This window comes from Drosophila hydei, unplaced genomic scaffold, assembly GCF_003285905.1.
Source record: "Drosophila hydei strain 15085-1641.00,03,60 unplaced genomic scaffold, DhydRS2 tig00008122-arrow-pilon, whole genome shotgun sequence".
NCBI classification, from domain to species: Eukaryota; Metazoa; Arthropoda; class Insecta; order Diptera; family Drosophilidae; genus Drosophila; species Drosophila hydei.
Genome location: NW_022045833.1, coordinates 1 through 113,619, shown reverse-complemented (window position 1 = coordinate 113,619; position 113,619 = coordinate 1). Strand labels below are relative to the sequence as shown.

Below are 113,619 nucleotides of genomic sequence, written 5' to 3'. Positions count from 1 at the left end.
CAATTTTGGCGTTTGCATGCAAACACCCGCAGCCATTACCAATATTCAATACCAAAAAGGGATAACAACAACAACTACACACACACTCACACACACACTCGAGTGTTTGTCTATGTGTGCGTGCGCCAGAAATTAGATAAAAACACCTACAAAGCGCTGAATATGCCGCAGTCGACAACTAAAGCGCGCTCCGTGCAAACCGAAACCAAAAAATAGAAAAAAACTGAACGGAAAATTGAGAACAAATTTCAAGTGCTTTGACTTAGTGTACGTTGTGTGTGTGCACGTGCGTGCGTGTGTGTGAGTGTGTATCTCGTTCTAAGTGCATTGTGGCCTTTACAGTTTAAACTTGACCAGCGTTTGGCTTGTGGCAAGTTCAATGCACCAGCTGCAAGCAAATCGTTTGCATATTTAAAGTCCATCAATTGTGTGTTTCCAAATTGAATATCGTAAAGAGAAATTTAAGTGCTACTAACGGTTAATTAGTTCTTCTAATTACTGGCCATTTGGCATTGACATTTTGATGGGCTCTCAGTTCGCCGCCCCTAGGGACTCATTCAATTGGGTCACATGCCCAGAAAATTGACTTTGTCTTCAAGGCTTTTACATTTGGTTCCCTAATTTCCTCATAAACACGCAGTTCTGAAGACAGTGAAAAGAGAAAACTGTGTCAATTGCTTTTTTATTTCCAATTGCTTTTTCAACATTTTTTTTTGCCCACGCAATGTCCACTCGAACACTTGGCGCTCAATTAGTCATTCAGAAATTATTGAATTCATAGCATTTGGCAACCGGCTGCAGTTGTTGGTTGAACCGAAAGTTCACATCGCATTTGCTGACACGTGCTGGGCACACACAACTCGCGCTCCTGCCGCGTACACAGGACCTTGAAGTCCTGCTCTACTTTTGATACTTTTTTTTTTTTTCATTCGAAATCGAATTATCGACCTGTATCTAATTGGTTTGTTTTCGTTGTCGTCGCCAGCAGTTGCGCCAATTGAATGTACGCTAGTTGCTTCATTAGGCGCAGCTGCCCTTAAAAGTATGCAATGGTTTTTTGTGCCTTTTCCAGCTGCTGTCGTTGCCCCCTACAATTGCTGTACAATTTAATAAACATTTAGAACTTGCTTTAGAGTTAGTAAAGTGTTGACTGCTTAAACAGAAACGTACCCTGTGTTTGGTAATTGTGTTAATTGCGGTTAGAGTCTAGAATTGTTAGAGTTTGCTTAGAAATGTTGTGGAACACTAAAGATAAAGCTCAAAGTTTTTTAAACCCCTTTTGCAATTTGGTTTTTTTTATATTTAAAGATTTTTATTTTAATTTACAAATTCTACACTTAATAATAAAAAAGAAAAAAAAATGTTTATTTTAATTAAAAACGACATGTTTCTTTAAGTTTGTCTGTTTTTTATAGTATATATTGTAAATTTCTAGTATATTTCTAGAATATTTCTGTCAACCTCACCTTGAGTAACTTGGCTTGAGTTGAATTCGATTCAGTTTCTTTCCAGTCTAATGCATATCAATTTTTTTTTCATTATATATAAAAAAAAATAATATTTATCTTGCTCAGCTATGTATCTATTTTCTGCTCTTTCACATATTTTTTGCTCATTCTTTTATCTGTCGATATGTTTCTAAAAGTCTTCGAAATAAAAAATTAATATATAATAATAAATATTAATATAAATTAATATATAAAATTAATATAGAATAATTTTGAAAGATTCAAAATGTCCAAATACGTAAGAAACGGAAATAATTCTTGAAGCAGGCAGCATAGTTTTGTCGTATATTTAGAGAAACTTTTTAATATATTTTCTATACATTAAATTCTGTTGATATTATCCAAATTAATTAGATTTTCGAATGGGCACAAAAATAAATAATTAAAAAAGTGTTTTTGTAGCTGAAACCCCAGATCTCATAGCTCCCACATATCCACCTACATGCACAGGTTTAGCCAGCTAGTTGCCTTAAAACTAGGCTGACCATGTTTACATATGGTATCCGCCTCTGTACAAGTGCTTAGTCTATTCATATTTAATGCAGAGGCACGCGATTCGCGCACTGCAATTGGCCAAATGAACAACAACAGTCAGCTGCAAGCTGAGCTGAGCATTGGCAATTGTTGAGTGACCCAAACACACAGAATGCGTATTGACCAGACGTCGTTGAACTTGCAGAGCCAACGGACGAACTAACGGACAAACAAACAAAATAATAAAATAAAATAAAATTGTGAAAAGCTTGTGAAAAATTTGTGAGTAAAATAGCAAAAGGAAATAGAAAATAGGAAAAAGGAAACATGTGTCGTTTGAATCGCGACTGGAGCAATGTGCAGAGTCGTGGACTTTAAGCATTTGGTGTTAAGAAATTTGTGGCACAAAACGTTAACGGTAACTGTTTGAAGGCATGCCACCAAAGCGTAGACGCAGATTTCATGGACTCTATTACCATTCATCGCCGCCGAAGGGTGAGTTCATTATGAAGTTATGAATAGCACATGGATATTGAGTGCCATTCGTATTCATTAGTTGTGCACACCTAATTGAGCCAATTAGAATTGATGTGTGTGGCAACCAATTAAGTAACACATAAGGGAATTCCGCAGAGAGAGGGCGAGGGAGAGAGAGTGCGCACGGTATGCGTGACAAAGCGCAGACATGGCCAAAATTTGCATATTGCGTGAGTCCCCAATGTCAGCTCAACAAGTAAAGCCACCTAGCAGCAGGAGTCGATGGAGTCGTTGGAGCAGCAACTGGCGACGACATTAAGTGGCAATCGCTAATGCGCCATTTCCGTGCCAATTGTTGCCCTTTTTCATTTCTGTGCTTTATTGCCACACAGAACTTTGTGGCAAGCGATACGAGCGCCACACTCGAACTTCATTTACATGTGTGTGCTAAATATATGTGGCGTACGCCTAGCCAAAGCTTACAAATAAACCAGTGGCGAGCCAACAAAGAACAGTTCATGCCAAATATTTACATATGTTGCTAATGAATAGTTTGCTCACACAAGTGGCTACATTGGAACTGGATAGCGTGCATAGCCCACATCGGGAAACTCACTCTCAAGTCGCCTTAGAGCCTTTCCCAGTGAGCAGTGCCAAGGCTTCTGCATTGAAACTAACTGCTTGCTATCGCCTATGGGTCCTCCAGGCCAACCTTTAGCTAAAATTTAAGTTTTATATACTATTAAGTCGGACCATGCTAGCAAGCTTTACTCGAAAAAGCTACCTTTTCGTGGTGGAAGATAAAAGACCTATAAAAAGTGAAACTTTCAAAGAAAGAAAGAAAGAGAGAGAGAGAGAGAGGGAGGGAGAGAGGGAGAGAGAGAGGGAGAGAAAGAGAGGGAGAGAAATAGAGAGAGATGGAGAGATAGGGTAAGATATAAATATTTAAAGAGAAAGAGAGAGGGAGAAATGGAAAGAGACCAGAGAGAGACGGGGAGAGAGATAGCTTGAGAGAGCGAGAGAGAGAGATAGACATATATATAGATATAGAGATAGAGATAGAGAGATGGAGATATAGAAATATATAGAGGTAGTTAGATAGATAGATAGATAGAGAGAGAGGGAGAGAGACAGAGAGATGCAAAGATGTATTTATATGTTGATAGACAAAAGAAAGGGAGAGAGAGGGAAATAGAGAGAGAGAGAGATAGATAAAGAGAGAGAAAGACAGATAGCAGGGGAGCAAAAGAGGAAGATCGAAAAAGATATATATATATATATGACTTAGAGAGAGGAAGAGAGATAGATAAATGTATAGATAAAGAAAGAGAAAGACAGAGAGAAGGAGAGAAAGAGAAGAAGAGTGAAAAAGGAGGGACGAATAAGAAATATAGCTTCCTTAAGTATCTATGACTACTACTAATATATAAGTAGAGTTCTTATTTATACCTAAGGAAATCAGAGTCGATAAAATATCTCCCAGAGCTGTCATTCGATAGAAAACCAGAGAGAGAAGGAAATAGAGAGAGAGAGATATATAGAGAGAGAGACTGATGGAAGATAAGAGAGCAATGAAAAGGCAATATACTTCAATATAGAAGTGTATCTACAAGCACACAGATGGTCTGCTTTTTGACGCTTACAAAAAGTATTTCGCATATCAGAAATCTAACCACCAATTGACACTCATATTTGGCCAGGCTGAAGACAACTTAATTAGGCTACACTCAGACTGAGCGGCGAGCTTTCACTCGATAGAGAGTCACTTCTTGCCGATGGCAGATAAGAAAGCGATAACGTCATAATCAAACTGCTGGCAGTCAGTGTATATAAATAGTATTCAAACATGTAGCGAACTTATTTACTCAGAAAACATGTAAAAAGGCGAACGACAGGACGCAATTACCGCCCACCTTGGCCACCATGGCAAAAGGCACAACAAAAGCAAAAAAAAAAAATGAAGAAATGAAAAAAAAAGAAGAGAAATAACACATTGAGCTGTCCTAAATTCAACACCTTGCTTTGGTCAGCCACGTTAGTTGCCTGGCACACGCAATACGAAGCACAACTAACGGCTGCAGAGAGAAGTCCTTCAAGCAAATAATAGAGCACATCAAGTAGGCAGTTCGTTCCGAAGGCCTTTTCATAATTAATCGAGCACAGCACCAGCACATATGTACATACACAGTAATCAAGCACAAATTTATAGATATAAATATATATATATATAGATTTATAGAAATATTTATAACTTGATATACAAGAGCATAAGGAACCAAATATGTCTGATACACTTGCAGTCATGCCGATGAATGGACAGGCGGCGGGCCAGAATGGACGCAAGCGACGAGACAATGACGGTGCGTATGAGTAATATGTGTTAAGTGTTTTGGCCGAGGCCTAGGGCTACGCCAGCTGTCGCTTTCCCAAATCCTTGCTCAATATTTCAAGTGGCACACGCCTTCGCATATCGAATGCAGCGCGCGACCTTCAAGGTCTCAACAAAAATGAAGCGAATTTCCTGGAAAAACTTCGAAGTAAAAAAGAAAAAAGCTAAAACAAATTCCTAAAGTTGTTGAGACTTTAAGCTGAGCATTTGCTTGGCTTTTAATTTCGTTTTTTACTTGCAAATTGCATGCAAGCACGAACAGCCCAAAAAAAACTTGTGCCGAAATCGAAACTGAAAGAGCGATGAGCGCGGGGCACTGTGGGGGCGTTGGGCGTGTCTGGCCCTATGCAAATTTTCGGTGTTAAATTAATTTTTGACTGCACTTGGATTTTCATTTATTTTTCGTGGATAATAGATTTCTCGGTGAAGCTATCGACCATTCGCATCTGGATGCACGAAAAGGATATTGGCAAGCTGACGCGCATTTTGTGGGCGGGCCAGGGACAGCGCCTCTGTCAGCAGGCAAGCAATAATGGGCGTGTCAAGCGATTTCTAGCCGCCGTGCCGCACGTCATGGTAAGACCCTTTACGTGCAGTTCTTGAGTCCGATAACTGACTGCGATTGCTACAGAATGCCACGAAGGATCTGCATCAGGCGGTGATCGATAACAATTTGGAGACGCTGCAAATGCAGCTGGAGCCGCCTGTGCCGCCAGCTCTGGTTACGGCCAAGGATAGCAACGGTCTAAATGTCATACATAAGGCCGCTGGCCTGGGTCATACCAAGATATTGGAATATCTAGTCGGCCTGTGGCCAGACGGCGCACACGAGATCGATATAACGGGCAAGACGCCGTTGCACTGGGCGGCCAGTGCCAAGAACAATATGCGCTGCTATACGCTGCTCACACAGGCCGGCTGCGATGAGGAGGCACAGGATTATGTGAGTAGCACACACACACACACACACACACATAGATACACACACATACATATGCAAAGACACATAGATACACACACTGATGACCTGCAAGCAAATGAACTACTTTGGCAACTGTCCCAAGTTCAAATGATTCGTTTTGTTCTGAAATTGAGTTGTTCTGTGAACAAGTTCATTGGTTTGTCTAGTTGATCTAGTTTACGAACTTGTGGCAAAAATACAAAACATTTTTCATAACATGAAAAACATGAAAAGAGAGCATTAAGAGCATGGTATGGGATTCAGAACCAGTTCACTGGTTCATTTTTGCTACATGAAGAGCTCAATAGCTCTATGCTTCCTGAATTGGCGAACTACATGTGTTATTCAGAATAAGCTCAAGGGAATAAATGAACTGAATGAACCAGTTCACTAGTTCATTAATGCTACAGAGACAAATACATGAATAACTGGCTTTTATTAATAATCTTGACTAAAACGTATGTAAAAGAACTAGTTCATTTGTTGGTTCTTGAACTGCTGAACTATCCAAGAGCATAGAGTTGTTAGTCGATTAAATTTCGAATAAGTAAATACGTTTATTGTTTGTATTGTTTCGTGAACCAGTTCATAAGTTCATATGTAAGACGAAACGTAGCAGAATGAATGCATAAATGCGCAGAAAGTCAAGTTCTTAGCTCAAGTACTTTATCTTTCTTCCTCACTAGCTCAAGTACTTTACCTTTTAACGCTTCCCATTTAAATTTCTCAACTCGATTTTGCAGAAAATGAAGACTCCGTCATACTATCGCCATAAGCCGCACGAAATCGAACGAGCTTTTTTGGTCTATGTGCCGGAGGCGCCGCGCATCTCCCCGGATAGCGTCACCGATTGGGAGGCGCTGAGCGATGATAACGATAGCAATGCTGGCGGTGACGCCAGTCGCAGCAGCAGCAAGCAGGTAAGCGAGAGAGAGAGAGAGAGAGATGGATAGAGGGCAAAGGCCACAGCTGCGGCTGCGGCTGCGGCTGAGGCTGAGGCTTTGCTGCTTGGCTAATTGAAAAGCTTGTGGTGTCTTCAATAGAAATTGGGCGTTAAGCCGGCAGTCGTGGAGAACGGTCGTAAATCGTTGGACGACAGCGCTGAGAACACCTCCGAACTGGACACGAATGATGGGTAAGTTGTATGTTGGCAAACACCTTTGACATTGACTTGGCCTTTAGCATGGTCAGCTTTATGATGCGCTGCGTTGCGCTGCGGGGCTGGGCAGCTGGGTTGGGGCTAGCTAAAGGCTTTTGCAACATTCCATTTTTCTTTGTTTTTGGTTTGGGCATGGCTTTTGAGAGTTTTTTGCATTTTGATCAAAATCGAATCGAAATCCACGCAGTACCAGCGCCATTGAGGATGATGATTTATCCAAGGCGGATGCGGATGTGGATGGCGTTGCCGACGCAGAAGTCGATGCGACTGCCGATGCGAATGCGGATGCGAATGCATTGCCGCCGGCTCCACAGCGTCGACCGGAAACCCCGGCAGCTTTTGTAACGGCCAATGGCAACGACACAGCCGGCGACACCGAAAGCGAAGCTGAGGTAAGTCCCTACAAGCTGGCCAGGCCAAACGGCCTGCGCTACTTTTTGGTTTTTGCTGTTTAGACGCTTTGCACCCTGCGCTTTTGCTGTACAGTTCTTTAGTTTTGGGTCCAGCTGCAGCTACAAACGTTTGTCCCAGTTGCTGTCGAAGTAAGCTATTGTCGGCTATGATGCGGCTTTCTTTTTTGCCCCAGCCACACACACACACACAAACACACACCCACATAGATACTCACACTGATGTCCTGTAAGCTAATGAACTACTTTGGCAATAGTTCCAAGGCGACTCATGCTGGGTCTATGTGACTCTGTTGTAGATCTAGATATATAAAAAAAAGCCTTTCAGAAATAGAGCCATAGTTATTGCTTCAGAAGCTAAACAAGCGTTAAGCTAGGGCACACACATGCTTTACAAAAATATATTGAGCCTTCTCTCAATCGTATAACTAGAAATATTATATATATATTATATAACTAGAAATATTATATATATATTATATAACTAGAAATATTATATATATATTATATAACTAGAAATATTATATATATATATTATATAACTAGAAATATTATATAAACTTCGCCTGGGAGCATCAGCTGACTTGATGAAGACATTGAAAGTCCAAGGGCATCGCACAGGCGATAATAATGCCTAAGTTTGAAGATCATAAATACGAAAGCTTTACACAATTTTATATCTACACACAGTAGTCTCATGTAAACAAAACCTTCGAAGATAAGAAAGCGATAAAGGCACGAATTCTGTATATAATAACAAAATACACACACAAACACAAAAAGAACACGCATATTAAGCGCTTTGTCAGCTCGACTGATCAATGTAGATACAAATAAAAGAAAATATTAAAAAAAAAAACAAAACAAAACTTAGTCTTCACAAAGGAAAGCAATCAGTCGACAATTGTTTACTTTTACAGAATATTGCAAGAGCTGTAAGCGCTGAAGAAGCTGAGGAAGATGCTGTTAAAGTTGAGCCAGATGAGACGCAAGCAGCGATGGATGGGGCTGAGGATGAGGTCGGTGTTGAGCCGATTGAGAATGGAATTATGGCTGATGCTGTGAGTGCTGAGAGTGAGCAAAATGCAACTGAAAAGACTGAAGCGATTGAGAATGAACACGAGGCGGAAATGGAAATTGAAAAGGAAGCGGAAGCGGAAATAGAGCAAGAACCAGTGGAGACAGCAACAGCAACTGAAACCGAAACAGAAACTGCAGAAGAAGCACACGAAGAGAAGAATGATGAAGAGCAAACAATCCCAGCTGCTGCTCCTGCTGAGGAGGAGGATGTGGAGGAGGACGACGATGAGGTACAGATTGGCTTGCTTTAAATGCCAATTCATGTGCAGTCAGCAATTGTTTGAACGATTCGATGTTTTTGTGTGACGTTTGCTCAGACGTTTTTCCTTTTCTTTATTTTCAAATTGTGAACTGTACAAAAATAACCAACAAAAAAAAAAAACAAAACAAAAAACTTAATTCAGCTGCTGGCACACATTTTAAACCACATATATATATATATGTAAAACTTGATTCTGTACAACAAAAATAACAACAGCAAGAACAGCAACAGCAACGTAGCCGCAACAACAACAACTATATCTAACACAGCTATATATATATATATATATTTATATATATATAGCAAATATCTCCTGTCTATGAACTTTATACAAATGCTTAGTAAATGCTAGAATCGATTTCGTGTATTACCCGTATATTCATGTATTTTGTAAACGTGTGTTAAATTTCTTATTCTACTCAATATAAAGCTAATTCTTAAACTTAAACTAACCTAACTTAATCGTTTAGCAAATTAAACAAAAAGAAATATCAAAAATCTGCAATAAAATAAACGCAACTCGTGTGTTTTTGTTTATGTTTTGCACTCGAACTCAGTTTTTCGTGTTACTTTCCATTTTCCACATCCATTTTCCATTTGTGTACGTCGCTCGCCCACACTCCACTCGCTGCCCCTGCCCCTGCCTTCCTCGCTCTCTCTCTCCGTTTGTAGATCTAATCAATGGCAGCATTTCGAAATTGTTTTTTTTTTTCTGCGCATATCGATTTGGCAAACGAAACAAAATCAGCAGCTGTTTGGCTGCAGATACACTTTCAGTGCAACCTTTTCCTTTGCTGCTGTTAGTAGAAGGGGCCATATCTGCATATATGTGTATCTATAAATAATCGTATGTATTTGATGCTCGTGTGTACTCTGGCATTTCACTTTCGCTTGGCATGTCCTTCTTGACGTCTGCCTCTGGCTGTCAGGCAGCCATTCAAATGGCAACTGAGCATGCAATACGTCAAAAACAGTTGTAAACGTTAGATATTGCAGGCATATATATATATATATATATCTGGTAGATATGCATATTCTGCAATTTATTACTTTCTATTTGTTTATAAACATTTGTGCGGGCGTTGTTAATGACTGCAGATCGTATCTAGTTGGCTGCAAGGCAATCAGGTTAATGCAGCGTATGCGCAATATTACGTATACGTATGACAGCAGCTGTAGCAGCAGCAGCAGCAGCAGCAGCAGCAGCAGCAGCAGCAGCAAACGGCACCCACTTGCACCTCAACTCAAACGTGGCACCAATCCCCACTCCTCACTCCTCCATCCTACCCACGTATGTCGTAGTTGTTTTTAGTCCTGTGTTTCGTGTCCTTGTTTCGCACTTTTCACTAGTTTTTAGCTGTTTAGCTTTCTTAGCTAAAGAAATAAATGCGCAAATTCTCTGCAGGACGTGATAGCTGCCAAGCCAGCGCGAGCGCCGGAAGTGGAGCAGCAACTGGTGCCGGACAATGATGGCGGCGACTCGCTCACCTCGTCGCTGGCCATCGAGGGCTTCGTCCAGGGCGCCGCCGAGGATTATACAGTTCAGTCTCAAACATCAGCAGCTTATGATGAAGTGGATGAAGTATAAGCGGCTAAACCTTTTTCTATCTCCTATCTAAATCTTAACTGAATAACGTTCTCGCTCTATCATTTGTCATTTGCCAAACTCGCTAAATTTCCAAATTCTTCCTCTTTGATTTAAACTGACTGACGGCACCAATTCACACGCTTTCACTTTATGCGCACAAAACTGTTGTCGCTTTCGCTCTGTGGCCGCAACAAAGTTTATCTCATGGTTTCTTCATAGGATGTCCGATTGCAGCAGATCATTGAGTCGGGCGACATGGAGCAGCTGGCCGAGATAGTGCTGAATGGCGAGGGCGGACGGCTGCTGGGTCTCAAGTCCAAAGAGCCGGAAATACAGGCCTTTCTCAACAACGTGCCCAGCTATATGGTCTGTACATGCTGCATGCATCACGCTTGCTTTATTCATGTGCGACTGTCCAATAATTGCTGCACTTGCTCGATTTGCAGGAGAAAATCCATCGCGTGCACGATGCGGCACGTGACGGCAGTTTGTTGGCGCTGCAGCAGGCATTGGATCGCCGGAAGTTTGCCATTGCTAAGGACGACATATCACCAAATGGCGCCACGCCGTTGCACGTTGCCGTTCTGTTTGGCCACAGCGGTAAGTGCGGGTTGATGAGGGGGGAGGTGGCAAGGGGGAGGTGTGTAGCTATTCCCCATCTGCTCTGCCTGTGTCACAGTTTTGTTCTAGTTCTAACCCGAACCAACCCTCAGATATTGTACGCTATTTGGCTTCACGCTTTCCGGAGACCATGGCAATTACGGATAATGACGGACGCACGCCGCTGCACTATGCGGCCACAATTAAGGACAACGGCCACTTTTACAATGTTCTCTCGCAGCTGGGCGCCAATCCAAAAGCTCTGGACAAGGTATATATATATATGTACTTGATGTATATGGAACGCTTTTGCATAATTAAGGCATTACATACAACAAATTTACTTAATGTCTGAACTGAACTGAACTGAGCTGAGCTGAACTGAGCTGAACTGAGCTGAACTGAACTGAAGGGAAAGTAGCTAGATTTTCCTTGCACAGTTAACAGCTTTATCTAAGCTAGGCTAGCAGATTTGAGGCAGATAGAAAGCTGCTGTATGATGTGAGTGAGGATGTAAAGCACTTACAGAACGAAACCTATATACCCTTATCACTGAGTATACCAGACAACTAAGTCAAACTTAGATTTTCAGCATAATAATGAGTTGCTTGGCAGAGATAGATATATATATATATTAAAAGCGATATATTGATGTATATATAAGGCTATCTAGCTATCCAGCTAATATACTCCTTTAGCTTCTTGAACAGGTATATTAACAATATATCTTAGCTCGAAGTATAGATAAACAGACAAACAATAAGAGAGATTCATAAGAAATAAAAATAAAATAATAAAAAAAATAATTTAACTAATGTACCCTTTTAGCTTGGTGAGCGAGTATACAAAAGAATTAGCTGAGCTTTAAGTTTATCCAGTTGAATTAAGGATTGGAATAAACTAAGAAATAATAAGACAGATAATAATAACTTGACGAATATACCATATTTGTGTCTATCAAGTATAGATGCAGCTAAACAAACAAACAACAAGAAAGATACATATACAAGCGAATATACCCCTATTATTTTGAGAGCGGGTATATTAACAAATTATTTCAGTTCTCAATCTCTATCAAGCTAAAATATAGATGCATTTAAATCCAATATTTTTTTAAATTAATTGTTAATATGTTTTCTTATTGATTTCAAATATAACTAAATATTTTAAGCAATGCTCAGTTATTGTACATAAACTTCTAATTAGGATTCCAGAGAAGTTCTCTATCTATCTATCAATTGCATTATAAAGCGCATTCTCAGTTCAAGACTGTTTCGCTCAATAGCTCAATTCAACTGCTTTCAAATATTATTCCTATACTATCTTCTCAAGCATAGCCTTGACTCATTATTTTTTATTCAGCTGTAAACAAGAGCAGCTGTTCCTGCGTGCTACTCCTTTCCACTATTAGCATTGAAAAGGCTTAGCCATAGACTTGAAACTATTTATTAAGTTCATGAAAATGGGTCAAGTTAGGCCCCATATGACATTCATATAGGTCGTAGCTGGCTGAAGAGCCTTGTCAGCGAACTTGAATCAATATCGTTTATAAATAAGAGATTAACCTAGAGGCGTATGTTTAAAAATTCTACACGCAGCTGGGCCATACGCCTGAGTTCTATGTGGACATGGAGAAGTCCAAAGATGTGCTTACCTACAGCGAACTCTTGACCATATTTGGGGCCGAGGAGCTGGAGAACCAGTTGCTCAGCGATCAAGGTAAGCACTCATTTATCCACCTCTCGTTTTTTTTGCATAATTGAAAAAACTGTTTTATTTTGCTTTGCTGTTTGGCTTTAGCATTGTTGTTGCACGCACAACCAAAACAAACACACACACACACATACACTCATGCATAGACACACACTTGACTAGTCATCAAAAGGCACTCACAGTGAAAATAATTAAATAAGTTTTTTTTGTTTGCTAACCGAAACTTCCGGACTTGATTGGCTGGCTCGTTGACTCTGGCCGTGCCAAACATCGATTTTCAGTCATACACACACACGCACACCTACACGCCTGCCCCCACACACACACACACAGCCATAGTACGCGTCCTTCGCTGGTTGCGCACTCACGTATTCATACCTCGTATACCTCGTATAGCTCGCATAGTTAGTCAACTTTTGGTGGCTAATACGCGCAGTTGGTCTCACCGCGGACAGTTCCTAACGCAATAAAATGGCGGCAAATCGGGAATTTTTCAATGAGATTATCAATAATATTGACGATATTTTCGGTATGTAATTGATACGGGCAGCCAATGGCTACAGCTTTCTACTTAAGTTTAATTTTTATTAAAAGTAGCATTAGCTGACTCATAAAATTGATAGAGCTATGCTCTTATAACTTGAAATATTTCCAAAAATTTCTAACAACCCTGTCGAAGTTATTAAATGAGCCTAACAAAAGAACTCACATGATTTAGGCATATCAAAAGTAACTTAACTTTTTAGATCTTATGCAGTATTGCCATAATATGTGCACAAATTATTAACAGGCTGGCAACTCTGTACTGTCTAAGGTCCAAGCTGCAGTTGAGCGCTAAGTAAATATATAGAAAAGGCATTAAAGCATAAAAATATTTAATATATAGTATATATATATAATATAGTATATATATTTATATATATAAAATATATACATACTTATAAATTAAAATTGAGCATAAAATTAAAATCATTAAACAAAAAAAAAAAGAAATAAATAAAATAAAAATAAATATTCATAAAAGTAATACTTAAAAATAATAAAAAATACAGAAAAGTAATTCCAAAAATATTAAATTAAATATATATTTGTATATTTAATGATTTTTCATATTATTTTTTTTTTTTAAATCTTATTTAAATTTTTTTTATATATATAATTTTGTATTAATGAATATACATCTAAAATTACAATTTAAAAAATTAAAAAAGATAGAGATAAAAAAAATAAAAAGAAAAAAAATTGAAAAATATTATATATAATAAATATTGAAAAATATACTAAGAAGTTTCTTACTAAATAATAAAATAAAGTATATATATTATATATAAAAATATATGAAAAATTATGGTTTTGTTATAAAAAACATATAAAATGCATATATATTGTTGTTAGGCGGAAAATGTTGTTTTAGCTATGATCTATTCAAACTTTAATTTCATTTTAAATGTGAGCTAGCTATATATATATTTGTATACATATTTATATATATATATATATATATATATATATATATATATTTATATTTATATATATTTGTGCCATACTATTTAAAGGCTGAGTCCCTTTAAGTATTTTGTCATCTTTCATGGTATTATTGAACAAAAAACTTAAATAATATATGCCTAAAACATTTCGTGTACACTACCTCATCAATTGGGTTCAGAACTTTAACTACATTTGCACCTGTTTCAGCACACGCGCCTATTTAGAGCACACACAACGCACAACAAGTCTCTTGAGCTGCTTTGTGTTCGTTACCATGTGTCTGTCTGTCTGTCTGTATGTGTGTCTGTGTGTTTGTTGGTATTACAACTAGCCCGCTGTGCTGTACTGATAATCATCAACAATTACACCCAACGCTGCCCAAATACAACTCGAACAACAACCAGTGCCCGATGATCTGCATAGCGCTCGTCGCGAGCTCCAGGATGGAGAGATTGCGCGAACTCTCGAACGTTGCTACAGCGTCATTACGGAGTCCGGAAAACTGTTGAGTGCCTCGACAGCTTCGGCCTTATCACATCGCAAGCCGCTGAGTGCCTCCTCGCTGCAGCTGTCCGTGACGAGCTATTTGAGTCGCTTTCTCAAGCGGCCCGTCTATGAGAAAATCAAGCGCAGGCAAACGCGTCTGGATCACAATCTGTTCGATGTGCTGTGGCCGGCAATGCGTAAGACATCGAAGCTGCGCCATCTGGAGGAGGACATCAACTGTGGCATTATAGCGCCCGATTTCGATGTGTTTGTAGTGTTTCAGGAGTTTCTCGTGCCGCTGCTCAAGGACATGCACTGCCTGAGCATCGATGCGGAGTTCAAGCCACAGCCGCGACTCGCCTACTTTCCCATGGACAATGGCGAGCGCCTGAACACGGCTGCGTTTGTCTACGACGATGAGTCGCAGCTGGTCACGCGTTGCATTGTGGAGGCTTCACGGAATCTGGATCAGCTGGAGCTGCCCTTGAATCTGACCATAGGCCAGATCGAGCAGGCCGAACGCCTTATGATGAGCAAAATATTTACGGCCAGCTTTGCAGAGGCGATTGGCGAAACGGAATCGGGCAGCTATTATACGCTAACAGAGCTCATGGAGCCCGACTCAGACGTGGCCAAGCTGCTAGGCAGCTTGGGTCTAATGATACCGCTGCTCGATGGCAAGGATCTGGTGCAGGCGGCCGAATCGACTGCCTTCAACGGCGCACTGTGGCCCTATGGGCGTGGTGTCTATGTCAATTCCGCCCACAACATGGCTCTGTGGCTCAATTGCCAGGAGCATCTGCGCGTCATCTCGTCCAGCAGTGCCAAGGATCCGGCGGATATGGGTGCCACCTACACGCGTGTCGGTCGAGCTGTCTCCTATTTGGAGACACAGCTGCACTTCAAGGAGAGCTACCTGCTGGGCTACTTGCAATCGCGGCCATCCTATCTGGGCACAGGTCTCAAGATGACGACCATTGTCAAGCTGCCCAATCTGATGAAGGAGCTGGACAACTTGCGACATCTGTGCTCGGTGCGTGGCCTTAGCATGGTGACAAATCGCCTGTCCAAGCTAACAGTGCGCTTGATCAACATGCAGAGCATGGGCATTGTGGAATATGTCCTGTTCCAGGACTACTGCACAGCCGTCACGAACATAATGTCCCTCGAGAAGGACATGTCGCTAACGAACTCCAAGCACATAGCCACCATGCTGGTGAAGATCTTCAAGCGCAAAAAGAATAGCATAATCGATCGAAACTAAACCAAGATACCAAGATACAAACCCCAAAAGATACTTTATGAAAAGCACAATTCATACATTAAGCAAATGCAATTTGTATTGTAAATACAAGCGAGCACAACAAGCAAAAAACTTCTGAAATTGCAATATGTAGATATACAGATATATACAGCTACTCGATCGATTGAGATACTTTATAGAGCTTAAAAAAACTAATAATTAAATCAATACCAAAAACCACATCCTCAGCTTCGGCCGCAACGTCGCACGCAAACTGTTTTCATGAGATACACGTACGTACCTATTGCTCCTGCTACACCCGCAGCCATCCCGATCCTAATTAGCAATGTGTACCGTTCTTTGCTATGATTTGCCACGTTTATCAGTTACTAAGTAGTTATTATACTCTCGTCTCAACTCGACTCTCGCTTTGTATATATATAAATAGTTTATATATATAGATATATATTGAATGTATTTAGCTGCTATCGCAATCTTCAGCTGTGTCTTATGAAGCTTCTCTGCAATTCACAGGTCAATCGCAGCCCGTCAACTTTCAGGCGAATCCCATCTTTAAAACGGAACAGGGCAAATATCTAGCAGATAGTAAGTGGAGCATCTTCATCAGTGCAGTTGAAATAATCAAGTTTCTTTTGCTAGCTCTCGCAGATCCCTTGATTAAGGCCTTGACAGAAATAGCCAATAAACGTCCGAAGGATCCTGTGGCCTATCTAACCGGCTATTTGCAGCAATTCATGGGCCAGCGCAAGGCCATTACCGAGGTCATTGTCCATTCGGGCAACAGCAAGATCAGCAGCAACTCCACGGCCCTGGCCAACTCCGTCTCAAAGCTAAATAGCAGTCGCACGGGCAAGTCCCATGCGGACATCATTGAGCTCGATGCACATTCGCTGGCCGACGACCAGGACGACAATGACGAGGATGCTGCCTTGGCTGTGCAACATCTGGAGGAGCGCGATGAGCATGGCCAGAGCATGTTGCACTTTGCCTGCGCTCGCTCGCATCGACGCGGTGCTCTGTACACGCTGGTCGAAGAGTCACGCATCGATATCACCTACAGGGATGAGCTGTATCGCACGGCCAGAGATGTGGCGCTGCAGGCCAATCAGCCAAATAATGCCACTGAAATAGATCGATATGTGCTCGCTCAGGCAGTGCTGGGTGGGCATAAAGGCGAGGACTTCTCTGAAATTCCAATTCAACTCATATTCATCTCTCTTCCAGGTGAAGTGGAACCCTTTGAGCAGCTGGCCCTGCAGGGCTACGATCATATTCTCGATGTGGAAGACGAGAATGGCAAATCCATTCTAGACGTTGCTACTGAGCATCAGCATGAGGCACTTTTTGGCTTTTTAAACAGCTTACGCGAGCTGGAGGAGACACGCGAGGAGCTGCATCAAATGATACGCGATAAGAATATGGAAAGGCTCAAAGAGCTAACCGCAGTGCCCAATGTCAAGTGGCTTATTAAGACCAAAAACTATTATGGTATGTGAGAGAAGCAGCGAGATTGTGTGTGAGAGAGAGAGCCATGTCTCATCTATTCTTTGTTTAGGTCGCACTGCTCTGCACATAGCCGTGCTGAAGGAGTCGGAGGAAATGGTGGAGCATCTGGTACAGCTTTGCCCCGAGGCGCTCAAAGTGACAGATAATGTAAGTCGGAGATACTCTCATTGCTGATTGCTCTCATTAGTAATGCCATCTCTCTCTCTCCAGCTGGAGCGCACTGTCCTGCATTACGCCTTGGGCACCAATTTCTGTGAGAGTGTCAGCCGCATCCTTATACAAAATGGCGCCAAGCGCACGGCGAAGGATCTCAAGGGTAGACAGCCGAGCTACTACTTTATCAACAAGGCGGACATCTTGCGCCTACAGGAGGAGGAGGAGGAAAGTCGCTAAGCAATATTTATGTATAGAAATTCAACTAGCTCTAAGCTGTTCTAGTTCAATAAAATGAAAATCGTTGAGAAGCCATCGAAAGTTCCTTTGGTTGAAGCTGAACTGATAACAAATCTTACAGTCTTTACATGATATCTGCTTAAGTGAGCCGTTCAGATAGGCATTAAGATTCTCTTAAGCTGCCTTGAGCCGCCACGCGATACGGCCATTCACGGATGTGAAGTGCTGCACGTTGGGCAACTCACTTGAAGAACTTTTACATGCTGCGATAAGATTACGACTAAGTCCCTGGCCTTGCTCTGATTCCCATGCACTGCTCCGTGCGGGCAATGTTGACTTTACATTTCAGCTCAGCTCGAAGCAAGCAAATTCTGAGATTATTTAATTTGAAAAGCAGCTGCTTATATATATTAAAGAATTTCAATATGCAAAGCGCAAAATCTGTGAATTAAATGACTTTTTAAGCTGGCAACGCTAGTGAAGTAAGTGAAATTTGTGAGTTTGTAGTAGATGAATAACATGCAGTTGAAGAGTCTTTTATGTTTTCTTAGAGTATTTAAAATTCATTGAAGTCGAGTCACACAACTTAAGCTCAAATGGTCTGGATCTGCCGTCTGTCTAGTCATGAGCAAATAAATTGAACAGCAACAATAAGTGAGAGTGGGCGTGTGGCTGTGTGTGTGTGTGTGTGGGTGTGTGCATTGATTTCTGTTTGATTTGCTGTCAACGGCTATCGGACTGTGTGAAAATCCCTGATACTAATCACTGGGTGTGTGCGTGTGTATAAGTGCTGTGCGCTGATTTCAGACTAGTATGAAGTATTAACGCGCAGCTGGCTAGGTGTAAAGCCAGCCGACAACAATTGAGAGTTTGAGTTGCTCGTCGCAGTTGGACGTGCGCGGTTCAAAACGTAAGACTCGAGCAATAAAATGACAGCTGAAGTGAATAAAGGTAAAGAGCAGCTTAGCTCGATAAAGTGTGATGTACTTAGCTCAGTGCACAGCCTCGATAATCCTAATCTGATATATGTCTATGAAGTAAATATTATATATCAAAGTGTTCTGGGCATTTCCACATTTCGTAATTTACGAACCACATGTTGCTGACATGCTCAAGTGCCAGACTTTTATGTTAGGGAAATGACTAACTGAATTCCATTTGTGTTTGCCCTGACTTTGATTTATGTGGAGCGAAACTTGATTTAATTGGTCTTTGGACTCTGTGCTCTTAGGTCCCTTGCTGGGTCAGCGTCATGTGCAGACCTTTTTGCTGTTCCTCTCGATTGTCGTCAACTATATAGCCAAGTTCAATGCGGGCGTTGCTGTTGTAGCCATGACCAATGCGCAGAGCACAAATCCCAATTTTCCTGTGAGTATAAAGAAATAAATAAAAGTGAAAATCGAACATACCTTGATTCAAAATTGGCATAGGAATACGATTGGAACGAGATGGAACGCTCCTATATATTATCCAGCTTCTTCTGGGGCTACATTATGACCCAGTTTCTGGGCGGTTGGCTATGTCGTCGCTATGGCGCCCGTTTGACCATGTTCGTGTCCACTTTTGGCTCGGCTTTGCTGGTGCTGCTGGTGCCCTTCTGCGTGCCCTGGGGCGGTTGGCAGGCGTACTGCGCGATCCGAGTCTGCATGGGCATATTTCAGGGTCTCATGTTTCCCTGCGTTCATGCGCATTTGGCCAATTGGTGCCCGCCCTCGGAACGTAATCGGCTGGGCGCCTTGGCCAACACGGGTCTCGATTGCGGCACACTCTTGGCCATGTTCGTCAGCGGACAGGTGGCCGCCTCCAGCATGGGCTGGCCCGGCATCTTCTACATCTCGTGTGCTGTGGGCATGTTCTGGTGCATTGCTTGGCTGATCTTTGGCGCCGATACGCCAAGGCAGTCCAAGTTCATAAGCAAAGCGGAGCTGAGCTACATTGAGTCCTCGATCAGTGCGAATAGCAAGCAGGAGCAGTTAAAGGAATCACGGCAAATACCTGTGCCCTGGAAGGCTATTCTCACCTCGCTGCCGTTTTGGTCGCTGTTCTTGGTGCGCTGCACTCAATCCTGGGGCTATTCGACGCTGCAGGCCGAGATACCCGCCTACATGAACGGCGTGCTCTTGATGGAGATGAAGAGCAATGCTTTGTTCTCGGCGCTGCCCTATCTGGCCTCCTGGATTATGGCCTTTGTCTACTTGATTGTTTCGGATATTCTGATATCTCGGGGCGCATTGACAATTACGGGCATACGCAAGACCTACAGCTCGTTGGCCTCCTGGCTGCCAGCCATTAGCTTGATTGGCCTCAGCTTCTTGGACAGCAATCAGAAGACTTTGGCCATTGTTCTGATGACAGCCAGTGTGGGCATCAATGCCGGCGCCACAATTGGCAGCGCTCTGAACACAATTGACCTGTCGCCCAACCATGCCGGCATCCTGATGGGCATAGTCAATACAGGCGCCAATATTGTGCCCATCCTAACGCCGCTGTTGGTGGGAATAATAGTGAAAAATGAGGTGAGTCACCCAGAATGTCATATATGTCTTAATATCTAATATATATATATATAATATTTCAGCATGATCGCGTCGAATGGCAGTTGGTCTTCATCATATCCGCCGTCATATTCTTTTTTGGCAATCTATTCTACATTATCTTTGGCCGCATGGTGAATCAGCCCTGGAATGACGCAGACTTTTTGGATGAGCAGAAGCAAGCGCTTAGCCAAGAAGAGGGAAAAGCAGCCAAAGCCAAATCCAAATCCAAATCCAAGTCCTAAGCCTTTGAGGCACACAAAGAGAATGGCACATATTGCTGCAGTTACTCGATCGATCAGTATAGCTTTATTCTTACATCGAGCAGGCCATCTAGTGATAACAAGACATACGAAATAGCAGCGCTAATAGTTTTAACTAATATCAATTAAGAACAACTCACGGCTGGCTCGTAGACGAACAACCAACTCTAGTTAATAAATATATATTTAGAGACTCAACAAATAATTTCTGATATTGCTTATCTGCATTTAATGAGACTTCGTACTTCTGAGCTAATCTTTTTCAATTATGTTCTAAAGCACTCGATTTCAATTATATATATAATTGTAGTTGACTTTAACGTAGCTAAAATCACGGCGAAAGCCTGGGAACATGCACTGAATGATAGTTTTTGTTATCGCTCTATGGCTGTAGATTAAATGCCTTTACTTTTTGTTGAGAGTGTAGTAAATGGGGACATTAAGTCTAGTCTATATTATATGTATCAAGATTTATATATAATATGCATATAAATATATTTTTTATTAAGAAGTGGAACCAAATTCACTTTCCTTTACTCAAGCTACTGCAGTGCACAGATCTGCGAGCCCCGCACTGGAGGTAAGAGAAGGTTCAGAGACCTACACCTTCAAGACCCACTGACTGAGTGCATATTGAAAAAAAAATATATCAAATAAACCTTCTCTGTAATTATACCCTACAACTGAAGCAGAAATAAGAAAGTATTTTAAATAATTTCTGTTCAGGTTGAGTTGCCCAAGAATTCCTTTTATAAAAGGCTTTAAATACTCTTATATAAATTGTTTCAATAGCTAACACTAAATTAGACAACTGCAGAAATTAACAACATATGTTGCATACCACATGAACTTTTCTATGTGAAACTAGAAGAAAGTTAATGTGAAAAAATCATAGAATACTTTTGAGCGGCAAAGAACAAATTCAAGCACTTAGACCTAAGGGTTATAGATTAATGTATTGTTACAGATACTCAAGGAAGATAATACAAGCACATAAAGAAATAATCGAAAGATAAGCCTAGTCAGCATAAATTTTGATAAAAACAAGTACGAAAGCTGTAGTCGGGGTGACCGACTAGTATAAGCACTGCTCTTTTTCATAGCTTGTATCGAGCATTAAAAAAATACAAATAATAACAACATTAGGACAGCAAGATTCGAACCAACATCGCCAACACAACGCGCATCAACTCTACCAAATAAATAACAAATTCTTGAAGGGCATTAAATATAGGTATAAATATATATTATATATAGGTATATAATAAGTATAGGTTTAATATTATTATATATTAATTGTTTTACATTTTTTATGTTTTTACTGTTTTCCTACATTTTACAATTTTATTAAATATTTATTTAAGACACTATTGCCACTTTTAAAGAGAGAAACTTATCATAAATATTTATTTAATAATACATAAATAGATTATTTAGCGAAACATTTGTCAATTGTTATTATTTAATATATTTATATGTATTATTTACATATATACTTTCTTGTTTTTAAATATAAGTATATATACATGAATGTGTTTTTGTAAATATGTTATAAATATGAGAATTAAGAGAAGAGATTCTCTGACTATGACAAACATTAGGCACACTTTGCAAGTAACTTAATTACACCACAGGGAGGTAAATAAAATACAATGCTACTCAATATTATTTATCTTATTAAATATATAATAAAAGTAAGTTTAATAACTAACAATTTCAAAGAGAACAACGAAACATGATATTTATTAGCATAACGAAAATGATCATGAACAAATCATGTTACTAATGATCATTATCGTTAATGATAATTGCCAGTAATAATCATGAACATAAATGATCATTACTCCGAATGATCATTATCGCTAATGAGCATTACGACGAACATCATTATTGTAATAACAATTAGTGCTTAATAATAATTAATAATAAATAAAATTATACATTTAAACAATTAAATAATAAATTAAACAAAGACAATAAGCACAAACAATAAAAACTTAAATACATTTTTACAAACAATTAATATATTTATTTAAACAAATACAAATTATTTAAACTTAAACAATTTAACAAAAAACTTAAATTTATTCACCACTTGCACTGAACCACACAACGACTGACCCAGTCCAGGTCTCGAGCTTGACTGATCGCCCGCAGCCACTGCTGCGCCTTTTATACCCAAAAATCACTCAAAAGGCAACGCCAGCAGAGCTGCTGAGCCCTTTTTGAGTGAAAATTTACACTCATTTTTGGTGAAGTCAGAGGCAGAAGGAAATGTGAACAGACAGAGCTAGCTATATATTCTTACATTCCGATCGGGCATATAAATGTTATATATGTATATATATATGTACAGACGGACAGGTGGACGGACAGACAGACAGACAGTTTGACGGACAGAGGGAAATCGACTCTGGTTGTTGTTCTGATCAGACACATATGTATTTTATGGGGTCTGCCACGCCTCCTTCTGCCTGTTACATACATTTCAACACAACAATTTCCCATTTTCAATGCCTTCAGAGTTTAAATAAGTTTTTTGATTGACTGAAATAGAATATTTCAACAGTTAATTCCACTCAAATTTAAAAAGCGCTCATATTGTTGCCGTAGGTCAGCGATCTCACCTGATCTTACCGTAGCAATTGACTTTATGAATTCCATTTTCTGTTATTGTTTTCCATTTCAATTTACTATTGAACGCTGGAGTTCGGGTTATTTGGCTATTTGGGTAGCACGTGCCTCGCCTTATCGATGGATAATCAATGCTGATAAGTTGACCAAAAATGCGAACCTAATCAGCTACGATAAGATCGGACTAAAGTGTCAAGAACTGAGCTACCATTGGCTCCAATTATTCGGCTATGGTCAGGTGCTCGGATTAAACGTGGCAAAAACAAAGCGCGCAAGCCAAAAATTAAGAAAATTGGTTCTAGGACTCGAGCGGATAAAATGACAGCTGAGTTGAATAAAGGTGAGTGAAAGGTGGTCTGAGATGTGAATAAAAAAAGTTTTTTCTAATACAAAGTTTAGTTTGAAGAAGAGCATATACAATATCTATTGAATCAAATGCATTTTAACCCTAAATTGATAAATAATTAATCAGACTTTAATAATAAATTTCCATAAATAATTTTTTTTTAAATCTTGCAACTGCTCAACAGTCAGTGTGAATTTTCGAACTGTTAAACATCTCTGAATTATTTGACTCCTGCCATAAATATTATAATATATGTTTAGTCTGTGCGAACGCCATCGGAAATAAGCCATAAATATAAACATGGCACACATTCTCGTCGAGTGGCTAGCCTCGCTGTCTAATAAATGTCAAGGCAGAGTGCATGTTTTATGGCTTGTTCGGATTACTTGGACTTTAATCGCAACAACAAATAATATACGAAAAATAGTAAATAACTCTTCTATATGCTTAGCATTGTTATAAATTATGTTGCTGTGTTTTCAGGTCCCATTTTGGGCATACGACATGTGCAGGCATTGCTTATTTTTGTAACAATTACTTCTGTCTACATTGGACGCCTCAATGTGGGCGTCTCTGTGGTGGCCATGACCAATGCCGAGTCGACAAATCCCGACTTTCCCGTGAGTAAACGCAACTATCCAGAACTACTTTGAAATTGCCAATTTACTTTAGGAATACGACTGGACGGAGGCAGAGAAATCGTATATCTTGTCCAGCTTCTATTGGGGCTATATTATCACCCAGTTTCTGGGCGGCTATTTGTGCAAGCTTTTCGGCGTGAAGAGCGTCATGTTTTGGGCCACGTTCGCGTCGGGCGTGTGCAGTGCCGTCACGCCCCTTTTCATCGGCTGGGGCGGCTGGGCCACCTATTGCGGCATACGTGTGCTGATGGGCTGTGCCCAGGGCCTGATCTTTCCCTGCATTCATCAGCATTTGGCACGCTGGTCGCCGCCGGAGGAACGGAATCGCTTGGGCGCCTTGAGTCACACGGGCATCGAGTGCGGCAATGTTATGTCCATGTTTGTGAGCGGCATGATTGCCAAGGGCCCCATGGGCTGGCCGGGCATATCGTATATATCGGCTGGCGTGGCCTTTGCCAGCTGCGCTCTTTGGTTTGTCCTGGCGGCCAACAATGCCACCGAATCACGTTTCATTGGCGAGGCCGAGAGAAATTATATCGAATCATCCTTGAAGCACGGTCAGAATTATCATAAAGCCGTCATTCCTATACCCTGGCGCGCTATTTTCACATCGCCACCGTTCCTGGCGCTGATAGTGGCCCGTTGCGCTGAGTCGTGGGGCCTGAGCACGCTGCAGGCCGAGATTCCCGCCTACATGAACGGCGTGCTGCAAATGGATATCAAGGACAATGCGCTATTCTCGGCCTTGCCCTTCCTGGCCATGTGGATCATGTCGTATGTGTATCTGGTCCTTGCCGATATCCTGCTCACGGGCAAATGGCTCTCGCTGACAGCCATACGCAAGACCTTCAACTCGATGGCCTTCTGGCTGCCAGCTGCTACACTCATTGGCATTGGCTTCCTCGACGTGGACCAGAAGACACTGGCCATTGTCCTGATGACACTCAGCGTGGGCTTCAATAGTGGCTCCACAATTGGCAGCTCTCTCAACTCCATCGATCTGTCGCCCAATCATGCCAGCATCATCATGGGCATTGTGAATACAGCGGCCAATGTGGTGCCCATTGTGACGCCACTTGCTGTGGGCATGATTGTCAGCAATAATGTAAGCCTCGACTTTTATTGACTTTGTCATTGCTTAATCTGCTTTTCTCCTCTCGCACAGGGCGATCGCAATCAGTGGCAAGTTGTGTTCATTATCTCCTCTGTGATCTTCTTTGTGGGCAATTGCATTTACCTGGCCTTTGGCACGGCTGTCTCGCAGCCCTGGGATGCCGAAGATTTTCTGCAGCAGAGGCCGCTTGCCGAACTGGCCCTGCCCGCCGCCCTGCCTGAGAAAGCCGACTCGAAAAAGTCAATTAGTTAATTGAACGCGAAGCTAATCAAGTATTATCTATCCAACTAATCGTATCTAATGTCAAAAACACAATTTCGTAAAACTCAAAGCTGTAAAGTACAGAAATTATGTTAGATATACTCAACAGTTGCCATGTTATTAACAGCATTTCGTTATGTTAATGAAAATGTTAGGCATTATCAATAAATGTTATCGTAAGACACTGAGAGAAAACTGAGCGCTAAAAGAGAACTAAATAAAGTATATATAAATGGTTTTTTGTCTTAGAGTTATATTTTGCTTTAACTATATATGATATTATATATAATAATATATAAAATATAATTTATATATATATATATTATTTTTGTTAAGAGATTCATATTTGAGAACCATTATTTGCTATATCAATTTGTTTCTTATTGTTGATCAGCTGATATAGCTAAGCTGAGTTAGCTAACTTCTTGCATCTGTCTGATTGATCATACGAAATATATTTGTATAATATATATATATATATGTATATATAATATATTATTTATATATTTTATATATTATAATATATTATTATTATTTATCTCAAAAAGCTCAACTGAAATTTATAAATTTTCTGTTGCTTCCATACCTCGCGCTTTCAACTTGTTTCTATTTTTTTGATATGTATATGAAATATTATTTGTGCTCTTATCTTTCTCTGCTAAAGTTTATTCAATTTGCTATAAAGATTTTTCTAAAGTAGATAAGAATATCACTTTCATTTTTTAAATACCTGCCATGATTCATAATTAATTAACAATTATTGTATTCTCTGTCAGCTGCGTGATATTGATAAGCAAGCGAATACTTTTAAGAGTGCCAAATGAACGAAGTTAAATAAAGTTTGAGCTGAATTGTTTATATACATCAATATTCTAGTCTTTTATACCCTATATAAGAACCTTAAGCGAACTCGCAGTCACTGAAAGAGCTCTATCTTTTACACGTCATGTTTTAACACTATCTTCTATTTCAAGTTATTCATAACATTGATGTATGACTTAATGTTATGTTCCAAGCTAAACCGAATTAAAATATTTATATATATAAATATATTTTATTATATCAGCTGTTCACTCATCTTTGATTACCCTATAGAAAATCTCTGCAGCAGATGCCGCATAGTTGCTAATTTTTAATAGAGATCCATGCTTACCTTTAGTTAAACAATAATTTGTATTAAAAAGAAATTAATTTTCAAGTAAAAATCTAATATTCTTGAATATGCACAACCAAATTAAACTTTGTACAGGAAGTTCCTCCAAGTTCTATTTTTGCAGCCCAGTTTTAAATCACATCGTAAAGCTGAAAGCAGCATTCAAGTATATTATGAACACTTGATTAAGGCGATAAGGCCAAAGTGCCTACAAATGATATATAATATATATATTTATATATACAGACACTCAAGAGTAGTCGAGCCATTAAGAGCATTCCATATAGCAATATCGATCAAGTAGATAAGATTTATATGGAATGAAGTGAGTCTTGAGGCTTTTTCCCATGACTGAATGTCTGTTAGTTACAAGAATTGTGAAAGCAGACTAAAAATGGTATGGAAATAATCAGTTGGCTCTAAAATTGCATATGAAAAGTCTGTAAAGTGAAATTTAATTCTCGGAAGGCCGTTGTTTATTGTATAATATAAAGCATTAATCATCTTTCAGTTTTGGGAGTGGAACAATAACGTGTCCCGTCAATCTGCTTCTTCCTTCTTAGCCACTATAATCGCAAGACTCTCGGGGTCTGTTGATAACTCAATTGAGTTTACTTTATTTAAAGCGAGTCAATAAAATGTTATAAATAATATTTAGCAATTGTTGACATTGTTATTCCCCTGCAAGACAGAGTTTTTTTTATATGACCACCAAGTGGTACAATACACTGCGAGAAAAGTTTGTGTAGCTTGCAGGCTGAAAAGTGCGAACAAAGTTAAAAAAAACTAATTTGAAATCAAATTAGATTAAGCAACTCAAAGCAATCGTTGATAAAATTTGTTTAGTTATAGATTGGACATGCCGAAAGTACTTATTTTTTTCAGTGTACTTGCCACTTGAGCGGCAATAGATTATTATGATTATATATTTCCTTTTTTTGCGAATATTTTGAAATCATATCGATTATTTGTATTATTTATTTAGCGGGTAGCATCGCTAATCAAGGCATTATTATTTACTTGACAATTTGATTAAATCCATAAAGCACATTTAAAGAGATTCATTCACATGCCAAATATTAACAGCTGGCTTGGCTATGTGACAACAGTTGTTGGCCCAAACGCGATGTTGACTAAAATCGCTTGGCAAATAAACAGTTCAAGATCAGACGTCACCTCATTTATGTTCTGTTCTTCTCTGTTCCCTTTCTTTTTGCTGATAATATTTGCATTTAGGCATAGATGTTGGGGGGACGTCATTTGCTGGTGGCTAAAAGCTCGAAGTTTTGCGTCAAGCGCCCGACATTTGCTTGATTATACAATAGCGGCACGCTCTCGACTGAATGTGCATGAATGAATCGCGCTGCGTGGCTAGTCAAGCCCGGCCAGCCAGACAGCTTGCAGTTGCGTTTTTATATAAAAGTCAACATTGCCGTAGCGACCAGCTCCAGAAGCGTTCCACCCAACAACTGGTGCGCAGATACACCTATTTGGAACGGCACAGAAAAGTAGAAAGGCAAAAGGAAACCAGAGCATAAAGACTGAGCCATGAATAGTAGTCAGTGCCAGGTAGTCAAGGGTCCGCGGATCGGTGTGCGACATTTGCAATCGCTGCTGCTCTTCCTGGGCCTCACGGTCATACACATTGCGCGCTTGAATGTCAGCGTGGCAATTGTCGCCATGACCAATGCAGCATCCACGAATCCCAATTTTCCGGTAAGTTAACAATTGCCACTGCAGCTGCAGCAGCCAAGCTCAATTCTACTGTCTGCAGGAATACAATTGGACGGAACGCCACAAGTCGTATATACTATCCAGTTTTTATTGGGGCTACATTTTGACCCTGTGTCCGGGCAGCTTTCTCTGCCGTCGCTTTGGCCCGAAAGTCGTGTTCTTCGTGGCCACCATTGGCACGGCCGTGTTTAGCCTGATAACACCGTGGTGCATCTCGTGGGGCGACTGGCAGGCCTTCTGTGCCATACGCATTTTGCAGGGCCTATTCCAGGGCGTCATCTTTCCCTGCGTGAACGAACATTTGGCCATGTGGTCGCCGCCGGAGGAGCGCAATCGGCTCGGCGCCTTCAGCTATACGGGCACGGATTGCGGCACCGTCTTGGCCATGTTCATCAGTGGCATGATAGCCAATGGCGCAATGGGCTGGCCAGGCATCTCGTATGTGTCGGGCACATTGTGCGTCGTCTGGTGCATACTCTGGCTCGTCTTTGCCGCCAATAATGCGACTGAGTCGCGTTTCATTAGCGAGGCCGAATGCAAGTATATCGAATCGTCGCTGCAGCACAACGAGGACTTCCACGAGCGCAGCATACCCATACCATGGCGTGCCATTTGCTGCTCGGTGCCATTCATGGCACTGCTCGTGGCCCGCTGCTCGGAGACGTACGGCTTGAGTACGCTGCAGGCGGAGATACCCTCGTATATGAACGGTGTCCTCAACATGGATATACAAAGCAATGCAGTGTTCTCGGCGCTGCCCTTCCTGGCCATGTGGCTGCTCAGCTATGTCTATCTGATTGTCGCGGACATTGTGCTGAAGCGCAAATTGCTGTCGCTCACCGCGGTGCGCAAACTCTTCAATACGCTCTCCTTTTGGATACCTGCGGTGACATTGATTGTGATCGGTTTCTTGGGCGAGGATCATGCCAACTGGGCCATTGCGCTGATGACGCTTAGTGTGGGCGTCAATAGTGGCGCCACCATTGGCAGCTCACTGAACACAATTGATCTGTCGCCGAATCATGCCGGCATCCTCATGGGACTCAGCAACACGGTGGCCAATGTGATACCCATACTGACGCCCCTCATCGCAGGCGTCATTGTTGTGGACAAGGTAAGAGAAATTGAAATTGGCTCTGCTCAGCTTAATGATGTTGGTTTCTTGTTGCAGCACGATCGGGGTCAGTGGCAAATCGTTTTTGGCATTGCAGCCGTCATCTTTTTTTTGGGCAATTGCGTGTTTCTGGCTTGGGGCACGGCGGAGGCTCAGCCGTGGGATGCCGATGACTATCTGAAGCCGAAAGATGCGGAAACATGCCAAGAGAAGCCTGCACCTGTTGCAACTATAGCGTCAGCCAAAGAGTCCGTGCTGGAGCAGCCTATGAGCTGGTCCGAACGGTACACGACAAAGGTCACGGATTAGTTTATAACGGACAAAGAATTGTATCAGTATTAACAAATAAGTAGGATGTAATTTATTTTATTTATAAGGTCATAAATGTGAGCTTAGGTAAATTATATTTATAGAAATCAAATTCAGTTTATATATATTGTTTTTGTTGGGACGGATTTGAGTACTTCAGCTGCAAGGGAAAAGTCAAGAGTCGCATAATCTAATCGGACAATTTCTATAAAATATATATTCGACATTTTTATGAATATTAAGGTGAAATATTTGGTCAGAAGACTGCATTATCTGTAGCCAACTGGAGCCAGTCGCTGGAGTGGGCGGGCGACTGAGGGAGCGAGATAGATCAAGCAGTTGTGAAAACATTTGCCACAGCTGTTTGATTTACCAATTCAATACGAACTGATAAGCGCTACGTATACTTTATCTTGTAGCTATTTATGTGCTTGGTACCTGCTTCACGGGCAGGGCCAGAACGCAGAGTTTGAGGCCAGGCACGCGACTCGCTTGGGGTCTCTCTCCCTCTCTTTCACTCTCTCGCTGTCTTTCTCTATCTAATCGAAGTTCAATTAAAGCTAATCGTTGCCATCTGATAAAATCTAGATTCTGATCGTAATTGATTTCAAGCGATTGATTTATCATGCTCTATCCCCAAGTATTTGCACCTTGATAAGAATTGTCTGTGCCGTAGTCCACTGACCTAGACTATATATATCTATATATGTGTGTGTATGTATAGATATATATGTATTTGTATCTCTATTTGTATTGGTTTGTTTATCAACAAACTATTATAAAGTCGTTGACTTTATCTGTTTTGCTTTGTCATTTGCTCAACTAAATCGTATCGTAAGACTTTCTATAAATGGAAGTCTATTTAAATTTTATTTTCTTTTTTTTTTGTTCTAGAAAATAGTTCACATATATTTTATAATAATTAGTTATGAACTAATTAGTTTATTTTGCTAATTGTGTGTTGCCGATAGCGCCACTGGCTCAAGTACTGAAAACATTTTACACTTTCCATTACTCTTGTTTTGTATGTTGACTTTCAAGAGACGCTGTATATATAAATATAAATATATAGTTGAGATGAGTAATATATTTAAATATACGTAATATATATACATATGTTATATATATATATATATATCCATCTTTTCTAGCTCCTCTTTCCTTATGTTCTTTTACTTTTACTCTTTATTACTCTTTGCATTAGCCTACAAATGAGACAACCCTAGAGTCATGCTTTGCATACGAATTATTGTGTGCGCTTAAAAGTATGCTACATTTTTTGCATTGCTCTGTTAATGAAGTCTTTGCTGATTGGTTCAGCAGGTTCAAAGTTATAAAAGCCAACTAACTTTTGATTGGAGGAATTTAATAACAAATAAAGATAAGTTAAAGCTTAAATTGCAAATAATAAGAAGTTCGTTGTCTAAATCTTTTGTTATGAGAGACATAATGCATAAGCAAACATAGACATATGTTTATCAATCCACATTCTTATTTGTAAGAAAGTTAATAGATTAAGATTAAAATTAGCTAACAAAAGAATTGTCCAGAACAACTTTTAAATATGCTAAGTTTATAGAAAACAGTTAATTGTCCATTTCCTACTTAGAACTCAAAGATTTATATACTTATTATTTTTTTTTAATTGCAATTTTATATACATATGCATTTATATTAGTTAAAATTCGTATAGATAATTTAGATATGTATTTAAGTTTATATAATGCTTCTTCTATGTCACCAAATTAGTAACTCCTATAGTTATGTTAATGCTTAACTCGATCATTTACAGCTGCAGCCATAAATTATGCTAGGGAAAAGTAGTTTTGCTGCTGTTAGTCAAACTCATTAGCACCTTTGCTTTCTACCAACTCAAAAGGTAGTTCACATATGAAACATGTATTATATATATAATTATATATCATTTCCAATTCAGAACTAATTTAATATTTCACATACTATAAGCGCGCTTGTGTGGAAAGCTATTTTAATAGCTCTTTAATTAATTGAATTCGAATTTATTAATGATTGCATTTTTGTTTTATTTAAGCCAAGCTATTTAAACTTTATACTTGTATATGTGACTGATATATACGAGAAATATATATTGTATATTTCTCGAGTCTCTAGCAGCAATAGCGCCATAAATAATAGTGTTTACTTTGTAAAAATAATAGTAATTCGCGATTTGACACGCCTTCAATTGGCGTATCCAAATTACTTTTTCAGACGTGGAAGCATATGATATATATATTTTGAAATTTCAACTCTCTATTATTAAGAGAGTGCTCATGTAGACAGGTAAACACATAGCTAGATTGATATTGCATGAAAGCCAATATACCCTTTTCACTTAGTCAATGAGCATAAGCAGAGCAAGCAATACACACGAGTCTAAACAGCCAATATACCCTTTGCACTTGATGAACGAGTATAAGCTAAGAGCTACTGTTGAAACCCTGAATACGCCTCAAACTCCCCTCGCCGCTGCGCCCAATTTGGCTTATCTCTAAGTGTTCTGGGGACCTACCTACCTGCTGTTATTGTTGTGTTGTTTGTGTTTGTTTCCAATATCTGGCATGTATTTAGCGTGAAGACAGAAACATAACTGACAGGTAGAAGCATTTTATGACTTAGCCAATAAATCGTTGCCTGATGGTCTTATAATTGAATTAAATATTTGCAGATTAGATTAGAGCTGAGGTTTACAAGGCAATATAAAAACGAACGGATGTTACAGATATTTGTTGACATTCAGAATTGTTTGCTTCCGACCTGAATAGATTTGTTTGGGATAATGGAAACAGTTACAGTTGAGATAAGCTTAGAGATCTTAGTGATGCGGAAAGATAGTTTTCATCATGGTAGCAACTGCTTATGGCTACAGAATTAGTTAGGGTATTAAGTGTGCGTGGTTAAATTTGTGCTGAGCGCGCTTTTGATTGATTAAACTTTAGCCTGTCAGACAATTGACGCAATTCGCGCGTCAATCTTTGGCATTTGTATTCCTCTTGTGTGTTTTTTATATATCTTTGAAAGCATTTTAACATGTACTCGATAATACCTAGTATTGTACATATTATTGTGAGAGGAACTTGTTGATAAGTCTGTAAGATTTTATGCTCTACTAACTACTGAATCGGCCAATGAGACGCTGAGTCATGTCTATTATTTATATATTAACTCGAATCAATCAGAAGATTCAACAAAGTACAATTAAATCGTGTTACATAAACGCATTTGCATAGAACTATTAAGCCAGGGAATAAATATAAATATCAGTTAATGATTACATATATATATATATATATATATATATATATATATATATATATATATATGAATAAATACATTAAGTACAATTTGCCCATTCAATGTACGTAATGCGGTTCGGTTGAAAGACCGCAGACTCAAATAGCAGCTAAATCGAATTGCTGTTTGGCATAGCTAATCAGACTTTTGGCCTAGGCCATAGAGTGCCCAATCAATGTCATCGAATGTCGCCTCAACTGTTTGGCTCAAATCGCTCGATCGCATGGTAATTAGCATGCGCCACGTTGTGCTCACACTACCGAATCATACTAGATACCGCTAACATTATAGATGTGTTTTCGCCAATTTAGTCGGCCACAAATTTGCTACCATTGAGCGGGTGACTAAAAACGGGGGAACTTGAACTTGAATTTACACGTGACCGACGCTCGGAGAGCTAACGTAATGAAAAAAATTAAGGAACTGAATATGGTTGGCCAACTTTGGCTATGGTCAAGTTCATACAACAAACCGTTTTGCATATGAAAACCAACCAAATTTTGGGCTAATCGGCGAGCAAATACCCTGGACGTGTTTATTTGAAATAATGTATATTTTACTTATAGTTATTTATGGTATATCCATTAATGGTAGGTTGCCTACATATTTTATATATCTAATAGAAATGTCTCTACTGGAATTATGCCTGGAAATATATTAAAGTTGGGCAGAAATATTCTATATTCCCGAAAATATGTTTGTTTATAGGAATCTATAAAAGAAAAACAGTTGTCTTAACGTCTATCCAGTTTCATATACCCATTTCGAAAAGTATATTGTATATATTATCAATTTATATACAAAATTCTTTACACTGTTTTCTTTAAACTTGGTCAAATCTCATTTGAGCATAATCACTTTTAGTAAATATTTTATATACGGTATATATCTTACTTGCAGAGTATCTAAGGCGAGCTACCCATACAGAAAAAAGTTGTTGAACAGCCCCACAGTCTATAACATTTCCCCTCAGCTGAACCACTCTAAGCAGCAGCACTCCAATTACAGGGTATTTGAAACAAAACGATGAGCTGCTTTGGCTCATAGCACAATGCAATGCGGGACACACGTCGTAAAATAAATAAATGAAATGCATTGCATTGCAACTGCTCATTTAGTTGTTGTAGAAAATATGTCAATCGTATAATTGCGACCTGTATTACCCATATAGACAGTAGATATATATATATCTGTCTAACTGTAGAACATGAACGGGCGGGCATTTCGTATTGCAATTGCATTACAAACAGCAATTATTTTCCCCCTAAACATTGCAAACTGTCTAAATAAAAGGAATCTAAACACAAATCGTACGTATCATTAATATGTTATGTGGCCACAACTTGTACAGCTTCAGATACAGCTATAGATACAGATACAGCTGCATTTACAGCTGCAGACACAGATAGAGCATGGCGTGGCTGGTTGCCTTTGAGCACAGCAAAACTGCTTCATCATTTGGTTACAGACATTTCGTTTATATAACTATTAGAATTTAGTTAATTGGTCTACGATTTATGATCACTCGCATATTTCAATGATATTTGTTGGACGTAAAACTCTATGACAGACTTCATAAATCATCACAGCCGGAACCGAGCACAACTGAGCAACTGTAAAGATTTACACTTCAAAGTTGTTGGCATCAAAAGGTTTGAGTCGGGAAAGTTTTATTGATGGGTTGATGGAGGAGTACTTAAAGTCAGTTTATTATTGATTAGATTTAGATAGATTGCCGTGTCGATCTAGTTTTGTGAGTCTCAATGAGTCCGTTTGTTCTTATATAGCACTGCATCGATCTCTAAGAGATGATCTAGAGTGAGAAACTTGCACTTATGCGTAGGTTCTAGATGATCATCGAGATCAACGTAAACTTCAATCACTCAACTAAAATTCGTTTTCCTAAGAGTTTTTCCAATCGATATGAGATTCATTAAATTAATATATTTACTCTCGCCTTCAATAGCCTCAATAGGGCAAGAGTTGTACAGCCTCCTCTCACTTTAAGCAATGTGAGCTTTACTTTCCTTTGGAATATTTTATGATTGTGTCAATCGATCTTTCGAGAAGGTCAATAGCAATGCCTTTAGCAAATTATGGAATAGCAAAAAGATATATGGACTCTTCAAATGTAAGCTTAAATTTCTTTATGCTGCTTTTCTATAATAATATAAATTTTAAACATTCAAATCTCTATTGCTGCAATAACAGACAGAAGAACAGACTAAGCTATTATATAAGAAGTCATGATTATAATCAGACTATCTGAAAATCAAACTACTGAAAGTTATTTTTAAGTTTTAGTTTTGCATTGTAAGTATAAAACGAATTCCAAGAAGATGCACGACTAAAATATATAAATAATTGATAAAATGTGAATAAAACTTGTTAGGCTAGAAATACCAAAATACAAATTCTCTAATAGTTGCAAATGTATGAAATTAATTTGAATTGGATTAGAAATTAAAATGCAAATATATATAGATATATATATATATATATATATATATATATATATATATATATATATATATCATTGATCGTTGTCAACTATTTGATCAGCTGGAATAGCATGGAAATGCAGTTGAAACTTACTAATAGCAGTTACCACCTGTGCTCAGACAATAAAATCCAATTATTGTTTTTCAAAATAAAATTCCAGCTACAAAAACTATATTACGAAAAACAAAACTAACAAGTTGACATAACAATGAGAATTCCATTGGCTCAGCGAGGCATGAACTAGACCTGGCTAAGAATTTCCGATTAGTACTGAGCCAGCAACTGTTTGCCGCTGCTACTAGCCGCTGTCCATTCTAAGCTATGCCATTCTAAACGACAGAAGAGAGAGTGAAAGTCATGTAAGTGAGCTAAGTGCTTGGCATGTTGGGAATGTGCGTTCAAGTGCTACGAATCGAAGAGCAATGATAAAAAGGTTTTCGGAGGGAGATGTCAAAACAAGTTTGAGATTTTATTTTATTTATATTGAGCTCTTATTGCGCGTTAGCTTGTTTCGCCAGGGAATTACCGTCTGTGTCGAGCCGGTAGAGACATAGAGGGAGACACAAAGACTTGATTAGCCATGCCTAAAATTTCCACTACGTTGACAAAAAAAAACATGAATGGACATCATGCACATAAGGTGTAAAACAGCTATAATCTATGGTTTGATATACAGTTTGATCGACGATACCCGATATTGGGCCAGGGCCAAGCAGTCCAGTGTCCCTGCGCGTCATTTTATTTTGATACCTAATCTAATGAAGATTCTGATAAGATTTGATACGATTTTAAACGTTGCTCCGCTGTCCACGGGCTAATGGTGTGCTGGGAGTATTTTTTTTTCCGAATAACTCTGCTCAAGTGGCGCTCACATTGACTGAGACGAGGCTGAGGCGTTGACTGCGTAGCGCGGCAGCGACGCTTACAGCGCCGCACGCCGGGAACGTGTTCGAGTGGGCCGAGCGTAAAGAAAGCGCCGACGCGAATGCCATTGCCATATAAATGGAGTTGCCAGCGTCGGCTAAGCGTTCAGTCGATCTGTAAACAGCAAACGCGACGCGTCCTAGCCACAGCACACAGCATCGATCTATCAGCGACTGCTCTCCATTGGTTAGACATAATCAATTTGTGTTTCGCATTTTACTACAGTTAAAATGCCAAGAAACGCATTAGACACGATCGAGACTCTGCCAATTGCTGGGCACTAAAGTGAGCGGAGCGGCAAGCGCTACGCTACATTAAACAAATTCTAAAAAAATAATTTATACACAAATATAAATATAAATATATATATATATAAATAATTCATTCGCGCGGCCAACGGTCATAAAAAGTGCTAAAAACAATTGAAAAAATCAAAAAAGAACCAGTGATAATATATAAAAAAAATATATAGATAAAATATCTCTTATTTAAAATATTAATAAAATATTAAACAAAAATGAGGTTCATATGCTGCGGCAATAAGGGCGCCATGGCGGTCAATGACAGTGGCGCTCAAGTGGAGAATAAAAAGGAAGCGGAAGCTGAGGGCGTCGCAAGTAAGTTGAGATAAAAGACGTTGAATTAAAAAGAGTTTTTAAATTGCATTTTCGGAATATTGAATGCAGTATGGGAAAAGGGAAAAATTAAATTTCTTAAAATTGTATTAAAGAAGATATACATAAATGTTAAAACCTGAATGGTCGACTGTGGAATGTGGAAGGAGAAAGCAGGCAAATGAATAAGACTGAATATGGAGGACCTAAGAGAGCTTTCAAGCTTTTAGATAAGGCAGTTTACTCTTACCTTACGAGCGTTAACCTTGAAATATTGTTTTTAAAGACAAATATTGGCTTATGAGACGTTTCTAAGAAGCTTAGCTAATGGCCAGAAAATCAAGCAGAAATGTGAAATTGTTTTAATATATAAAAAAAAAACTCTCAAGCTAGTAATATTGCCTAATGCTAAAGCTGTTAAAATAACTTAAAATTTATTTATTTTTTGAACAGTTTTTAGCTTTTTTTTGGTATTTTTCACAAGTGACTAAAGTGATATATAGTAATAAATACATCACAGTGAAGGTCAGTAAGGTATATATATTATTAAATAATTAATTTAAGCTGTTTGCATCTAAAATAATTTTCAATAAAATTCAAAATTTCAAATTTTTTAATTTGATTTATAAAATAATTTGTAAGGCTCCACCCAAATTTGGAATTATTGAACTTGAATTGCCAGACGAAGCTGTTGAATAAAATTTTAATATTGAAAAAAGATTATACCTTTAATTAATTTGAAAAAAAATTAAGCAAACCTGTCCGCTACAGCTTGATCTATCGATGTTCAAATGATATGCAAATAATTTCTGGGGTTTTTTTAATATTTTTTATTGTTAACAACTTTTTTTGGTTCACTTCAAGTTTTCACGTTGAAGTAAAGTGAAATTTGTTTTTTGTCTGCTTGGCTTAAGCGCAATTTGAAGCTGTCTTGTTAAAAGTAGAGTGAAATTGTTTACAACTTGGTCACAAGCAGCCACAGCAGCAGCTCAAATGCTGAAGCTGTGCGAAAGACGTGACTTTGCTGCTGATATAAAACAATAAATGATATGCATATTATGATTAGCCACTGCTAATTAGTTAATATACCTGGCATGGGCATAAACAAAGCTATACGAGTTGGCCTGGATAAGTATGAACATAGACAGGAAGCTGGCAGCAACAGCAACAGCAGCAGCAACAACTGCAAACATTTGCTCGTCAGAAGTTCGTATGCAAATTTGTCGAGCAATTGGAGCTTGTCTACGCTGTCTAGCCGCTGCTGAACAATGAAAAGCAAACAAACACATGCCCAAACGAGCTACCGACAGGCAGTCTGTCAAGACTCTCAAGAGACACTCGTTTTCTCGCTCTCTCTCGCTCTCTTTCTAGTTACCAGTTTGGCAGAGATCAACTTTAATGAGCGACAGATCTCGAGCTAGAGATACACATAGCGAGCTAGCTGCCAACTAGAGTTACTTTCTTTGAACAATTAGCTACGTATATGGCTAAAACATAAATCTCGCATATTTACAAACAAAAAAATACACACACACGTATATATATATATATATATATATTTAATGTTCCTGGTTTGACTAAAGTGGGTTGCAAATATCACAGCTGTACGCAAGTTATAAACAATTAAAAAAGGGATCGACCGCTAATTACAGGAAGGCGCTTGTACTTAACTTACAGTATGGATAATATATTTTACATATCTATATATATTTGTATATAGATTTATACATAATATATAATATGTATAAATTCATTTGCATTTTGTTTTCTTTTTTTTGTTTGTGTTTTTAGCACTTGTCAAGCCTTCCGTACAGACATAAATTATATATTTAAAGCGATGCCAGGCTTTGATTATGTAATTGTAATGTACTTAAAATATAAAATGAAAAATCTTACGAATTACAAATTATTCAGCGCGGCAAGGTAGGCGCCAGGCGCCAGGCGCCAGGCGCCGGCACAAGGCGTTAGGTTTATGTTTATGTTGACACCAGCACAGCAGGTAGACACGCACACACGCACACACACACATGCACATGACACACAATCGACTGACAAGTTCAAAGTTGTCTAGGCGGTAAAATGAGATACGGATAAAGCAACAGGTAGAGCCGCAGATACATTTAAAAGTAGATATAAAGATACAGCTACAGATATAGATAAAGATACAGCTAGAGATACATCTATAGCAACATATACAGCTTCGTCTATAGCTATCGATGCAGCTGCTAAATAAAACACGCTCTTCAGACACGGATTTCAGATTAGCCCGAAAAAAGCCCCCAAAGCACAGCGGCGTCTGAGCATGAGTAAAGTGCATGATAGACCCTCGCTAGGTGACAACGTGTTATATTAATTAATTTGGATTTTTTGTTATGGACAGCAATCATGACGCATAATTGAGATTTGCCGTCGGATATGGACAAGTGGGCTAGCTGGCTTTAACTGTTTGGCCATTATCAATTAGCTCTATCTGATGGGTATTTCAAAGTCATACGGCTATACGTGTAGGGACAAAGCAAAAAGTGCATTAAGTAATAAGTGCTTAAGACTTATCGCTGTCACTTGAGCATATGCCCATGGCGTATACGCAATATTTGCGCAAACTATCAGCGAATAATGCGATTCGATACGATGTGAAGCCCTTGATAGGAAAGCAAAAGGTACTCGAACTATGGGCGATGCATAAGCGTGGCAGCAACCATTTCAATTCGCTGTTCACACGAAATCGTGCCACGCTTTCAGATGTGTGAGAAAACTAAACAAAAAAAGCAACGAATAATTGATATTAGATTTACGTTTGCAATTGAATTCATCTAATTGCGAGCAGTCAAGTTTAACGGCAGCTCGCATACATAATGCAAAAAACTTAAAGCTTAGTTAATGCGAAAAGTTTAAGCGGTTCAGCATAGCGCTGCGATACTGTAACAGCTTATGGCTACTCGAAAGTTACAAAAGCTTTGCGCGAAAGCTTTAGCTAAGCATTGCCAGATGGAAATATCTCGAGGCAGCTAACGGATTATGTTTAAATATTTTTGTTATGATTTTTTGAGCTTTTTATTTTATTTTAAAATATTTTATTTTTAGCTTTCAAGCTAAGTTTTTCATAGCTAGATTTTAGCGGAATATTATGCAAATTTTTAATAACAATAATTATTTGATTAGCAGCCTAGATTGATCATGATTGATCGTTAGCCTAATGGGCACTCACAGATTATCTAAGCATTTTATAGCCAGATTTCAGATTTGTTCAATATTGATTTATTAACAGCCTTCAGTGAACATGATTGATCGTTGCTCACAGAGCCTAAGGGCTTGATACAATTATATGATTGAAAGCATTTCATTCCTGATTGATTGTTGTTATTGAGTGCACTTGTTGATGTAGATAGACGCTCGATTTAGGCCTAGCTATAGGCTAAAGTTCTAGAACTATAAAAATGAAATTTACGACCGCACATGTAGATAGACAGCATCTATATTAGATTACACTCATCTCGTTAAACAACTGAACGTTCGAATGGTGTTGGAAAATATTTGAACTTGTTGTTTGCACAGTTGAGATGCTCTTCAAGGCATCAATCAGTTAGTTATTGAACAGGCTCCGTGGCGTGCGGTCAGAGCAGTTTTCACAAAGTATCTTCAAAAGGAAATAAGTGAAACAAGCACAAATCTCAATACTGATTACCTAATCAACAAGTTTTTACTTTTAAAATGGTTAAGAATCGTCGCTTTGAAGATGAACCAGGTACTTGTTGAAGAACTTTTGATTGAATTAAATGTGTTTCTCTGTGGAAATTGTTGCCTTATGAACGCTCTCAAACGTGTGCATTTTTGCTTCTTGTCACGCTTCAATAGAGTCCGAGCTGATGCAGAAAATACATAAGCGCGATTCGAACTGGTTCCGTAAAGCATTGTGATCCGTCAAGTGTACAGAGTGAAGAGGTTATATAACCTGAAGAGTTAGACGCGACAAAAGTCTTTTAATCTCTATAAATTTGTAATCTCTATGATAAGAAAAGTCACCTATAAGACGAGCCCCTCTTAGCGCATAGCACAGTCATAGACTGTGGAAAAAAGTAGCACAAAGCGGTTATATCTCAAAAATGTTTACTCATCTAAAAGAAACTATCTTGAATCTAATCTTAACTCTACTCAGGTATGCACACAGCCCACAGGGTCTGCTTGGGGCGTGACTGTGACGACTGCCAATAGGGCGCCAGTTGAGGACTAGATAAACAATCTCTGTGTGAATGGAATATTTTTGAGGTCTCCTAAAGTTAACACTGGTAGTCGCATAGGTTAATCTGAATCGTCTGCCTGCAGATAAGCCATATCGTAAATCTGTCAGTGATATATGTGCCAAGAGTGAAGAATCTGATATGCGATTAAGTGTGGGGGCAGCCACGTGCGGGTGTGTGGTTAGGTGGCGTCTTATTGGGGTAATTCCACTTTGAAAGCTACGCAAAAGAAAGAAACAGGCTAATGACCTACAGGCGACCTACAGCCAATGCAGCTGATAGCGGAGCATATATTGACGGCGTCAATCATTCATTGACTAGCGTTGAGTGTAAGCAAATACATTCATATACAGACGCTGATGGCGTTATTCTGTGACTCAAGTTGAAGTTCAATATTACGTTTGATAATACTTTTGAATCACGTCTAATCGCAATCTATTTTCAGCATATGGTCTGGGTGTGCGGCACTGGCAAACTTTCCTCTTCTTCTTCGCGCTAACGGTGGCCTATGCCCAACGCGTCAATCTGTCTGTGGCCATTGTGGCCATGACAGATGCTGAAGCAGCCAATCCAAATTTTCCGGTACGTCCTCAACTTTATGGACGCCTCTATTTAACTGATGCTAATTGATAAGCTTCTTTCGCAGGAGTACGACTGGGCAGAGAAGACGAAATCCCTGATCTTGAGCAGCTTCTTTTGGGGCTATGTGATAACGCAAGTGCCCTCCGGTCAACTGGCACGCAAATTTGGTGGCAAAATCACTTTGCTGGTGGGTCTATCCGTTTGCTCGGTGCTTAATTTGCTGACACCCGTCTTTGCCGACTGGGGCAGCTGGCAGTTGGTTTGTGCGCTGCGTGTCATGGAGGGCTTGTGCCAGGGCGTTGTCTTTCCATCGATTCACACGCTCATCTCAGCCTGGGTGCCGCCCAATGAGCGACCTGTGCTGGGCACCTGCGCCTATGCGGGCAATCAGTTTGGCACAATTATCATGTTGGCCACGAGTGGACTCTTGGCCTCCTCGTCTATCGGCTGGCCGAGCATCTTTTACATTTCTGGCGGCGTTGGCTGCGTTTGGTCCGTTTTCTTCTACATTTGGGGCGCCAGCTCACCGGCTGAATACAAGAAAATCTCTGTGGAGGAGCGCAAGATGATTGAGATGGCGCAGGCCAGCGAATGCGTATCGGAACAGCCCAAAGAGAACTTACACACGCCTTGGCTCAGTTTCTTTACGTCGCCGGCGTTCCTGGCGCTGATTGTGGCGCACAGCGCCAACAACTGGGGCTTCTGGACGCTGCTCACCGAAATACCCAGCTACATGAAGAATGTACTCGGCAAGGATATCAAATCGAATGCCTTGCTCTCCGCCCTGCCCTACTTTGCCATGTTCTGCATGTCGTTTGTCTTCTCGGGCATTGCCTCGCAGCTAAACAAACGCAATTGCATCTCAACTGTGACCAGCCGGAAGCTCTTCAACTCGATTGGCCTCTGGGTGCCCATGTGCGCACTTATCGGTCTGGCCTATGTCAGCGCCGAGCAGAGTAATCTGGCTGTCGTTCTGCTAACCATAACTGTCGGCTTCAATGGCGCCTGCTATCTGGGCTTCCAGATCAATCACATCGATCTGTCGCCCAATTTTGCGGGCATTCTGATGGGCATCACCAACTGCGTGGGCAATATTATGAGCATCATTGCGCCTCTACTTGTCGGATTCATTGTTACCAATGAGGTAAGTCGCATTAGAGCAGGAGAGAGATAGTGGATGGCATATTAATGCGTTTACTCTCACTTTGCAGCACGATGTGGAACAGTGGCGCGTTGTCTTCTTCATTGCAGCTGCCATTTATCTGGTGGGCAATGGGCTGTTCATCATCTTCGGACGCGCCAGTGTTCAGTCCTGGAATGATCCACCTGCCAAGCCACGTCGCAACTCCACGCCTCAGGTAGAGTCTCAGCATTGAAAGAGAGAGACAACGAGAGAGATAGAGAGAATATAGCTAGTCATCTAGTTAACATTTCCAGCCCACTAACTGCTTCGGTCAGCGTTCGACTGAAGCCAATCACTTTAAATGTAATGCGAGAGTTGATGTATTCTAACATCGTTTGCTAATTGTATATATTGTACTATATGATATATATATATATATATATATATATATATATATATATATATATATATATATATATATATATATATATATATATGTCTATATATTATTTGAACTTGTGTTAAGTTTAGCGTAGTCTATAGCTAAGGCCTTGTTGCATATGTATATAAAGACCAAAAGACGAAACAATAAAATGTTAAGAAATCAAATCAATGTGTCTTCAATGAGATTTTAGATGGATGTATCTTAATGTTTATCAACTAAAAGTACTTCAAACTTGCCTAAGTCTGGAATGTGGTCAAGTGCCAAGTGAATGTATCTTAATGTAACTCAACCAAAAGAACTTCAACTTGAAACTTGCCTAAGTCTGTAATGTGGTCAAGTCCCAGTAGTAGTCGTTCCTATGCCTAGCTTTCTTCTGTCTTTAAGATATATTTTCCTATGCAAGTAGACTCGTGTGCACTTTCTAGTTTGCATCGCACCTTTTTAGCTATCTAATCAGAAGTCAAATTTGCGTATGTCAGTCACACGAGGCGTCATCAGTCAAGCGGCTGTGACAGTTGAACGCGACAAGGAGGTTAGTCCAAATTTATGAACTCAGAAGTCTCAACTCAAGATGCTGTCTAAGATGCTTAGCGGCTAGTTGGCAAAGAGTTTTCAGAGCGAAAAGTACGCGAGGCTAAAATACAATGTCCGAGAATATTAAGATGACAAAAAATCGTCGCTTCGAAGCGGAAGGTAGGTTGTGCGTTATATCTGATTGGCAGGTGTGAAAATATCAATATACTACAGACATTCAGACAAATCGGCAGCTGTTTCAAGAGACGATCAGCACTGCCTTTAGGAACTCTTTAAAAATACTAAAGCTGAAGTCTTTGAAGGTGCTTTGAAAGTCATTAGCCTTCAACTTGAAAAGGCGTTAGCTTATACATAAATCAGTTAAGCTTAGACTCATGCTCTAAATAAATATTTACTGTAATATATTCAATCTTATCAACTCCATGCATTACGCTCACTGCGTCAGCTCTCGAAATCGAGTCATTTCCAGTTAACTATATATAACTAAGAAATCAGCTTATCTGACACTTAAACTTTGATAGCAGTAGACGTCGACTTCATAAAGATAATTCAAGCACGTCGCTTGAATATGGAGGCTCGTCTATGCCAAGACTCTCCTCTGTCCTTATATCTATATATCAATATATCGATACTTATTTATCGATACTTACATTTCATTTACTAGATTCTGGCCTGGGCGAGCGCCACATGCAAATATTTCTGCTCTTTTGCGGTCTAATGGTTGGCTTTGCCATGCGTGTCAATCTCTCCGTGGCTATTGTGGCCATGACGGAGCTGCCCGTAAGAGACGCCTCAAGCTTCAAGCCTAGCTCAATTCACTTTAATGCCACCTCTTCCTTTAGGAATATCAATGGACCGAGCGCATAAAGTCTCTGGTGTTGAGCAGCTTCTTTTGGGGCTACGTCATGACCCAGGTGCCAGCTGGCATCTTGGCACGTAAATTTGGTGCCAAGGCAACGATTGTAACAGGTTTGTCCATCTGCTCCGTGCTGAATGTTTTCACGCCAATCTGTGCGCGACTGGGAGGCTGGCAGCTGCTGTGTGCCGTGCGCTTGCTCGAGGGCATCTGCCAGGGCGTACTGTATCCGTCGTATCACACGTTGATCAGCTCCTGGGTGCAGCCCAGTGAACGCGCCTCGCTGGGCACCTACGCCTACATGGGCGCTCAATTCGGAACTATTGTCATGTTGGCCACCAGCGGCATATTGGCCGCCATGGCTGGCTGGTCGAGCATCTTCTATATATCGGGAGGCGTCGGCTGCATTTGGGTAGCCGGTTATTGGCTGCGTGGATCCAGCTCGCCAGCGCAGTCGAAATATATCTCGCAGGAGGAAAATCAATTGATTGAGTTAGCGCAAGCCAGAGAAGTGGATACCAAATTGGAGCAGCCCAAAGAGACTTTGTCTCCGCCCTGGCTGAGTTTCTTCACATCGCCAGCCTTTCTGGCTCTCACAGCCACACACTGCGCTTCGACCTGGGGCTTTTGGACGCTGCTGACACAGATTCCGAACTACATGAAGAATGTCCTGGGCAAGGATATCAAATCGAATGCGCTGCTCTCCTCTCTGCCTTACACAATGATGCTCTTGCTCAGCTGGTTCTTTGTCTGGCTCTCCAAGATATTGCAAAAGAAATCCATTTCGCTCAGCTTCAGTCGCAAGTTCTTCAATACACTTGGCCAATTTGTGCCGATGTTGCTGCTTGTCGCACTGGGCTATGTGCAACAGGAACAGGACACACTCGCCGTCATCTTGCTCTGCCTGACTGTGGGCCTTAACTCCGGCTCTCAGCTGGGCTTCGTTATCAATCATATTGATCTCTCGCCAAACTTTGCTGGCGTTCTGATGGGCATCAGCAATGGCATTGCGAATATCATGAGCATTGCGGGTCCACTCTTAGTTGGGGTTGTTGTTACCAATGAGGTGGGTTGCCCGATTTGCATCTATAAACTTAGCTGGCTAACTCTCCTCTCATTATTTCCATCTACAGAAAGATGCCAGTCAGTGGCGCATTGTGTTCTTTGTGACAGCCGCTTTCTATTTGGTGGGCAACGGACTCTTCCTCATCTTTGGCAGCGCTACGATTCAGGATTGGAATGATCCAACAGCAAAGAACCATCGCAGCCCCACGCCACAATTAGAGTCACAGAAAGAGGCCGAAGGCAGTTAGACTAAGCTTAAATATACGTCACATGTTATTTACTACAATAAAATAAAAATAATCTTGATAAACGCTGAGTTCGTTGAAAGTGTTTCCGAAAAGCAGGCGCAACTGCCACACGCATGACTAGAATGATTGGAAGCAAAGCCTCTGGGCAGGGTTCAGCATATCTCCTGTTGGGTGACTCCCGATTGGCGCAGTGTGGGAGGAAGTGTGATTACTCGATAATAAATATTTTGATTTTAAGGCGACTATGTCAAGGTGTTATCTAAGTAGGGCCAGTTAGCCAGAGGGGAAGTGGGCTTTACGACTTGCAGATATTGTCAATCAAGGCTGAACAATCAGACTTCGTTCTATCCATAAATCAGCATAATTATCTAACGTCAAGACGTTTATATTGAACACGCTTACGTCTGATGTTCGCTTACTTCACTCACTTGCCGATTTATTGGGCAAATACTTTAATACTTTGTGTGTCTGTCAGCTAACTGAAATCCTATTATCTTATCAAATCGTAAACATATTTGCATAAAAACCAGAGGCATCTTCTATAATCTGTCTAGTCGCTCGGCTGACGTATCTGAATCTCTTTAAAGATACAGAGCAAACCCATTAATTGGCTTAGTTTACAAAGAAGTTTAGCGCTGTGCGGTAATGCTACACAGAGGACACAATGGCAAACAGCAACGGCATAGCAAAAAATCGTCGGTTCGAAGATGAAGGTATTGCATTACTAACAGGATCTTAAGAGTGACTAAGTCTAACAGTGGTTCAAGCCTGATCTAATTACTTGGAATATGTGATTAAGGACTGCTTTGGTATATCCTTCGATCAAAGACTTGACGTCTTACTTCCTTCTGAGCTGTATTCATAAGCTCTCCACTGATCTTCATCTCTTCACCCATGCCAGTAGAGCTCTTTTTTACATGGGGTAATTCATTTTTAATTTACAGCCCTTATCTGCGCAGATAGCTTTCCTTTGGTCTCATACGCGTAATCTGTCATAAAACTCAATTCAACCGAAAAAAAGTTTCCACTGTCGCAAATAGCTTTGTTAACTGATGCAATATGTGAATGGAATCCGGATTATTTTTGTTGCCTTAAAACTTCATTTGATTTCTCTAGAGTCGGGATTTGGCGTGCGACACTGGCAGATGCTACTGATCTTCTGTGGCCTAACAGTGGGCTTTACGATGCGTGTCAATCTTTCCGTAGCTGTTGTGGCCATGACCAATGCCACGACAATAAATCCCGATTTTCCTGTAAGTGAACCGCAAAAGTTCCCAACTAAAGTACAATTTTTATAAAATTAATATCTATTTGCAGGAATACCCCCTGTCGGAGAAGACAAAGTCATATGTATTGAGCAGCTTCTTTTGGGGCTATGTGATGACGCAGGTGCCCGCTGGCACCTTGGCACGTCGCTTTGGCGGCAAGGTAACCCTGTTGACCGGCGTTTCGATTTGCTCCGTGATGACCTTGTTGACACCGCTTTGCGCTCGCTTAGGCGGTTGGTCGTTGATTTGTGGCTTGCGCCTGGTTGAGGGCATGTGTCAGGGCGTTTTCTTTCCCTCATGCCACACGATTATAGCTAAATGGCTGCCGCCAAGGGAGCGAGGCACGTTGGCCACGTATGCCTATACTGGGAGTCAATTCGGTACGATTCTCATGCTGGTCACGAGTGGATTGCTTGCGTCCTCTGTGGCTGGCTGGCCGAGCATCTTCTATGTCTCAGGCGGCTGCGGCATCGTTTGGGTTTGCGTCTACTACATTTGGGGTGCCAGTTCGCCAAACGACTCCAAGAGTATCACAGCTGAGGAATTCAATATGATTGAATTGGAGCAGTCTAAGGAGCGGACGTCTAATGCGAAGCTGCCAAGCCATCGGCAGGCGACGCCCTGGTTGAGTTTCTTGACCTCGGGACCATTTCTGGCCCTCACCGCTACGCACTGTGTCTCGGCTTGGGGCTATTGGACGCTGCTAACTCAAATACCCAGCTACATGAATAATGTTCTGGGCAAGGATATCAAATCGAATGCTCTGCTCTCCGCCCTGCCATATGTGGCCAACTTTGTGCTCAGCTTCCCATTTGTCTGGATATCCAAGTGCATGGAGAAAAGGGAATCGATATCGCTTTCCTTCAATCGGAAGTTCTTCAATACGATTGGTCAATATGTTCCCATGTGCTTGCTAGTGGCTTTGGGCTATGTGACCAAGGAACAGGACTTTTTGGCCGTGATCCTGCTGACATTTACAGTGGGCATCAATACGGCCTGCCATCTGGGCTTTCAAGTCAACCACATCGATCTGTCGCCCAACTTTGCTGGCACTCTGATGGGCATCAGCAATGCTTTGGCCAGCATAATGAGTCTCAGTGCCCCACTCTTAGTGGGTGTTCTCGTTACCGATAAGGTGGGTCTTACTGACTGAGCTAGAGATTTCTTTACCTACTTCTTTCATCCCTGCAGCACGACGCGGGACAGTGGCGCTTTGTCTTCTTTGTGGCCGCTGGCTTTTATCTGCTGGGCAATGGACTTTTCATTCTTTTCGGACGTGCTGAAGTGCAGCCCTGGAATGACCCGCCCGCTAAATTTGAACATAGCTCCATACCGCAGATGGAATCACAGAAATCTGATCACAGTGATAAATGATAACATTTTCGGAATAGCGAAATAGGCCCAAGTTGACTCTAGATCGTAACCGTACTTAGTCTTAATCTTCATTAAATCTATTTATAGAACCCCAGCTGAGTTTGTAATCTACTTCACATAATTCATATTCTCTACTGTATTTAGTTCAAGTCTATGTTATATATGCCTATCTTAATTGCTTAAGATATTATAAATAAAAACAAGTAAACACAGTGCAGACTGCGTAAGATTTTTTCACGCTTCTAAACAGTTTAAAAAATATACCAAAAATCAATATTTTAGCATTTTAAATAGTAAAATATGGGAATTGTAGATATGAAACTGTAAAAGGTTTAGTTTTCTCCGAAGCGATGTTCCGCTGCCCAATTAATGCTATCAAATGTCGTTATCTTTGATCTATCAGATTTGAAGAACTTCACTCTCAAACTATGTTCTTTTCTTTATGATAAACGAAATTGTTTTGGTCTCAAAAGTTTTTGCCCGATCATCGCATTACCATGATAGTTTTGTGGATATATTTGTACCCTCGCATCTTATCTAATCAAATTATAAATAAGACTATTTACATAAGATTCATAAATACAGAAGCTGTCAAGCAATTGTTGCAGCGCCGGAAAAAGTCGTAATATCTTCATCTGTCTTCCAGTTAGTAAAAAGATCTTGTGTTGTGCGGTAATGCACCGCTCAGAAGACAGTTTATTAAAGGAGTCTACAGAAGGGGAATATAATTATCAGAAAGATGGTGAAGAATCGACGCTTTGAAAATAAATGTAGGTAAAGGACCTTGCCAGGGTAAGGTCTATGCTAAAAGAAGCTCGCAATGTGTAGAAAATTTCATATAAAAATTCATTTCTTCATTAATTATTTCACATTTTAATATATTTAAAAAATATATATATTAAAATTTGTTAATGAAAGAAAAGCCAATTGGAAAAGCAAATCATTTTAAGTAAAATTTTATATTTCTTAACCTTAACATAAATGAAGAAGCTTTTTCAATGTAAAGCCATGAAAAGCACCGTTAGATAAGTTTTGGCCTTGACAGTTCGTAAATCAGACTTAGCTCTGGCAGAGCTGCTATAAAATTGTTTATCTTCTGCTCTTGCAGCTAGTGAATATGGTATACGGCACTTGCAAATCCTTTTGCTCTTCAGCGCTTTGACCGTGGGCTTTGCGATGCGAGTTAATCTATCCGTGGCTATTGTGGCCATGGCCGAATTTCCCGTAAGTGAAAATGGAAACCGTGGAAAAAGGTAGCCGAACTTACCTGCATCTCTTTCTAATATAGGAATACAATTGGTCGGAGAGAATCAAATCTCTGGTGCTGAGCAGCTTCTTTTGGGGCTATGTGACTACACAGGTGCCAGCCGGTCCGCTGGCGCGTCGATTTGGCGGCAAAGTGACAATTCTGACGGGCTTATCCGTGTGCTCCGTGCTGACCGTTCTGACGCCCCTCTGTGTTCGGCTAGGCGGCTGGCAGCTGCTGTGCGCTGTGCGTCTGCTCGAGGGCGTCTTTCAAGGCTTGCTCTTTCCCTCCTGCCATACGGTCATCTCAGCCTGGGTGCCACCCAATGAGCGCGCGACCATGGGCAACTTTACCTATGTCGGCTATCAATTTGGCACGATTGTCATGCTGGCTACCAGTGGTTTGCTGGCTTCCATGGGCGGCTGGCAGAGCATCTTCTATGCATCGGGCGCAGCTGGCTGCATTTGGTCTGTGGCTTATTACTTTTGGGGTGCCAGCACGCCGGCCCAATCCAAGAGCATATCTCCAGAGGAGCGAGAGCTTATCGAGCTGGGACAAGCGAGCGAGCGTAGTGAGAACGCGGAGCTGCCAAGTCATCAACAGATTACGCCTTGGCTGAGCTTCTTCAGGACTCCAGCTGTGCTGGCATTGATCGCGGTGCAATCGTCGTTTGCATTCGGCTTCTGGACGTTGCTAACACAGATACCCAGCTACATGAAGAATGTCTTGGGCAAGGACATCAAGGCCAATGCCCTGCTCTCTGCGCTGCCCTACACTGCCATGTTTGTGCTCAGCTTCGTGTTCGCGTGGCTTTCCAAGCGATTGCAGCGAACGGATTGCGTTTCGCTCTCGTTCAATCGAAAGTTGTTTAACTCCATTGGCATGTTGAGTCCCATGTGCCTGCTCATTGCCTTGGGCTATGTGCCGCCCAGTATGGACACGTTGGCTGTTATCCTGCTCACCTTAACTGTGGCCATCGGATCGGCCACCAATGTGGGCTTCCTCATCAATCACATCGATTTGTCGCCCAACTTTGCGGGCATTATAATGGGCATCTGCAATGGCTTCGCCAATTGCATGAGTCTGGCTGCTCCGCTTGTTGTGGGCGGCATCGTTACCGATAAGGTGGGCTACCATTCTATAAACCCTTGGCTTAAAGATTTTTCATAAGCTTTTTCAATCTTTTGTTTCAGAACAATGTCCAACAGTGGCGCCAGGTATTCTTCTTGGCCGCCGGGATCTACTTTGTGGGCAATGGACTCTTTGTGATCTTTGGTCGCACGAGTGTTCAGCCCTGGAACGAGCCGCCAGTCAAGCAGAGAAGCAACTCAACAGCAGAGCTGGAAGCACAAAATGAAAAGTAATGAAAAGCTGGCGTTTTCTTGTATCAATTAGAGTTTAGTTGTATTGGTGTTATACACTATTTGAGCTAATTGCTGATTGTAAAAAAAAAAAATAAAATTAAAAATAATAATGAAGATATTTTATGCACCCAAAGAAGGATCTGCAGAGGAACTATTGGTGAAGTGAAACTATAGACTCTAATGGAGCAAATTTACAAAGATAAAAAGATATATTTCTATATATAGTGTTACCTAGATACAGACACAGATGGCAACAGAGAACATAGCACATAAAAGATCCCTTTACTATTGAGCACAGGTTCATGTACATAGCAGCCCCCGAGAGATCACGTTTTTGAGTCAGAAAGCAGCAAATACAGACCACAAAACTTGTCAAAGGAGCATAAACCATTTTCACCTACGTTACATAATTACTATTATTATTGATATTTATATTTGTGTTATTATTATTGATATTCATATTTGAGTTATTATTATTATTATTCCCAAATTTCTTGATGCCACTACTTCTTTACGACTCATACTTTACTCATACTTTAGCTATGATTCCAATGCCACCTATCGGAAAACTTAGGTACTACTTCTGAACACATAGTGTAGCCCTCTTTTGGGCGTGTTCATACTATAATCAATGCAAGCGAAAAGAAGAAAATTATTATTGCGCTTACTTGGGGGCAGACTACATTAACAATAAATATAGTTGGATAGGGCAAACGTGGGGCATTTATGAATGCGACTAAAAATTATAATTATCATATGAAAGGTAAATAATTAAAAGAAATAAAAAATTAAATGAATTTTATGCTGATTGTTGCCCTAATAATTATTGACTAATTAATTTTAATATACTTTTTATGTTCTTATAAATGTATATATTTATAAATGCATATTATTTATTTATAATACATTTCTTAAATTTATTTCATATATTTTTAACAAAATTTTAATACATATATACATATGAGTAATATATATAACATATATAAGAGTATATACTTCGATAAATATGCTCCAAAAGTTTTAAATGAAATGTATAATAAAATAATTATGGTTTTTTATAGCTATGTTGCGCAATCGGTTTTTTAGTAATTTAATTATACAATTATACGCGATTTCCCATTAAATTTCTAGCTTGTCAATTTAAGCTGGACAAAAACGACTTGAATTTGCATACTCTGACATTTTTGTTATGTCTTTTTATTTGGGGACTTGGGGCAATTAAGCTCCACTAGACAGGCCTTTGATAGCAAATGTTTGTGCACACTTTATGGCTATGAAATGGGCCCGCATGGCAAATGTGGAAGTTGCGGTCGTGATCGTGTGACGCGAACCTGTTGATAAGCGGCTGAATTTGAATAAACGCACGCGATATGGACCGCACACACAGAAACACACATACACACTCATACACAACTGTATTTGTGAGCACACAAACACGCTGGAATATTTTAGATTATGAAATAGTTCCATGAGGCGGAACGACTTCTAAATATATACAGACGTGTGTATGTTTAATAAAACTGTAAATTTCGAGTTAAGAAAAAAATCCCAGCGAGCTTATAAAATATGATTGTGTAGGTATATGTGTATATATGTGTACATACCAATATTAAAAAAGGCTGTAAGCAGAAGGATTCTCAGAAATTTTGAAATTGATTAACCACAACTGGTTTAGGCTTGTCTCCAGTTGCAGACACGTGTTGAGAAGATGAAATGGGAACGGGGCGTCGTGGAAGGCAACGTTGGCGTGTGCTGCACGCGCTGCGCAGCCAAAAAACAAAAATCCCAAAATTCGCAGATAATGAAAGCCATTAAATACGAATCTTAACGCAGTTATTTATACGACTTCCAGTCAACAAGCCAAACGCAATACAACAGATGCTATCAACTTCACCGTGCAAATAATATAAGCCACTTGTCATATCAGTTGACTCTGCGTCCGAGCGCCATCGTTCCAATACAGCTGGAATCGAATTGAGTTCTTGAGTTCTTGTAGTTTTGCTGACGGTAGCGGTTACAGCGGGGCAAAGGGCCCAACAATGGGCTAAAAATTGCACGTTATCTGCATCAGAAGTACTTTAATGTCTCACAACGCGGCATGAATCAAGGTTTATGGGCGCCAGCGTCAGTGGTGAAATCGTAATCGAACAGGGGCGCCCCTGTATATATATCTCTCTCTCTCTCTCTCTCTACCTCTCACACTCTCTCATTCTCTTTTGTGTTCATTTTCTGCGTGTGTTTCAGTTCCAGCTTGCATATTTACGTCATTCCAAAGGCGTTGTACTCCATTCCAAAATCGAATTTCTGCAAATCATTTTGCAAGGCGAACGCAAAGAGCACTAAAAATAAAACAACAATAAAACAACAGCAATATACAAAGCTCTCGTGTGCCTATAGTGCAGCAATGGGTAAAGAGACGCAACGGAGTAACGGGAGTCAGTGTGAACGTCAACGTCGGCTGAGAGCCGATTGGCATTGTACACTTGCTCATCACGTGAACGTGGCAGTCGTCGGCTGTGTGTCGAGCCGAACGTGTGAGAAACGTGATCAAAGATCACGCTGAGCGCGAGAGAGAAAGAGAGCAAACATGCGCACATACACGTTTGAAAAATGAGCGCGCGAGAGTGGGTGCGCCACGTACATGCATGCTTGTATGCGTGTGGGTGTGTACATATGGTGTGTACATGTATGCAAATATAACAAATAAATGTGTGTATGCATACAAATGGCAACAAATTAACACAGCGCGGCGCTAAAGCTGTTGCTGTTTGTGTTACCGGCAAAGCATTGGCACTATTCACTTTGACGCGTTCTCTCTCTCTCCGTCTTCTGCTCTCACTAGCTCTTTAGCATTTTCCTGTGCCTTTGTCTCTCTTTCTCTTTCTGTCCATCTCTCTCCCTGGCTTTGTCGTTAAGGTTATCGCAAATTGTTTTGCAAAATTCAATGTTGATTTTCATGCTACGCGATGTTTTTAACAATTTAATATTAAATATATAAAATTTGTTTTTTCTCATTTTTGTTGATAGACATTTCACAATAAAAGGTACAAATCAACTGGAGCGTTATAAAAACAACAACAGTTGCTGATTTTTTTTAATCATCATCTTTGCACTGTCACGCTGTTTGCCCATTTTTTTTTTTGCCATGAATTAAGTTGCCTTGTGACAAAGTTAATAAATTTTGTTTGTTTTCTACTCAGCAAATAGAACAAACGAATATGCAAATAAAAGCTGTTCAACTGCTGTTTTATTGTGCTGCTTGCCGTGTCGCTCTATCTCTGTGCTGGTGCCGTGCTGCATGATGTCACAGTGATAAATCAGTTTCACTGGCTGTCGCGGTGGCTCCACCTCCGCACGGGTCCACACGGCGCATACGCAATGATAAGATTTACACATTCTCCGAAATAGCTCTTAGATAAGAATGCAGCTATACATCTAATTATGGAATTTACCGAATGACTAACTATACGACCCACTAGCCACACTTAATGCCACTGCACACGCTCCATTCGATAAGTATACGCACCGTACCAAAGTTGGCGGAATCTCCTTAGACAAAAATCACGAGCAATTATTTTATTTGTTCTTCAGCTTATTTGCGTTTAGCACTTTGGCTGGTCAATTCAGCTGGTGGTTTTTATTGTTTACTGTTAGTTGAGAATGTTTTAAAATATATATTTTTGAAAAGACAAAATAACAGAAATTCGTAGACAAATGAAGGCGACTACATGTTAGACGAATGCCAAGATACCCTATACAATCTTACTTATCATAATATACTACTTATAGACTTTCACTTTTAGACCTCTGTACATCTATACACTATTCCAATATTTTATATATCAGTTTAATAAAAATACATTAATCTTAATTTCTTTCGTATCCATACTTTTACTACGCCTATTTTTAAAATTTATCTCTTATCTGACTCAATTAACTTATCTTTTATTATCGTCATCATAAATATGAAATATTTATCATTTATGAGACGATAATGTTTTTTGAAAAAATCTACAAATCTATGATAAATTTAATAGACGCCTGCTCTGAAATTTGGGGAAAACGTAGTATAGAAATGAGATATGATTGAAAACCAATCAGTTTAGATATATATTGACTTTTCCCTCAATTCTATGACAAAAGTATCATTTGCATGCCAGAAATGATTAAAGATGTGGCTGGCAGCTCAGAAAAGGTTAAGATTTGTTTGACAGATATGATTGAAAGTTTGTTAGAAATCTAGTATAGAGTTGGGATATTCAAAAAATACTAAATTATAGACATGATTGAAGTCTGGAATATGCAACTTTTTAGAATAGTTATGTGAGACAATTGGCTTAGAGTCGAGTAAGGGAAAATAGTTTTAATTAATATTAAAGTTTTTTTTGCGGCAATTGAAACAAATTGAGCAAGGTATATGGATAGTATAGATGTATATAGATATATATATATATATATATGTATATATATATATATATATATATTACAGAAGAACTAAGCACGCGATAGTATCTGTTCACTTGCCTGTCTATAGAGAATATATATATATATATATATGTCTTTCTAGCCAATTTAGCTTGTCAAATGAAATGAGGAAAACTGCTATGCCGCTCACTGTTAGAGTATGGTTGAATGTGAACATTCAAGTGGCTGCACGAGCTATGAAAATGAAAAGTTCTATTTTAAATAAACTACGTGCCGCGTGAACTGTCAAGCAATGACGCCCACGCAACAACCCATGGCTGTTGTCGACTGTGTCCCACAGAGGACGCCGCCGCCGCCGCCAACAACAACAACAGCAACAACAACAATTCAAAGAGCGAAAGAGAGAGTGAGAGAGAATTGCAATTAAAATGAAAATTCATTTTCAATTGCAATTGCAATTGCGGAAAAATAAAAACGCGTCTTTGACAGTTTGCCAGCGAAATTTCATTGAACGAGCGCAAAACAGTAGCGAAACCCAAGTCAAATAAAGTCTAATTGGGGGTGTTGATGGGGGCCAGGTTAGCACCTGGTGCTCAAATAGATGAGTAACTATGCTCAAAAGTTTCCACTCGCACGCTAATTCATGTCAATTGAGCCATATCAATTGATTGCATACAATTCAATTAGACACGAAGACAGCCAGATGACCTGGGCAAACATCTATCTATATATATGGATATATCCGTTTGTCCAGCTAGATTGGCAAATATATGCAATTGAAATTGACACAAAATATTGCCGGCAAATATTTGCGAGGTCGTGTTAACCAGAGTCAACTAAAGAGCTAGACGACACAGTTCCCACTGACTTTTGGGGGCTGGGCCGCGCTGGATTGATCTAGTCTAGTGGAAAATAACTCAGCTCTATTTGAACTTGGCATGTTAATTCAATGTCAATGCTGTCTGCGACAGAATTCCATTCTATAGACAATTTGTACCAAACTCTTATTTGACTAAACATTTATAGCTTAGTCACACACGGCGTATGAGTAATTTATGCTAAGCTAAGAATTGTTGATGTGCTGGAATGTGACTGACTAGGAGATACCTTGAATTGTACATGAAGTAACTACTACGAATATAGTAGACGCACACAGGCATTATTGGATATATGGATAGACAATTAGACGGATAGATAGGCAGAACAACAAGCGAAGAGTAGAGTAATAGACATACAAGCGGATAAGCGGATAAAATTATACATCGATAGAAAGATAGACAGACGGATAGAAAAACAGCCGCATTGACGGATAAGTGGATGGGTTGACAGGCGGATTGACAGTGCAGGACGTATGAAAAGTTAGACAGAGAGATGGATAGAAGCAGAGAAAACAGTCTGGTAGATGGATAGTGGATAGAAGGTTAGGCCAATTGGCAGAGAAGTAGACAGATGATAACAGTAGAGAAAAACAGTCAGATAGAAGGATGAAGGCCAAGCCAACGGACAGACAAGTGGATAGGCAGGTAAGTGGATAATTAAGCAAGTAGATAGGTAGGTGGCGAATAGGCAGACAGGCGGATAGACAGAAGAAAAGTTAAATGGACAGACAGCAATGCAGATATGGCCAGATAACTTGCTTGATACATATACACTTTATGTATTCAGTACGGACTTCAGCAACCCCTAACATACTCTTGCCCACACACATTATACCCGTCTTACCCAACGGATTTGGGGTATAGAAAAGTCTCTTGGCTCGTTTTATTAACGCAGTTCAATTGGTTGCGCATGCCAAACGCTGCAACTGTAAGAAAAAATTCCACTAGCTGTAGCCAACGACGCATTTATGTAAGAGGAGATACTGCAGCTGTGTATCTAGAGGTATCTCTATAGGTATCTGTATATATATATCTTTATATCTTTGTATGCTTAAATGTAAATTGTAACTGTGGCGTGCAAAAATTTCCATATCGATATCAAATCACAGCGCAAACAAGCTGCATTTTATATGTCATTGAGTGGACTGTGGGAGGTGAGGCTTCGTGGCATCCACGTCCGTTTCACCTGACGTCAAGTGCGCTGTTTGCCATTTGTCATTTTGATAAGCGTTTGCACAGATTTTCCGTTTGTTTTTGGTGCAGCTTTTTAGTACGTGGGCGTGACACATTGGCGATAAGATCGATAGCGATTAGATTGATTGATCAGACCAGGCCAACTCAATCAGTCAGTCAGTCGGACCGTTGGTCAGACTCAAGCAGCTTACTCAATTAAAAGTCAGCTAGCTTGATGTATAGCTTAGCTAAATATAGTTACAAATGCTAGCTCTTAGCTGACAGTTAATTCGTTTTATGCCCCAAATCTGATAACAGCTTTTAGGCTCTCAGAAATCCCTGCAAATTTACTCGAAAAATTGCCTTTTAAAGTCACATTAACTGATAAAGCGATGCGAACGTGCCGGAGAAACGTGTGGAACATGTTTGTTACTTAAAAAAACCGCTGATAACACTTAAATAATATTTTATATATATATATATAGCGATTAATATGAATAGAAATTGAGCTGTCTTTGATGGCATCACAATGAATTTAGCAAACTGCGATAACATTTTGCCAAATCAAAGTCTCAACTGATAAGCGGGAATTAATTTCATTTAAAATATTTCACCGTAATACAAGGCATATTTGTACACATATAATTGATATAAACTATACGTAGGGCCTACTATTGGTGTCAATTTTGAGTTGATAGTGCATTGATCAGAGTGCTGGCTGCCATTAGTTTAATTAATGAATTGTGTAACAGTTGGGAACAAGCAATTTTGATTGCGATAATAATATATGTATATGTATACGAAAGACGACAGCTGCTGTCAAAGCTACAAGTAGTTTGTTTTTCTTAACTAGACTGACAGAGATGGAACGGGAGAGAGACTAACTTCCTTGCTGAGAGTGAATGCGTAGTTTATCAGTGGCTTGACCTCGAGAGCGTGGCTTCAGCTTATCAACAGACAAAGAAATGGATGAAACGAACGGAACACTAACGGAGTCCTTAAAACAATGCTCTTTCGCTCTGAAATAAAAGAGTGTAAGAGTGCAAGAAGAGAGAGAGAGAGAGCGTGGGTATGTGACTAATTTGGTATTTACAATTCATGCGAAGTACGAAAAGCCATTACACAGGCTATGCAAGAGAAAGAGCGAGAAAGGAAGCGGCGAGGCGAATGCCAGAAAAGGAGAGCGCGCGGGCGAGACTGTGTAAGTGACTTGTGACTGATAACTCGTTGTTGTTTACATATTGGCCGGTAAATTTGAGAGAGGAGAGCAACCAACACACACAAGCACTGACTGCGTCGTGTGCATGTATACGTGTGCTTGCATGCCAGCGTGTTCGGATTTCACTGATAGCAAGAGCAGCGCAAGCAAATGGTAATGGAATTCACGCGATACACATGTGTGTGCCAAGACAACAACAACAACGGCGACAGCAACAACAACGAACAGTAACAAAGTGACAGCAACTCGCCTCTCGGACGCGGCGAACTCTCTCGAGTGCGGCGAGCGCGGCGATCATCATATTTATAAAAGAATCGCCGCGGCAAGTATTTCAAGCAGTCGCAATCGCACGCTAGAACAAACTAAAAGCCGTGTTAAATACAATCGAACGGGTCGAAATAAAAAATAAAGAAAATATATTTAACAAAAAAAGTATCTTTAGCTATTGCTGTATTTCTCTCTCACTAACTGTAAACTGTAGCAGCAGCAGCATCAGCAGCTGTTTGTATCTGTGCAGTAGACTGCGAGCTAGCTGGCTAGCAAAACGTGTTCGTAACCGTGAAATAAGCGTGAAAACGAAAACGAATTCGTTTCATTTACATATCAAAGACATGTGCTTCAACTAGCCTAAATGTCGTCAAAGCACGTTGTTTGATACGTCAAAAAACGTCAATATAAAATTTCCACTGACTGCAGCTACTGCAGAGCGAAAGAGAGAAAGAGAGAGAGAGAGAGAGAGAGAGAGCGAGAAGGAGACGGAGTTACAGATTAAGAGATCTACATATATTGTTGTTGTAAACCCGCGCCGCACACATGACAACCACTTTGAACATGGTGAAAACTGGGAAATACGCCAATGGTATGTAACCGAAAAATAAATACAAATTATAGTAATACTAAAAACTGGAGCAATCATATATATAATAGGCATTAGCGCTTATCGGGCACGTGTCGCGTGCATTTATGTAAGACAAAGTCTCGCGGGCCGAGTGCAATTGTCAATTGTCTGAAACTTGTTGCCGGAAGCAGCTGCCAAACCCCAAAGACCTCAAGCACAAAACCCCAAAGTCCCCACCTCTCTACAACCCCTACCCTTAACACTATATATATATAGCTATTCTGTTGTCGCTGCCTTATAAAGCAAATGAATTGTCAACTGATTGCAATTGAAGTTCGATTTTTTTTAAATATGTCTAAAATTGTAACTATTTCTACGTGATTTTCACTTCACTTTATATATATAATGTATAAAAAATGCTATCTAGACGACCTCCGCTGTGCATGCGCCAAACTCTAGACGCAACTTCTGCAGCAGATCAAATCAAGAGAGAGAAAAAAAAACAAATAACTGTGGAATTTTATATATCTTCTTGGCTGACAAAAATGAATTTTTAGCACGCTTAACGCAAATGATAAAAATAAACAAAACGAAAAGAGGGAGCCAAGGGGGTGCCAAGGGGTCCGCAGGGGGGCACAGCTAGAGGCAGCCAAATCAGCTATATTTTTATTTTATATTATTTAAAATTATCTCTCATTCTTGCTGATGTAACTCATGGCTTACTTAACATTATTTACAACTATTCCGAGTCATATAAAAAGAAATATAAATAATACTCATTATTGTTAGAGCATTTTTTCATGTCATGCACACAGAGCCTGTCTGACTTCGATGAGTCCGCAGCAATTATCTAATCTGATAGACTGACATACTATATAGCATATATATGTATGTTTACGAATATATATATATATATATAGAATATACTAAATAAATTAGCTATATGTGTGTGCGTGTGTGTGTTTGAGATTTCTTGTTGTTATTGCTCCAATTTATCGTGCCTCGTTATATGGACGTACAGTTACTTTCAGACCTTATCGGTTATCAGCACAATTGCACTGGACGTGCTTGGGTAGGGTATCAAAATGTTAGAGTGTCCTTCGACCGATTATCAGCTACGACCATGAGCCACAGACACACATATAAATATATATATATAAATATAAGCATTTTACAGGGTATCTCAATTGGCGAACACTCATCGAAAATCATATTGCAGACATTTTTGTGGGTTGGGATTTCATTAGGTTCTGATATGACTTATATAGTCTTTTTACACGGTATTTATGATACATACAGTATTTTTACAGGGTATCAATATCACATTTCATACACTTCTGTTGGCTAGGGTATCAAAATGTTGATGTTTATTTATACTTGTGTATATTTATAGCATATATATTATTTGTATAGGGTATTTATGGCATATGTAGTCTTTTTACAGGGTATTTATGTCACTCAAAGTCTTTTTATGTATTACAGGGTATCAAAATGTGAAACTTTGTGTATCCAAAGCCCACTATATACGTTTACATACCCATATGCCATTCGAATCATTTTACACGGTATCAAGAATCGGCAATCAATCATTTCAAATCAACTTTCATAAATGTTTATTGATGATTTTTATGCTCTTTGGCAACTTTTTGTCGATTTTCCATTTATGGAACAAACATTTAATTGCATGTAGTTCCTTTTTCTTTTTTTTTTTGTTTTTCTTTCGATTAAACTAAAGCGTATAAATTAACATTTAGAGTGGGACAGAAGAAGACAAATGAAAAAAACTAAAAAAAATAACAATTAAATTGCAAGCGAGTGCAACTGACTGCATAATACTCGTTCATGTTGGGGAAAGAGCTGAATTTATTTAAAACTCGATATAATACTAGGGAATCGAAAGGAAAACTTGAGCTATGTATAAACTATATAGCTATAACTATAAAACTGTGAACGATACAGCATTTTAATACAACTTTGCACTACCTCAATGCATGTAAATATATATTTGTATCTAGAATGATCAAATATGCTACTTATTCTGAGCATGATTGCTCATATCTAGAGAATTAATCTAGAGAATAGCTCAAGAGTAAGTGACTTCTTAAAGCTTGTGCTTCTTATATGCCTTGTCCCTATAATATTTTCTGGTGATAGATGATTTTCATATCTGATATCTCTAGTCAATATATCTCTCAAAATATCATAGACTAATTAACGATTTGTCACGTTAAATTTCAATAGAACCCATATACTCTCTTGCTGCACCCGAGCGAGTATAAAAGCGCTACTCATAAATTGTTGCTAAACTTGAAGAAGAAGCACATAAATCGAGGCGCAAAAACGTGCCAGATAAAAATAAAATATAAAGCAAAGAGTTTCAACATTTTAAAGTGAATCAGCTCAATAAACAGAGAGACAACAGAAGAGAGAGAGAGAGAGGGGAGAGAGAGAGAGAGCTCTGTCTGTAAATTAGCAAGACTCAAAGTTCAGGCAACCTCAAAAATGCTTAATTATTGAGCGAATTTAATTAATTAATAATTAAATAATAGAAAATTACTAATATTACAGTCACCTTGAGCCAATGCGGTTCAATAGACGCGCCTTTTGAGGCCGCGCCGCAAGGTTGCTAAATTGCTTGAGCAACAGCTGCCACAAGAAGAGGCAACACTAGCTTTAATCTAAGTCCACTTAGGGCCAGTTTTGCGCTTCTAAAAATAAAGCCCAAATCGAGTTTGAAGTCAAAGTCCAAGTCGAGCTGTGTCCGTCCGCCTAGCTGCATATGGCCGCAAGAGAGATTTGTCCATTCGTCCGTCCGACCGTTGTTCCATCCGTCTGCTCATGGAGAGTTCGCACTGCGCTTGTCACGTGCGAGTTAGCAAAACGTTTTTACAGGTAGCTCAAGTGGTCGGGCGAGCAGGTAAGGTGGCTGGCTGCTGCTCGTGGTATGTGTCGCGTGTAGCTGGTTTTGCTGCTGGGTACAGCACCGTCTGCTGCTGCTGCTGCTGCACTTCATTGAGGCGCGCAGATCTCGCGAGTAATTCACATTCACATTCACGAGTGGGCGTTGCGCATGTGTATGTGTGTGCCTGGGTGTGTTGTGTGTGTGTTTTTGACACACTGTGTTTTATAAATAAACGCGCCCCACATACAAAGCGAGAGACAGAGCGAGCGAGAGAAAGAGAGAGAGAGAGAGAGTTGAGTGACAGAGCGAGAGAGGTAACGCGCCCATTGGCTTTTGGCATTGATAAAAGAGCGAATGCTGCAACTCACGTTTTATGCCTCACCAAACTGAGCTACACATATGCTACGATATAATGCTCTATGAGTCGGAATCTGGACAAATCTCTCAATCCACACAGATTGCTTTGGTTTATGGTTTGACTTTTCATTCTTCTCTGCATCCATAAGTTGGTTTTATATATAAACTATATTCTTTTATATTTATTTTTTTATTATTTATACAGTTTTATTTCTAGTGCGCCTTAAAACCTCAAACAGATTTAGTATGCGGTTCAGTAAATGGTTCGCGTTTTGTTCCACTAAGAAATAGTTTTTTTCCAACTCAAATCACAATTCCCTCTGATTTGCTCATTTCGTTTCCCAGCATCTCATAAGCTCACATCTTAGCTCCAAGTCAAGTTCCGATTTTAGAACCTTCTTTCTTTGCTCCGGGAGCATTTGGCATTAAAACTGTCCGTTTTAGGTTCGGTTCGATCAGCTCATTTTTAGCCTTTCTACAATACGAAACTTTGATAATTCTCGTATTTTGTTTACAGCTGAAATAATCTAATTTCAATTGGAATTATAGCAGTAAAGTAAATATGAAATATTTGTTGTGCTCCGGTTGCAGTTGATTACAAATGATCTATGAGCTGTGTAGCTTCTTGTGTTCTAGAAAATTTGATGGGTTGACATAAGATAATATAAGAGAAGGAGGTTAGAATGGCAGAGCAGTTCAGGTATGCGAGATTTCCAGAATCAGAATTCAAGAAATTGAGTTTCTGATAAGTTTTATGTGATTTATGTGAATACATTCGATTTAGGTCAAGTTAACAGCTTCAGTTCTGCTCAAGCTGTAAAGCTTTCATTGATTTCAAATGTTATAAACTCTTTTTGCCTTTGCTACTTGCAGATAAAATCATTGGCGTGCGGCATGTGCAGTGCATCCTTTGCTTCTTCTGCCTCTCGCTGGCATACGCGTGGCGCGTGAATCTGAGCGTTGCGCTGGTGGCCATGACTGGACCGACAAACCAGACGGAGGCCAATGCAACGCTCGACAGCTCCGAGGAGTCCGTGGACTTTGATGTAAGTGCCACAAAATGTTGCAAAGCAAAGCAAGGCTCTAACTCCCTGCCACTCCCACTCCCACTCTCTTACGCCCTTTGCAGTTCTTCCCCTTTACGGAAACGGAGAAGTCCTACATGCTGAGCAGCTTCTTTTGGGGCTACATAGTCACCCAGGTGCCCGGTGGTTACATCGCTCAGCGCTATGGCGCCAAGATGTTGCTGATGGTGGGTTTGGTGGCCTGTGCCATATTGACGCTCTTGACACCGCTGGCGCTCAAGCTGGGCGGCTGGCAGGCGTTGTGTGTGGTGCGCGTGCTGGAGGGTCTGACGCAGGGTGCAGTGCATCCGGCTACCCATTCGCTGCTATCCAAATGGGCGCCAGCCAACGAGCGCGGCATGCTAGCCACAATTTGCTACTCGGGCGCACAATTTGGCACCATCATGATGTTGGCCACGAGTGGATTTATCGCCGATTCCTTTGCTGGCTGGCCCGGCATCTTCTATTTCGGCGGCATCTGCGGCTTCATCTGGGTGCTCCTTTGGTGGATCTTCGCGGCCAGCACACCGGAGGAACACAAGCGCATCACACGCGAAGAGCTGAAGTTTATCGAGGAGACACGTTCGGTGGGCAAAATGCAGGATGCCCGCAAAATGGCGCCCACGCCATGGGGCAGCATCTTCACCTCAATGCCGTTTCTGTCGCTGCTGGTGGTGCACTGCACGCACATGTGGGGCTTCTGGACGCTGCTCACCCAGATACCCAGCTACATGAAGAACATTTATAACATTGACATCAAGTCCAGTTCGCTGCTCTCCTCGCTGCCCTACACCGTGATGATGGTGCTCAGCTTCTTCTTTGTCTGGCTGTCGAAGGTGCTGCAGAACAACAAGTCCATATCGACCTCCTTCAATCGGAAGTTTTTCAACTCGGTCGGCCACTGGATACCCATGCTGTCGCTGATCGGCCTGGGCTATGTGCCGCAAGAGAACTCCGTTCTGGCTGTGGTGCTGCTAACGCTGACGGTGGGCATTAGCGCTGCGACCTATCTGGGCTTCCAGGTCAATCACATTGACCTGTCGCCCAACTATGCGGGCACCCTGATGGGCATCACAAATGCGGCGGCCAATGTCATGAGTGGCCTGGCCCCACTCGCTGTGGGCCAAATCGTACAGCATCCGGTAAGTCGGCAGAGCTTGTAAAACGAATCAAACTTGGCTAACTTTCATTCATTTCAGAAAAATGTGAGCGAATGGCGTACGGTTTTCTTTGTGGCTGCCATCTTCTATTTCATTGGCAATCTGCTCTTTGTTGTCTTCGGACGCACGGACATCCAGAAGTGGGATACACCAGAGATGATCGACGAGGAGAGCATCGAGGCGGGCCAACCTCTGGCGGGCGATAAGGCTGTACAGCCAATCCCAATAGCCAATGGCAAACCCTAAGCTCTGGACTTAAGACTAAATCATGCCTAACTAAGTAAAGTTATGTGAAATAATTTGATAGCTGCATGATTTGTTTATAGTTGTTGTGTTTTTTCATAAACTAAGCGCCTAAATTAAGACAATAGCAATTAGTTAGTTGTTAACGAAGAAACACCTTAAAATTGCCATAACGACGATCGCGTGCTTCCAATAGCGATATTAATAATAATAACATATGATAATTGTTTAGCTTGTAGGCAGCATAAATTATTATTTCCAGTATTTCTTCCATAATGTACATAAAAAAACAAAACAGAAAAAAATAAATCCCAGCTAATTGACAATGTAAATAGCAAAGATTGCTATCTTTAAGTAAATATAAGCGCTGCTCTATTAATTGTTATGTTTTAAAGTGAAACTATATATAATATATATAAATAATATACACCTTAACTAACTTAGGGCCTTAGTCAATTAGTTAAATTAGTAATATACAAACAACCAACTTGTGATGTACGAAAAATTAAATCAACTAAAAAAGGCAGAAAAGAAGACATACATACAAAAAAAAAAAAAAAACAAAAAACAAAAACAAAGAAATATAAGGTCAAATAATTAAGGCCATAATTGCACAAATTCATGCAAACAAAAACGTTCGTCTTTTTATTTTAAATAAATTTTGAATCTGGCGCCCATCGATAAACGCAAGCAATCGATTGACAAAGGCAAGCGCAACTATTGTTACAGCTGTGTTTGCTGTCCGATAGTTTGTGTTTGCGATTGTTGTGACTATCGCAGAAAGCGCGCTTTAAGGAAAATTTTGAAAGCGTTGCTTCAAAAGAAATGCTCACCTAGGCGATGCCCTGATGTGTATGGAGCGCTTGGGAAGACTCATCTGCGCTGCCTAGGTAAAACTGCTGTCAATTTGTGTAACTGCAGTAGTTTCAGCAACCAAAGGCCATTTTAAATGAGTCGTTTAAGTTCCGTGGTTTTGTTGTAACTGTATTGGCGTCGCTTGCGCCATTTTAAAGCATTTCACCATTTCATTTCACTGCAACATACTGATTGCTGTTGTTTGGGGTTTATTATATTTACTTTTGTAGTGGTTGGCACAACTGTTGCACTGCTGATGTTCACAGTAGTTCAAACTATCGAACAATAAACAGTTCGAAAGGAACAAGTTCTTTGCTTTGTTTATTCGCCAATGACGATGACTGTTGGAATCATAATAGTAATGCTGATTTGATAACATTAATTAACTTGATTAAAAAACATTTCAATTGCCGTCACTTCCGTAACTTTTTTAGCTTTAAAATTCGTTATGCTCAGGCAACACAGTTTAATTATTGAGGCAGCTGAACACAACTATCGCACACAGCTGTATATGTATTTGCTGGACGATAGTTGCATCTATCGCACGGAAACAGCTGGCGCAACAGCTGAACTGTGTTTACTGGCCACAACAACGTAGAAAAAAATAACAAATCGCAACGTAAGCAGCAGCAGTAAGCTGAAAAGTTTGCGTGTTATTTTTTTTTTTTTCAAGAGCATTGCTGGCTTATCAGCTGCGCGAAATGCTTAGACGTTCAGACACAGTCATTGCGAACACAACACAGCAACGGCATTAGAACTAATCAACCAAAATGGTATTAGGTTGTTCAGACTGCTGCAGTCACACAGGCTACGACGCCATTGGAAATACTGGTAAGTGATCCGCTGCAGTTGCGGAATGATGAGTGATTCATGCGAACTTTTATCTTTTTTCGGCAGGTCCCCGTTTTGGAGTGCGTCATCTGCAATGCATTTTAGTATTTTTCGGTTTGGCTGTCGCGTATGCTTTGCGTGTGAATCTCTCTGTGGCCATCGTGGCCATGACAGACAGCAATCATACCAATCCAGCATTTCCAGAGTTCCCCTGGGACGAGAGTATCAAGTCGTACCTGTTGAGCAGCTTCTTTTGGGGATATGTCGTGACTCAAGTGCCGGGCGGCTACCTATCTGCAATAATTGGTGCTAAATATATGCTTTTCTTTGGCGTGCTCATCTGCTCCTGCTTGGCACTGCTGACGCCTTTCTGTGCACTGACTGGAGGCTGGAAGTTGGTCGTTGTACTGCGCGCCGTCCAAGGACTCTGCCAAGGCGTCATCTTTCCATCCACGCACACATTCCTGTCCAAATGGGCACCCGCCGAGGAGCGTGGCCGCCTTGTGGGCTACTGTTATTCGGGCTCACAGTTTGGCACTGTGATCATGCTGTCGGTGAGTGGATACATTGCATCCTCCTCGCTGGGCTGGCCGAGCATATTCTACATCTCCGGCTGCGCCGGCATTTTGTGGTCTTTGATCTGGATCTACTTGTGCGCTAGCACTCCTGCACAGCATTCCACAATAACGCCTAATGAGCGCCGCTACATTGAGACCTCGGGGCAGCTGCGACGCCCATCGGATGCGGGTCGCGAAGAATTCGCGGCACATCAAAAGCTGCGCACGCCTTGGATCCGCATCTTCACATCGCTGCCATTCCTGTCGCTGCTCTTGGCACACTGCGCGAACAACTGGGGCTTCTGGACACTGCTAACCCAGATTCCGACGTTCATGAAGAGTGTGCTGGGCATGGACATCAAGCACAATGGTCCGCTGTCCGCGTTGCCCTACTTTGCCATGATTCTGCTCACCTGCTTCTTCATCTGGTTGTCGGATATGCTAAAGCGCAACGGCAGCTCCATGTCGCTGAGTTTCTCGCGCAAGCTCTTCAATTCGATTGGTCTCTGGCTGCCAATGCTGGCGCTGCTAGGCTTGGGCTTCATCACACAAGGCAGTGCCAATGCCAAGCTGGCTATTGGCCTACTCACGCTGGCAGTGGCCACAAATTCGGCCAGCTACTTGGGCTTCCATGTGAATCACATCGATCTGTCGCCCAATTTCGCTGGCACCTTGATGGGCATCACCAATTGCGCTGCGAATGTGATGAGTATCTTGGCCCCACTGATTGTGGGACTCATCGTTACGGATGAGGTAAGTTGGTCACAAAAGACTTGCAGAATACTGATGATAATTTGTGCTACTTTTACAGACGAATCCAACGCAATGGCGCATTGTCTTCTACTTCACTGCCTTTGTCTACTTCGTTGGCAATTTAGTGTTTATCGTGTTTGGGCGCTTTACTGTGCAGCCATGGAACAATCCTAGCTCACGACAAACGCGTGCTGTGCCTGTCGATGGGCATGAGAACACGGAACGCGCGCCTTTAATTGATTCCTAAGTGGGGATATAGGTTTAAAATTGATTCCTATACTATTCGAATTTACATTCTGGGGTGAGTCTTAGCTAGAAACTGATGTACCTTATCGTAGGGTATTATAAGATGGAATTGATTGCCGCTATTTTATGTTAGCTTATAGAGAACTTTACAACAATTAGTTACGTATGACATATGATATACAAGTTATTTAATAAATACAAACATTATTTTATGTAAACCAAAATATATATATATGTATATATAAATATTTATTATGCTATGTAGCAGCATCATATTTTAACTCTGTTTAAGTTTCTGTCTTTAGTTTATTCATCTCGAATGTTGTTATCGGTTTGTTTGTCATTTAAGTTATTTTTGCTTTACAGTGTTTTTACTTCCTGTTAACTTATCTGTAAGAAAATAATTGTTATACTTCATTCAGGAATTTCTGTTTTGTTGTCACAAATGACTTTATCTTTTAGAAGTCTGCGAAGAAATACCTTGACCAATATCAACTAATGTCAGTTGTCTGTTTTCTATCCTAGAGATTGGGTTTGGCTTCGTGTTAAAAGCGAAACATTAGCTTTGTTGTGTCTGAGCGTTAGCTGTTATAGTATCTGTTTCAATTCCTATGAATTATATATAGCAGAGATTTTTCACATTGTAATTGGAACTTGCTTTGATAATGGGGCTTACTAGGAGCATATATAGCTGAAATGTGATTCGTTTAGACGATTTGGGCTTGGCTTGCGGGCGCTGACTGTTGTTAATTGTTTTTCTGTATAGCTATAAAGTTTATAATAGAAATATGACTGGATATGTGTATAATATATTATCGATTTTGATTCTTTATTTATGTTAGTTCTTCAATCATTTATTGTACAAAACTTAAGCTGCCTAAGTGGTATTATGTTTACGCTAATCAACTAAATATTTTAACTACGATATTTACTAAATTGTTCGAATATAGATAGAATGCGACATATATATGTATGCCTATATATATATATATATATATATATATATATATATATATATATATATCTGTCTAAGTGCGCTTAGTTCATAAAAACATATATTCGTAATTTAAAGCTAATTGCAAGCGGATGTGAGGCTTCAGAGCTTCCGAATGACCGAATTCGTACTGCCCTCAACTAACGCGTATCGCTTGGCCTTATCGTATTTACATGCGAAGCTTTGTGCGCTTCAATTTCGCTCAGTGTAGCTTGTGATTGGCGGGCAAATCTTCGGAGCGTATGCAACGGCCGCGATAACAGATCTCTGTCTCGGAGGTAACTTTGGTAGATGTGGATGTCGCATAGACGACATGCTGCATCAGATCCTTGTGGAAGTTGTCCTCCTTGCCGCCAGATGGCGTTGCCACCGTTGTGATGGCCAACACATCGGCGGGCGCCTCCGTCGCCGCCACCGTGGCGCTCTCGACGGGCTTCGTGCGCCTGATGCTTGTGTAATCCTGACGACGCTTGCCAACAGCTGCCAGCGCTGCAGTGACAGCCTGATCCTCGTTCTCGTCGATGGCAAACAGATCGTGCAGCTGTTGTCGCACCTCGGAGAAGATGCTTGGCTGTGTGTCCAGATCGTCCACATCCGCAGCCGTATCCATGCGACGCGTGGCACTCTCATCGCTCATCGCCAGCGTTGTGGCCATTGTGGTTGTTGCCTCCGGCGTTTTGATGGTGGTCACTTCGTACTCCGCTGGCGTTGTGGGCGCCGCAGCTGTGGTGGTCACCAGCTCAGCCGTGCTGCTGGTGGTTAGTGCCTCGGTAGCCGCTGTCATGGGCGTTGTGGTTGTTATTGCTGCCTTCAGCTCCAGCTCCGCCTTTGGATCTTTGCCCGCATATAGCGAATTATACAGCTGTGGTCCCAGATTCTGAGATTCGGCTGTCTCGAAGTTCTCGCCATTGTCTGCGCCGCCTGCGATGCGCGACTTCTTCCACTTGCCGCGCCTGTTGAGGCGTCCGAAGGTGCTGCTTGTGGGCGTCTCGGTGGCCAGTTCCTCGGACGCCTTGCCCATGACCTCCTCCAACAGCTCCGCAAAGGACTTCTCGGGCCTGCAAGTGAGAGAGCGATGGGTAAAGTCGCTTAAAATTGTCTCTATTACTCTAGCGCTTACTTGAGATTGGGTTCCTTGAGCGGCGGGGTGGTGCGCTGTGCACCACTAGATCCACCAAGATTGGCAGCTACGTTAAATTCGTAGGTTTCCGGTTGATCTGTGGGTCCCGCCGTCACAATCTCTGGCTCATTGTCGAAGTTGTGTGCTTCGCTCTTGCTGCCGTACTTGGGATTGAGCGGCTTAAAGCTGTTGGTGTTGGTGTTGCTGTTGCCCGTCTCCGAGGCGGGCGACCATTGCGACTCTTGACCCTCCAGCTGGAAGGGCTGCTTGTAACGACGACGTGCCGTGTGCGGCGTTGGCTGCTGCAGTTCGATTGTTCGATTAATTATCGATTACAGCTCGCGTCTCATCCATTCACTTACCGCTTTCTGCTCGCTCTGCTCCTGGTTGTAGCGGCTCAGCTTGCGCAGGTTCTGTCGCTGGGTAACGGGCTCCGCTTCCTCTTCGGGCGCAGCTGTCGAAGAGGAGGCAGGATGTGTGGGACGACGCTGACGTTGGCGCACCTTAACAACACGCCGCGGCGGCAGGCGAGAGCGCAGCTGTAGGCCACAAGATGTTAGGATAGATAATTGCAAAACATCATCAAATGCTTACCGATGGACGCTCTTCGGTGGTTGGGGTGGTGCTGGTCACGGAGGCTTCAGTTGTTGTTGTGGTGCGTACTCTCGGGTAATTGCGACGTATGAAGGGCGACCGACGTGTTGTTGTTGTCACGGGTGCCTCAGTGGTTGTTCGTGTTGTTGTGGCTGTTGTTGTGGTCGTTGACGGCGTTGTTGTGGCCAAAGTTGTGTAGATGGGACTGACCTCGTTGCGTACAATGGCTTCTGTGGGATTAAGGTCTTCCTGATTGGGAAAGTAGCCAGGGCCATAGTTATCCTTGGAGAATTCATTATAATGCTGCGCTATTTGCATGGGCTCCAGCAGGCTGGGCACATAGACACCCTGCTCGCCCTGATCTATGCTGTTGCTGGGCGTTACCGTGTACACCTGCTGGGTCTCCGAGGCGGGGCCTTCGGTATTGCCCACATCATAGGAGCTGGGTATGGCTGTGGGGCTGGTGGGACGACGGGAAGGCGCCTTGAATACGGGATAATTCTGCTTGAGCACATCACGCTGATAGTCCAAGTCCTGATCTTCGCTTGGCTTGCCGTTCTTCGAGCCCTTGTAGTGCTTCTTCTTGGTCTTCAGTGTTTGACGCTCCTCTGTGGTGGGCTGATAGCGTATGCGATTGGGATTGCGCAGCAGCGGATTACGCGATGTGGCTGGACGACGTGTTGTGCTGGGCAGCTCCTCGCCAGCATTGTCCGCTGCAGTGCCTCGACTGCCGTAGGGACGTCTGATGCGATGCGTTGGCAGCTTGGCATTGCTCTCCGACTCGGAATAGGACACCGACGAGGTGGTCACCACCTTGGAAATGGCCGGCTTGCGCGTACGCAACAGCGGGCGACGCGTCGGACGTGTCTCTGGCTCGGGTTCGCTTAGTGGCGTTGTGTTCGCTGGCAGCTTATCCTTCTCCTGCAAGTTGTTGACCAAGCCGGGTATATCAGGCGTCAGCGGTGGCAGCTCGGACGGCACATGATACGGATTCGGCTCGTACTCCACGTTGACCTCGTTCTGATTGTAGCTGGGACGATGATTCTGCGGCGACTGAGCCTGCGGATCCACATTGTAGCCCACATCGGAGGTCGTCACTGGCACTGCAGCTGGCGTATAGATGTTAACGCGCTGTTTGGTCCGCTGCGTCGTTGTGGGCTGTGGTGCCTCGTAGTCCAGCGAGGATTGCGTGTACTGTACGGACTGCTCAAAGGGTGGGTTCGTGGTTTGTGGCCGCTGACGGAACGCATCCTGCTGACGGAAGTATTGCTTCATGCGCAGCTCCTCCTCTGCTGTCGTTGATGTGGGCGGGCGAGTTGTGAGCCGTGGCACCTGCTCCTGCACCACCGGCTGCAGCTGTGGTGCGCTCTCGAATTGTGGATACAGTTGACCATTGGAGCTGGGGAATTCCACCTGCGGCCTTGAGCTGTAGGTGAACAGAGTTTGTGGCGTAGCCGTCGTGGAGGTAGTCGAGGACGTCGTTGTAGACGTGGAAGTGGAAGTGGAGCTAGTGGTTGAAGTGCTGCTCGGCTTGGTGCTGAGTGTATGGAAGAAATCATCGCCGCCAATTTGATTCAGTGTATCGAAGGGATTCGGTGTCTTGGCTGGCGCACGGTAAACGGGCTGCTCCACGGCCACATGCTGTGGTCGCTTCTTCTTGTGCCGCTCCTGCTTGGGCGGCTTCGGCGCGTTCACCTCCTGCTGCTGGTTGCCGTCCTGCACATAGTAGTAGCTGAACTTGTTGCCACGCGTCGGCGCTGGACTGGCAATGCCACGCTGTGGTTGTGTGGTGCTCTCGAAGGGATTGCGCGTGCTGCTTGGACGCTGCGAGCGCACGGGCTGAGCCTGGACGAGCTCCTGTATGGCAGCGCTATCCTTGGCGCGATTGATCACAATGGAACCTACATGAGGCTCGGGCAGCAAAATCTTATTGAAGCCATTGGGCGTGCGATAGCTCAGCGGTGCCACAAAGAACGACACGTCCTGGAGGTCACGACTGTGCGCCAGCTGCGACAGATAAGGCAGATCGAACTTGACATAGCCATCGGGTATGGGCATGCCGGCGGGTCCAACGAAAATCTCCGGCGTCTGCTTGGTGGGCGCATCGATAACCGAAATAGCGCGTGCATTGCGCAGCGCAGCAACCACATCCGACTGAGTGGGTCGTGCATTGGGCCGCAGCAAAAACATGGCCAACGGCGGCTGATGGGCCTTTGGCTTCGGCTTAGCTGTCGTAAACTGCGGCTGCGACTGAACCTGTGCCTGCGGCTGGGCAAAGTTCTGGAAGATGTGCTGCGGCTGTGTTGTGGTGGTGCTTGGTCGTGTTGTGGTGCCAGAGCTGAAGAAGTCGCTGCCTACGCTCGGATCCTGTGTGTAGAACTGATTGATCTGATAGGGATTGACAGCCGGCAGGCCGGCGTTCACATTGAACTTGTTCACCTCGAAGTTGCTGCTCGAGCCGAGGCCCGGCGAGCTTTGCGGCTGACGCTGCTGTTGATTGTAGAGCGTATCATAGGGCACATAGAGCAGCTGAACTTCCTGCTGCTGCTGCTGATTGCCAGCGCCGGCAGCAGCCGAGGTCGCAGCTGGCTTGTTCAGGCCAAACACATTTTCCGGCTCCGGATCTACGGGGAAGACTTGCGGCGTTACGCTCTGTAGCGAAGCCTGAGTGGGTATGGGCTTAGCGTGCGACTTCAGTGGAAAATTATCCTGTATATAGTTCTGCTGATGCAAGGGCTTGCTCAGCGCCTGGGCGAGTGGCTTCTGAAAGTCCGAATACTGCTGCGGCTGCTGGCCAAATAACGAGGGTGGACTGAAGAGCGAGGAGGGAGCAGGCAGCGAGCTACCGCCAAAGGAATGCTGTATCTGGTAGCCCGTTTGCAGCGTAGGCGGCGCATTTGGCTGATTGGCCTCATTGTGGAAGGGCATCTCGAACTTGAAGAACGACTGTGAGGTGGGCTCCTGGGAGGCGCTGCTCTTCAGCGGCGGCGGTGGTCCCTGATGTCGCAGCGGCGCTGCATTGGGAAAACGCTGAAACTGATACGGATAATCGAATGGCTTGCTTAGATCCCCGAAACGTGCACTGGGCGGAAAGGATTGCGAGTAGGTCAGCACACGTCCATTGCCCGAGCGATCCTTGCCGCTTTCATCCAGGGGCTGTGCTAGTGGCACCCAGTCTAGCGCATCGCCAGTATCAGCGCTGCCAACAGATTCCAGTTGTCGCGACCATTTGGCAGAGGATTCCTTCTGCGTTTGTGCATAGCTCGCTGAGGCCAAAAGGCCCAGCCAAACGGCAATGAGTTGCATGCGTCGTTTCATAGTCCAAGTGCCTGCGAACGAAGAGAGAAGTTGAGTGTGAGTGAGTGAGTATCTTAAATTACAAGATGGGTATGAGAATTCCCTGAACTCAATTACGAGAATTCTTTAATTTGAATGGAATGCCTAGTTTCTTAAAGATAGGAACTTCATGAGCAAGTTTCTGCCGCTTTAGAGCTTTTAAAATGTTAAGGTGATCTAGGTCTAAGTCTAAGTCTAACTACACAATGTGTATAGAATGCCTGCTCTGTAGTAGAAATGTTTCCCAACTCCTGTATTGACGAGACTTCCTTCATTTCCTGCATTCCTTTCTTCCTTCCATGCTTCGTATCTTCCTTCCTTCATTTCTTCCTACCTTACTTTATTCCTTCCTTAATTCCTTCCTTAATTCCTTCCTTCCTTGCTTCATTCCTTCCTTCCTTCTTTTCTTCATTCCTTCATTAATTCCTTCCTTCCTTCCTCGCTGCATTCCTTACTTCATTCCTTCTTATTTCCTTCCTTCCTTCCTTCCTTCCTTCTTTCCTTCCTTACTTCATTCCTTCCTTCCTTACTTCATTATTTCCTTCCTTCCTTTCATCATTCCTTCTTTCCTTTTTTGCTTCATTCCTTTCTTCCCTTCTTAATTCCTTCCTTCCTTCCTTGCTTCATTCCTTCCTTCCTTCCTTCCTGCCTTACTTCCTTCCTTACTTCATTCCTTCCTTCATTCCTTCCTTTCTTCATTCCTTCCTTAATTCCTTCCTTCCTTGCATCATTCCTTACATCATTCCTTCATTCCTTCCTTCCTTCCTTTCTGCATTCCTTCCTTAATTCCTTCCTTCCTTAATTCCTTCCTTCCTTGCTTCATTCCTTCCTTCCTTCCATCCTTCTTTCCTTCCTTACTTCATTTCTTCCTTCATTCCTTCCTTCCTTCCTCGCTGCATTCCTTACTTCATTCCTTACTTCATTCCTTCCTTCCTTACTTCATTATTTCCTTCCTTCCTTTCATCATTCCTTCTTTCCTTTCTTGCTTCATTCCTTTCTTCCCTTCTTAATTCCTTCCTTCCTTCCTTGCTTCATTCCTTACTTCATTCCTTTCTTCCTTCCTTCCTTCCTTCCTTACTTCCTTCCTTACTTCATTCCTTCCTTCATTCCTTCCTTTCTTCATTCCTTCCTTAATTCCTTCCTTCCTTGCATCATTCCTTACATCATTCCTTCATTCCTTCCTTTCTGCATTCCTTCCTTCCTTCCTTAATTCCCTCCTTCCTTCCTTCCTTGCTTCATTCCTTGCTTCATTCCTTACTTCCATCCTTCCTTCCATCTTTCCACCCTTCATTCCTTGCCTTCCTTCCCTTAAATCCTTGTAGAAGTTGAGCAAATGGAATTTACAATTAATTCTCAGCTAAGATAATTCTCCCTTGAGATTTTCCGATCATTTCTAACTTCGCGATTGTTTCTACAAATCAATTTCGTGACACAATAATAATAACAGACTACAGCAGAGCTCTAGAAGCGCCTCGTCACGATACGTGCAAAGAGCAAAAAGCACAAAGCAAGGTCAGTGGGCAGCGATTCTATTGATTTGCATTTGAAGGAATGTGAAACCTGTTGGCAGGCCGGGACAGGTGAAAGGTTGCTATAACCACAACCGCAACCGCAGCCGCAACTACCACTGATAATTGCCGGCTATGGCCGGCTCTTGGACTTGGCCAAAGCAAGTCGACAACTCTGCCTCGGCCTAACGGTCCATAAATGCCAACCAATTGCCATAATTGTAGCAGTTGCATTTGGTCATTGCGAGAAATTGCATTTAGTATAAACAGTGTCTATAATTTGTCATCATGAACAATGTGATCAATGATCAGTGATCATTGTGAGCGCTCAACTGTCCAATGATTTCCTCATTGCAGATTGATTTTGCATATGGATAATATGTTAATTCGTGTTGGCTGGGCTGGCCTTTAATTGCATCATCATTATCAAGGTGCTCACACACACTGGCAGAGAGCGGAGATTCCAAAACGAAAGTCAACTGACCGGAGTTGGCTGGACGGTTGAGCATGCGAGCAACTGATCAGCTAACTGGATAACTGCAGCTCTGATCACTTTCGTTTTCACTTTTCCACTGCATTAAAGGCGAACATACACACACACATGTGTGTGTGTTGTTATTGTTACCGTTGAAATGAAAAATGCACATGCTTATAACGGATGCCAGACCCGACCCGACCAGACCAGACCCGCATTAAATGGGTTAAACGAAAGCAAAAGCTGCAAAAATAAAAAACAATAAATGCGAAATATCGTAACAGCCGCCAAAACGGAACTCAAACCCAGAGCAGGAGCCACATAGACCCATTCGTGGAGGTCTACAGGTGGCACAGTGAAAGAAGAAAGTTCAACTAACGATGGAGAGAGATAGAGAGAGAGAGAGAGAGAGCGAGAGCGAGAGAGCTAGTAAATTATAGAAATTAAACACACTTGCGGTCACTTTGAATAGCTGGCTGCATTGAGCGGCTGCGGGCTCAAAGGCGGTGCCTAGCCAAACCCGTTGTCACACCCGACTGACTTCAGGTCTCCGAGAGACATTGGCCTGCACTTGAAATGATTGTCCATATGCACTTATTGTATGTGTGTATGCTGTTGCAGTGTATATGTGTGTATCTTTGTATCTGCATCTTTGTATCTTGGTATCTGTATATTTTTATCTGTATCTATGTCTCCTTCTGTATCTGTGCAAAGTTCTCTTTGTAAGTGCTTAAAATTCTATCTTCAATATGTGTAGCTTTGTATCTATATCTGCGCAAATGTATATATAGCTTTGTATCTTTTTGCAGCATCTATATCTGCAGCTTTGTATGCTTGCATTTGTATCTAAATGTATCTTTGTTTATGCATCTGTATCTGTATCTTTATATCTGTATTTGCATCTTTGCATTAGTATTTGTGTACATGTATCTTTGTATCTGCATCTTCATGTATGTATCCTTGCATCTGTGTATCTGTGCCTCTGTATATTTGTATCTCTTTATGAGTATCTTTCTATCTTTATATCTATATTTCCGTATCTCTCTATCTCTTTGCAACGAAAGTGAAATGTGACAATGCCCTCGGCTGGGCATCGGTCGTAACTTTGTTATTGTTTTTCGGTTCGTTGGCAGGTACTTGCTATTTGCCTTTCATCTTGCAATCTTTAAGAAAGTTAAACAGCATTGTGTGGGCGTCTCTTTAACGAGCATGTGGTTTCTGCTAGCCTTGAATTAATTGCAGCTGGTCAGCTTAATGCCTGAGGCTGCGGTTGGGCGGCCAACCCAGCCGGATGTGTGTTTGAGCCGTTAACCAAAAAACCTAACAGCATATATGGCATAGTCATAGACACATAAGCGGCTTACAATCTGTTCCAGCCTCAAAGACTATGTTCAATCGGCTTTCAATTTGTGTGTAATCGTAGCAATTGCGCTGGCATTGACATTGCCTCATCGACTGGCAGCCGCCTTGATTAACTGGGTGTGGGCTCTGGTGTCGCCGACACGCCCACACAGAGTCGCGCCCCAAAAAAACAAAATTTAATTATAAAGCGCAAAAATATACTCACCATAAACAGCGGCAACAATGCAAATTCAAGTGTCCAAATGAGTTTCGTTTTGTTTCTTAATGGGATTTTGTGAAACTGCAAAGAGAAATATGCAAATAAAGTTGTAAAAGGTGTTGAAGTTATTACAAAATAATGAGGCTCCAAACATTGCAAGTGCTAGCCGGCAAAGTAACTGAATAAATACTCTAGGCAGAAATCGGGTTAGAGATCTTCAAATTATATATTTTTAATATGAAATTGTTCTAAGGAATCTTGCTCAAGCTTAACGCGCAAAATATACGTTTTTTTAATACAAATATTAATATTAAAGTTTTCTTCAAATTTAGTTATGAATTTATATAAAGTTGTGTAGCATAAGGAACAGTATTAAACATATATAAAATTCATGTAAAAAAAATAAAAAATTTAAAAAAAAATATTTTTAAATTTACATTTTTATGAATTTATATTTAAAGTTTAACATATATAATTATTAATATCATTTATAAAAAATTTTAAAATATATATTTTTTTATATATTTATTTATTTTTTTTATATATTTTTTGAAATATTTTAATTATATTCAAATGTAAGATATATTTTATATTTATATTTAAATTTTAAAATATTTGTATTAAAATTATTATATAAAATATATTTATTTAGATTAATATAAATGTCAATTCAATCAATTTCAATTTTAAAATATATTTAATACTTTTTCTTTTGCTACACTCTATGCTGAACCTCGATAGTTGCATTCTTTAGTTCCATTTCTTGCCAAGTCATGAGCACTCCAGATCTTCTTAGAGTATCTTTGGACAGAAGTACTGTAAATATTTGCACATAATGACAGACCTGAACGCTTAAGGTACAATAAGTAGTTAACAGAGGTCTCATGTTGCAATGCATCCCAAACAATATACACGAATACCAATGCAGAGCTACAGATACAAAACATACAAAAATCTCAAATGCGAGCTAAGACTTTAATTGCATTTGGCTGGCAAAATCAACGCCTCGTTGCTGGCCACGCTTTGCTGGCTTCAACGCCAAATGTGACGCGACTTGGGTGTGGGTTAGATGCTCGCAGCAACGCCTGCAGCGCAACATAAAGATATTTAAAAAAAAAAAGCCCACAAAGTGCAGCGTAAACAATTATCAGAGCACATCGAACGCATTGCGCCTGGAAGGCTGCACGTTTGGCAATGGAACCAAAAATAAAAAATTGTTGTTTGGATCACTAACAACTGCCGACGGTTGCTGGTTGCCAAGCTATGAGTCAACAGTTGCCAATTTCCAATTGCCAAGATTGAGGGTCAGCAAACTAATTGAAATGCAACGCATTCAATTCCCAAAAAGTCATAGCAAAAATATTGCCAAGCTGAAGGATGTTGAAACTTAAATACACTTATCTATATAAATATATATATGCTTTATATATATATATATATATATATATATATGTATATATATGTGTGATTTAAGAATTTTATATAAAAGTTGTTAGTTCGATATCTGCGTCTCTAACTTGTCTACTATATGTCTATTTATATGTTTTGGCAAGCTAAACAAACTTAAACTTTTTCAATTAAAAAATAATAAGAGAACAAGTTTTGCAAATGTATAAGAAACAAGTCTCATCTGTGCTGCATCGCATCTCCTCTGTAGTTAAGTTCTCTAAGTGAACTTGCCATTCAGGCAATTCAGCTACAAAGATCGGAATAAAAGTTATGTTTGTTGTCTTAGACAAAAGCCTTGACTTTGTCATATGAAAATAAATGTACAAAAGGCAGTACTTTAAAAACATTATTGATAGAAAGAACGCAATCCTAACATATGTATATTTTTATACTGTATAAATTCAGATGAAAGTTTAGGAATTGGGTATGGCAATATTGTCTAAAGTTTTCATAGATGTTATTTTGTTGTCTTAACATATCAAAAACAGAGTTTGGTATTCTCTTCTTCTCCTGCGGTTCAATGAGTATAAAATATATCTCAAATAACAGCATATCCATACTATATTTATGACATAGCCCAGATGCCCTGTTGCAAAAGTGTATCATAAATCAAAGAGTTGATTTAATGAGGGCTTTTGCACAACCAGGTGCTGCTGCTGCTGCACTTAAGTGGCAGCTGTGAGCTGCACGTGTGACTAACTAAATGACAGACAAGTCTAACTAATTGTCTAACTGTCTCATATATTATGAAGAAACATATCTACATATATAATTGAATGAGTGTGTAACGAAAAATACATATATATATATATATATATATATATATATATATATATAATTTGTGTATTTGCCGCTTTGGGTTCACAAAGAGCTCACAGAGACTCAAAAAATTTGCAATCTTTGGCCAATTATGGAGCTGACGCTGTCACTGCGTTGGGCGCAGGCAAATTTATGGCAAAAATATGAAGCGCCCCTCGCGCCGCTGCGTCGCATTTGGGGCCAAAGGCGTTCAACGACAATGCAAAATTTATGCGCCGCGTGCTTGGGACATTGAACTCCAATGAAAACGAAAGCGACAATGAAATGCATTTTATGGCTTTGACTGCCGCAGCAATAGCAGCAGCAGCAGCAGCAGCAGTAGTAAAAATTGCTGGCCAGTGCCCCAAGGCAGCAGCTTTGAAGCATGTTTTTGGCTGCCGGAAAATTGAAATGCATTAAAAAAAAAAGGTTTCTTGCCACAGGGGGCGTAGTGTAGACAGTAGGCCCAAGTTTAATTTCGATTTCTGGTTTGCTGGGCGTCTCCAGACTAATTCCTCAAATTTTATGCCGCAACGCACACGAACGAGCGGCGGCGCAACGTGAAATGCTTCAAATTATTAAACGAAATTTAAAATTTCACGACGAAAAAACAACAACAAAACCACACAAAATGCTGAAGAAGCAGAAAACTTTCATTTTTGTTTGCTTTCCAAATGAGCCCAGGCACCTGCTCAGAAATCAAATCGAATCAAATATGCCGCCTCGGTGAGCAAGGGCTTGCGCAATCTCAAGAATTTACGACAACCTTCGTTAGGTAAGCGATTTGGAAAGTTTCTTTGCTCCTCTTCTTCTGCCTCTTCGAATATTATGTGCCGGAATGCGTGGCGTATTATCACATTTTATTTTAATTTTAATTATTATCTTACTTATGAAGCAACCAATTTGTAGCCGATCTTCATCACACTTTAACGGGCTGCCTGTCCACTCTATATATAAGACAGCTGCTTTGCATTTGTTAAGTGTGTTAAGTACGCCGAGTGATCAGCGGACATACATATTGCTGCATGAGCTGAGCATGGCGCAGTCGAACTTTAGGCGAACGAGTAAGAGTAATGTCCGCATTCCAGTTAAATGATTTTCACTTTGATTTTTATCAGCATCGATTGATAGCGAGAGTGGTGGAAGTCGTGAAAAGGAAACTTTTGAGGCTTTGCTTAGATGATCTGTACTTGGGTCAAAAGAATTTGGTACTCAAGAATTTGAGTGCAATTTTTTGTAGATCTTTAACAGAATTAAAGAATATCTATATATCTGTATATATATATGCATAAAATATATATTAAACAATCTACTTCTTTGACTTTTAACTCAGTAAATCAAACCTGCTTGACATTTAGTTTCTTGCGCAATTAATTTTTATTTATAAATTCTGCAAATATTTGAAATATTTTGCAGCATTTTTTCTTAGATTTGTCTGTTGGGAAATATTATTATAAATTATATTTATCTGTTGGTATAATCTGAAAATGTTCAGCATTCCATAATCAAGCTCTAGAGGGTCTGCTTTTATAGCTGAATCAAAATATCAGAATTCGGAAATACATTTATATAGAGTATTTCAAACTAGTTCTGCAGTCAAGTACTTGATGCATAAATCTATAAAAACAAGTCAGAATGCTCTAGATGCGAGTGTCCGCCTAGCAGATACATTGAGCTAAGTATTGAGCAACTGTGCTTTGATCGATTTACTGGTTGAATCAAGGCAGGTCTGCAACAGCTGTAATAATCAATATTCATTGGTTGAGTCTAGCTCCCATGTAACTGAAGTACATAATGAATATGATGAAAGTTAGCGCTGATTTGAAACTTAGCTGCAGGAGCTACTTAAGCTAAGTTCGATTTTATATTACAAATAGATAAGCTAATGAATGTACAGATCTAGATGGACTTGGCAGTTGCTGCTGAACAGAACAGTATGCATACTTTATGGACTCGACTCAGTCACGCCTGCCTCTGCCAAGTCAAGTCAGCATGCCCATTTTCCAGCTATATGTTGTAATATATATATATGAAAATTCCCATACAAAAATATTACTTTATTATTGAATCTATAATTTTTTAAAATTATTCTACTTTTTTCAATCACTTTTTAAACAAATTTATTAACAATTCACAATGCAAAAGAAGTCAAGAAATTTCTTTTTATTCATTAACATTCATTAAAACTAAAAAAAGAAATAAATTTAAATGCTGAGTCATGTCCAGAGTTTTGCATTTGAAAGCGAAAGTGTTTTGCGTGAAAGTGCGTGTAGGTATGTGACCACTGTACAGTGCCACCAAGCGCAGTGCAGTAGCCCACCGCCGGACATGCTCAATTGAGCAAGAATTGGAAATAGCCCAAGCTTTAATCACGTTTGCTTTGGCCTTAAAGCTTAATAAACACATTGTGCCCCAGCTTAAGTATCGACAAATTATATATATAAACCTCTATATATATATATGATTTGCATTGCGCAAGAGTCGAAACGGATGCCTGGGACTTAATGAGTCAAAATCACAGTTAAATTGTTAAAATTGCTAAAATTGTTTTTTTTTTTTCGGCTGACCTGATTGATTTCGCAGCCTATTGCGTAAGGATGAGCAACACGCTAATTACATAGAGCCAATTGCATATGGCCAGAGCCAAAACAATGCGACAATTGCAAAAGTTAACAGAGATAGACACAATAACTAAAAGTTGACAAAACAAAAGCCACAGCGTCAGCCAAGTGTGGCCCCCAAGTCAACAGAAGCAGGCAGCCTGAAGAAAGCAAAAGTTGTGTGGGATATATATACTGCAGATATATATACATACATTCTCACAGTGAGCTTGTGCAATAAGCTGCTCGCCATTTACATAAACGAGTGCATTTAGATACACAGATGCTGCTTTATAGATGCACAGTAGTGATCAATTCAGAGACTCGATATATGGAGTAGATGCCGACACGTTGCTCGGACTGTGAGAAAATATTGCACAGAACGACAAATATACATGTCTAAGCACACAGGTACACATATATAGAGGCATGTCTAGCAGCAACACAAACTGGCTAACAAATAGCTATGGCTAGCCTTAACTTGTTTTTCTCTCTCGCTCTGTTTTCTAGACTCCGGTCTAGAAACGAAATTGTACGCCTTGCTTGACACGGCTGACTAATCAACTGTCGAAGCGTTGATCTGGCACATGCACCCTGGGGGCAGCTGCAACTTGCAACTGCAACTGCAGCAGATCACGATTATGCGACAACAACAAAATTTGCTTTTATTTGCTCTTTTCAACTGTGCAGTATTTATGCGGTATTTTCTGGCTGTTGTTGGTATATACCAAACAGAGTTGTAGTTAGGGTCTTCAGCATATTTACGCAGCTCTTTAGTTGATTTTCCAATTTCAATTTCTGTTGGTTATTTGCCTAACAAGTTTGTGTCTTAAGTCTTTTGTTTTTGTGTGAAATTCAGTTAAAGCTGAAAGTGTTTTTGGTGTTCGTTGAATAAAATATGAGACCAATCAACAGCAGGAGAGAGTTAATGATAGGGTTTGGCTTAAATTGACGCTAAACAGAGTTAAGTAATTAACAAAAAACCAAAACAAACGGAAAATCAAATCAAATAAATAGCAAAAGCTTATCTAAGCGAACAAAGCCAGGTAGAAGCCATTGAAGTCAGCGCCAAATGGGAGCACTTAACCTTGTTAGAGATGCGCATCGTAATAATTATAATAACAATTAAGGAAATGTTTTTGGACACATTAACGACAAAGCGTGGGAGCTGTGAGAGCCTTCAAAGTGGAGAAATATATTTTATAAGAAAAAATTGTTTTTCACATAATTAAACAAGAAATATATGGAGTATAAAAAATATATTTATGGAAATTCTATTTTATATTCAAATTTGTTTAATATTATCTCCGAAATAGAATATATTTTAATTTATTTTTAATTTTTTTATGCGCATCAAATTACATTGCTTTTGCATATAAAATATATATATTTATTTTATATATATTATATATATTGCCTAGCTGTATAATCCTTGAGGCTCCTAGATTACATCAAACAGCACAACTTTCCTTCAGCAAGCTTTGAAATAAACTTCTAGTTACATAAAAGACTATAAAGTCCATAAGCATAACATAATCTCTTGTCTAAGAGAGATCTACAGCTGTCTTTCATATCACAGTCTTTCAGCTGTAAAAAAGCCAATTCTAATTACAAATGAAAAACCTTTCTTTATGATGCTTCAAGCCACATAAAACTTGGTAACAAAGAAAAGTCGAGTTTTTATAGCTTCCGTTGGTTAAGACAAAATCTGTTTTTTTTTTATGCACAAAAGAGTTGTAATACCTGTTGAGTGAGCACTAAAATGCGCCTCAATAAACATGAAAAACACAAAAAAAAAACAATTCAAATAAATTGGCCCACAAATTGCTGCCGTTTGTGGCGACTGTCGAAGTTTCTGGCAGAGACCGCACAGGGCGGTTGGCACGTGCAATGGCATAGCTTCTGGGCATTTGGGCAACGGCTGAACTATGTGTGTGTGTATGTGTGTAGGTATTTGCACGTTTCACTTTCGTTCACACAACAAAACAACTGTGGCACGCGACACGTTGCCTGCTGTAGGGCTTATGTGGCATGGCATGTGTTTCATTTATGGTTTTTTTTATTTTTTTCGACTGTCCATAAATGCGGCTAAGAGCCAAATAAATAAACATGAAGCGCCACACGGACACACGCACACACACATATATATTATGACAATAAAGAAAAAGTGAGTTTGTTTTTGTTTTCTTGACACTTTCGCGACTTTGTTGGCCAATGCGTCGGCTACGTGATTTTAGCCACAGCCAAAGGCTAAGAAAAAACGTTGAACGGACATTGCCTGCGTTTATTGTAATTAGAAAGTATTTAATTTCGCAGACGAATAAAAGAAAATCAGAAATGATTTTTTTATATGTTTATAAAAATATATAAAAATAAAATAAATTCCATATATATTTGTAATTGTGTGTGTGAGGCAAGTTTCGCTTTCTTGTTTTTATTTTTGCCAAAAATGACGACAAAATGCGGCACATTAGCTTCGTTATGGTCATATGCCACACTCACACACACACTTATACGGCGGCTTGATGGATTGTTGGCCATGTTGATGATGGCCCATTGAAAGCGAAAAGCGAGTTGCCAACATTTGTCATAAGCAGCAGCAGCAGCAGCACTCTAGTCTACTCAACTGTCTCGCTGTCTATGTAAATGCTTAGATAAACCAGGTTATTTTTTCTTGCTAGCCGAAATTTCACTTAAGTGAAAATTGGGTTGAGTTGGTCTTGTTAAGATCTTTATCTAGATGGCTCTTTGTGTCAATGGGTCGACTGCAGAGCATCCGCTGTGCTGCATCATAAATCGCTTGAACATCATTGACAGACGTCTCTAGCTCAAGCTCTATCGCTATCGCTATCTTTATCTCGCTCAAATTGCATGCCACTTGTTGAAGATGAAAACAAAAATCAAATTTCCAAATAATTAGAGCATGAAAATAAACAGCAAATTGCGCGCTATGTTTGTGTGTGTGTGTGTCTGCTTGTGTGTAGTGGCTGATAAATTTCTATTTGCCTTTTTTGGCTGATGCTACTTACCTTTACAGCTTCAGCTGCTGCAAGTGGGCAGCACTATTTCGTATATGTCGACCGCTCCCTCTCTCTCTCTCTATTAATGTTTTAATTTTGGTTTTAATTTGCGGGATTAGCAAAGGCCACTCGCGTATGGGGGCCAAAGGGGGGCTGGCAGTGCAATGAACGCGTATGAAAATTTCACTTGCTGCTATTTTTACAAAAAATATCTCCCACTTGATGGCACAACAAAATGCAGCAGCAACAGCAGCAGCAGCAGTTGCAGCAACAACTACAAACACAAACAACTCGTTCAGGAAGCGCACGCACTTTCAATCCACTCTGGTACCACTGTGCACTGGTTACAGACAGTTTACAATTTACAGTTAACAGTGAAGATTTGCTTGAGCTTGAAGTTCGTTGTTTTTCTTAGCCGGAGCTAACGCGTCTGCATCGCTGGCGTGCCGTTAACAGACTGAAGAAATGAAAAGCGTCTGTGGCCAAAAGTAAGTAAGAGTGGTTTGCGGTTTGCTTTTCAACCGCCGGCGCCAGCGTTGACTGCGCAGTCAGCGCAGCGACGGCAGCGCCGCGACGCGACGCTTAAAGCGGCTTTAAAGCATTTGTGTAGCTGCAGCTTTTAGCCAGGCCACAAAAACTGTACCAACACGCACACACACATGCGCACACTAACACACACACACGCACACACATAAAGCGCACACACTCACATATAGTTAGTAGCTAACAAAAGACTTAGGCAACAAACTTGCTCGCTCTTCCACTGTTCTGCCACAGGAATTTGATGTTGTTTTTGTTGCTGTTGACCGGAAAATTAGTTCAAAGCTATAAATGTCGCCTCAACTTAGTTGGCGTTCAAGTGCCGTAACTTCGTCTTCAGCACTTGAGTAGCATTTCGCAATTGTCGCCAAGCGCCCAGCTAAATCGATTATTGCATTTGGCTTGAAATCAAATCTGGTTGCAGTTGCTTCTAGCCATGAATCATGTGCAGCAGCGGCTGCTACAATAGCAACATATTTATATATGTATTGACTCATTGCCACGTCTTAGATCCGTATATCAAGCTTTAATGGGATCTAGCTGCTGGCATGCGGCACTCAAGGTCGTCTCGCGATTCAATTCTCTGTTACATAAATTCCATTGTATTTAATTAGGTTGTTTGTTTGCTGTACTCACTGTACTTAGTTTTTGTTATGTGGGCAGCCCTTGTGTGGCGCATAAGAAGTTGGCTTTGAAGTTGGTTTAATTTAAAGATATTGTTTAGAATTCGCTTACAATTAATTTGCAATTTAATTGCTCATAACTTGTAGATGTTGATCTTGAGGAAGCTGAAGCTGAAGACGAAGCCGAAGCTGAAGATATTTTCTCTTTATTAAAAGTTTTCAGTTTTTCTTGTCGAGTCATTTATCTTGTAAAGTAAATCAGCTAAAGTTTCCACCAGCTCAGAGCTCTCACTTCATTAGCATTTTTAGATTGGGTTCTTAGGTTTTTGAACTAATTAAAAGAAAAATAAAAAATAGATAAATTACTAAATTTCAAATAGAGAATAAGGATTAAAAAATTCATAAATCTTTATAAAATTCATAAAAATTCAAATATTGATTATGAATGAATCTATATATAAATTATGTAAATGGGATGTATAAAATATGAAGAAGATTTGAAAACTAGCAGAAGAGAATGGCAGAGGAATTGTGGATAATGAAATAAATGAATTAAATAAATAATAGTAAAAGAATAATAGTAAAATAAGACATAAAAATAAATAAATAGTAGTAAAATAAATAATAAAAATTATTGAGTAAAAATTAGTAGAAAAAAAAATTAAAATCAACTTATAAATAGTAAAATAAAAAAAATTATAAATTAGAAAAGAAATAATTTTGAAAAAATAAATTCTTTAAGATATATTTCCACTACGCCATAAAAATAGACAATGATTTATAATAAAAATATATAATAAGAATATATGACAATAATATATGTATATAAATTTCTAAAAAAAGAAAATCATCAGCTTCAAATTTATTACAAATGCTGAAAGATTCCCATTATAAACAAGAAATAAATTCTATAAAATTAACCCACATAAATCTAATAAAATAGTTCCGCAAGAAAATAGCAAATAAAAGCTAGAATCTAAAGAATTAGTAAACAGAATCTATAAACAGAATATGATATATAAATCTGCTGAGATAGGTAGACGAGTTCGATTAATTGTCTGCCCAAATATGCCAAGCCTTCTAAGCACCCTTAACAGCCTTCGTTTATAATGTTGCCTTTGTCTTGTCAAGAATTTTGGCCTTAAGCAGATGTTGTACTTCTTATAACACCTCTTCTTGTTGTTGCTGAAGATATTTCTATAAAGCAATTAAAATATTCTCAGAGCAAAGTTTTGTCTTAATTTCCGCCATCAAAGCAGCTGCAATTGTTTTGCTAGCCTTTTATAGATCGTGGAAATTAAGTTAATTAGCATAGATATACAGCCATACAGACAAATATATATAGTGATATATATGTTTGTATACGTTACAGTCTATGCAAATTGTGTGTACATTAGGTAACGACTCGAAGCCGTTTCTGCAACTTGTCAAAAATTGTGTTGGTCAAAGACGAAAACCATCAACGAGCTGCGGCTTGTGGCCTGTAGCATGTGGCAAGCTATGCGTTATGCATGTAATTCACTTGCCGTTTTTCTTCTTCTCTTTTATGCGCTAAAAGCTCTGCAAGTGGCTAAAGCGGGTGTATTAGCTTTGAGCAAGTGTGTGTAACAGAGAGAGGAATGAGGCCATAACTATATTCCTAATGAGGGCGATCAACTGAGCTGATTAGCCAAGTCTATCAGTATCTATGTCTCTCTTACATATTGTTGCTCTTTCCCATTCCCTCATAGATGAGAAGAGCAATAGATGTCTCCTATATTTTGGTCTCTATATTTGTCTGTCCTTCCGCCTATCTATCGCTCTCACTATTTATCTCTCTATTTTTATCTAGCTCTCTCTTTTCTTCTCTCAAAATCTTTTTGTATTGCTCTTTCTCACTCTCTCTTTCTTTTTCGCTTCTCTTCTCTCTGTCTCCCCCTCACTCTCTCTCCCTATACAGCAGATTCTTGTGTATACGACTGTCTCTGCTCGTATCAGGGTATCTGGCAGTCAGTCACTCCCGCCTTAGACGACTATTACCTGTTTGATAATAGACTTGAACTACGTGGCGTTCATTGAAGCGTGACGGCACTTCCGCTCTGCAGCTTTAGGTCCATTGTCTAGAAGCAGAACGAAACACTTTCGTTTTTATAGCTCAACGAGCAACGGCAGCAGCAGCAATTGAAGTCAATTGACGATGCATTTGTTGACCTTTTCACAGGTGTTTGTTGCCGTGGCAAATGGCGCTCACACGCCCAAATGCCAACAATGACAACAACAACAACGGCGACAATAGCGACCTTCAGTCTTCGTTTATGTATTTTATGTTTAACTCAGTTTTTTTTTTCTGCTATTTTTCCCAAGCGTTTTCCAAGACGTATGCGGAAAAGCTTAGCAAATAAATTTGCATAAAATGCGAGTCAAAATGCTCCACTTGAACTGCAAAATCTTTTCCCACAGCTAATTGAGTTATGTGTCGCAGTTAATTCATGGTAGAATTTTGTCCAAGTATATTTAAATGAATTTGTTGTTGCGTGTGTTGCGGCAGCTGATGCAACAGTGACATGCCCGACGACAGCTTGCCACTTTATTATGCAACATCCCAACTGGCCAACAGACCAGATTTGGCCAGGAGACGCATCGACGCATCGAGGCAGCGAGCCATCGCGAATGCCGTCAGCCATTTCTCGAAACTAAAACCACTTTTTTGATTTCATTTTCGTTTTTTTTTTTCGTCCACCTGCAATCCTCCTTCCCCCCTCCCCCAGCCCCCATTATCGTCGTCTCTCTGTCTAAGTTTGGCTTGGTGCCAAAATGCCTTACGATTGCCATATATAGAGTATATGGGACTCTTTGAAAAACACTTCCTGCTGCTGCTGCTGCTGCCGCCTGTGGTCAACTATGCTTGAGATCTGGTCGTAAAATGGATTACAAGTGCGCCCCAGAGACACCACACAAGGCACACGCACACACAAATTCAGGTGTTTGTGGCTCAGTTTGGTTTCCTTCCTTATGTCTTGGATTTGGGTTAGCTAAACATTTATTCAACTCTCTTTGTTGTTGCTGCACTCCAATATGGGGCATGCCTGGCACATGCTGTGGCTTTGCTACCACTTTTTTTGAAGTGTATTCCTTTTAAAGGTGCTGTATTATTGGCCACTTTTGAGTATTCACTTCCTAAAGTTTTAGGCTCAAAGTGGTTGGCCATTAAAGAGAAAATACTAAAGAGAAATCAGCCGAAGTTATGAAATATATTTAGCTGCATGCAACTCAAAATACAATAAAAAAATAATAGAAAAAAATATTAAAATATTGAATATTAAAATATTGAAAAATATACATAAGCAAATCTAAGAATATATTTAATAGTAATAATAATCTATTAGAATTTTAATGCAATTCTTTCAGAATGTTTTCGCAACATTTTAATATTTTTATACACTTTAAAAACTATAATCTTAAAGAAGATTTGCTGTAAGCACGTTTCACCTAAAAATAACTGGTTCGCCAATATGCCTTTACACAATGCTGCACAGGGTATTCACTCGTCACATGCGCTCAGTTCTTAACGAGATTTTGATGTCAAAGTCTTTAAAGATTCTTTGCCAAGACTTGAAAATCGTATAACAAGCGATACGTCTCTCTGTCGGGAGGGTATTCCATTTACCATAATCGTCCATTTCTGGTCATTTTTGTTTGTTTGCCGTTTGTCGAGTTGAGTTCGGACTGCAATTAAAATTTTGTAATATGTCGAGCGGCAGCAACAAAAATTGTGGCAAAACATTTGCTTTGAGCAAAAAGTTGTGGCATGGAATGTTGTTAACAGCAAATAATTGAAGCGCTTTCAAAATGATTTTTCAATTTCACTAAACGAGTATGAAAGAGAGGGAGACGGAGAGAAAGAGAGAGAGAGAGACGGAGAGAAAGAGAGAGAGAGAAAGATATCTACTCCATATAGCAGAGGCCTTGCAACGCCAATTTGTTTAACTAAATAATTATGCATGCGGCGTCTTAGAAACATTCGAACTATCCAAATGAAATTGAAAACAAATCGAAGGGGAACAACAACAACAACATAGTCAAATATTGTATATGTATAATATATAAGTTTGTATATCACTGTTTTCACTTTCCTTTCCCTAGTTGGTGCAGCGACTGCATTGCATTTCAATTTTATTTCTATTATTCATTTTTTTCGTTTCGTTTTTCTTTTCAATTTGAGTTTTTCCAATTTTTTTTGGAGTGCTCTTCATGTTAATTGCCGTGCGGACAGGTGTGAATTGAGTGGATATGGAACTGCTAGCTGGGAACTGTTCAACAGGCCCTCCACTTGCAGCGAAAGCTAATAATGTCTTGGCTAATTAAAACCCGATGGGAAGCATTAAAAGTAACAAAATTTCACTGCCAAATGTACGTTGGAATTACGTGCCAGCCGGAAATCGAAATCCGCAAAAAAAAATCAGCTAACGCAAATGACAAATGACAGTCCGTTTCTATCTGTGCCAATAGCTCCAGCTCGTTATATGGCATTTGTATAGATCAACATTGCGGCATGTGCAGGCGTGGTGAAAAGTCACGCAAATTCATTAACATCAAAGCGATAAAAATTCGTGATCGGGTCAAGAAACTATTTGCTCATCTCCGTAATATAATGCGGGCTTGGCATGCTCTCACACACACACACACACACACAGAGCTGAACTCACTTATAATTTCAATTTGTACCTCAATCTGGGCTGCTCCTTGTCGCTGTCAATCTCAAGTGCATTGCGCGTTGCGCTGTGTTGCCTTTGGCTAAGTGAGTGAAATTTTTGTTTTGACATTGTTGCTGCATGGAAATTAGCAACAACAACAAGAGCAACAAGTACGACAAGCCAACGCTTGGACTCGCCTAATGAGCAGCGTACAACGTGGCGTATACGCGATGCGATCTAATGTGGAGCACAGACGATGCGACGTTTGGCCGAGCGCACCTTTTGCTATGGTCATAAGGCGGCGCTGTTCATGCTCATGGGTTTCTTTATGCTATAATGAGGTGCTTTTGTTAAACATGTGTGCATACCCTGTACTTGTATGGGGTATGTGAGACCTTAAGTCAAGATGACTCGCATTGACTTTTTGTTAGATTTAGATTTAGTTTGAACAGATTTCTTATCACTTTTCTAAATATATCTACCCTGTAAGTGCTTTCTAAAGGGTATATAAAACTTGAGTTTAGTATAGCTTACTCCATATTAATTTCCAATTTATATTAAGTGTATGTTTTGTTTGGAATTATATATTATAAGAAACATTTCTGAATGATTTTTATCTATAATTTCAAACACATAGATTCGAGTTTTTTTTATTAGAAAAGGTAATTTTTTATGAATTCCTAAATTATAAAAATTGTATTGTATATAAGGTATTATCTTTCACAAATTTATTTTTTTGCTTTTATCTTCAGCTTAAGCCAGATTTATAGGGTATACAAAATATATAATATATAAATATATAGTTTTACTGTATATATAAATATATAATATATAAATATATAGTTTTACTGCAGTATCTTTATAAGAGTTGACAACTGAACAACAGTTTCGCTTTGCTCCACTAATTTACAGGATAGCCACTAGTCGTTGCTCGACTGTTGCAATCGCTTTTAATTGCTGCAGTTTGTTTGGTGTAAATTGTTTAAAACGCGCTCTCACTCGGTCATTTGCTGCGGTTGTTGTTGCTGATGTCGATGTTAATGTGAATGTTGTTGTTTGGTGTTGTTCATGTTGCTGCTGTTGTTTTTGTTGCTAATGTTAATCATACGCTGAATTGCACTTTGTGTATTAGATAAGAAGGTGTTGTTGCTGTTGTTGTTGCTGTCGTTGTCAACTGTTTGACAAGTGCTTAGCTCTTATGTAAAGTGATTTCTTTTATTATTGAAACGTTGGGCAGATGTCCTCGTTTTTGCTGTTGTCTGGTGTAACCCGAAACACACCTCAATCGAAACGCACTTAGCCACGCTAACCGGCAAACTGCCCACACTGACTTATGATGCTGCAGACGCGCTGACACAGATATTAGCAAAAATAATGACAAAGTAATTGCCAGATCGGTTCAGTGATCGGTTCCTCGCTGGAAGCAGGTTCTCTACGCTAACGAAAGCATAACGACGCCAGCAGCGACGCCGGCGTCGGCGTCGACGTTAACGGCAACGTTGCATAAGCAGCACATAAAATGGTCGAAATTTGCGAAACGCAGACCCAGTTGCAATTTCATGCATGCCAAAACAACTGACAAAAACAGCAACAACAACAACAGTTAGGTGATCCCGGTATCTGGTGGGAAAGTTATCAACGCAGATATGAAATATGATATTCACAATTTTGTATATCTATTTTTATATATATTTTTGGTTATATTTTGCAAACAACAAACAATTGGGCAAATCATGAAGGGCGAATATTGTTAACGAAAGTGAGTGGGGCGTACAAATAGATTTGGAAATTTCGCGTGCGTTTACAGTTATGCACGATATTTGCCGCAACTCGACGAAAGCAAGCAAAAGAAAAAAAAACAGAATGGAATAATAGCGAAAGGAACGCGCAGAAGATAAACAAAGCGAATTAGTTCAAGTTCAATTGATAAACGAACCAGTTGGAAGCTATGTAAACATAGCGAACTGGAAGCAAGATAAGCCAAAATTACAACAGCAACATTTATAACTACATAATGATTGGAAGAGCTATCAGCTGCTGCCAAGCGACAGAAAAGCTGCGCACAGTTTGAGCAGCGCTGACTGCGCAGCTTTTGTACATATACAAATAAACTCAAACACGCCCACTTTATGCCATACCCACAAGCATCAGACGATGTCTGCGTAGCTGCAAGATAAGTCGCCAGCGCGTGTGTGCCTCAATAATAGAATAATAAATAAAAATAAACTTCCAGTGAGAGAGCAAGAGCCAACAAGCTGGAAATGCTAGTGGCGTGAGCGTAAGAATTGGAGAGAGAGCGGGAGAGAGCGTGTTGATCTAGTAGAGTTGCCAGCACGCCAAAACCTGCTGAACACTCGGTTTAGCTGCTCACTTGCCGGAACGTTGGCAAGCCTGTCGCTGGAAAGAAGCCGCATTACGTGACCATCCAACGTCGACCGGTTGGTCCAAGTGTGTGTTCAGTGTGCTTTTGGCAGTGGTCCGATCGTGTAGAACCTTTTAGCAGTTATCACTTGTTCGCTTCGAGTTTAATACAGGTGGGTGTGTTATTGCAAGCAAAGGGAGGGTCTGCGGGCTGGCGGGGGTACAGCCACATATATAGAAAAACTGTTACATAACTATAAAATCTTTCACAGACAGTTTTTATCATGTCGCTACGCATTGTGTCACAGTCCATGTTGAATGCCTGGAATCAGACTCTGATCCGTGGCATGTCCACCCAGGGTGGCTCCAAGAACATCGGCTTTGTCGGTCTGGGCAACATGGGCGGTCACATGGCCAGCAATCTGATCAAGGCGGGCCACAAGCTCCATGTCTTCGACATCTCGAAGCCAGCCTGCGATAGCCTGAAGGCCAAGGGTGCCACGGTTTACGCGAAGACCGCAGAGTTGGCACAGAACGTGGACTTCTTGTTCACCATGCTGCCCAACAATGATATTGTGGATGCCTCGTACGAGGAGATGACCGCCAACGGCGTCAACAAGAACACCATCTTCATTGACTCCTCCACAATTGATCCCACTCTCGTTAAGTCCCTGCAGAAGCGCATCAGCGCCAAGGGCGCTCGGTTCATTGATGCCCCCGTCTCTGGCGGCGTTCCCGGCGCCGAGCAGGCCACGTTGACCTTCATGGTTGGCGGCACTGAGGCGGAGTACAATGCCGTCAAAGCTGTGCTCGAGTGCATGGGCAAGCGTATCACCCACTGCGGTGACTATGGCATGGGCCAGGCGGCCAAATTGGCCAACAACATGATGCTGGCCATTTCCATGATTGGTGTGTCCGAGGCCATGAATCTGGCCATGCGCCTGGGCCTGAATCCCAAGACTTTTGCTGAGATTATTAACTCGTCGACCGGTCGCTGCTGGGCCTCTGAGATGTACAACCCGGTGCCCGGCGTTACGCCCACAGCTCCGGCTAACAACTCCTACAAGGGTGGCTTCTCCACGGACCTGATTACCAAGGATTTGGGCTTGGCCTCGGGCGTGGCCACCTCCTCCAACACACCCATTCCTATGGGTGCTCTGGCCCACCAAATCTATCGTACGCTCAAGTCACAGGGCTTGGGCAGCAAGGACTTCTCCATCGTCTATGACTTCATGAAGAACGAGAAGTACTAAACAGCCTGCCACGCGGGCGGCATCTCTTATTGGACTTCCACACAACATCCAGTTTTGCATTTATTGCGCATTATGTTAAAATCCCAATTGGGATTTTAGATGTGCTGGCGACTTTTAAGGCTTCCTTCCCATTTTGATATATGTGCTAAAAATATATATTAAAATTGTATTTATATACAAAAATCTGTTTATCTAATTCGATTTCTTGTCGATTGCATAATAGCTGCCAAGTTCAAGTGGAATTGTCGTCTGATAAGCATAAGCGAGCACAGCTACATCGATCTAGTTGGATTCTAGTTGGTCTAATAATTTATGCTCAAATAATTGAGTTCCAGCACGCGTTGGAAGCTTTCACACTTCCAGTGACAAACATGTGTTCTTAATTAATTAATAAAAATGGGAGAATTTAATGTAATTTGAAGCTTTTGCAAGTAAACAGAAATTCGAGCAAAACAAACGGCAATAAAAAACAATGTAAGCGAAAAGCTCACAGTTTGAGAGTCACCCAACCAAGCAACCTACCAAACAACGAACAGTTTGGCAGGCGCGTGGAATAAAAAGCTTTACGCTGATTAGTTTTTGAGCGAAATCCAAAAATATGTTGTATTATTTTGTTTTGTTTTGTTTTTCATAATAATATTCGGTTGTCATATTTTTGAAAAATAATTAACAAACTTAACTTAGGTGCTATTTAATTAATAATTCAATTCATTAATTAGGATTTGTATATATAAAAAACTTTGCTTGTTGCGGGAATAGAAAATAGTTTTCGACTATCTAATTGGAGCTTTTGCTTTGATTTTATTTTTTTTCCTTTTTTTTTTGGATAGCAATTCATATGGCATCCGCGCTATACACACATATGTTTTAATTAGATTCATTGATGAGTTAATTACAATAATTAATTGAGTAGTTGCAGCCATATGGTTAGTTAGTTATAGTAAATATTTATATATATATAAATGTATGTGTGTTAGGTATGCATATAAAAAGCCTTAAATTATATCGAGGAGCAATGAAATCTATATATATATAAATACATATCGTAGGGTAACTTCAGAAGTAAAGGTATTCAAAGGTATCTGTATATATATAATTATATATATATATCTCTTTTGGATAAGCCACATAGTACGCCTAGTTGCAATTCTTTGAAAAATATCACAAATTGAAATATACAATAAATAATTAAATTTAATATTCATACGATTGCAAAGGAATTTTGTTTTGGTAGATTTCTTCCCCTTCCTCTTCCTCTTCCCCTGCTTCTTCTTCTTCTTCTTGGTAAATACACATAGATGTTTAAAAATAAGTTTAGGTACACGCACTGGTTCTATATATGTATATACTATATATACATCGGGCATATATAGTATTTAGGTAAAGTTCAATATTCTTTCGGTGTATTTACAACGCTGAACGGCAAATGGTTTCGCTCAGTGTATCTATATGTAAGTGTAAATAGTTTGATTCGATTTTTAACTGAGAGAGAGAGAGAGAGCGAGAAAGAGAGATTAAAATTTCATTTAGATACTCGTTCACATTGTTTATAAAAGGAGTATATTAGTTGGACTATGGAATGGGGTATTTTGGTTTTCTTACGCTTGTTTACTGTGTGAAAATGGGGTATATTCGGTTTGATATGCTGGTTCAGCAGGTAGAGATTGGTGTATTCGCTTTGTTATGCTGACTTACAGTGTGAAAATGGGGTATATTGGGCTTATTATGCTTGTGCAGAATGTAAATAGAGGTATATAGGTTTTCATATGCTCGTTCAGAAAGTGTAGAGGAGTATATTGGTTTTGTTATGCTTATGGACAAGATGAAAATCAGGTATATTGGCTTTGTAATGCCTGTTTCTTAATTAATGTAACCCCATAGATGCTTCTAATTTGAAAATACTGGGCATATTTATTTGGCAATGCTCGCTTGCAAAGTAAAAACGAGCATATTAGTTTTATAATGCTTCTTCGGAGAGGTAGAAGGGAATTCGTTCGTTTCAGTTAAGCCCCTTAAACACATGAAACTTCGGCTATATAAGCTCTAGTATAGCCGAGACAGTGTTATACATAGCCACGCCCACTGTGCTCATGGGGCTGATCGGAGTAGTTAATCTTGAGTTAGATTCAGCCAATTTGGAACGATTCCTTTCACATTGTATCGCACTGTGAACGAGTATGGCGCAGTCGAGGGGAGCCGACTGTCAAAGCTCTTACTTATTATTTTGTGTGTTGTTTAAGTACTTAAGTTAAGCATAAAAACTTTTGGTGCATTTAGTTAAAGTTGCGTCTTGGATTCCTGTGCCTTCAATTAAATACTTGCTAATGGACTAATCGACTAATCGCCTTGGCTTAGACTAAGGCTCTTGGCCTGGCTAAATTTGTGCTTCAGTTGGCTGGTGTTGGCGCGGAAGCGCTGCATCAAATGCTGTGTCCCAGTTGCGCTGTGCTGCAGCGGCCCAATCACCGCATCAGCGCTGGTTATAGACTATGAGCCCTTCAATTTCTTTTTGGGATTACTTCGAGCCAGATCTGTGGTTGCCGACGGCGGCAGCTCTCTGAATTGATTCTGCAAAGAGAGAGCGAGAGAGAGTTGAGACTTGATGCGATTTAGAAGTCTGCTTTCCTTACAATCTCCTCATTGTCGGGCACACGCGACAGAAAGTCCAGCAGCTCGTTGTTGGGTATCGTGTTGGGACGCAACAGGCGCCGGGAGAACTTCATGAAGCCCCAGAAGAGCAGCAGCCAGCGCAGCGGCACAAAGTGCAGCACAAGTATCGCGCCCAGCAGCAGCACCACCGCCAGCCAGGTCAATTCGGGGACGGAAAAGTTGAATGTGCTGTGTGCAAACCAGAAATGAAATCAGAAATCGAACGCCTTCGTCGAGCCTCGACTCACTTGATGGTGCTCTCGCCTAGGGAGGCCAAATATCCGATCGTATTTTGTACGGTCTGCGAGACTTCCTGTATGGCCTGAAGGCGCTCCTTAATTGACTTCTTCTCCTCCTTCTCCTTATCGTCGTCATCATCCTCATCGTATTCGTAATCGTAGTGGCCCGCATTGGCGTCTGTGGTGCCGGTGATCAGGCGTATGAGCCATTTTCTGTGAAGGCAATGCAATTAAGACTCTAGCTAAGTTTGCTCATTGTGTGTCACCCACTTCAATATGATGAGCAGCAGCACGAGCGGCACGGTCTCTAGATCGCCATAGACACAGCCCACGATCCAGAGAACAAAGGCAATGCCGGAGCGCACCGGCGACTCCCACTCAAAGCAGCTTCTGTGGAAGGCAGAGAGCAGATCAACTGTAGATCAGCTAAAGATCTCTATCAAGTACTCACTGAACATAGCGTGCTGCCTCTAGTATATCCATAATGATCTCCTTGAGGCGATTCACGTTGCGCAGAAAGAGCTGGCGCTTGAACTTCGCCTCCTGCTGTATGAGCTTCTCCTCCTTGGGCTGGAGAGCGCGACAAACGGCGCGCACTTCGTTCCAGACCACAGTCAGCTCGAGTTGTATTTGCGGCGAGTTGCCCTTGGCACGCACGCACAGATTCTTATCCTTCAGCGTGTACCAGCGCTTGACTCCGCTCTTGATGCGCAGCAGTGGAATCACAAGTTTGCCCAGGAATTCGACGCGGTGATCGCGATCCTCGTCGTAAACTGTTATCTCCAGCACTTGAGTAATGTCCTTGATATTGCTAGGGATCAAACATGATTGAGGCACAAGCAATACAACTTATCCAACTGCTACTTACAAGGTAAAGATCTTGTTCCAGTTGGGCGTCAGCGTCTTGTACTCCGTCTGCGTTTGCAGCCGCGCGTTGCCCAGCTCCAGCACGCAAAAGGGATCCGATTTGCCGCCTATGTCAGCAGCTGCCAGACCCGTGGCGCCAAATACTTTAACCGTAAGATGTCCGACGTCCCGCAGATTCTGCAGGCTGCGCAAGAAGCTGTAGCGATCTCTGATCAACTGCGTCTCACGCGGATCCTCCTTGAAGGCCTTCAAGTCGCTAATCGTCTCCAGAGCCGTAGTTCCACTGATCGTTAGCATGAGGAAGATCTCGCCAGAACAGTCCTCCAAAGGCTTCCATATGCCATGCGTGGTCTCACGCTGAAAGACGCTCAGATCGATGTTGGCCTTGCCATAGAGCGTATTGCGATTCCACAGGGCCAACTCGAGATTCTGATCCTCATCGAAGAGATGCAAATCGAACTGCTCCAGCCAGCGCTCCGTCCATGACGTTTTGCTCTTGTACTTCTCGTTGCCCAGCCTAAGGAGAGCCCGCTAAGTGGTTTGCTTTCAACTTGATTTCGATTAAGTTACCTAAACTTCAGGTGTATGTCGATGAGCTTGCCCCCGTCTTCGGCTAGCGGCAGATCTTTGGCCTTGACCAGCAAAATTGTCACCACGGAGCTCCAGATTTGTGACTTGAGACGTTTCGATGACTCAGCCAATTTGGAATTACGTTGAAAGTGCTGTAAGTTGACAGGGAAAACGAATCTCGATTGAGACACAAATCACAATTGCGGAAAGAGCAAAGCTTCAAATTGACCTCCTTTAGCTCTTCGCAGCCCAGCTCCAGCTGCTCGCAGATCTCACTGCGCTGCTGCCGCAGACGCTTGAGCAACATGCGCGGCGCAACCCGGTAAATGGGACCAGGCCAATCCATAATCCGAACACAACTCAAATCGCAGTTCCACTTCGAACAGCGAAGCAGCGCGCGACGACTGAAGCAACAATTGGGGCTTCAGCTCGACGCTCTCTCGGCAAATGAGTCTGAGATAACCTTGAGGCGGGCATATGCACTCAAGCACACAGTTTGCCACCCTATCAGCTCGCCTCTACCACTGAGTCGCTGATAAGCAGCGACTGCCTTAATTGGTGTCGAGCGACCTTTGTACGATGAATCTAATTGTTCCCCCAACCGCGTACACCTATGTGTGTGGCTTGCAGTGTCTATAATTAATTTCAAGCACAAACTTTAAAAACTTTTATGCCCAACGGGTTGCCTAACCTCTAGCTGAGTAATGAAAAAGGTAAGGCGCGATGGAATGGAAGATAAAAGTAATTTGCACAGGTGGTCGATAGGTTAGGGAGGGGATAAGAAGAGAGGGTGATCTTTCCTCATCAAAGCGAGAGAGAGAATATGAAGAGAAGAAGCAAAAATGTAGGAAGAATGGCAAAGAGAAAGAGTGAGAGAGCGAGAGAGAGCGAGAAAGAGAGAGAGAGAGAGAGAGATAGAGCTAATGAGAGATAGATAATGAAATAGAGAGAGAGAGCGAGGGAAAATGGGCGAGAGGGAGTGACAGAGAGAGAGAGAGAACAGAGAGAGAGAGGGAGGACAATGAGAGATAGAGAGTCGATGAAACAGAGAAGGAGAATAAGAAAAAGAAGGAAAGAGGGAGATTGAAAGAGAAGGACAATGAAAGAGGGAGATGAAAAAGGCAGGGAGAGTAAAGAGGGCGGAAAATAGACATAGAGAGAGACAGCTGGACAGAGAGAAAGGCAAAAAGATAATAATAAAATAGAGACAGAGAAATATAGAGAGAGAGAAATAGATAGAGAGAGATAAAGTGACAAAGATAAGAAGACAGAAAAAGCAAGAGAAGACTTCTGCCCTCAAGCATTCGCAAAATGTTGTGCATGAGAATCGCATAGAAAGGTGTCAGCATATTCATGTACATTCAAAATGCGCAGAGTATTCAATTGTTGTCATAGCTTGACTAGCACCCAGTTTTACTGCTGTTTACACGTAACAGTTCGGGGTATTTTCCCTTTGTCATTGTTTGTTGTTTGTTGCTTTTGTTGTTGCCCAAGTTGAGCGGCTTACGTCTAAACGTAATGAGCAGTCGAAAAGCGGCGATCAAAACAAAAAGTTAATGTGCGAGAGGGTGCGGCAGGTCGTGGCTGAGTATGTGGCAACTACACGTAACTAGAGCCACACGAGTGCCGTTTGAGTCGCTTGAAGTTGCTAATTGAGCGACTTGGCTAGAGTCAAGAGTTCGACTCATAAATCTGCACGCAATCTGAGGAGACTTTCGATTGCCAAAGAATGACAGAACAATAAGGTAATTGACGATTATGTAAAGTGAATGGGCTCAAAGAGAAAGCACGGAAGTTGGCTAAGTGCTGATGGATGAGCTACAAACAGTAGCCAAATCAAGGCGCTACTGTTTAGAGAGAAATGTATCTGTATCTGTGAGATACATGCATGACTTTCGCTTTGGAAACAGAATAATGGTAATAGACGCTTATTGAAATTGAACGACTATGGAAAAGGAAAGGTGAAAAGTAGCTGAGAGTGCGCCACTAACAAGCTAAGTAATTGTATCTACGAGATACTTTATCTACCAGACACTAATAGCAGTAATAATTCTAATAAGAAATGTGGGAACTGAGTAAAGTAAAGTAAGTATCTGTTAACGCTATGTGTATCTGCAAGATACATTGCAGAAGCAAGCCACAGCCATGCAGTAGCAAAGTATCTTAATCTATGAGATACGACTTAGTCAACGCAACAACTTTCTGCACAGAAAGGAAATAAGTCGTAGCTAGAAGAGGAAGGGGAATAGGGCGCACGTCGAGCCGTGACTCTCATAGCTCAATAGCTCAATCAGAGCGCGGCTGGCAGTGGCAACACGTATCTATATCTCTAAGATGCATTGTATCTTATGCTTGCCTTTCACCTTGGGACTTGTAGCATTGCCAAATTGATTGTCGCTGAACAAATTGCTTATTGCATTTGTTGTGACAGCCACCTACCATTTCCTTGTCCTCCTGACTGCGCGGCCAGAGAGTCAGATTGATGAGTATCTCGCCCATGCTGAGGCCCGGCTCACCGTTGTTCGTATCGCTCAGCTGCAGATTGATATCTTCCGCCTTGCCCAGCTCCAGTTGAGTCAGATCGATTTTCGCCGAGCCCATGAAATCATCCTGCAGGCCCCAATCATAGTCGAAGACCTGTGGGGAATCGTTTGATTGATTTTCGGTTAACTCTGCTTGCAGCGAGCATCGACTGCGCACCAATTTGCCAAATTGAATGACTCGCAGGCAATTATTTTCGGCAGCTTGCTGTCAATGCTATTGGGAAATTGATTTTCATTGATTTGCTGTGTAATAATTTGCCATTTGCTATTGCCTTACGCCTTCTGCCGGCACAAGTTCGATTGCCTTAAAGCTGTTATCATTAAAGGATGAGCAACAGTTCTTTAACTTGATACGTTTCTTGTGCATCTTTCTTAGTTATTTTTTTAATGAGGTTGTTTTAGTATTTCCCTTGAATAGTTACTTGACTTTGCACTAAATTTGACTACCTTTGACTTAAAGCTCTGCTAGCAAACTACTGCTCTTAGTCATGATAAGCTTGTTATCTTTCTTCTTCACTTCCTCTTTAACAAGTTAGAGATTAGAATAATATTTAATTGCCATCAACTTTAATATTTATAATAATTGCATTAAAGCTGAACTCTGTGATCTTAAAGCTTAGCAAACTAACTGCAGCTCTTCTACCAGATTTAAATAAAGTCCTTTCTAGTAGTCATAAGCAGCTTTGAAGCCATGAGCTGAGTAATTCTTTTGAGACTTAAGCCTACAAAAATCCTTACGCTTTATCTAAGCTTTTCTCTTATTTTTTCCCTACTCAAAGCTTCTCAGTAAACCGCAATAAGCTTCATGATTAACAGAATTCTTTAATATTTTTTACTCTTATTTGGTAAAGTTTTTTTTGTAAAATATATTTAAATATATTTTATATAGATTTATGTATTTCAAAGCTCACAATCAACGCTCTAGCTTTAAGGCTTTAGCACATCTCAAAGCTCAAGCTCAATTTTCAATGATTTATCTTTCATTCTCTTTTCATTCTCTATTTGTCTTCTATCATTGACATAGAGCGAGCTTAACAAAAAGTTTACTTTTTTTAAGCTTGTTAAGAAAATAAAAGCTCTTCAAAGCTCTTCTTCTAGCAAGATTTCTTTAACGGCAAAGCTGCTTTATTAACTCGCCACTTCATTCATATTTAATGTATACTTAACTATGCTCTCTTATGGGAGCTTTAAGCAACTTTCAATTCCTAAAAGCCCTACATACTTTTTGCACTTAAAGCTTTAAGATTACCTAACTAGCTACGCTTAGACTTCACTCTTAATCTTTACAGCATTAAAGCTTACTGCTTGAAAACTTAAAGCTCTTGTGAAATGTATGCGCAGCTCTGTTTCGTTTATGTCTTTGTCAGAGCTCTCCCAATGCTTCTTACCTTTACTATAATCGCCTGAAATGGGTCCTCCACGGGCACAATGAACACCTCGTCCCACACGGGATTGAGGTCGCGGTGTATGGTGCGCGACTTGTGCAGCAGCCGTCCGCCCACCTTGAATTTGACATAAGGATCACTCAGTCCTGACGCAGAGGAGAACACAAAGGAAACATAAGTGACTGACAGACAGGGCGTGTTGGAGTGTGGTTCTGCTCGTGTGTGTGTGTGTGGGTGTGAGTGTGTGCGCGGGTCCTTTGTGTTGGCTAGAGGATAGAGTAGCTAGTGGCTAGCGGCTTACCGTTCTTGTCCATGGCCACCAGGTCGCAGCCGGATTTGAGATGGACGCGCAGCTGAAAGAAGACGAATTGTCGTAATTGTGTCTCCCGCTTGCGACGCAGCTCGTCGGCCTGCAGTTGTGGTCGTTAGTGATGGGCATTTTGCAATTGTTATCGTTTATCGATCAACGACAATTTGCCGTTTTGCGTGCGTCAAGTTTTGCAGAAAAAAGCATCAAATGAATTTCGAAATAAATTTCGTGTTTTTAGTGGAAATAGAAAAACAAATCCAATTGAAATAGTTGCAAATAAAAAGGTTCACGAAAGAAACAAAATGAAATCATAAGAAAAAGCTTTGCTCTAAGACTCACCTGCAGTGCATCCAGCTGCTGCTGCTGCTGCTGCTGCTGCTGTTGCTGAGCTGTTGTCGCCGTTCCGTTCTCGGGCTGCTCATCGATGCGTCCCTCCATGGAGCCGCCGAAACGTTGAATAACCTGCGCCATTTTCGCTGTGGCACGAAAGTCTCGCGCCAACGGCGAGCCAATGGTGGTGGCACGATGTCGCGGACTCTGGGTTACGGAGCTGCTCTCCGAGCTGTAGTCGGCGGCATAGTCGGTGCTCTCTTCGAGAAAGTCGCTGGGCGACTTGCGGCCGATGCGATCTTTGCTTTTGGCCCGGCTCCAGCGATGCTTCAGATTGTTGAAGAAACCGTGCGTCTTCTGCAGCACGCCCACGCCGCTGGCCACGCCTCCGACGCTGCTGCTGCCGCCCACCAGCTGCTGGGAGGCGGCGCTCTTGGCGCGCTTCGGCGACAAATGCGGCGACTCGTTGCTGTGATGGCAGTCGTGTCCGTTCAACTCTGAAGCGGATTTGCTCAGATGCTTGCCCAGGCGCTGCTGCAGCTGCGGCGAGCCCTGCGGCGAGATGCCAACTCCACTCGGCGGCGAAGCGCTGGCGACGCTGGCATCGATGCTGCCCTCGTTGCCCAAGCGGCTGCTGCTGCTGCTGGGACGCTGCTCCTCACGCTCCAAGTAGTGAATGCGAGCTGTGAGAAAGAGAGGGAGAGAGAGCGAGAGGGAGAGAGTGGGTTAAACTCTTATGCGTAGCAACTCAAGAATCGATTTAACAACCAAATTTTGAGTGCGTTGCGTTTCGGCACACGAATCATATATGACTGAACGCCACACAGCTGCCGCATGACATCATTTGGATGCCGCTAGAGAAAGAGAGAGAGAGAGGGAGAGCTTTGGTGGCAAGAGTTCTTTTGCCTTTGCTGACTGACCGCAGCTGGCTTATATCACAAAGTTGCGTTCCAGCCCAAAAATATTTGAATACGCTGGGCTGAAACGGGTATATTAGTTAGACTTGCAAGAGCTAGACCTGTGCAGCATCAAAAGAAATACTAAGAAAACACTCTAAAGTAACTTTTATATATTATATATCTAGAAGAAGTAAAATATTCTGAATATACTCTAGTCAAATGGCTAGAGGGTATATTAGCTAGTTACTTGTAAATCAATGAAGTAGAGTAGATTTAGAATCTATTTTTAAAAAGTTTCTATAAAGAGTTGTCAAACTATATTTGCATAAGTTGTAACCAAGAGTATATTAGGGTATATTAGCTACTCACTTAGCATATGACAGCTTTATTGTATAGCAGACCCGCATCAAAACACATAACTAAGTGTCTCTAGTCTAAGTCACTCTTCAGAGTTTGCCCTATAAAGAGTATATGAGCTACAGCAAAAGTTGCAAAGGTCACGCTAAAGATAACAGTTGTAGTGCTATGCTACAGTTTGAGAGTCACACAGAGAACATAAAACTTTAAAGTATACAGATTTGTTTTATACCCTTTAGCCAAAGAGTAAGTGGGCATATTAGTTGACAGCTCACTATGCGAGCTTGAGTAGCACAACTACAGTTATAGAGTCACAGTTGTCACTTACAGTTTTAGAGTCAAGAAATATAATTTATTATTCGCTTTGTTGTATTTTTTAATAACTTTTTGCACACTTCTTAAGTTTCTCTACAGTTTTAAAGTCACCACACTTCAATCATTATCTGGCCTGGCAGACACTTGCTTTTCATTTAGGGTATTACACAGTCGGGCAATGCCCATTTGCGTTACCTGCAATTGGAAAGATTTTGTTTAACTTGTGGCACAGCGCAAATGTTGCATGCTTCTGCTGCTGCTGCTTCTTGTGCAACTTGGGCTGCAGTTCCATCAGGCGCACCGTGAATAACTAAGCATATGTTGATCAAGTCCATGTCCCGCCCACGCTAAGCCAATTTGCCAGCCTCAAACAAATAGAGAAAATTAAATTTTGCATAACTCGAGCAAGGGAAAAAAACCATTGAATGAGAAAAACGAAGAATTGCGCGAGGCGCCACGCGATGCGCCACGAACTGCACGGCAGCAGTGCTCCTAAAAGACTGCCACAGCGGATTATGTGAGCACAAGCTCAGCAGTTGCTGGTGCGAGCGCCATCTATAGGCTGGCAGCGCAAGCACACACACACACAGGCGAGACAACAATGTCGACTAGTTAAGCTTTGACTGTGTGTGTGCGCGTTTATTGTTTGGCATTGAATGGAGGCGCAAGGCGCGATTGTAACTGTTTGTGTATGTGTGCACTTGTGTGTGTGTGTGTGTGTGTGTGTTTTCGTGTTTGTGATATTATTGCGGCGTTGGCTGTTGCATTATTAATGCCGAATGCTGCGCTGCTGCGGCTGCATCCCAAATTGGAGTGGGCGCTCATAAAATGCAAATGGATGCGCACGTTAACTTAAATATATAGCTGTGTGTCTGTCTGTCTGTCTGTGTGTGTGGCTGTTGCGTAGCAAGCTTTACGCACTCAACAAGAAAAGCTCCGACGCCTCAGCTGCCACATAGCCCGCTGGCAATAGCTGTTATGAATGAAATTTTTTGAAAAAATCAGACACAGCATTCTACTTATTCAACATATAGAGCATAGACTATATATATATATATATATCTGTTACCCTCAAGGACAAGCAGAGGGCAGGAATACTATTAGCGCCAGATTTTTATATAAGCAAATGCCAAAAAAAAAATGGCAGCAAGGACAACGTTTAATTATATTTAAGCGCTTCTGCAAACAAACAGCTGAAACAACATCAAACTTTGTTGTTTTCTATACGCGCTCATCTAGCAAAGCGAGTATATTGGCTTGCAGCATATGAAAACAAGCATTTGGATATATTTAGTATATAGACTTATGCACTGGCTGCTATTAAGGCATTCAAATTTGTAATGCATATACTCGTATCTATCAAATTCAAGCAAGAGTATGCAGATTATACAGCTTATATGGCCATTGAAGGCGTGGCAAATCTATCTATGGCTTCCGCAGTTTTACAGGCTTTGGCTGCAGACCCAGACAATTCATTCAATTAAACAGCTTAAATATATTTTCATATTCATAGTTCATATTTATATATTTCATAATAAAATGTTTTATTTTTCAGAGCTTGAGCGAGCATCATGCAGTCAGTTGCGCACGACTGCAAAATTCTTACTTGTTTTTTTTTTTTTTTGGTTATTCCACATTTTAATTAATTTAATGCAAGGAGTGGGCAGGCTAGGTGTGCGTGGGCGTGCTCACATACTTATAGTAATTATTGTTTGGACTCTCGCTGCCCGCTCATAGAATGCTCCCTGGCGTAGTCAACTGGCGTTGGGGGAATTATTTACAACTGGCGCTGGGCAGTTGCGCTTTATAAATATTCAATTGGATGACAACTGAGCGCAACTTTTTAGTTTTGTGGCACCTGCTCGCATATTTACGACGCTAGTGTAAATAATTAAGCAAATATGCTCGAATGCTTAATGGAAACTTTACTTATGCAAGCCGAGCGCATGGGACTTGATGGGGGACTCGAGCAGCTCCATAAAGGGCAATGTGTGTATGTATTTCAAGTGTGTATATAGATATGTATGCATAGGTAAATCAAATATATATATATATATATACTGTTATTCATTTTAAATGTAAATATTAAATAATGTTTCTACAGGTAAATCAACTGGCGAAATTCTGGACTCACTGAGCTGGCAAAACTAGGAGAAGTTCAGGCTTTTGAATGCTTAGATGACTTATATATCCTTAATCCTTGTTGATTCTCATCTCTCAGATCCTTACAGCGTACGTCAAAAATGCATCCTAGATCTAGCATATGAATTTCCTATACTCAACTAACTTTTCGCTTAAGCTTCCCACATTTTAATCCTATCATCTCTGATCTATTGCTATAAAATGATGATCTTACGAAAAGTAGCTCTAACTATACCATATCCTTGTCTATTTTCAAAGGCCACAATGGAAGACAGCCACAAAGGAAGACAGGGATCAGCCCCAAGCAAAAACTTTGCAGGCGAGCGGCCATAAAAAATCCCTAAGAACTCAAAATCTGAAGGAAGAAATTTAACGTCCTTTGCCCACTTAATACCTGAGCTTAAGCCAAATTAATCGACATGTAACTAGACAGGATATGCAAGGATATAAAGTAGTACTGTTAACTATTTCAGTACAAAATATGCCTTGATTCCTAGATGACCTCATAATCCTTTGATACAGATCAAAGCGTTTGGCTTTTCCCATTCTAACATTACATGTCCTGCGAAAATCCGTTAAGATTTGTCTGAGTTAGAGCTATTTTACCGAAAAAGGACATTTTTTGGATAGCCATATCTCAGCCACATCCTTAGCCATTCTCAAAGGACATGCCATTTTGAGTTCATTAAAAGCAGTACCAACGATTGGCATTCAAGAATTTCCAGGATTCGAGCAAAAAAATCCTCAAATATTTGCAAGGGGTAAGGTCGAAAAATGGCCAAGATGCACGTTAACTTGGCCACTTGAAGCACTATCGCGATGTGCTTTGGAGCACAAGTAGTGCTCATGCTGCTAGCTAAGAACTAGCAATAAGAAGAACGAAAGTCCTGCAAACAGCTGAGTTATAAGGACTTTTGTTTGAAACGAAAATCGTTTATAGCGCAGCCGTATCCTTGCATATCCTGGCGTGTAAGGTGTTAAAGTCTGAAAGGTCACAAGGTCTATCAATGTGCCAAAGGACATAAAAATCGTCCTTGTCGTTACTGAGATATTCAGCATTTTGTGTGTTTTGGTTGATTTACTTGTCTCCCGCAGGCGACTTGAGCAAGAAATAATGACAAGTCCTGGATTCTTAGATGACCACATAATTTTGTGATGAGGATCGTTAAGGTGGGTGCTCAAGACAACAACGCACCATATCCCATTGTCCTGCGCAAGGACATGACCGACTTATGGACTATTTTCTATGCTCTTTTGTATGAAGTTTTTAGCTAAATATATATTATATATATTATTATATTATATTATATTATATTATATATATTATATATATTAAGGATAAAGCCATTTTAACAGTTTTTTTGTTGTATTTTAAATATTTAGAGCCGAATTTACTCAATAAAAAAAACACTTAAAACGTTTGTTTATTAATCAAATTTAGCTAAATACCAGTTCAATATAAATGGCTGGAAAGTAAGCCACACAAACCAAATTCGTTGCATATCCTTCAGGGGCAACCGCTGGCCTCCACTTGGCATCAAAATTTAAATGAAAACTCGACTGAAGTACCAGGCGAACAGAAATCGCAGCAGGCAACCAAAAATATGTGCCAATTAAATTTCTGTTGCATACCCAAAAGGCGCAAAATTGTGGACCAAATTTGATATTTATTAATTTCATGCTTAAAACTTGCAAATCCGCAAATCCTTGAATGCACATCTATAGTTAGGCTATCTGCGAGCACCTTGACATGGTTAAGGATGAACAAGCTAGACAAAGTATATCCTTTTTTGGTAAACTAGCTCTAACTTGGCCAGATCTTTGTGCAATCGAAGGATCGATTTCTATTTTTTTTAATAAGTAAATTCTGTTTGACTAAGCAAACTCGTCCTTCTTGCAAGTCAAGAAGTCAAAGATGGTACGCGGATCAAAGGCACTCATCCTTGTCAACCCCATGCAGCAGTCCTTGGGAAAATGCATAAGGATACGGCCCAGTTACAGTTATATTTCGCCAGCTAAAATGTGATTTATGTGCAGCCCCAAAAGTATGCAAAATGAATTTGTTAAAATGAAACTCGCATGAATTTTGTGTTATTGCTTTGCGTCTATAATTAAATCAGAAATTTACATTAAAATGAAGATCAACAACAAAGTTTTTAACATATAAAACAGAGCAAAAAAATTATATACAAAATTAATAAAAAAATTAATTAATTAAAAAAAAATTTGGAATTCCTAAAAAGCAGCTAGTTTTCTTCTATGCTCGATGCGTATCACAAATTTAGCCTCGTTCGATCTCAACCAGTTGTGTTAGAACGGTAAGTGTGCAGGGTATCTAAAAGCCAATGTCCGGGGATTGAGTGAGAGATGCTAAAAAAGTAGTTGAAAAATTAATTTAATACAAAGTACGCCAAATGGAAAAAAAAGTAAATACTAAATTAATAACTCTTAGCTACAACTACAACTACAGTGTGCTACAGGGTATCTTAGCGTCGGTCCAAAATTCAACGTGAAACTTTTTAAGCACAATTCAGCCTTGTTGGCCATTAAAAGTTTCGCTTGGCCAAGCGAAAGGTCCGTCTCGAGTAGCACACATACGCAACGTTGTCAGCTGCTGGCAGACGCTGCAAGTGCCATGTGGCATGTGGCATGTGGTACATTTTATGACCGTTAGCCAAATAATGTCAATTCGCAGAAGCATTTTTGCCAATTTAATGATTTCCCTTTTTATTGCCTTTTGTACTTGATTTTGGCTAAATTGAGGTAAAGAAAAACAGATGTAAGTACACTGATTGACTAGAAGATACCCATTAAATGAATGTTGGCATAGATAGACGATATAATATCATTAATTGAAGTTGTCGTATATCTATTGAAGATACTATATACAATAACTCAGTAAAACTTTATCAATTATGCTCAAATAGGAATCTTTATATTACCTCAAGGAAATGAGGTATATTCAACTATAAGGTATGGATAAACCATGTGTATAACATAAAGTATCTCGAAATACTTATAAAACTCCCAATATCTCATCATGAATTATTCTCGAATAATTTCCTTGTTTCCCAATATATGAAGAAAAGTTGAGATTATTTGAGTTCTCATTTATATCATCTAATGAAGCGCTTATAAAACTTACCAAAATATGAAAAATTTCATCAAAAGTTAAGCTAAAATAATTTCTACTTTTCTAATGATATAAATTAAAAACTTAAAATATTCTTGAATTATACAAAACATACGAAAATTCAGAGAAAACTTTTAAGACTTCTATATTTACCTATCTTAGAGCTTCCTCTATGTATTTAGTTCCCCAAAAATGTAAACAAAACTAACTATTAATGCAAAGCTTTATGCTAATACACAAAGCAATCGAGGGTCGTTTGAAGTAATTGTCAAGTGCAACTTGAAATGTATCTTTAACAAATTAAAATAAATTTCTATAAATATATAGTTGATTTTTATTAAAAATAACACATACGAAAGTAGTTTGAATTATATTTCCTTTAGTCCAAAATTGATTTAATTTTTTAAAGTTTTTAGACTGCCCTCGTTTCGTTTACCTATATGTCCAGCTGTTTGATATTTGTATAATTAAATGACCCCGCGGCACAGTTTTATCACCGACAGGGTATCAATGAAATTGCTATTAGCATTTTTATAGGTATACGGAAATGCGTATGTGGCATGCCGCTGCTGCTGCTGCTGTTGTTGGCAGGCAGGCAATTTGAGCTTGCATTAACGTAAATGACATCGGAAATTATTGCGTCGGCCTTATGATTACAAGAGTGGATCAAATCTAAATCGAAATATTGTCAAAGCAATCAGGCAAATGCAACAGACCAAATGGCACTTAATGCCAGAGGCCAGCAGAGAGGGGTATATCAATTATGAATATGAATTTGAGGCATGTGCAAGCTGTATACATATATATATATATATATATATATATATATATATATATATATATATATATATACATATTTATATATGTGTGCCTGGTGTTTGTATATATAATATTTATAGTTCAATTGTTGGCTTTAGCCGATAAATCAAGCTCGAGGTCAATAATCAATTATTTAACAGCTGATACTAGAGACTAAATACATATACAAATACATATGTGTGTGTGTGTGTGTGTGTGTGTATATGTGTGTTTGTTGCTCATGAACCAAAATCACTCTGTTCGCTTATTGTTATTTCGGTTAACTGTCGCCTGCTCACCTGTTGAGGCAAACATGGCTGACATTTTCAATATATAATTCCTGCTGCTGTTGTTATTTTTAGTGGCTGCCAGGTGGGCTGTTAGTCCGTTGTATTTGGTGGGCAACACAGCACCCTTTTGTGTTCAGCTTGTCGCTTAGCTTCTGGCTGTTTATGCTTTGCTTAAGTTTCACTTCGTTGCCTTTTTTTGGTCTTTACTCATGTCGTTTGTTATTGTTGTTGTTGCCCGGCAGCAGCAGTAGCAGATGACGTCATCTGCCGCCACTCGGCTGTGATTGTTGTTGCCCCAAACTGCGAATCATAGTTGGCGTCATGCGGCTGTCTAGCAACGAGCAACGAGCAACGAGCAACGTGCCCCGCATAACGCCCGTCGCGATGGTAGTTAATGTTGCTATTGTTGCTAATGATACTAGGCATACCCTGTATAAGGTGTGTGCCGACAGAGAGGGCATATTGAACTAAAAGCCTTTTTTTGATAACTTTACCAGTTGTACCCTGTAGTATATATGGGTATATTGGGGTAATGCATATCCAAAAGAAGTCAAGTAGAAGCTGAAAAGCTAGTTTTAAATAGTTTTGTTAGCACATAACGAGCATTGCGTATAACAGTCTCATATAACAGCTTTTTTACTAGAGTTTTGCTAGCATTTGCTGCCGCTTTTAACCTTAAAATTAGTCAAAAGTAGGTTTACATAGCGTATAACAGTTAAGCTATCTGACTAACAAGTGTTATACATTTTATAAATGAGTCATCAGTTGATAAAACACATTTATATTTCTTTTCTTAAAAAAAATATTTCGTATAACAGTTCAGTTTGTTT

At 40.6% G+C, this 113,619-nt stretch overlaps 14 protein-coding genes across 22 annotated transcripts; 12 read left to right on the top strand and 2 right to left on the bottom strand.

Moving 5' to 3' along the window:
* The first annotated feature begins 2,367 nt into the window (after positions 1 to 2,367).
* On the top strand, positions 2,368 to 8,931 carry LOC111603999 (serine-aspartate repeat-containing protein I). The gene is made up of 8 exons (XM_023321852.2): positions 2,368 to 2,477; positions 4,760 to 4,819; positions 5,264 to 5,424; positions 5,480 to 5,791; positions 6,553 to 6,729; positions 6,853 to 6,944; positions 7,156 to 7,360; positions 8,299 to 8,931. Exons 1-8 carry the CDS (start codon positions 2,417 to 2,419, stop codon positions 8,707 to 8,709), a joined length of 1,479 nt encoding a protein of 492 aa, XP_023177620.2. The 5' UTR covers positions 2,368 to 2,416; the 3' UTR covers positions 8,710 to 8,931.
* Positions 8,932 to 10,220: 1,289 nt separating this feature from the next.
* LOC111604005 (ankyrin repeat-containing protein YCR051W) lies at positions 10,221 to 17,827 on the top strand. 3 transcript variants are annotated; one of them, XM_023321865.2, is made up of 9 exons: positions 10,221 to 10,674; positions 10,755 to 10,908; positions 11,022 to 11,179; positions 12,507 to 12,627; positions 16,373 to 16,444; positions 16,499 to 17,020; positions 17,084 to 17,347; positions 17,415 to 17,512; positions 17,576 to 17,827. In XM_023321865.2, the coding sequence occupies exons 1-9, from the start codon at positions 10,564 to 10,566 to the stop codon at positions 17,756 to 17,758; spliced, it is 1,683 nt and encodes a 560-aa protein (XP_023177633.2). In that variant the 5' UTR covers positions 10,221 to 10,563; the 3' UTR covers positions 17,759 to 17,827. The 3 variants fall into 3 exon arrangements, with proteins under 3 accessions (XP_023177633.2, XP_023177644.1, XP_023177635.2); XM_023321876.2 differs by lacking the exons at positions 17,084 to 17,347; positions 17,415 to 17,512; positions 17,576 to 17,827 and adding an exon at positions 16,088 to 16,131 and having other exon boundaries at positions 16,499 to 16,578; XM_023321867.2 differs by lacking the exons at positions 10,221 to 10,674; positions 10,755 to 10,908; positions 11,022 to 11,179; positions 12,507 to 12,627 and adding an exon at positions 13,051 to 13,150.
* An 820-nt stretch (positions 17,828 to 18,647) lies between these two features.
* Positions 18,648 to 20,985, top strand: LOC111604069 (putative inorganic phosphate cotransporter). Its single transcript, XM_023321948.2, has 4 exons — positions 18,648 to 18,709; positions 18,990 to 19,126; positions 19,189 to 20,274; positions 20,337 to 20,985. Exons 1-4 carry the CDS (start codon positions 18,688 to 18,690, stop codon positions 20,535 to 20,537), a joined length of 1,446 nt encoding a protein of 481 aa, XP_023177716.2. The 5' UTR covers positions 18,648 to 18,687; the 3' UTR covers positions 20,538 to 20,985.
* Positions 20,986 to 23,108: 2,123 nt separating this feature from the next.
* On the top strand, positions 23,109 to 25,759 carry LOC111604047 (putative inorganic phosphate cotransporter). Of its 2 annotated transcripts, XM_023321908.2 has the most exons (4): positions 23,109 to 23,529; positions 24,019 to 24,155; positions 24,208 to 25,281; positions 25,342 to 25,759. In XM_023321908.2, the coding sequence occupies exons 1-4, from the start codon at positions 23,508 to 23,510 to the stop codon at positions 25,540 to 25,542; spliced, it is 1,434 nt and encodes a 477-aa protein (XP_023177676.2). In that variant the 5' UTR covers positions 23,109 to 23,507; the 3' UTR covers positions 25,543 to 25,759. The 2 variants fall into 2 exon arrangements, with proteins under 2 accessions (XP_023177676.2, XP_030080920.1); XM_030225060.1 differs by lacking the exon at positions 23,109 to 23,529 and having other exon boundaries at positions 23,876 to 24,155.
* Positions 25,760 to 28,171: 2,412 nt separating this feature from the next.
* On the top strand, positions 28,172 to 29,867 carry LOC111604095 (putative inorganic phosphate cotransporter). Of its 2 annotated transcripts, XM_023322004.2 has the most exons (3): positions 28,172 to 28,420; positions 28,479 to 29,552; positions 29,610 to 29,867. In XM_023322004.2, exons 1-3 carry the CDS (start codon positions 28,253 to 28,255, stop codon positions 29,859 to 29,861), a joined length of 1,494 nt encoding a protein of 497 aa, XP_023177772.2. In that variant the 5' UTR covers positions 28,172 to 28,252; the 3' UTR covers positions 29,862 to 29,867. The 2 variants fall into 2 exon arrangements, with proteins under 2 accessions (XP_023177772.2, XP_023177764.2); XM_023321996.2 differs by having other exon boundaries at positions 28,479 to 29,867.
* A 7,205-nt stretch (positions 29,868 to 37,072) lies between these two features.
* Positions 37,073 to 43,548, top strand: LOC111604116 (putative inorganic phosphate cotransporter). 2 transcript variants are annotated; one of them, XM_023322028.2, is made up of 4 exons: positions 37,073 to 37,216; positions 41,897 to 42,033; positions 42,098 to 43,177; positions 43,245 to 43,547. In XM_023322028.2, the coding sequence occupies exons 1-4, from the start codon at positions 37,117 to 37,119 to the stop codon at positions 43,407 to 43,409; spliced, it is 1,482 nt and encodes a 493-aa protein (XP_023177796.2). In that variant the 5' UTR covers positions 37,073 to 37,116; the 3' UTR covers positions 43,410 to 43,547. The 2 variants fall into 2 exon arrangements, with proteins under 2 accessions (XP_023177796.2, XP_023177805.2); XM_023322037.2 differs by lacking the exon at positions 37,073 to 37,216 and adding an exon at positions 40,800 to 40,958 and having other exon boundaries at positions 43,245 to 43,548.
* Positions 43,549 to 44,185: 637 nt separating this feature from the next.
* Positions 44,186 to 46,362, top strand: LOC111604088 (putative inorganic phosphate cotransporter). Its single transcript, XM_023321983.2, has 4 exons — positions 44,186 to 44,294; positions 44,800 to 44,915; positions 44,978 to 46,057; positions 46,125 to 46,362. The coding sequence occupies exons 1-4, from the start codon at positions 44,246 to 44,248 to the stop codon at positions 46,302 to 46,304; spliced, it is 1,425 nt and encodes a 474-aa protein (XP_023177751.2). The 5' UTR covers positions 44,186 to 44,245; the 3' UTR covers positions 46,305 to 46,362.
* Positions 46,363 to 46,908: 546 nt separating this feature from the next.
* LOC111604056 (putative inorganic phosphate cotransporter) lies at positions 46,909 to 49,153 on the top strand. The gene is made up of 4 exons (XM_023321922.2): positions 46,909 to 47,017; positions 47,421 to 47,557; positions 47,622 to 48,707; positions 48,764 to 49,153. Exons 1-4 carry the CDS (start codon positions 46,969 to 46,971, stop codon positions 48,944 to 48,946), a joined length of 1,455 nt encoding a protein of 484 aa, XP_023177690.2. The 5' UTR covers positions 46,909 to 46,968; the 3' UTR covers positions 48,947 to 49,153.
* Positions 49,154 to 49,624: 471 nt separating this feature from the next.
* Positions 49,625 to 51,562, top strand: LOC111604147 (putative inorganic phosphate cotransporter). Its single transcript, XM_023322074.2, has 4 exons — positions 49,625 to 49,716; positions 50,055 to 50,170; positions 50,235 to 51,317; positions 51,386 to 51,562. The coding sequence occupies exons 1-4, from the start codon at positions 49,686 to 49,688 to the stop codon at positions 51,554 to 51,556; spliced, it is 1,401 nt and encodes a 466-aa protein (XP_023177842.2). The 5' UTR covers positions 49,625 to 49,685; the 3' UTR covers positions 51,557 to 51,562.
* An 8,023-nt stretch (positions 51,563 to 59,585) lies between these two features.
* LOC111604139 (putative inorganic phosphate cotransporter) lies at positions 59,586 to 66,206 on the top strand. The gene is made up of 4 exons (XM_023322062.2): positions 59,586 to 60,110; positions 64,222 to 64,394; positions 64,478 to 65,554; positions 65,612 to 66,206. Exons 1-4 carry the CDS (start codon positions 60,065 to 60,067, stop codon positions 65,816 to 65,818), a joined length of 1,503 nt encoding a protein of 500 aa, XP_023177830.1. The 5' UTR covers positions 59,586 to 60,064; the 3' UTR covers positions 65,819 to 66,206.
* A 1,009-nt stretch (positions 66,207 to 67,215) lies between these two features.
* Positions 67,216 to 69,274, top strand: LOC111604065 (putative inorganic phosphate cotransporter). The gene is made up of 3 exons (XM_023321934.2): positions 67,216 to 67,501; positions 67,568 to 68,811; positions 68,870 to 69,274. The coding sequence occupies exons 1-3, from the start codon at positions 67,441 to 67,443 to the stop codon at positions 69,056 to 69,058; spliced, it is 1,494 nt and encodes a 497-aa protein (XP_023177702.2). The 5' UTR covers positions 67,216 to 67,440; the 3' UTR covers positions 69,059 to 69,274.
* Positions 69,275 to 70,070: 796 nt separating this feature from the next.
* Positions 70,071 to 86,656, bottom strand: LOC111604108 (mucin-5AC). The gene is made up of 6 exons (XM_023322017.2): positions 86,522 to 86,656; positions 78,652 to 78,726; positions 71,766 to 75,094; positions 71,534 to 71,710; positions 71,172 to 71,473; positions 70,071 to 71,109 (listed from the first exon to the last, which is right to left on the bottom strand). Exons 3-6 carry the CDS (start codon positions 75,081 to 75,083, stop codon positions 70,254 to 70,256), a joined length of 4,653 nt encoding a protein of 1,550 aa, XP_023177785.2. The 5' UTR covers positions 75,084 to 75,094; positions 78,652 to 78,726; positions 86,522 to 86,656; the 3' UTR covers positions 70,071 to 70,253.
* Positions 86,657 to 94,781: 8,125 nt separating this feature from the next.
* On the top strand, positions 94,782 to 96,145 carry LOC111604074 (probable 3-hydroxyisobutyrate dehydrogenase, mitochondrial). Of its 2 annotated transcripts, none has more exons than XM_023321960.2 (2): positions 94,782 to 94,882; positions 94,982 to 96,145. In XM_023321960.2, the coding sequence occupies exon 2, from the start codon at positions 94,994 to 94,996 to the stop codon at positions 95,960 to 95,962; it is 969 nt and encodes a 322-aa protein (XP_023177728.1). In that variant the 5' UTR covers positions 94,782 to 94,882; positions 94,982 to 94,993; the 3' UTR covers positions 95,963 to 96,145. The 2 variants fall into 2 exon arrangements, with proteins under 2 accessions (XP_023177728.1, XP_023177737.1); XM_023321969.2 differs by having other exon boundaries at positions 94,815 to 94,882; positions 94,986 to 96,145.
* Positions 96,146 to 97,292: 1,147 nt separating this feature from the next.
* On the bottom strand, positions 97,293 to 105,532 carry LOC111604281 (multiple C2 and transmembrane domain-containing protein). 3 transcript variants are annotated; one of them, XM_030225126.1, is made up of 11 exons: positions 104,865 to 105,532; positions 104,517 to 104,568; positions 104,219 to 104,361; positions 102,727 to 102,924; positions 100,288 to 100,439; positions 99,719 to 100,234; positions 99,302 to 99,661; positions 99,121 to 99,240; positions 98,860 to 99,063; positions 98,593 to 98,800; positions 97,293 to 98,530 (listed from the first exon to the last, which is right to left on the bottom strand). In XM_030225126.1, exons 1-11 carry the CDS (start codon positions 104,994 to 104,996, stop codon positions 98,450 to 98,452), a joined length of 2,166 nt encoding a protein of 721 aa, XP_030080986.1. In that variant the 5' UTR covers positions 104,997 to 105,532; the 3' UTR covers positions 97,293 to 98,449. The 3 variants fall into 3 exon arrangements, with proteins under 3 accessions (XP_030080986.1, XP_023178096.1, XP_023178088.1); XM_023322328.2 differs by lacking the exons at positions 102,727 to 102,924; positions 104,219 to 104,361; positions 104,517 to 104,568; positions 104,865 to 105,532 and adding an exon at positions 100,506 to 100,677 and having other exon boundaries at positions 100,288 to 100,464; XM_023322320.2 differs by lacking the exons at positions 102,727 to 102,924; positions 104,219 to 104,361; positions 104,517 to 104,568; positions 104,865 to 105,532 and adding an exon at positions 100,517 to 100,677.
* Positions 105,533 to 113,619: the final 8,087 nt, after the last annotated feature.

Coding starts and splice junctions, on each gene's coding strand:
- LOC111604108 (XM_023322017.2), bottom strand. CDS start 75,083: ATGAAACGACGCATGCAACTCATTGCCGTTTGGCTGGGCCTTTTGGCC. Junction 71,474..71,533: donor AGCAGAGCGAGCAGAAAGCG/GTAAGTGAATGG, acceptor ATCGAACTGCAG/CAGCCAACGCCGCACACGGC. Junction 71,110..71,171: donor CTCAAGGAACCCAATCTCAA/GTAAGCGCTAGA, acceptor TCTCACTTGCAG/GCCCGAGAAGTCCTTTGCGG.
- LOC111604139 (XM_023322062.2), top strand. CDS start 60,065: ATGACAACCACTTTGAACATGGTGAAAACTGGGAAATACGCCAATG. Junction 64,395..64,477: donor AGGAGTCCGTGGACTTTGAT/GTAAGTGCCACA, acceptor CGCCCTTTGCAG/TTCTTCCCCTTTACGGAAAC. Junction 65,555..65,611: donor GCCAAATCGTACAGCATCCG/GTAAGTCGGCAG, acceptor CATTCATTTCAG/AAAAATGTGAGCGAATGGCG.
- LOC111604065 (XM_023321934.2), top strand. CDS start 67,441: ATGGTATTAGGTTGTTCAGACTGCTGCAGTCACACAGGCTACGACGCC. Junction 67,502..67,567: donor CGACGCCATTGGAAATACTG/GTAAGTGATCCG, acceptor TTTTTTCGGCAG/GTCCCCGTTTTGGAGTGCGT. Junction 68,812..68,869: donor GACTCATCGTTACGGATGAG/GTAAGTTGGTCA, acceptor CTACTTTTACAG/ACGAATCCAACGCAATGGCG.
- LOC111604056 (XM_023321922.2), top strand. CDS start 46,969: ATGGCAAACAGCAACGGCATAGCAAAAAATCGTCGGTTCGAAGATGAA. Junction 47,558..47,621: donor CAATAAATCCCGATTTTCCT/GTAAGTGAACCG, acceptor ATCTATTTGCAG/GAATACCCCCTGTCGGAGAA. Junction 48,708..48,763: donor GTGTTCTCGTTACCGATAAG/GTGGGTCTTACT, acceptor TCATCCCTGCAG/CACGACGCGGGACAGTGGCG.
- LOC111604095 (XM_023321996.2), top strand. CDS start 28,253: ATGAATAGTAGTCAGTGCCAGGTAGTCAAGGGTCCGCGGATCGGTGTG. Junction 28,421..28,478: donor CCACGAATCCCAATTTTCCG/GTAAGTTAACAA, acceptor TACTGTCTGCAG/GAATACAATTGGACGGAACG.
- LOC111604005 (XM_023321865.2), top strand. CDS start 10,564: ATGGAGCAGCTGGCCGAGATAGTGCTGAATGGCGAGGGCGGACGGCTG. Junction 10,675..10,754: donor ACAACGTGCCCAGCTATATG/GTCTGTACATGC, acceptor CTCGATTTGCAG/GAGAAAATCCATCGCGTGCA. Junction 12,628..16,372: donor CCAGTTGCTCAGCGATCAAG/GTAAGCACTCAT, acceptor TGCAATTCACAG/GTCAATCGCAGCCCGTCAAC.
- LOC111604088 (XM_023321983.2), top strand. CDS start 44,246: ATGTCCGAGAATATTAAGATGACAAAAAATCGTCGCTTCGAAGCGGAA. Junction 44,916..44,977: donor TGGCCATGACGGAGCTGCCC/GTAAGAGACGCC, acceptor CTCTTCCTTTAG/GAATATCAATGGACCGAGCG. Junction 46,058..46,124: donor GGGTTGTTGTTACCAATGAG/GTGGGTTGCCCG, acceptor TTCCATCTACAG/AAAGATGCCAGTCAGTGGCG.
- LOC111604116 (XM_023322028.2), top strand. CDS start 37,117: ATGAGGTTCATATGCTGCGGCAATAAGGGCGCCATGGCGGTCAATGAC. Junction 37,217..41,896: donor GGAAGCTGAGGGCGTCGCAA/GTAAGTTGAGAT, acceptor ATCTATTTTCAG/CATATGGTCTGGGTGTGCGG. Junction 43,178..43,244: donor GATTCATTGTTACCAATGAG/GTAAGTCGCATT, acceptor CTCACTTTGCAG/CACGATGTGGAACAGTGGCG.
- LOC111604069 (XM_023321948.2), top strand. CDS start 18,688: ATGACAGCTGAAGTGAATAAAG. Junction 19,127..19,188: donor GCACAAATCCCAATTTTCCT/GTGAGTATAAAG, acceptor AAATTGGCATAG/GAATACGATTGGAACGAGAT. Junction 20,275..20,336: donor GAATAATAGTGAAAAATGAG/GTGAGTCACCCA, acceptor ATAATATTTCAG/CATGATCGCGTCGAATGGCA.
- LOC111604147 (XM_023322074.2), top strand. CDS start 49,686: ATGGTGAAGAATCGACGCTTTGAAAATAAAT. Junction 50,171..50,234: donor TGGCCATGGCCGAATTTCCC/GTAAGTGAAAAT, acceptor TTTCTAATATAG/GAATACAATTGGTCGGAGAG. Junction 51,318..51,385: donor GCGGCATCGTTACCGATAAG/GTGGGCTACCAT, acceptor CTTTTGTTTCAG/AACAATGTCCAACAGTGGCG.
- LOC111604074 (XM_023321960.2), top strand. CDS start 94,994: ATGTCGCTACGCATTGTGTCACAGTCCATGTTGAATGCCTGGAATCAG.
- LOC111603999 (XM_023321852.2), top strand. CDS start 2,417: ATGCCACCAAAGCGTAGACGCAGATTTCATGGACTCTATTACCATTCA. Junction 5,792..6,552: donor ATGAGGAGGCACAGGATTAT/GTGAGTAGCACA, acceptor TCGATTTTGCAG/AAAATGAAGACTCCGTCATA. Junction 7,361..8,298: donor ACACCGAAAGCGAAGCTGAG/GTAAGTCCCTAC, acceptor TTACTTTTACAG/AATATTGCAAGAGCTGTAAG.
- LOC111604047 (XM_030225060.1), top strand. CDS start 23,979: ATGCTTAGCATTGTTATAAATTATGTTGCTGTGTTTTCAGGTCCCATT. Junction 24,156..24,207: donor CGACAAATCCCGACTTTCCC/GTGAGTAAACGC, acceptor AATTTACTTTAG/GAATACGACTGGACGGAGGC. Junction 25,282..25,341: donor GCATGATTGTCAGCAATAAT/GTAAGCCTCGAC, acceptor CCTCTCGCACAG/GGCGATCGCAATCAGTGGCA.
- LOC111604281 (XM_030225126.1), bottom strand. CDS start 104,996: ATGGCGCAGGTTATTCAACGTTTCGGCGGCTCCATGGAGGGACGCATC. Junction 99,064..99,120: donor CTGCTGCTCATCATATTGAA/GTGGGTGACACA, acceptor TTGCCTTCACAG/AAAATGGCTCATACGCCTGA. Junction 98,531..98,592: donor TGCCCGACAATGAGGAGATT/GTAAGGAAAGCA, acceptor CTCTCTTTGCAG/AATCAATTCAGAGAGCTGCC.